Source organism: Aethalodelphis obliquidens, unplaced genomic scaffold, assembly GCF_003676395.1.
Source record: "Aethalodelphis obliquidens isolate GAN/ISIS:26980383/991018 unplaced genomic scaffold, ASM367639v1 scaffold8, whole genome shotgun sequence".
NCBI lineage: Eukaryota > Metazoa > Chordata > Mammalia > Artiodactyla > Delphinidae > Aethalodelphis > Aethalodelphis obliquidens.
In genome coordinates, this window is record NW_020837952.1 from 21747119 (window position 1) to 21891297 (window position 144179).

The following is a 144179-nucleotide window of genomic DNA, read 5'->3' on the forward strand; positions in this document are numbered from 1 at the left end:
TACCTTTTATTGATGGACATAAAATACTATAGATTGTGTTATTTAATAAAATTTTCTGCAAAGATGGTAAGGCTCTGTGTCTAGAGCTGTGCATAACTGTGAGAATGCAGAGAAAGTTATGGCTACCTCAGAGGTAATGGTATATCATGTAAGTAGAGAGGTGGGATCAGCCTTTTTGTCACTCTACCCCTCGCCCTCTCCCAAAAAAAGTGGCTCTCGGCTTCTAGAGCCCACCTTCCCATTCCCTCACAACACGAAAGCTTACAGCCAACAAGAGAACATCTCTGTTGCTTCACTCTCTTTTAAGGACTGACATGATTAGGTCAGGCCCACGCGGGGTGATCTCCCTTTTTATGAACACAAAGTCCACAAGTAGCTTAATTGCAGGAGTGATATCCCATCGTTTTCACAGCCCTGTCTCACCCCTTCAAGGCGTTGGTTATAAAAAGTGTGTAAACCAGGGGGCGGCTGCCATGTTTAGAAGCCACCCGTTTACAGACTGTGCTTTCACTTTGCCCCTTAGTACCCTGGTTGCTAAGCTGTTATGAGGATAAGGATGGAGTTTCCAAGGACAGCATCTCCTGTTTACTCTCTTTTCTGGTCTTCAGGGAGCAGGGTTGTACAAGTTCAGTGTGACTAGGTGTCATATAAATAATACACAAAAAGCCCCTATCTACCAAATCGTGGAGTTCTCCAGAGTGTTTATGTTTATGGAAAAACAGTGTTATCCCAGGACCTGCAGCCTTGTTTTGATCGAAGCAAGATATTTAAGACTCTTGGTTGGGGACTTTTATTTCCATTCATAGGGAAAATTTATCAGTAATATGTGAGATGGGAATAACAACAGATTGTGACAGCACCACTCTTTGTGGCACTTACTTGGGCACTTTTGAATCATCACTCCCCTGCCCACAATACCACACCACCCTACCACCTCAGTCTCAAAAGTTCTACCCACATCACTCTCATCTTCCCCATTACTAATGGAGATGAGCATATTAAGCACAACTCCTTACAAACTCTAGAATTTTCCTTTGGAATTTAAATTTCATGAGAACTGATGATCGTTGTCTTATATACTGCTCAGCACAATATCTGGCACATAATAGATATTCAATAAATATTGATAGAAGAAGTGATAGAATAAAAAGTAAATATTGAATTGAATAATATTCTGTTATGTTAATTCCAAGAGTAAAACGATGGATTCATTTTGCTCTTGTCAAGGAGGAACAAAATTCTTTTACCATTATTTTAATTATAAAATCTTCCTAGATATTTGTATATTCCAGGCTTTTATTCTGCAGAATTTAAAAATTAGGTTTTTTGTTTTTAATCTACTTTTTTTTTTACAAATGTAAGATTTCACACATTTAAACAAATTCAATATCTCTTAAAAATCACGACATTTTAAAGTTATTTTTAAGAAATAGCAATGTACTACTTGTCCTTTTTTGCCTAATACATTGTGAATTTAAACAGTGAAACGTGAAGGTTTCTGTTTGGTTGCAAAAAGCAAATGAGATAATTTACTATTCATCTCATAACTTTCATTTTCTAGAAAGTATCTTGGCAATTAAAGTTTGATTATTTTCTCTTTTTTGGGGACAGCATTAATGAGATCATCACAACTTTTGTAAAAAGCTGAAGTGCTAGGTTGCAAAGGTAGACTATTATATGATGATTTAGTCACAAATTGTACATTTTAATTTTACATAGAAAAACAAACATGATTTGGTAGCTGAATACAACAAAAGAAAAGCTTATAACAAAACATATAACACCACAACAAAAGCAGCTAACAAATCTTAGAGAGCTACAATGAAACCATTGGAACAGGAAAAAAAAAACTGGCTTTAAAACATTTCTCCATTGATCTGCATTGCTTATATATCCTACTGTTTATTTTTACAGTTGTGCTTGCTAAAATTAAATTACTCCTAAGATTTTAACAATTCCAGTGTATCTGTTCTTGCCATTATGGAAACTGAGTGAAATTTTAAATCTTGATTCACTTCTTTCAGTGACCAAATAATAGTGGCCAAATCTCAGGTCTATTTAGAGCAGCAGATAATTTCACGTGCCTGATAAATGTCATTTTTGAATAGAATTTTTTCAACAATTACTTTTCAAAAGTGTTCACACATTGGCAACATTATTTCTGAGACTTGAGAACAAAGACAATTCATTTATTATGAAGATAATAACTAGATTATAAATCACTTAAGCTATGATTTTAAATGCTCTCCGTTTTCCCCCAACGATTTTGTTCTTTCTTTTTAATTCTGTGGTTTTGCCACAGGTCAACCAATTACTGAACAGTTCAGCTTGAGAATCAGTGAAATGGTTTCTGAGTGTCATTTAATGAAAAGAGCCTCTGATCTAAAAAAAAAAAAAATTCAAGTGCAATCACACAGAGGGATCAAATCAATTTATTAGATTATTTCAAAGTAAAGGTTTGGGATTGAGTGAAAACTCCAGAGTAGTCATAAGGAGCATGTGGTAGTCACAGCGCTGCCACAAAGGAGTCTTGTGATCTTTGGCATATCGTCTCTCAGACTCAGGTTTTCTCACTTCTAAAAGAGGGATAAGGATTTCAACCGTTACACCCTCACAGTGATGTCAGAATTAATTACGGACTCAGATATGACAGGACTTCAACCTGCTTTATTCTTGTTATTTGCCTCAGGCCAGCCAATGCACATGAATATTGCAACTGCATATCTGATGTTCACTCATACCTTCAGCAGGAGAAATCTGCTGGAACATTCACGAATTACCCTTTATTGTGATGTTATCTTTCATTGAATTTTAATTGTGCTCAAAGGCTACATAACAATTATATTCTCTAGAGGAAAAAAAAGTTAATTCTCTGCATGTATTATTTCTTTATTTGGTAACAGACATGTATCCATGTACTGCAGTGATTTCATAGTGAGATTGTCTAACAGAAGAATCTTTCAGAGAGAACTTGACAATTTATTTTGCTCTTAAAATATTTTTTTAAGTGTGTAAGATGTGTAAGTATAATTATAAAACAAATTTTAGTGTGTGACATGGGAAGGAGCACAGCTTGTGGCAAAGAGAGCTTACTCACTCTCCTTTCCCTTTACATTTTCTCCATTAAGTACTCGGCTTATTCTAAAGGCCTATTCTACTGTTGTCACAAGATTGCCAATATCTGTGCTATTCTAAGTGTCTAGCTCAAAATAATACCAATTTCAGTAAAATGTAACAAGTTGACTTACCCCTTTCATCATAATTTTTGTCCGTGTATTTTTTTTAAACATGGAAAAAAGTACAATTACATAATTTGCATAGTTTCCCTCTTCTGTGTTTCCTCTCTTTTTCTCTATGGACTTGGGCTGTGTAATGATTCCTTTTATCAATAATCCATTCCATTATCACTTAGCAATATGAAAAGTAGGTGGTCTCTTGTAACCAAAATATGTAAATGTACAAACCATAGTTTGGAAATCTAAAAAAATAATGTTTTCCTACATGCACAGTTCACTTAATCCATTTAAATATTGCATAATATTTACTGTAATTTTTTATAAGTGTAAATATTGCAATTATGACATACCTTCGAGGAAAGATCTCTCAAAAACAAGTTTCGGGCTTCCCTGGTGGCGCAGTGGTTGAGAGTCTGCCTGCCGATGCAGGGGACACGGGTTCGTGCCCCGGTCCGGGAGGATCCCACATGCCGCGGAGCGGCTGGGCCCGTGAGCCATGGCCGCTGAGCCTGCGCGTCCGGAGCCTGTGCTCCGCAACGGGAGAGGCCACAACAGTGAGAGGCCCGTGTACCGCTAAGAAAGAAAAAAAAAAAAAAAAAAAAAAAAAACAAGTTTCATTTCCCTAGTCTTATACTTTTTGGGGGGAGGTCATTGAACTCAGTTTAATCATTCATGCTAAAGTTTAAATGGAGGAAAACCTTAGGATATAAATATCATGGGGTTAGAGTATCTCATTTAAGATTGTACACTGAGATAAATATGATATTTTTCTGTTATATCATGATTTTTCGCTACATAATCATTCATTAATTTGCAAGTAATTTCCTGTTCCATCACTTGTCACTTATAACAGAAGTCATTCTTTCTGCTTTCAGTCTTAACAGACTTTCTTCCAATTATCAGGATTGCTTTTGTGTAGGTGCAAGATACTCGGTTATAAATATAATCTAAAGTGAAAGGATTACATAGCATATCCTTTTATTTAAAACTTCTGGCCTACTCAGTTAGAATTGGCAATTCTTATTAACTCTACCTCTCATGCTACAAATATCTCTGTCCAAATAAGAGGAGATTTTAACTTCTCAGTTTGAGTCACCAAAATAGTATTCCTAAGAGTATGTCACGGTGACTATTGGTCTGGGGGTTCTAGATAAAATAACGATTAGTTATTTATGGCATCTCAGTAAGTGTTGCATGTGTCTTTGTACAGGCAGTCTCACAACCTCTATTTATATTTCTATTACACTACAGGATAACTATCTCATCCCTTGAGATAGTTCTCTCATAGATCTCAAAGCAAATTTTTGTATGCCGAACCATTACAAATGTATTTTCCAATTTTGGGAAAAACTGTCTGGCTCTTTTTGCCAGATGTGATTTACAGACAAATGGACAAAAACTTCATTTGTAACAGAGATCCTATTTAAGTTGAATGGTTCTAAATTAGTGTGGCTTTAAGATGCAGGAGAACCCTGCTATTACTATCGGTAGTAAGCACAGGTGGTCTTACTTGCTGTTCCCTTGCTGAGATTTTAAGTCTTATAACCTCTTTTGACTCTCAGCCTACCTGAACTGAATTTCTCAGTTGAATCACCTCCATAAGTTTAACAAAAGCACTAGGTTATTGCCTGCAAATATGAAAGATGAAAAGAATATTTCAGAGAGTCTCATTTAATAATTTTCTCATGAGTTTGGTCAAAACTGAGTTTAGGCTTTAGAGACATGGTCCTATGCAATGGCAAGCGTAAGGATTTTGAAATAATAGAAATCTGGTTTTTAAGTCCAGCCCTATGCCTATCATCTTGCCATCTTTCACATCATATAATTTTCTAAGCCTTGATAGTTTTATGTGTACAGTGGGATTTATAAAACCAACTTTTTATGTTGGTTGTAAAGATAAAAAATTACACACATACATTCATGCAAACAAACACACTTAGTGTATAATGGCTTTATTAAAACTTAACATATGTCGGTCCTCTAGAGTAGCAAAACTGTCTACTCATTGATTTCTTCCCTTTAGCCTCTGAAAACCATCAAAGTCATCTGCTTGTAGCAGAGGCCCTTATTTGAGTTTGAGGCACGCTGGGTACGTCTAGATATTTAGTACAGCAAGGCCATCAAGATTCTTCTAGGAGATATGTCATGAGGAAATACTATTGTTATAGGCTGAATTTTTGTCCCCTCAAAATTTATATGTTGAAGCCCTAACTCCAGTACCTCAGAATGTGATTATATTTGGAAACTGGGCCTTTAAAGAGGTAATTAAGATAAAATGAGGTCAGATGGGTGGGATAGATGGGCCCTAATCCAATATGACTGGTGTCATAAGAAGAGGAGATTACGACGCAGACTCACAGACAGATGGACGTCCACATGAGGACATAACACAAAGATGGCCATCTGCAAGCCAAGGAGAGAGGACTTAGAAGAAATAAAACCTGCTGATATTGGAATTCTAGGCCACAGAAGTGGAGAAAATACATTTCTGTTGATTAAGCCATCCAGTCTGTGGTATTTTTGTTATGGGAGTCCCTGCACACTAAAGCCAAGAGTTTTGGTTTAAGGTTGAAAATTCAACATCTGAAGAGAGGGAGGATTCTCAGTACAGCCTGGTGCTTATAACTCAGATTGGTACTGCCAAGTTCTCATAGCATTATGACCAACGTTCATTGATTGCACTGAAAAATGAGTGAATAAAAATTGATTTTTTTTTACCATATTTTGTGCAAACGTTTGACAGCTTTAACACCGGTAGCAGACCCAGAAGCAGAACTCAGGACACCAGATGGATCACACGCAATACATTGAAGAAATACAAGCACATGACTAGAGTAGGGAGAAAATCAGAAGCATCAAAAAGAAGACAAAGTGGATGTCGAGTATTTTATTTGTAGATTTTCAATGAATCTGTTAGTTCTAATATCTTAGAGAGCACAGTTACATATAATTACGGTTCATATTGAAGATGGATTACTATCTAACATAAAACTTGAGTTAGTCAAAGAGCATGTCTGTAGAGTTGGTAGTAAGGAACACTGAAGTTATTAAAATGTATCTGTAGCCAATTTGGCAATGATTTGATTTTGACTTAGCTATCAATCTGGAAGATATTTAGAAATAAATGATCCTAATAAATTTACACAGATGAGCAGCCTGATAAAATGAAGTTGTCAAATTCTGGCATTATTCCCCATTCATGAAAAGCTAGAAATGGCCTTTTTAATGAGCAGTATGTTTGTTTGGAAAAATACAAAGTCTCTGAAGCCAAGTAAACGGCATGAGGCTATTGGGTACAATAAAATATAAACAAAGAAGTGGGGCTAATCAAGAACAGATTGGTGAATTAAAGAAGTTTTCTCATGTTAAATGCTCAAGCTATTTTTCCTCTCCTATTGCCATTTTGGTAACATTTGACTTCCATTCACCAACGCCTGGTGCCTAAATATTGTTCAGTTTTCGTTCATGTACTTTTTCATTCATTTATTCATTCAACAAGTGGTTATTGAACCCTTCCTACGTGTCAGTCACTCTCACAGTTCTAAGATTTAGGGACTTTGAGATAGCATAGAATCTCTGTTATAATAGAGCTAAACTGGACTTCTTGCTAAGACTAGAACAGTCTTATTTCTATTTCAGGGCATTTATACTTTTTACTGTCTCTGCCTGGACCACTCTGTCCCCATATCTTCGCATTTCTTTCAAGCCTATCCCTATATTATTTTAGAATACTCCAACAAGAATGCTGGAGGCCTGAGGACCATACAGCCAGGTCTCACAGAAGAAAAGGATGAGTTTCATAGCCAGAATTATAATTTAAGGATTTAGAAAACTCTGTGAAATAGAACAGATCTCAGTGAAAGTAGCTGCTACCTACTGTCCATTTCTGGTACTATTATGACTCAGTCACTTTCCCAGATATTCTCTCACTACTACAGGTGTTACTGAAGGCAATACGGTCACAGTGCTCAAGAGTATGGGTTCTGGGGCCAAAGTGTTGGGTTCAAACAGCTATATAATCTTAGATGTGTTTGTTTGCCTGTTTTTAATATCCCTGAACTTCCGTTTTCCACATCAATAGGATTTGGACAGATTCTATAATACTTGTAGGAGTGCAGTGATAACTGAATGAGATGGTATATGAAATGATCTTCCTACAGTGTCTGGCTACATATCTATGCCATTATTATAAATTAGCAATTCACTTCTCGCTCTTTTGCTCCACTTGAATTTTCTGTTTATTTTCAACCACTTCTGCTTCACAGATTTTACTTACTACTTTCTCTGTTCATTTTTAGCCTTCTGCCTACCCTCGTCCTGCCTTACTCCTTATATGCCTTTATTCATCCCTCAAAAAGACAATCTTGATTTAATCATTACCACCCACGCTTGGCCAAGCTTTTATGGGAAGTGGGGCCAGTCCCTAGTTTCCTGTCTACTCCTGGCCTCATGGCAGCTGTGACTTAGGAGCCAAAGACACGTAGCCTCCCATCCTAAAATCTACTTCAGGCACTGAGACCCTAATAGGCTCCTCCCCAAGATGTCACCACTCATGAACGACACACATTGCCAGAAGTCTAAATAAAGTTTACACGTGCTGACTCCTATTACTCAGGAAGATTGTGTGGGTGTTGGAGATACTCCTAAAAGAAAGAGGTGTCAGAAAACTAAGGGAAGAAAAGAATAATAGAAAATGAGATGGAAATAAAGCAAAATGGGAAGTTTTCTTCCCCCCACCCCCAGAAAAAGTAAGTTATGTTTCCACAGCTGGAGGCTAAAAACAGCTGTATTATCTATAGCCTATTGAATGGAGATCAGTCATTAATATTTTACTCATGTATACACTTCATTTTGATGCAATTTTCCTGTATAACCAGCCAGAATCATTTGCAGGATATTTAACAAAAATGATGGAAATACTCAGCTGCATCTGTTCATCATTTGGCTAACCATATTTTTGCATAAATTTAACATGGGCTTACGCCACTGCCATTATTTTCCTCATCCTTTTCCTTCACTGTTCAAATCTGCATGCCCAAATTTATTATTATTCCACGCTGCCATCCCGGCTATCAAGTCAAAAGCAGCAAAGAGAAATGGAGAAGCTGTTTTCTAAAACTGTGGGCATGTACAGTACTTCCCTGAGACAACAACCAGTGGTTACTGCAATGACAAACAGCTTTAATAATGAAAATAGACTCTTGGTTTTACCTACACAGATGCAGTTTAATTTTCTTCTTCCTTGTTAGAATCCTCACTAGCTCTCCTCCCCCACCCAGCCCCCAGTTATGAAAATGAGTTGGCAAACACAACAGTTCTATTCATCCTCAGTTTAATATACAACTTCTCATATACACAAGGGGGTGAAACGGTTTCTAAAAACATTGGTTTGTAAAGATGACAGTAGAATCTAATTCCCTCAGGTGCTCGCTTAATACTTATCTCTCCACTGGAGAGTGTAATAAGGTCATCAGGATTATTGAAGTTGACAGAGCACCAAGCTCAGATTAATTACATCACAGACTTCAGAAGGAATCAGAAAAAGCAACAATACTGCCCCTGGCAAGTGCATATATTTTTTATAGCTCTCTAAGCACTCTGAGTATAATATAATACAAATGAGTGAAGGGTGGCTGGTATATTGATTGTAGATTTTGTGATACAGATTCTGAAAGATTAATTATTCTGAGAGCAAGGAATCACCATCACAGATTCAGAGAAGATACTCAGAATGGAATATCTTACATAAGGGACGAGTAATTGAAGGGTGAGTAAAGGGTACTAATATATATAAATCTTCTTCTGAATTTCAGAAGAAGATTTATATTCATTGCAACATATAATTCTTACGAACAGGCAAAATAGATATTGTTCTTTAAATAATGGAAACTGAGGCTGAAATAAGTTTAAAAAATCTTTCTCCAAATCTCATATCTAGTAAGTGATCAAGCAGCATTTGAAGTTCTAACACAAATTCCAGTATCTTTCCTCTTAAAAATAGGGTATACCAAAGCATTGTCCTTGAAAAGGTACCATGTTAAAGGAAGAAAATTTTACATAGGAAAAACTCATATGATTAATAAATAAATACATGTTGAATGTCTTTTCCAAACAATGCTGAAAACTTAATATATATTTTATTTGATTACAATATAAGAAATTTTAAGAATTCAGTGAGTCACTTATAATTAGCTTGGGGTTTGAGACATAAATCTAAAATGTTAAAAAAAAAATGATACAGGGAAGCCTACACCATTACACTTACCAAAAACTAGAAACATATCAGTACTGCAGGTTTGAAAATCTAAAATACACCAGGATATAAAATAAAACAAAATGAAAAAGGCTTCTGGGAAACTAAGATATTACAAAGTAATTGCTCCTTAGTTCACACAACATACTTGTAACTGGGTATCAAATGGGACTATTCCTATTGTCTAGGGGGATTGACTGAGGCTGCAAAGTTCAGGACAAAGAGTAAAAAGTCCAGGTCTGCATTTTAAAGAGAGGTGATCACACATTCCAGAGTAGTCATTAAGTGGTGGCCAAGCTGGTCCTTGTCAGTAGCCATCTAGTCTCCAGGTGGTTTTTAAAAAGGCTGGAGACTCATTAGAGATAGAAACTATTATGGCATTTTCATTCCTCCCTCTCCCAGGGAGGCAGGAAGGAGAGTCCTTCCTCTACACATCAAAAAAGTAAAGGATCCCCCACCCCAAAAACAAACAAAAAAACAAAAAACTACTCATAGAGCTCAGAGTTGTCGCCACAGAAGAGACACAGCCAAGCTTCAGAAACTTGCATGTGTTCTTGGGAAAATAATGGTCATCTGTTCCTACAAGTTTAGAAGGGAAGAAAGAACAGGGACCTGACCTTCTCTGGAAGAACCTGCAAATCACAAGCTGGCTGAACAAACCTGTAGTGGAAGGTAAGGAGCGAGGGTGGAAGGACAGGAGTGTTAGCAGACCTGAACTTCCCCTGTTTTGTGGGACAAGGATTTGTGAGTTTTCCAATGGCCCAAACGGAAACCATGGAAGTTGCCCAAGAGGTTTGCCTCCCAGGACAAGGGAACCCTTATCTGTAAAGCCAGGGCAGGAGCTCATGAGGGTGATGTGTGATCTCATAGAAAATAAATCCCCCAGAATCCCCTGTTGGTATTCTCCAAAGAAACCACTAATATCCTCCAGGAAGTAAATCAAATATAGACACCTGCCAAAATCAAGTGAGAACTACAGACAGGAAATTGTTGGGGTGGAGATGAGAGAAGAGGCATTTGGAATAAAGAGAGTGAAATAACAGACCAGGTTCCATCTCCCCACCCTCACCCCTTCCTCTCTGCTGGGCCTACAGCACATTGGTTAGGCTGCAACTGGTGACAGTAAAAACTTTAAACTGAATGCAAGGTTCAAGTTTTGATTTAATTTAGATCGGATCACACCTTTTAGTATCTGAATGACTCCTAAATTATAGTATATCCTGAAAAGGCATCCCAGGGCAGAAAGGAGACTTCAAAATAGTGTGGTTAAGGCAATGGGGAGACAAAATAAAGCTGTTCTCATTGTACAGACAAAATAAAGCTCTTCCCTCCCATTACATAAGCTGGTTACATATGCACAAGAGAGCCCCTTGGGCCTACACTTAGAGAATATGTACTCGGCTCTTGCAAATAAATTTATCATTTTTGCAATATTTATCATTTTTTTAGAATACAGCTACATTAGACAGCAGGGGAAGCGTTGTTACTAGCTGGTGCGCTGGCAGCAGTGAGCAATGACAGACACCTGCCGGCCTCAGAGCAAGGAGAAAACAGCAACACGGTAAAAGGCAGCTGTAAGGACTGTAAAATCAGATCAGCAGTCACCATTTTGCATCAGGGCAAACTTTCACCCATGCAGCCTGCCTCCCCCCGCCACAGGCACAGTCAGGTGGTTTCTGGGAGGGTCTGATTCAAAAAGTCCACGGTAAAAGTCAGGAAGCTTAGTTACTCTCAAGGTGATTTTGCCCAGATTTGCCAATTTTGTAAGAAAAAAGAAACTGAAAAAAAAATTGTTAAATCCCTCCAATAATGGTGTTAGTAATATTTTTATGTCCCCCATGTGCTTCCATTTAGTATCTTAGAATCAGGCATATACACATTTTAAAAGATGTCTATTCAAAATTAATTTTAAGGCTTTGCTGCTCATAAATGCATGTCTTCAGCTTTTCAGAAAACTCAGTTGATCAGAATGATGTGTTTCCTACATGTATCCAGTAGTCAAGATTTTCCTAGATGGATATAGTAAGTGTCATACAAGAGCTCATGAAATTAAAACCAGAGATATTCAACGTAAGACCAGGTATGCTAGGCTGGTGGGACTTTTTCAGGAGCTTGGACTTGATTTCTGGATTTAAAGACTAAGTAAATTAAGAGATTATGTAAATATCAACCAGCACTGAACACAGTGAGAAACAGATCTAAAACGGGGAAGTAATTGCCCATCTAGTCCTCAGGGTGAGTAAAATTATTGTGAAAAGGGATTTTGTACATTTTTATCTCAGCTTGCTCCTGCAAAGGGAGGACAAGCTGGGGAAATGGCTGGGTGTATTTATGAGATTGTTGAAAGGATACATTACACAGAAGATAAACTAGAGAAATTGTATGGTTGTGTTTGCCCATATACAATCAAAAGCTCTGCACAATTGATGTGTCCAATAAAATCATGAGGTGCTACACAGACTACATAGACAAAAAAGCAGAATAAGGGCATTGTGCTTGGAAGATGTCCAGGAGAGAGTATATGAAATAATTTATTGCGTTGCCTAAACCCTGAAATCAGAGATGTCTGAGGGAGAAAAGAAAAAAACACGAGGAAGAAAAATATAAAGGAAACCACTGATAGAAGATCATGGAAGCCAAAGTTCTTGCCCATAAGAGATGGCTGCAACTTTTTGTTCATTGAGCATTCCTATTTCAGAGTGCACAGTGAATACTGGAAAAGTCTACTGATGCCAAATATTGTTAAAATAATTCCCTTAGTAAGTTAAACTCCATTCACTAAAATGAGTGGCTAAAGTGCCACTTAATAAATACATGTGGGTTGATGAGTACTTGGTTCTTTTTAGGATTCCTTGCCATAGCATAGAAAATGCAGGCTGTTTAAATTTCGTGAAGCACCACTGCTTTTGTAAAGCAATATTATTCACATATAGATAACATTGAAGAGAAGATGAAATTTATTATTATGCCTAATACAAACTTTCACTGGAGCGTCTTACTTTTTCTAACCAATGCAGTCTTTTTTATTTTCTACTTCATCTGTCAAATGAATGATCTTAAATGACTTACTCTATTGATCCTATTTGTCCCTTTTGGGTAAATTTTCCAGAGGACTGAAATATCCTAAAAGTCTTCTTCACTCTGATTGTTCTATATTCCTTTTGATGTGGTCTCTTCTACCTTTTGCCTCCTTTTATATTTTAGTTTCTTTATACAAATATTTTTTGAGTATTTCCTGTGTTCAGGCACTGTTCTAGATCATGGGCACACAACAGAGAGAATGCCATTGGAACTCATAACCTATCAGTTAAAACAGACACCCAGCTATACTTGCCTAGGGGTGAAGGTGAGAAGGGCCGAAAACAAAACAAACAAATAAAAACAGGAAATTCCTCCACTCTATCTCAGAGGGCCTCCATTTCCTACACCTCTGACCAGAAAGAAAGGGCTTATTTAGAAACTACTTCTTTCTGTAACCAGCATGCACTTTCAGGCTTCAGACTGTCTTTGATTTCAGGCTTGGAGATAACAGGAAAAAGAACACAAGACCAACACAGAAGGCTCACCACCTGTATGTCGGGACTATGAGCTTCCCGTCCAGCTGCTAGCATTTGCTGCTAGCACAGCCCACAGCAAATAGCTTCACGCATATTGTCCCAGAGTTTCAGTTGTATTCAGTGGGGAAGTCAGGATCACATGCCCTTATCACATCTTAGTGGGAACTCAAGTCCCCAGTGAGTACAACTTTTGTAGTTCTCCAACAATACATCTCTGGACAAGTCCCTTGAGCAGCATCCAGACATTCCTCCTCCTGCCAAGAGATGTTTACAGTGACATCCCTATACTTCATTCTTGGCAACAGACCTCAGTTTTAGAAGTGGATGAGCTGATCAGTTCTCCTTGGAGTTTCTTTTCTAGAATAATTCAAACTCTAGAACATCCAGAACCTCCGGGCTGGCTCAGACTCAGCTTCGTTCTTAGTGCACCCAGTTCTCCCTGACATGCCCCGTGAGGATGGTGATACTCACCACATGAAGCCCAACCAAGAGGACACCCCAACTCATATTAAGTTGAAAACTACCTTATATCCTATCTCATGGATATATCATAATGCATCCATATACCCAGGCCTGAAGAGATGAACATGCAGTTATCTCCAGTGCTTGCAGACACCTGGTGTTAAAACGGCTTTGCCGCATTTGACAGTTCTGTATACTGCACTGCATAAATGTTCTCATACATGTGTTGAATAAAATCCTAAAAGTGTAATATAATTTTGCACGTTAAAAAAATTAAAGTGTGATGTGTTATTCACTTCCATTTTTTTCAGTTACCCTAAAAATAACATTTTTGAGACTCTATTTTCCAGCACTTTTTTTCTCATTATATCCCTCACCTGCAGCTCTGTTATCATTTATAGAATTGTATTGAAATAGCTTGACTTTATCCATTCTTCTAGACCAGTGCTGTCCAGTAGTACTCTTTGAAGATGGAAATATATGCTGTATGAGAGCCGCTAGCCACATGGCTACCAAACACTTGGGATGTGGCTAGTGTGATAGAGGACCTGAACTTTGAATTTTATTTAATATTAGCTAACTTAACTTTTAAGTGTATTTGGTGCCACCATACTGGACAGCACAGTTCTACCTCATGAGTCCTTGAGGGAAGCAATTTGATGGTTCTTTTCTTTAAAATCTCTAGCACCTAGGATAGTCAGGACAGGCTAGGGTCTGCCATGGTCACAAATCAACCTCAATGAATGAGTGTTTTAATATTACAAAGTATTATTTTTTGTTTATCGTACATGTCCAGTGTGAATTAGTAGGAGCTTTACTTCCCACCATTATTCAAGATCAGGCATGTGAGATCTTCCTGGACCAGGGCTCAAACCCATGTTCCCTGCATTGCAGGTGAATTGGGAAGATTGATAATTATACATTTGGGGCAGATAGATGAAAATGGTGGATGCTAGGTTAAGAAATTTAAAATATACTTGGAAAACAACCACCAGTGGATGATTTGTTCTGGGTTATCAAATCACCAGATCTTTTAAAAATGTTTTTACATTAAGTTTAATATAAGATTGGAAAGGAGGAGTCTTCTTCTTTTTCCAAGACAGCAAAATAGAATGAATATGGATGAAAATTTAGAAGAAGAAATTTTGAGAGCACCAAAAATGTGGATGTACAGATACGAAAATATCAATAACACAACAATTAACATATTGGCCCTTACAGTATCCCAGGGATCTCTCTGATGAAATATTTAAAATCATTTAAAAATCAAAACGAAGTAACTACGTCTCAGGCATCCAAAATGGAGCCAGTTGGCCATTGTGGATTTAGTTTCAGACACATTCCTTGAAGCACCGAGAACTTGAATTTTCTCTAAACTGTATCAAACTCAAGGACACAGCCAAACAATGTTTGCTAGCAACTACTAGCAGCAAACTTGTAGTTTCGAAGTTCCTTTCCACTTTGCAACTATGTAATCATTTCAGACCACAATCAATCCTTGCATAACAAATACCCTTCTTGTCAGCTCCAATCCTAATTCTTGGCAATCAATTTACGTAACCTTGTAGGTTTTTTGCCTTTATAAGCCTTCCACATTATGTAGTCCCTCCGAACACAATTCAAATGCTTGTATCTATTTCCTGGCTGCAGTCCCAACAAACCCCAAACAAATGCCTCTTTATTCCAATCAGGTCTCTGTTTCTGAAATGTTGGTTAATAGCTCTAAACACTTTATTGTTTCATTAAACCCACAAGAAACTAAACCCACAAGATGAGGAGAGTAAAGGATTAATAGAGAAGTTAAGAAATTACCAAAAATCATATAGCACATAAGTGGTGATGCCTTTGGTCCGCAAAACAAGAGTTATAGAATGCACTGAGAGAATAAGACAAAACACACAGGGTTTGGAATGAGGCTTTGAGGAACTGTAGAGAATGCTTGAATCGTCACCCTAAGGAATACAATAAGGTGGCAAGCCCTCTTAGATTTACTGAGAGCTATGTCCTGTCACTTCAATTTTCCACCACAAAATCAGTAATTGAGTAAAGAATACTCAACAAAGACAAAAGGAAATACTAAACAAAGACTTAGCTGAGGTAACTATTGTTTTGCTCTATTAGGGCTGATTCTTCTTTGTAGAAATTTCAATGCCCATCTCTCTCTGATTTCCTTTTACCCACCTCTTACGTAATCACCACTCCACAAGAAATCTCCTCAGAGATAACAATGTATCCAGTAAGTAAGTACTTACTTCTGTTGACTATTTGCTCCAACTGGTTGTTATTTTCAGTAGTGTTGAAAAAAAAAAGAAAATTGGTGGGGAAGGAAATTGGTTTAGATGTAAAGCCATTTGTATCTTACTTGTCAATATTTGGGTTCATCAACTATCTGCTCACCATTGTCATGGATAATTGGAAGTTGATGCTATGCTCTCTATATAAAAGTATATAAATTCTGCTACTTTTAAGATCAAGTATATTTTCACTTTTAATTATCGCTAATATTTATTCATAGCATTATTTATAAAAGGATTTCCAGAGCAAAAAGAAAGCTAGTCAAGGAAAAGATATAGGCCCTTGGTTATACCATTTTGTTGATCTACAAAATCGGTGAGAACTCTGAAGAAAATGTCTCTGGTACTGGAAACTCACAGAGTTGCACATCAATTATTTGCTGGGTGGCAGTACATTTTTTGGAGAACAACTGACATCTGTAGAAAATCAAATAAGGCAAGGCAACAACTTTGAAAGTGCCACTCGAGTTTTCATCCATTTCCTAATGTCATGTTTTTCAAATTGCATCATGTTCTCAATCCTTCTGCATGTTGTTACTTTGGAAATAGAAAGCAAAAATTAAACTACGTTTTGAAATGTTACCTCAATTGAGAAAAGAAGTTGTCATTACCCTTATGGTAAGCATCACTATTAATCAATACATTTGATTTCCTGATGAGCCAGATACTAAAGATATTTTCAGGGACATTAAATGGTCTTTGCTGCTCCCAAGAGAAAGTGTCCTCACCCATCTTCTGTAGTCTTAACATTGTCCATAAACTTCATAAATGCGTATGCAAATGAAATTGTATATGTGCATTTTTTCCTGGGACAGGGTCTATCATGGTAAGATATTCAGTTTGTAAAATCAGCTAATATTACCTGCTGTCTTTAAACAAAAATTACTTGCTCACTCTTCTATCCCCTTTTCTCCTTCCATAAGAAGCTTAAACCCAAGAGAAATGCTTAGTGGCTGTGAGCAGACTCTTAGGAGAGCCAATAGAAACCCTAGGTTAACTAGGCAAGAATTTAAGCTAGATTCCATCATATCTACTTGATATTGGAGAACCTGAGAAATGATCTAACAAGGAGACAGCTATCACAAGAAGACACTGATTTTCATTTCATTGAAAGTTTCATTTGGGACTTGCTTTTAAACAATTCAGGTGCAGAAAAAATAGAAAACACATTCACAGTTCACATATTTTTGTTGAGTGTTATACGAAAGCAAATCTGGGAAGTGGGAAGGAAAGAAAACTCTGTGTATGTGTGTGTGTGTGTGTGTGCGCGCATGTGTGCACCCATGCATGCGTGTGCACCTGTGTGAAAGAGATACAGTTACAGTGGCTTACTAGGAAACAATGTAGGAGAAATTTTTAAAGAATAATTAATATATATTTATATCTATTTATTGAGATAATTTACGTATAAAATAGTCATTTTTTAAAGGGTACAGTTGTTGAGACTTGACAAATGTGTGTAGTAGTGTAATCAACAGCACAATCAAGATATGGACATTTATTTCCAACACCCCCAAAATTTCTCTTGTATCTCTTATCTGCCCATACCTAGATCCTGGCAAAAATGATTAACTCTCTCTCTGGTTTCACAATATTGACTTTTCAAAGTGTCATATGAAGGGAACCATACCATTTCCAGTCCTTTTGTCCATCTTCTGTCACTGTTAACAATTCATCCATGCTGGGCTTGACAACATGTGCCTTTACAATTCATCCATGTTGTAGCACATACCATCAAGCCCAAGTTCGTGTGCCCGACACACAGTGAGGCCAAACAGAAACACTGGAGTTTGGAGCAGAGAAAGGTTTATTGCAGGGCCAAGCAAGGAGAATAGGTGGCTCATGCTCAAAAAGCCAGAACTCCCCAGTGGTTCAAAGAAGAGCTTTTATAGGCAAGATTTGGAGGGAGGGCAGCAAGGGTGTATGACTTTCTTCTGATTGGTTGGTGGTTAGGGTGGTGTTCCAGGAGTCTCCCTCATCAGTGTTCTGGTTCTAACCAGTCTAGGGTCCATGTGCTTGTGCTCAACCTGGAGTTACCATCCTCCCCCTGGGTGGGAGCTCCAGCTCCTGCAGAAGAACTCAGAGATATGTATCCGATTGCTATGCACATCCCCTGAGGAGGATCCAGAACCCTGCCCCATTGCAATACTATTGCTTCTTGACTGCTCCTCCTTTGTTTCTGTATTCCCTCACTTCCCTAATTTGTAACTATTTGAATCTGCCTTCTAGGACTCAGGAAAGGTCTAGGAGGCTGAAGACTTATTTCCTACAGAAAAGAAACTGGGGACACAGGAAGGCTTTTGTACCTAGGAGTGCCCCATGGGGTCCTGCTTGGTTTCATTAGCAGTCCATTCCTTTTTATAGCTATTATTCTATTGTATGAATATACCACAATGTGTTTATCCATTTCCCAGTCCATAGACATTTGAGTTGTCTCCAGTTTGGGGCCATTTTGAATACAACTGCTTAAACCACTGAGTACAGGTCTCTTTGTGGATATTTGTTTTCATTTTCTTAGTAAATAAATATCTATGAATAGAATTTCTGGGTCTCCAGTATATGTTTAGCTTTTTAAGAAACTCTCAAACCCTTTCCCAAAATAGTTTTACCATTTAGTATTCCCAATTGCAATGTTTAGTATCCCAATCACTCCACATCCTTCTTAACACTTGGTGTTGTGAGTTTTTTTTTTTTTAAGCCATTTTAGTGGGTATGCAGTGGTAAGTGAGTAACTTATTACCATTTTAATTTTTGTTTCCATGTTAAGGAATGATGTTGAACATCTTTACATTATTTATTGACCTATATTATTTGGGGGGAAGAACCTGTTCAAACTTCCTACTCATTTGTTATTTTCTTTTTAATGTTGTGTTATAAGAGGTTTTTTGGGTTTTTTTAAATATATATTCCATTTTTTTCCCTTAATCAAATATCTATTTTACAAATATTTTTTTCCTAGGCTTTTCAGAAACAAGTTGGAAAAAGGAGAAAGCCAATCAAGGACTCAATGTATTGAATTCCAGGCTTGCTATAGAGCTTTAACAGTCAAGAGAGCATGACACTGGTGTAAGGGTAAACAAATAGAAAACTGGAACTAAATAGGAAGCATTATAAATTTTACAATTATAATACAACTTCACATATATCACCTAATTATCTAATTTAACCCTCCACTTTTCTTTTTAAAGCAGAAGTATAATACACATCTTTACATTTCTTCAGCCACCAAACCAATGCAATTTCCATAGATTGTGTTTCAGTGTCTCATAAGATAAATGTTTTTGAGCTTTATTATTTTCCCTTTATTGTTAAACATCCATTTTGCCATAATGTCATTCCCCTTCTGACTTGTTCTACAGACTAACCATAATGTGTTGTTAAGCTTCTGTGGATTTCTTATTCTAAAAGCATCTTTATCTTCAAGACCCTGTCCTGTTTTAACCTAAATTTGAAGCTGTAATTATTTTACAGCCCAAATAATATTATCTTAGGGTTCTAGGTGAAGTCCATTCAAGGCTATCCAACCTTATTCTATACTTGGGAGCAAAAAGTGGGCAGAGCATTCACTGTACCCAGGTAAGCCTAAGAAAACAGCTGTAACAACCTTCCTCTCAAATTTTCCTTGTGGCTAAAGTAATCAAAGAGAGGAATTCAATCTAGAGGGGGGTAAAAAATCAGCCATTAATTTCTTCTTTGAGATTCTTTTTAATTATGCACAAAATCTCGTGTTACAATCCTGGAAATGCCTAAGATCTAACATGAAGCCAACTCTGCTTCCGGCCTTAAGGAAAGCACCCTGGTTTGTAGGTCCCCCTGCCTCTAGTAAAGACAAAAAGCAATCCTACTTAGTCAATCCTCACTAACTAGGGCTCTGCACTAGAATTTGAGACCAAATCCTTATTATACTCTATACTTAGCTGTGGGGACCCTGTGGGTTAAAGTGAAAGATCAAAGGTGCTATTATGGCATCCCTGTATCCCTAGGTCAAGTATTATTTTAATCTTGCCTGATTTACTCCCAGCATTAATTAATAATCTGATTTATGTGATTTCATGTCTTCCTTTACTCACATACTTCACATGGACAGGTGGTGGCTTAATTTTCCCAAAAATTTAACCAGAAATATATTCCTATGTTAACTAACTCCACGTAATCCCCTAACACTGTCTTAATACATGTAATATATTATAGCCTTGGGAAACTGAAATAGTGTTTGAGAAGGAACCCTGAGACTTTTGAGTGTGTGGAGGTACTGGCAAATTGTGGGGTCCTCAGTCATGAGTGAGGGATAAAGCAGCACCTGAAAGGGCAAGGAGAGGAGCTGTTTATGGCTTGTCTTTACTGCCTGACTCTAGCCAGAGGCTGAAATAACTACTGCAGAGCAGAATAAAGAAAAAAGAATGAAAAGAATTGAGGACAGTCTCAGAGACCTCTGGGACAACATTAAATGCACCAACATTCCAATTATAGGGGTCCCAGAAGAAGAAGAGAGAAAGAAAGGGACTGAGAAAATATTTGAAGAAATTATAGTTGAAAACTTCCCTAATATGGGAAAGGAAATAGTTAATCAAGTCCAGGAAGCACAGAGAGTCCCATACAGGATAATTCCAATGAGAAACATGCCAAGACACATATTAATCAAACTATCAAGTATTAAATACAAAGAAAAAATATTAAAAGCAGCAAGGGAAAAACAACAAATAACACACAAGGGAATCCCCATAAGGTTAACAGCTGATCTTTCAGCAGAAACTCTTTGTAAGCCAGAAGGGAGTGGCAGGACATATTTAAACTGATGAAGGAGAAAAACCTACAACCAAGACTACTCTACCCAGCAAGTATCTCATTCAGATTTGATGGAGAAATTAAAAGCTTTACAGACAAGCAAAAGCTAAGAGAATTCAGCACCACCAAACCAGCTTTACAATAAATGCTAAAGGAATTTCTCTAGGTAGGAAACACAAGGAAAAGACCTACAATAACAAACCTAAAACAATTAAGAAAATGGTAATAGGAGCATATCAATAATTACCTTAAATGTAAATGGATTAAATGCTCCAACCAAAAGACATAGACTGGCTGAATGGATACAAAAACAAGATCCATATATATGCTGTCTAAAAGAGACCCAACTCAGACCTAGGGACACACAGACTGAAAGTCAGGGGATGGAAAAATATATTGCATGCAAAAGGAACTCAAAAGAAATCTGGAGTAGCAATTCTCATATCAGACAAAATAGACTTTAAAACAAAGACTATTACAAGAGACAAAGGAGGACACTACATAAAGATAAAGGGATCAATCCAAGAAGAAGATATAACAATTGTAAATATTTATGCACCCAACATAGGAGCACCTCAATACATAAGGCAAATACTAACAGCCATAAAAGGGGAAATCGACAGTAACACAGTCATAGTAGGGGAATTTAACATCCCATTTTCACCAATGGACAGATCATCCAAAATGAAAATAAAGGAAACACAAGCATTAAATGGTACATTAAACAAGAATTACTTAATTGATATTTATAGGACATTCCATCCAAAAACAACAGAAGACAATAAAATCCTACCTTAAGAAACAAGAAATATCTCAAATAAACAGCCTAAACTTACACCTAAAGCAATTAGCAAAAGGAGAACAACAACAAAAAAAAAACCCAAAGTTAGCAGAAGGAAAGAAATCATAAGGATCAGATCAGATGTAAATGAAAAAGAAATGAAGAGAACAACAGAAAAGATCAATAAAACTAAAAGCTGATTCTTTGAGAAGATAAACAAAATTGATAAGCCATTAGCTAGACTCATCAAGAAAAAAAGGGAGAAGACTCAAATCAATAAAATTAGAAATGAAAAAGGAGAAGTAACAACTGACAATGCAGAAAAACAATGGATCATGAGAGATTTAGAAATTTAGAAAACCCTCCCATTTACCATTGCAACAAAAAGAATAAAATATCTAGGAATAAACCTACCAAAGGAGACAATAGACCTGTATGCATAAAATTATAAGACAATGATGAAAGAAATTAGAGATGACACAAATAGATGGAGAGATATTCCATGTTCTTGGATTGGAAGAATCGACATTGTGAAAATGACTCTACTACCCAAAGCAATCTACAGATTCAATGCAATCCCTATCAAACTACCACTGGCATTTTTCACAGAATTAGAACAAAAAATTTCACAATTTGTGTGGAAACACAAAAGACCCTGAATAGCCAAAGCAATCTTGAGAATTAAAATGGAGCTGGAGGAATCAGGCTCCCTGACTTCAGACTATAGTACAAAGCTACAGTAATGAAGACAGTATGGTACTGCCCCCAAAACCAAAATATAGATCAATGGAACAGGATAGAAAGCCCAGAGATAAACCCATGCACATATGGTCACCTTATCTTTGATAAAGGTGGCAAGAATATACAATGGAGAAAAGACAGCCTCTTCAACAAGTGGTGCTGGGAAAAAGGACAGCTACATGTAAAAGAATGAAATTAGAACACTCCCTAACACCAAACACAAAAATAAACTCAAAATGGATTAAAGACCTAAACGTAAGGCCAGACACTATCAAACTCTTAGAGGAAAACATAGGCAGAACACTCTATGACATAAATCACAGCAAGATCCTTTTTAACCCACCTCCTAGAGAAATGGAAATAAAAACAAAAATAAACAAATGGGACCTAATGAAACTTAAAAGCTTTTGCACAGCAAAGGAAACCATAAACAAGACCAAAAGACAACCCTCAGAGTGGGAGAAAATATTTGCAAATGAAGCAACTGACAAAGGATTAATCTCCGAAATTTATAAGCAGCTCATGCAGCTCAATATCAAAAAAAGTAACAACCCTATCTAAAAATGGGCAGAAGACCTAACTAGACATTTCACCAAAGAAGATATACAGATTGCCAACAAACACATGAAAGAATGATCAACATCACTAATCATTAGAGAAATGCAAATCAAAACTACAGTGAGGTATCACCTCACACCAGTCTGAATGGCCATCATCCAAAAATCTACAAACAATAAATGCGGGAGAGGGTGTGGAGAAAAGGGAACCCTCTTGCACTGTTGGTGGGAATGTAAATTGATACAGCCACTAGGGAGAACAGTATGGAGGTTCCTTAAAAAACTAAAAATAGAACTACCATGGAGCCCAGCAATCCCACTACTGGCATATACTCTGAGAATACCATAATTCAAAAAGAGTCATGTACCAAAATGTTCATTGCAGCTCTATTTACAATAGCCAGGACATGAAAGCAACCTTACTGTCCACTGACAGATGAATGGATAAAGAAGATGTGGCACATATATACAAAGGAATATTACTCAACCATAGAAAGAAATGAAATTGAGTTATTTGTAGTGAGGTGGATGGACCTAGAGTCTGTCATACAGAGTGAAGTAAGTCAGAAAGAGAAAAACAAATACTGTATGCTAACACATATATATGGAATCTAAAAGAAAAAAAAAAGGTGATGAAGAACCTAGGGGCACGATGGGAATAAAGACGCAGACCTACTAGAGAATGGACTTGAGGATACGGGGAGGGGGAAGGGTAAGCTGGTACAAAGTGAGAGAGTGGCATGGACATATATATACTACAAAACATAAAATAGATAGCTAGTGGGAAGTAGCTGCATAACACAGGGAGATGAGTTAGGTGCTTTGTGACCACCTAGAGGTGTGGGATAGGGAGGGTGGGAGGGAGGAAGATGCAAGAGGGAAGAGGTATGGGGACATATGTATATATATAACTGATTCACTTTGTTATAAAGCAGAAACTAACACACCACTGTAAAGGAATTATACTCCAATAAAGATGTTTAAAAAAAATTAAAATAAAAAACTTAATGGATGATTAAGTGGAAGATAAAATACTTCTAAATAAGTTCACCTGGGCATATTTTACTTTTAGGGACATAAGGGGCCTTTATTTAAATTAATTTCTCAGTTAATCAATACTATTATATTTTCAACCCAATTTGACTAAGAATCAGAGTTTAAAAGTGTCCCTTACATACCCTTTTCTGATATTTACTTGATCTATGAATTTTGAGCTCATTTCAATAGATTGAGTAAAGTGTTTCCCTAAAGCAAGCTCTGTATCAATGGTTTGTATGTTCCCCCCAACTCTACCTATACCTCCCACCCCATCCATCACCCGTACCAAAATATTATTTTATCAGGCAGGAGTGAGCATCTGTGGAGTTTGTGCCAATGAACTGCAATGATAATCCCTTGGATCCCTCAAAAACCTGTGGATATTAGCCTTTTCCCAGTTGATCAGATAATGCTCTTAATGTGAGGCAATATTATAGAGGTTAACAAGAAAACAAATCATAAGCATACACACAAAAAGAATATTTATGAAACACTATTAATTCCAATGCAAATTAATAACATAGAACCTTGGAGTAAGATACTAAATCCTTCTCAAATCACGTATAAACAATGCCTTTGCTTTCTTCATCGTACTCATTTCTTTTTTTTGTTTTGTTTTGGCGGTATGCGGGCCTCTCACTGTTGTGGCCTCTCCCGTTGCGGAGCACAGGCTCTGGACGCACAGGCTCAGCGGCCGTGGCTCACGGGCCCAGCCGCTCCACGGCCTGTGGGATCTTCCCGGACCGGGGCACGAACCCGCGTCCCCTGCATCAGCAGGCGGACTCTCAACCACTGCGCCACCAGGGAAGCCCCATCGTACTCATTTCTTAAATGCTGTATGACTTAACTCACTTCCGAGGTTTTTTTTTTTAATGGTGCATTTGCCTGATTAGAGATTTTTTATAAGCCTCCTTTCATACTTCATGTACCTACACAGCAATGAGGATTACAATATCCATGGCAAAAACTAAATTTCTTATGTTGAATTACAAATAAATATATTTGGGATAAGCTTTAAAATTGAATTAATCAGAAATTTGTGACCTATGTCCACAGAACAGAAACAATAATATAATGATAGGTTACTGTAGCTCACTACAACTTGAATAATCAATATTTTTTATTTATCATAGTGGATTTCTGCTTAATATTAAATGAAAAATACCACTAGCCTTCATAATAAGATGGTATTTCAAGTAAGAATACATCATACACTATGGTCTGAAACAGCTATTGAAACATCTTGAGTCCAGTTGAGAATGATGCACAGATGGCTAAAATGAGCAGGCAAATTTGTAAAGCATTAATGTAGGTCACGAAATGATGAATTTTTCTCACTCTTAATGTAGAAAAGCTTATAATTTTAGTTAGTATAGAATTCAAAATATCATCGCTATAGACCTTGACTTGTTCATATCCACTTATCTTTTACTTCAAATATTTTTCATTTAGGTCAATGAGGAGTTTTCTTTTTTCCCTACAGAAGGTATTGCCTGTATTATAAGCCAGGTCAATTGAACAAAAAAAAGGTAAAAGACACGTAATTGTCATGTCAAATAAAAAAAATTTAAAAGAGAAATATTTTGGGATGGATTATTGTACATTTTTTATTCAGTGACCTTCCATATCTCATATTATATATGACATTGTCATAAGTAAAAGTACTGACCATCTACTCAGAGCTTCCTTTCTGGTTACTTGCAAGTTCAGTTAAATTCCAAAGGATGACAGAATATTCTTCATTAAATAATACTCTTCAAGATAGATATCATGTCTAAGCAAATGTGCATTTGAAAATGCTGTAGTGCTAATGATTTTTTTGAGAATGAGTAATTATGTGTCACCATTTTGGCCAGAAAGATAATTTTGCTTTCTACTTCTGGGCTGAATGCTAAGGTACTGATTCATATCAGCTTATTAAATTCCACAGAAGAAAATGTACCTTGCATTTTCAGAGAGAGGAAGTTTCCTATCTTCAAATGAGACTTCATGCTTCCCTTTCAAATTAGCTTTTAACTTACAGTTGTGCTAAAGTTTTCTTAATAAAATTCATTTAATTTTTCATTTTTTTTCTACTTTATAAATTATTTTTCATGGAGATTTCCTGAAAGGCATCAAAAGATTGAATATAAGGCAGTATATATTAACAAAATCAGCTTGTTTCTCTGGTAGTGATGTGTATGTATGTGTGTGTGTGTTATGTGTGTGTAGCTCTGCATCATTTTTAACTGGTATTTGCCAAAAGTTATAAAAATATTTACCTGTCAGTCACAAATCCAACTAAGATGTAAATTATCCTTATTCCAATTGGTAGGTGGTTTTGAAAAATAAAGAAAAATAGCAAACTTTTCTTCAAATAAATTAATAAAATAAAACAACATCATGTGAGGCATTTTAGGTGAATAACACACAAATCAAAATACCAATAACTTATTTTATAAAATGATATATTTAAAGTTAGGATACATTCTTGGAAAGAACCACTAATACTACAAAAATGAAATAATTAAACAAGGTAACAAAGAAACCAAAAAATAGCAATCTAATGTTGCCTGAATGCCCAAGAGTGGGTGATTATCAGCTTACACACTCTGGATATTTGCTATGGTCTAGTGGATTGCTAGGAGGCTATTCTCTTTGTCATTTCCAACAAAGAATAAATTCTACAGACAGTGTCATCAACATCACTACTAAAAACTTCCCCTATCAGCCATCTGATCTTGTTGCTATTCCTACTGCAATTTAACTTTTATGCTTCATTACATTATTTATAAAATGAACACACATTGTTTAACCTTTGGAGAAAGGGACTATGTCATTTTCAAGTTAGTGACAGCTCCAAGGGGGAATGTAATAAATATACTTCGAACTTGAGAAAGATAAACTATAAAAGTTGAGACTACAGATGGGTGTAGACTAAGACCCTAAAGAAGAACATCAAACTGTTGGAATGAAAGTAGTTAAAGAATGAACTGAGGGTATATGCCCAGTAGTGGGATTGCTGGGTCATATGGTAGTTCTATTTTGAGGGTTTTTTTTTTTTTTTTTTTTTTTTTGCGGTACGCTGGCCTCTCACTGTTGTGGCCTCTCCCATTGCGGAGCACAGGCTCTGGAGGCACAGGCTCAGCGGCCATGGCTCATGGGCCCAGGCGCCCCTCGGCATGTGGGATCTTCCCGGACCGGGGCACGAACCCGTGTCCCCTGCATCGGCAGGCGGACTCTCAACCACTGCGCCACCAGGGAAGCCCCTATTTTGAGTTTTTTAAAGAACTTCCATACTGTTCTCCATAGTGGCTGTATCAATTTACATTCTCACCAACAGTGCAGGAGGGTTCCCTTTTCACCACACCCTTTCCAGCATTTATTGTTTCTAGATTTTTTGATAATGGCCATTCCGACCAGTGTGAGGTGATACCTCATTGTAGTTTTGATCTGTGTTTCTCTAATAATTAGTGATGTTGAGCATCTTTTCATGTGTCTCTTGGCCATCTGTATGTCTTCTTTAGTGAAATGTCTATTCAGGTCTTCCATGAATTATACTCTAATAAAGATTTATTTTAAAAAGAATATCTTTTTACAATATAGAATTAATATATAATTAAAGTCTATTAATCATTTAAAAAAAAAGAATGAACTGAAAGCTCCTTTTGAAACCATGCAACTCAGATTGGGACTTGAACCCATGGTCTTTTAACTGAGATCCCACACCTAGTCTCAGGACTTAATGAAGCTCAGGTTCTTGATGTCTCATCACAGGAAGAATTCAGCGAGTGACAAAGTGATAGGTAAGAAGTGGATTTATTTAGACAGAAACACACTCCACAGACTGAGTGTGGGCCATCTCGGAAGGTGAGAAAGGCACCAGGGTATGGAGTTGTCTGTTTTCATAAGGGTAGGTAATTTCATAGGCTAATGAGTGGGAAGGGTATTCCAGCTAATTTGGGTAAGGGGTGGGGATTCCCAGTAATTGGGCCACCGCCCACCTTTCGATCTTTGATAGTGGGCCTCAGAACTGTCATGGTGCTGGTGAGTGTGTCATTTAGCTTGCTGATGTGTTACAGTGAGCATCTACTGAGGCTCACGGTCTAGTGAAAGTCAACTCGTTGGCCATCTTGGACCTATTTGGTTCTAATCAGTTTGTCATGTGCTTGGGCTATGTCATTCTTCTAAAGGTTGTGCCCTGTCCCCTTCCTTCCTGTTTCACTTTGAGCTCAGATTTTAAAGATATATTTTTTAAAATGAGATAAGGACAAATAAGCAAAGCTGGAAGGTAAATACTATTCTTAAAAAAAAGGAAGGCTGAATTGAAGAATAATCTACAGTATTAAATATTGCTTAAAACCAGGAGGCAGATTAGCCTACTGGTGAAATGCATGAATTCTGGAGTTGACTGCTTGGGTTGGCATCTTTACCTTTTGCTACTTAGTCTTAAACAAATAAGCAAACTCTGAGTCTAGTTTGCTGATCTTCAAATCAGGGGCAATACTAGGACTTTCCTTTGGTTTTATTGCGAAGAAGATAGAAGTAAATACAGTCTGGCAAACAATGCACAATATATGTTACTACTATTGAAGAAAAATACTTTAAATTTTTTTTTTGTTAGTTGTAGCTGGGTTAATTATACCAAAGAAAAATTGTGCCAGACAACTTAAATAGGTAAGGAAGATATTATTCAAGGCTGTTGCAATAGGAGAAAAAGATTCACTTTAACTCCCATGAAACAAAAGGCAGAGAGTGTTTTATGCTGGGCTGAACAAGAGGAAAAATGCTAGCCTATATTAGCAGGGAGTTTGGTCAAAGTGATTAAGTCGATGTGTTTGCTAATTGGTGCTTACTGAAGTTATGTTCCTGCTTTGGAGATTGGAAGACAGGGGTACTATCTTTCTTGATGATTACATTTCAAAGGAATGGCTCCCAGGTCCTTAAAAAAGACATTCCTGGGTTGTAAATGATTTTACAAGCCTCCAAGGAGTCTTGGAAAAGATTTACATCTCAAAGGGGCAGAGAAAGATTTACAGTTGCAAGTTTTCTAAAGTAAAAGCTCTAAGAAAAGGGAGGTCAGGGGTCCTTTGTCAGGAAGAAACCTCTCTTAAATTTAGTGAAGGCTAGAATAGTAAAGCCATCTTGGCCAATGGGAACTAATGACCTAATAATAACTAAAGTACCACTTTTTAACTCCTAATCTGTACCTTTTTCTTTCTCAGGAATAAGGACATACTGCCATTCAGTCTGAGGAAACATTCAGATAGAGTTGAATCCCAAGATGTATGCAGGATTCTAGGTTTGCTCCTAGATGTTCTAAATGAAGTTTAAATTTTCTTGTTTGGAGAAATTAAATCCCAAAGCACTGGAAAAAATTTGCATGAGAAGTTACTACCACTAACCACAATATTTTCATAATCTTGTGGAATATGAAGATTAGAGATGAAAAAACAGAGCCACACTTTTCAGGAAGGTAGAGACGTTAGATGCAAGGTTTGTAATATTTAGCCAGGTATATATGTAACTGATATTTAACCAGGGAAATATTCAAGGATTAATTTTCTAACAGTGTTGTGTGTGTACTTAGAATGGAGATAACTGGCAAACCCTAGGAGCCAGCTCATAAACTGACTATTGCAAATACTTACGTGGGTAAAAGCTGGTAGATGAGGGGAATTATTCAGGGGTCTCAAACTCTTATACTTTAAGGGGTCAGATCAGAAACATAATTTTGTGAAGCAATAAGTGTAAATCAATAAGGAGTACAGAGGCCTATGGAAGGTGGAGAGTACAGTCTCTCCTAAAGTCATTGAATTTCTATTTTCTTTAAACACTTTGAAGTCCAAACATTATACATCTACTATGAATTCCACCTCTGTCTGTGGGTTTGTTGTCCCTGGTTATAATCTGGATTTTGTCATGAATTTTACCAATGTCTACTGAAGTATCATGTGGACATTAATGGAGAAATTTAATTTTGGAATAAAGTTAGAAGAATACAAACTGGTGGAATACTGCCTCCAAAAGATTATGAAATAATGTATTTATATTAAGTAGTAAAAGATATCTGATAGTATATCAAAAAGTGCTTGTTCTTAATCATTTAGAAGATACAGTTTATGAAGGAACAGCAAACAATTTGGATTGGACAAAAATGATCATATCAAGTTTGAATATGGAATAAACGTAAAAAGAAATGTAATATGGATAAATATGGAGTTCTGAAACTAGGTCTAAAAATAAACTGACAAGCAAAAAGTTGAAAGTACAATTTGACTGTATGGAAAACAAATAAAGAACCAGGATTTGTCATTGCTTGTGAGCTTAATAAGAGTCAATTGTATAGAACCATTGTCTCAAATTTGTCATTCCTATACTTCATTACAAAATAATATTTTAAGAAAATATGAAGTGATAGACCTGCTCCACCTCTGTGCTGGGCAAAGTTTGGATTCATGTTCAGGCAAGTAACAGAGAAACACAGTAAGAAGAGTTACGAAAGTGGTGAAGGAACCTAAATTCCTGTAATATGAGAGCCCACTGAATAAACATAGGATGCTTAACCATGACAATAATAGGATTATGAAATACTGATCTTGAAATATGTAAAGATTTCATGTGCAACAAATATAGGCTTATTCTGTGTTACTCTGTAAAACAAACATTCAAAGATGGGGGAGATCTACACAGCAATAGCAAGGAATCAGTTTTATCAACAGAAGCCTTTACGAATCCAATGGTCTTCAGGGAGTAGACAACTTCCTAAACCTGGATACATTTATCAGTTAGACAGGCAATTCTATGGTGTTTTGAGGAAGGTATTATAGCATCAGACTAAGGTCAGATTACATTTGTCTATGCTGCTTGTGAGGGTCTGGAATGCTATGAATGACCTTTCATGCAATCTAATCAGAATGAAGAGAAATTCAATGAACAAATTTAAATTTCTATGAGAAAAATTCCAGCAGACATTTCCATAGAAAACCAGTTTTGATTTTGATTTGGAGAACTGTGTGTTATTTTCAATTGTATAAGCATACTAAGTACCAAAACAGCACAAAACAAAAATCAATTTACTAATTACTTGTAAAGGCAGAACATTGACTTTGGGAGAATACTTGTGTATGAATATCAGTTCTGCTACTTACATTAGTTTGCATAAACTCTTTAGCTTTTCTACGACTCAATCCAACGTAAAATGGGAATAAACATATCACGTGATTTTTTGTGATTATTAAATTATATAAAAAACAGCATATATTACTCTGTCTTTGATATATCATTAATTTTCAGTAAATTAAAAAATTTTACAGAGAAGTCATATATCATAATCCTCACCTTAGATAACTGAGGCTCAAAGAGGCACCCCAAAATTTAGATCTAGGGCTTCCCTGGTGGCGCAGTGGTTGAGAGTCCGCCTGCCGATGCAGGGGACACAGGTTCGTGCCCCGGTCCGGGAAGATCCCACATGCCGCGGAGCGGCTAGGCCCGTGAGCCATGGCCACTGAGCCTGCGCGTCCAGAGCCTGTGCTCCGCAACGGGAGAGGCCACAACAGTGAGAGGCCCGCGTATCGCAAAAAAAAAAAAAAAAAAAAAAAAAAATTTAGATCTAATAATTCAAATAACAAGAACTAGAACTTGGATTTCTCATTCCTGGCTTCTTTTCCTTCTACATCACCATGCACTTTCACTTATAAAGAAAAATGGAATAAATAAAAGGGAATGAAGCTGGTTGAAGAGGCAAAAAGCAAATATGGACTGTTACCTGCATGAATCATGCAGATAATCTTTCTGTATTATGGAGAATTAGTCAATATTAGCAGAAACCATTGTTTAAAGGATGACTCATCTGAAAAAAATAAATCACGAAGATCCTGATTTCTTCTCTGCCAGGTATCTCCTTTTCTTCATGTGTATTTCACCCTTTATAAGTACAAAATGTCAATGACTTGAAAATTGACCTAGTAAATTCCTTTTAATCCTTGATTCCTCTGTTGCTTTACTGATTTACAACAGTCTTGGGCATCAATTTGCCTTCCAATATAATCCTGTCATAACTAAAGGATTACATTTTTTTCTCCTGAACACATTTCAGTGCCACTGTGCTAGGAACAAGAAAATATATAATATGGTCTTTGCTCTCATTATAAATTCAATAATGGTTAAGAAGACAGGAAACTACACAAATACTTGGCAGATAGGTAGATGGATAGAGAGGGAGAAGGAGGGGGGGCAGAGGGAGCAGAAGAGGGTGAGAGATAATAGAAAAATAGATGATGAAACAGAAGGAAAGGAAGAAAGAAAGAAAGGAAGAAACGAAGAAAGGTAGAAAGAAAGACCATAAGAAAATAGGAGAGAAATAAAGTTAGTGGGCTAACTGTAACACTAGCACCATAACATGTACAGCACTGTTAGCTCATTCCTGTGGACCAGAGAATAGGTAATGTCTTAGCATATTTGATGCCAAGAAACAGCCTTGTGTCATAAAGTGTATAGTATTAATATCATGTAAGGTGAAATCAGGTATTCTACAAGATAGTACAGTGGAATGAATATGAACTTTAGAGGAAAACAATCCCAGTTATGTCACTCACAGGTTATGAGAACTGAAAATAGATATATAATCTAGCCTTATTGCCTTTATCTGTAAAACAGATACAATATCTTTTATATAGGTTATTAGGAAGGTTAAATGAGATAATATTTGTAATGTACGGGGCCTGGCATAAGTATATATATGCTTTATTTTCCTAATCCATATTTTTTATTGTCTCAATGGCTGTCATTCTTGGGGAATGTGTTGAGTTCAAATTTTACAACAGTACAAGCTTTAAAATTAATATCAGAATTTATCTTTTTAATTAATAATATCTTATACTAAAGCCCAGAGAAGAATTTTTTTGTGAATTCTATTTATATAATTTGTTAGTATACAGAATCTTTTGGCGGATTTTATCTTATAATAAATTATCTCTTTATCAATGTTTGTATCATTGTATCCATAAAGGCCTATATTAAATTTCAGCTACTTTACCCTTGAAAGAATCTCAAATTTGAACCAATTTGTGGGACTATTGTGTTGTTAGATATAGTTATACTTTGATTCTAAGATTTGTATAGAAATGACACAGAATTATTTCATTAATTGCTATAACTTTTCAATTTTCCATTTCTTTTAATGTCATAAAAAAACTTTACAAAATCAAAAAATAATTTTTAAGTAAAAAATAAAAAGTAGATGGGCTCGTACCCACCACATCCAAGTTAAGTATTGCCTCTAGAAGTCATGTCTCAGTGGCGTTTGAAGGACAGAAGCTTTCAAGATTCATGATATCCCTTTTACAAAATGAATTAAAGACAAGATAAAATGAAGATATTTTATAAGCCTGGAGGTCTTCTGAATGGCAGAGCCTGCAATCAACTAAATGACTAGTCAAAGGGAAGACAAAAGAGAAAGGAAAGCCTGGTTTACAGCTTGTACTGTGTGTTTCCTCTAAGTCTGGCAATAAAGTGAGAATATTGCTTCTGTGCTCATTAATTATTTATCACCAGTTTCCGAACCTCTGAACAATTTCTGTTGCAGGAGCTACAATACACATGGAGTTATTCATCAAACACAGATGTTCACACATTCCCTTTAAGGTTATAAACACGAATACCAGCTGTCCAAAGAAAATCAGCAGAGTTCTGATTTATTAAAAGTAGTGAATTCCTCCATATATTGAAAAGAACAAAAATATCAAGTTCTGATAAATTAATATGGATAAAATACATATATCACCACTTGTAAAAAAAGGGTTAAAGATATTACAGGTAGGGTGGACAATGTGAAAAATGTGTCTTTCTATTGGAGAAATAAAGACAGATAAAATATATCCTGGTGTTTATATCAGTATAACTCAAACTACTACTCCTTTGGTTTTTTACTTTAGACTCATTCTACCAATTGCACAAAATCAGAGTTAAAACAAAAATCCTTTTTACCCAAATGAAAAAAAAATACGATTCTTTAATAATTTTAGTTTCTTAATTAATTAATGAAAGATTTTTGAATGCAGTTTACAATTACCAGCTTAATGGCAATTGCCAATCTCTGCTCTTTCCTTCAAAATTTTTCCATGTTACTTTTTACTTTCTTCCTCAATATTTACATCTCTTATTCACTCCTTCCACTACGACAGATTGATTTTTGACTCTATATCTGTACTGAAACTACCCTGTAAAGTAGTGATTTTCTAACTTAGTGTGCACGGAAAGCTTGTTAAAAATACAGATTCTTGGGGCCCATCCTGACAAAGTCTGATTAAGCAGGTGGGAATTGGAGTACAGAGGTGGTGAGGCAGAATTAGGATTCAGAATTTTAAATCTAGGTGACCAGTATTCCAGATAAAATTAACTGCAACTTTCCCCCAAATCTACTTTTATTTTACATTTTTAAAATGAAGTGAGACACCTTTTATTCTTAAAAATTCAAGCAGTATAGAGGTTATAATAAATAAACTGAAAACTTTCCTCTTACATTTTCTCACTCATAACCTAAAGGTAACTTGCGTTAACATTTGGATGTGTGTCCTTATATATATTTTATTTTAGTGTATGAATATGTATAATATTATTGTATTGACATAAAACAAGAGGAAACCATATAGGCAGCCACATTTCTAGCATTGCTGATTAATTTTAATAGATATTCAATTGATCATCTTGACTTTTCCACATAGAAAATTATCTGCAATTCATGAGAATTTTTGTACCCTCCTTACCATATTTCATCTACTTTTTCCATGAGTGGTAAAAGCAAAAAGTCTTGATTTTTCAACTACTGAATAACCTATGTATCGTAAGTTTTGTAAGGTAACTTCATCTATGTGGAGAAGACTCCCCAAATCATAATGCCATTCGTAACATATTCCCTAAGGCTGAGAATGTTCAGCTTTCTGTTTGATATTTTCATATAGATGTTATATCAATACAGTAATCTTCAATGTCTTTGAAGTTTTGGAGAAGGATGAAAATGGTGAGAATCATGCCTTTATTTGTTCTCATGAAGTATAATCCTGCCTCGCCTATTTCTTTATACATTCTATCCATTTCTTATATTCAACTAAACCTTAATCTTTCTATCCTCCATTATTCTACCTTAGAAATCTACAACTCTGAGAGGCCCTATGGTCAGTAAGTGAGTCCCTAGTGGCTACAAGCTGCTCCCATGACAAACTGAAACACTAGAAACTTTGTTGAGTTTGAAGCCCCTGTATTGGAGGTCTTGTCACTCTAGGTTCCCCTAACAGCTATACAGTTTAAAGTCTTATGAACAACCTCATCCTCCATCTTTGTCTTTCAAATCTGGCTTCCATAAACTATCCAGTATATTACAGAAAGTATAGTGGTTATGGCCAAGGGACTGGAATTCGTGCTTGAGTCCAAAGCCCAGCTCAGCCACTCAATAGCTTGTGCCTTTGTACAGGTTGCTTAACCTCAATTTTCTCATCTTTAAAAGGAGTTGATATTGGTGCTGACCTGTCTTATAAGGGTGAAAGGAACAAAAGGAATAATGTATGTGATGCACTTAGAATTGTGCTGAGCACAGAGCTGGACACCTGTGTGTGTTTAGTGTTTATTGTTCTAGATACTGAGCATAATCATTTAAACCCTCTACAAAGAAAGGGAAAGCCTGTGACCTCAAATAACCCTTGATCTCCACCTTGCTGTAACGAAGGCAAGAAAGGTCAAGGTAGAACTTCCAGCTTGAGGTAGAGTAAGAGAATATTTATGAAAATTACAAATTCATATATTTTTAAAACCTATCCTGATATACTAGATTATGAAATAAAGGTAAACATTAAGACTGCCATGTCCAAATTAGATCATTTGTTGACCTCATGGCAAAGAGAAAGTTAAAGACTCAGATTAAAAATTACACAAGAAGAACATTCTAAACATTTACAAGCAAGACAATAAAAGTACCCAACTGGCAATATAATAGTATTTGACACATTTTGTTCTAAGCACAATATAGATGGAAATACTTGCAGCTGTAGCTATAATGATATTTTGTGATCTCTTTTATTCCTTCTCAAAACAGTGAACTCATTTCAATTAGTTCTCATTCTTGGCATATATTAATTCAAGACATAAACTGAAAAGACAGACATCTAAAATAATCCTTTCTGCCATCATGAGTAATTACCCGGGCTTGCTGGAAAGTGTAAATTCTCTAAGGAATGGTTACAATGTAAATACTATACCATTCATTAGATTTTTTTCATAGTTAATTTTACAAGGTCATCATGAACATTCAACTGCATAAGAATTTGGGAATTAGTCAGAGTTTAAACTTGGCTTTATAAAAAGCTGTAGCCAGTGAAATATAAAATCTTACATCAGATTTAAGATTATGCATTAGTGCTTTAAAACCTTGATAAAAATCAAACACTTCCCTCTAATATTTAGGGATTTACCATTTTGCAGCCTCACTGGACCTAAATAATTAGCACTGATTTATGAAGAAAAAAACAACAGAGGTTTAAGATCAGTTGTTTTCTATTAGTTCTATTTGATTAGCTAATGGTCCACCAAGAGCTCCAGAATTTAGGGAATTTAGTGGGGAAAATATTTTTGAAAACTTTAATGAAATAATGAATGATGCATAACGAACTGAATTTGTTAAACATGAAAGAAAACCACAAGCAACAGCAGAAAAAAAACCTAAGCTTTCAAAAAAAAGGGGAGGAGGTCAATACAAAATGGCTTGTCAGTTTATAAAATCAAGTTGGAGTATTATAGATCATATCTTTGTCACATGGTTTAACTCCCAAGCTATTAAACTGAAACTACAATGATGATGGCATTATATTGATGCACCTTACATCTGAAAGACAGTCCCTGGTTCTTCTCAGTGGTGCTACTACCAATAAGAGGAATAGGTGACATGGATTTAGAAAAGCTCTATTCTCTAAAAAGCAGAGCCTTCTGACTGCACTCCTTTCTTATGTTCTCTTCAAGAAGTCACCAGCTTCTTCAAGCCAATAGACAGTAGTCTAAGTAGAATATTTTGGCTCTAGAGGAAAACTGAGTACAAATTACACAAAGGTAAAGAAACGGGGAAAAATTCCTTTTACTGGGTTTCCCTGGTGGCTCAGTGGTTAAGAATCCTCCTGCCAATGCAGGAGACACGGGTTCGAGCCCTGGTCCTGGAAGATCCCACATGCCATGGAACAACTAAGCCTGCGCGCCACAACTACTAAGCCTGCACTCTAGAGCCCGCGAGCCACAGCTACTGAGCCTGCGTGCTGCAACTACTGAAGCTCACGTGCCTAGAGCCGGTGCTCCACAACAAGAGAAGCCACCACAATGAGAAGCCCGCGCACCACAACGATGATGAGTAGCCCCCGCTCACGGCAACTAGAGAAAGCTCTCGCACAACAATGAAGACCCAACGCAGTCAAAAATAAATGAATTAATTAATTAAAAAAAAGAAAAATTCATTTTACTAATTCCTATGTATAGTAGTTTATGGAGTCTGATTTTTAAGGTCCTAGGACTCTATTTCCTGGGCAATGATCATAACTCATCATTAGATGGCTTAATCGTCCCACTGCAGGTTCCATGTCATTCTTGAACACCAGGGTGATATTTCCTCTGGATTCAACTCTTCTCTAACTTGGCAGTTCCTATCTTCCCCAGAATTTTGCTTAACCCTTCTTCTCAAATCTTTTTCCCTATTTCATTCTGATATTTTTGCATGCAAATCAACAAACAAACCCTCAGCTGCTTTTCACTGCTTTCAAACAATGAAGTGATTCTCCCCCAGCTAATTGTATAATTTGACGTACATCAAAACATGCTCTGTCACTGAGAATTCCTTTCCAGGCTTTTTATTTTTAACATCCCTGCCTTTAAGTGCTTCCAGACTTAGTATATTTATTTTTCTTTTTCCTAATTTTTATATTTTTGTATTTACGTTTTACAGTACGATTTCACATCTCATATTTTCTTTGATTTGTTATCTTAATACAACATCATTATACTTAAAGTCTATATCTGCATTTAAAATTGTTGCTTAGAATATTAGTGGAAAATAGATTCACAATTACTTAGGAAGCGGATTTTCACCACAGGCCAAAAGTTTAGTTAGACGTGATATGACATGAAACACAAGGGCAATCTCATAAATTTCGTTCCTGTTCTGTTTCTAGAGCTATGCACACCAGAAGATATGTGTTGGATCAACTGGTCACATATGGCTTAGCCTGAGTTATATATTAGATTTGTTAAAACAGTATCTTTCATTTGCAAGGTATTTCACAGCTTACATAACATGTAAAAACATGGTATAATTTATATTACTTAATTTTTATAAAAACATTGTTGTAAAGATTGTATACCAAGCTCACTGACAAAGCATCAGTGCCCCTGGTTATTAGTCTCAAATTTGAGATCAGTTCCAAGTCTTCAAATGCATACTCTGCTACTCCTTCCGCCAAAGTGCACAACTTAGCTGAGTGAGACTTCTTGTATAAGTTGACTCATACCCAAATAAAACTGAGTTAAGAAGGTTAGAATATTTTTGTAATTTCCATTTAAAAATCTATAGATAATTAAATTATATTTTTAGGAGGCTTAAAGAGAATTTTTAAAAACATAGAGTAAAAAAATGTATTTTCCTATGTGAGTTTTCCTGATTTCCAAAAGCAGAGACCTGGGGATAGATATATTAATTATGTTTCTCTAATTCCTTTATTTCTGCTGCCACATGTTTCATAATAAAGGAAATGAATAATAATAAATGAAAACTCCTCACTTATCTATATATCTTTCCCAGTTCTCAAATTTCCATATAATATTACATAACAAAAGTAAATCTTTATTAATCAAAGGAAAAACGTCCTCAGCATGCTTCCTGAATCCAGATTCTATATGATTGCCAACCCCAGAAGATTCTAATGGCACCCAGGAAATTATCTATGCTGTTTTTCCTGAAAGAAAGTAGATCACCAAATGCTAGATTTCTAGCATAACTGATAGGGGAAAAAAGAAAAGAATTGAAAGACAATTTTACCATATTTTATAAGTAAATACATGTGGAGCCTGGAGGACCAAGTGGTTTAATCAACATTAAACAAGAAATGAGCCTGGGGCTTCACTAGTGGCACAGTGGTTGAGAGTCCGCCTGCCGATGCAGGGGACAAGGGTTCGTGCCCCGGTCCGGGAAGATCCCACATGTCGCGGAGTGGCTGGGCCCGTAAGCCATGGCCGCTGAGCCTGCGCGTCCGGAGCCTGTGCTCCGCAACGGGAGAGGCCACAACAGTGAGAGGCCCGCATACCGCAAAAAAAAAAAAAAAAAAAAAATGAGCCTGGACTCAAGCCCATCTCTCCTGATTTTCAGTCCAATTATATTTCCTTTTCAATAAATTGTTATATGTCAAGAACAAAAAAGAAAGGTTTTTTTGAATATCTGACTTAAATCTGTGGTATTACAGCTGAAAATACAAAGCTGCCTGACTAATTTAACATAGGCTATTCCTTAAACCTTAAACCATGAAGAACAAATGAAGGAGCAGTTTTATTATTTTGGTGTAGAAAATTTTCGTGAAGATTAAAATACATTATGCAACACATTATACTAAGAGCTACTCTGAAAATAAAGTGGAAATCTAAGCGGAATTCTCATCTATTTCCAGAAGGGTTATAAAAAATAATTGCTTTTCACAATTTAACATTATTAACAAAGCAACTGTAATATGTACTCTCCATTTGTTGACAATTTATTTGCTCATGTCATAGTCAGAGGGTAGACAGAAATGAATGAATCAAGTGCCCTTTCATTTCACTAGCCTTCAGATTTAATTGAAGACTGCTTTGCTAATCTCCATCACTGGGACTCTGTAAAATTGCTTAATAGGTTATCTTTCCATTTTAAACAGTTTCCAGAGTGAAAAGGCTAAAGCATCTAGCACAAGGATTGAAGAAATACAATATTACTAATATAGAGAGTTTCCCAATGATATGTTTGTAAAACAGAAATACCATTCATATTGAATTACAAGACTATGCTTCTGATTTAGTCATATGTAGCTCAAATGATAAAAGAATAAAGCCACAATAAAATTGGTTGACACCTTTGCTAAATAATCATTAAGGGGAAAATCACAGGCTAATTCCTTGATACAGCAAAATACATTTTCAGGTAGCATTATGCTTGTCCGAATTCTGTATAAATTGCTGTTAATAAAGGTTTTTGTCAGCTTTCCAGATCCTCAGTATATGTATCTCTTCCTTCAACTCAGGTCACTGGACACAGAGTACTAGAAATCTACATTTTTTGTGTGTGTGAAAGATTTTCTATAACACATTAGTGCATGAATATATCATTCTTCTATCACATGGCAACAAAAAAGGGCAACATATTACCAACTGGAGAAAAAAATGTGTGTGTATAAATATACATATGTATGTGTATATATATATATATATATATAATATATGTTTCCATTTTTAGAATTGTTTTCCCTTCATAATTTGACACTGCAAATGTAATAATTTATAGTAGTGATCATCTCATTTTTATCAAAAGAACTAGATAGAAATTATATTTTCCTCTACTTTGAATAAAGTAAACTGTTGACAGCCACCCATAAAATGGTAGTAATTAGGTCGAAACATTATAAGAATTCTGTGATTTGGAGTCCACTTCATAGTTTCTTTCCTTTGGTTTGTATTCAGATTAGAGCCAATGACTTTCTAGGGGAAAAATTCCATAGAATGATAATAAAATAGCTATCATTTTTGATCACTTCTTTCCACAAATTTGGCTGAAATGATAGGAGTTATGCAACATGTTCTCTCTCATTTACTATACACAGCATTCTGTAGTAAGCAGCATTATCCCCTTTTTACAAATGATGGGACTGAAGAATAGAGACATTAAATGTGTAACTTTCTCCAGAATACATAGTTGGCAAATGACAGAGCTAAGTGTGGGGATCACATTTGTCAAATACTAAAGCCTGTGCTGACCAACCTTGACCAACAGCTGCCTGTCCTGACAAGGTTAAATTCAGTGAGAAGTTGATTTCAGATAATCTGATCAAAATTTGAGAAAGAGTCTCACAACTTATCTCCCCTCTCAGAAATAACTTCACAACATTCTCTAGTGAGGCATCTTGGGTAGGAAGATATACATTTCATGTGTTTGTATGGTTTACGTTATGATTTGGAAAAGAGCAATATTGAAACCAAACCATTAAAAAATTGGTCTACTTGTGTGTTTGATATGAAGAAGCTAAGAGATCGTTTAAAGCTTAAATATCATGGTTAATTAATATTTTTTCTAATTAAAAAGTAATATTAGTTTTCACAGGTAACTTGAAAAACAGACAAAAAAATAAATAGGGAAAAAATTACCAGCCAAAGTTTCATGATCCAGGAGCAATTTACACAAATTTTCTGCTAAATTTCCATATATATATATATATGTTTCATATGTGTATATGAAATACATATAAGCATATAAAATATCAGATTATACAATTATAATATATACTGTATATACTCTAGAATATAATATACCGTAATATTGTTTAGTTATAATTATATGTTTATATTTATTTAAAGGTAGATAGAGAACAAAAATGTAAATCTTACATACTTGCCTATAAATCTTTGTCATATATCTGATAATTTTATTATAAAAAAAAATTCCAGAAGCAAATTGGAAAAAATTTTGATATAAATTACCAAAATTTCCTTACAGGAAATTCATACCAATTTATACTGCCAACAGCAGCATAAGAGAGAAATTAACATCTTACAATAGGGTGGATGCTAAGGTATGCAGCCCAGATCCCCTTTCAGAGGAAGGTTCTCACCCCACAGGGAATACTGGTTGCTGATAGTTTACACCGGGTTCCTTCCCTAAAAGTTGCCCAAGATTAAGCTGCATCTCCAGAGCACCTATTTACAATGCCTGGCTAATGTGGAGGGACAAAGGTCCAGACCCCTTGCCTCAATTCAAGACAACTCTAAAGGACCACCCCAGCTCCAGACATCCCCATGGGATTGGCTTGGACTAATCCTCTACCTAATCCTGCTTCCCATTTCCTCACAATGGTGTTTTGGAGTTGTTACCAAAAGCAATGAAGTGCCTTCAAACAAATCTTGCTCCGAGAATGTTTCCAGCACAACCTGACTTAAGACATATCAGTGGTTATCTGTACTCATAAACATGCTATCCCTCTCCTGTTATTTAAGACTATTTTTTTCTAATAGCCCTTGGCAAGGTTTTGTGCTTTTCTTCCTAACAGTCTTAGTTTATAAAGCTATTGCATATTTTGGTTATAATGAATAAAATAAATTCATACATTTTCCTACCTAAAAATAACTATTTCTTGTCATTACAAACCATCGAACAAGACTAAAGATAAACTAGGAAATATTTACAAAGAATACAGTGTTAATATGTTAAAAATGTGTAGGGCTGTTAAAAATTAGTAATCAATTACTAACACTAAAATATAGTGATTGCCAAGCGTCTTCTATACATTTAGCTTTAGATGAAGCCCGAATTGTAAAGTAGGTGGGGGCAGACTTGCTCAGGTCAAATTCCAGAGTCTGAACACCCACTGGGCTCCTTTTCTTTGCCCACTTGCTTGGCTTCCCAGGGCCCATAAACATAGGTCCCTAGATCTCCATGAAGCATAGTTTAGAAACCTTTGCTCTAAAAGAGACATTAACTCCAAAGATGAACAATGCATAGAAAAATTAAAATTTAAACTAATGAATTTTCTATAATTCTTATTAATAACATAAATTCTTGTTAGACAAGAAGGTATAATTTTCCTATAATTCTATAGATTAATTTAGATACAGAAAAATAATATCAATAGAGTATAGTGGGACACATAATCATAAACTTTCAATATTGAGAGCCTTAAATAGATCACTTTCAATAAATCCTTTTTAATAATTTATCTAAAGGAATTTGAAATTCAGATAAGTATTTACATTCATAATTTTGACCAAAGCATTATTTATCATATCAGACAATTTTGAACAATCAAAATGCTCATGGAAACAATAATTGATTATTTTCAAGAGCTTACTATGATTCAGATATTATGCTCAGTGCTATCACATGGTATATCCATGTGATAGAGATTAATCCATGGGCAGGGATGTAAAAAGCATGTGTTCAGAAGAAAACAAAAGTGGATAAAGGTCCACATAAATTTAAAAACAAATACAAGAGTTTATATAGAATGACTATGATCTTGATAAAACCAAAAATAAATAATTGTGTTTATACTTGCACAATTCATTTGCATTGTTGTTCTTGATTTGTCTTTCATATAGCTTCCAAATTTTAAACATGTATGTATCTTCTTACAATCAGACAAAATTTTTACTTAAAAATATAAAACATAATACTCAAGCGTACCCACTTAATCTCTGAAGTAGAAATTTGCTTCTCGCTGTTGATTTAGTTAGTTGTCAAAGCATTATCCTAACTTGAATATGCTGACTTCGTTAGGGGATTACTATAAGCAGTAATGTCTCGCTTAGTTCATGTCTTACTTTGTCAGTAGAAAGTCATTTATGAAATTCCCTTAGAATTCCATTCCCAAATTCTCTGCATGGGCTCTGCTTTGGTTTCTCACACTTGGGATTTGTCAAGACTTCTCATAGAATGTGTGTTCTCTAGCATCATCTGTGCCATTTGGGTCACTAGCCTTTTTTTTTTTTGCATCGCAGTGAAAAAGTACAAAATGCAATTTGTCTGTTAGTAGAAAATTGTTGGTCCAGGTTGCCAAGTCCAAATGGAGAACTGACCAGCAGGTCAGCTGTGATGTAATTAATTACAGTCTTGTAACTTAGAGTTCAGACTGATACTCATTCAGTTATGCAACCGAGGGCGGGGGATGGGGGGAGTTGGTGGGGAGAGAGAACAAGTTGATTCTGTCCCAAATAGCCAAAAAAGGTCATTGTGTCTTACTCTATTCTGTTTACAAGTGTAATTCATGAGAAATTATCTTAATGGAAAAAACAAATTTATGTATTTTTCAGTAAATTTTATGTGAATTTGTTTCCACAAGTTATCAGAGGCGAATGCATCAGTGTTCTTGGCTATCAAGAGCTGTGAGATTTTCTCTTTCCATTCATGAAATAACATAAAGAACAATACTCAATTAAGACACATTTCCTAACATTTTTCTACTCTTTTTAAAAATATATAGCATTAGTAAAAATAGCTAGAAGAAAAACCAATCATTTAATATTTTCATAAACTCATATAAGTTTACTTCAGTGAATGCATTTGAAAGGAATGGGCACTTATATTAAATAATTTATTCTCATGGTGCACTAATATGTGTTCAGTTCTGAGTCACAGTTTAATTTGTAGGATATAAAAATCTAGTTTCTACACTGATATAAATTAATGATGTATGTTGAATATACACAAGAAACAATGTCATTTAAGATTTTAAAAATTTTAATAGAACTACCATATGACCCAGCAATCCCACTACTGGGCATATACCCTAAGAAAACCATAATTCAAAAAGAGTCATGTACCAAAATGTTCACTGCAGCTCTATTTACAATAGTCAGGACATGGAGGCAACCTTAGGGTCCATCGACAGATTAATGGATAAAGAAGATGTGGCACATATATACAATGGAGTATTACTCAGCCATAAAAGAGGAATGAAACTGAGTTATTTGTAGTGAGGTGGATGGACCTAGAGACTATCATACAGAGTGAAGTAAGTCAGAAAGAGAAAAACAAATACTGTATGCTAACACATATATGTGGAATCTAAAAAAGAAAAAAGAAATAAAATGGTCAGAAGAACCTAGAGGCAAGACAGGAATAAAGATGCAGACCTACTAGAGAATGGACTTGAGGATACAGGGAGGGGGAAGGGTAAGCTGGGATGAAGTGAGAGAGTGGCATGGACATATATACATGACCAAATGTAAAATAGATAGCTAGTGGGAAGCAGCTGCATAGCACAGGGAGATCAGCTCGGTGCTGATCCCACCCTGGAGGGGTGGGATAGGGAGGGTGGGAGGGAGGGAGATGCAAGAGGGAAGAGATATGGGGACATATGTATATGTATAACTGATTCACTTTGTTATAAAGCAGAAACTGACACACCACTGTAAAGCAATTATACTCTAATAAAGATGTTTAAAAAAAGATTAAAAAAAATTTTAATAGTTAAAAATGCAAAAATTGTTTAAAAGCATGATTTTTCCTATGCTTTCTTCCATTTTTCATTTCTATAGCTCTCATTTTGAGTCTCTTACTGTTTCAAGTTTCCCCTAAAACTTTCAACAGTCTTAGAATCAACCTGAAATTTATTCCTACCTAGGAAAACTTAAGAAAGTAAATGAGTGCTTCCTTATAAGGTTTTATTTTATTATGCTTATCATTCAAAAATATTCCATAATATTTCCAAATAGTTTTTCTTTGATTTTGTCCTGAATGAGGTGAAACACCACTCTGAATACATAGATCCTATTTTTAAAATGTTGAATCCATGTTGCCTAGATTTTATATTTTACTTGTTTTCATTTCTCCTTAGAATATTTTCTCCCCCGTCTCTCTTTTCCTATGTTCAATGCCATCTCTCGCTTTATTTATCTCTTTGTCCTCTTCCTTTGCAACCTTGGAGAACTTTTCAAACTTGACCTTTAGGTCAGTGATTTGATTTTTCTCAATGTAAATTTTATCTTTTATTGATTTCAGTGAGGATTTAATTTTGCCACTGTGTTTGTTGATACTCTTGCAATCTTTCACAACCACGTCAGATTCCTTTTTCAGCTCATTCTGAAAGCATCCTTTTTATCCTGCTGATTTTTCAACTAATCTTAAAGAATTTCCATTTCAGTGTTTTCTATCCTAATAATTGTTTGCTCCTATTTTATAGAGGCCAAGTCATTCTAAATTCTTTTGAGGATACAAATAAAAACGTTCCTGACATTTTCTTCTAGATTTTTCAGTAGATTATTGTTAGAGCTATGTTCTTCTTTTCTTTTTCTTGGTTGTTGGTTTCTTCCCCACTCATCCCCTCACTCCATACAGTTTTCTCAAAAGCATTTCTTTCTTTTTTCTTTCATTCTTTTATTTTTTTAAATTTGTCCATTCTCAGTGTTGCCAATAAAAACCATTTACTCTTGTTTTGGGGTTTTGTTCTATTGCAATTTTCTGGTAATCGGGAACTCTGACCCAATCTAGTATATAAGGACATGCTAAGAATTACATGTCCTAGAAATATTACAACCAAAGATTTTTCATCTCCCTGCCTATAGTATTTTACTTTTTTATAATTCTCTTTCCAGAATATTCTCAACCACATATCAACCAGGTTATGCCTATTTATTCTCTGAGAACTGTTGTCCATTCCTATATATAAAATAGAGGTTTGGAATGAAGGAAACTGATACTATTGTATTTTTTTACTTATCTCATAATAGAAAGATAATTGCACAAATTATATGTTTTTACTAATACTGACTCTGAGTCAAATAATTGACGGTAAAATATTTGTGAAATAAGTTCCTATGTGTAGTTAGGTGGTATTGATTTTATAATAAATATGCTGAATGTTCTATGGTGAAATGCTTAGCCAAGTATTTATCATGGTTAAGATTTTCTTTCCAATAATGAATGAAAGTTTTTCCAGACAGTTGCTTTCAATTAGCTAATAGTATTTGGTATCATGAGCTCTATTCCTTTAAAGCTACCTAGATATTTAAAATCTGCCTAAATCTTAACGAATTTGGGTTGTTGAGAGTAGCTGTAAAGGGAGCTGTTAGCCAAATTTCATTTTAAATCAGTAGTGTGGTCTTGACTTCTGCAATAGAGTACATTAAACACAGCATGACCTTTTCAAATGTCTTTATCTAGAGAACTTCTGAAACTGTCTTACAAATGTTACCCAATTTAAGCCTACAGGTGAATCTAACTCTCAATCATGCTGATATGCTTGGCCACAGAACACATGAAAAGTATTTGAGAAACTTTTTTCATTGATTTTAAGTTTTATAGGATCAGAACTGTGTTTCTCAGGGAAGAGAATGCCAGGAATACAACCTCTGTGTATGTGTGTGTGTGTGTGTGTGTGTGTGTGTGTGTGACATATACATATATACATTTTTCCATATATATATACATATACATTGTGATACAAATGTAGTGGTGCATATATATAATATATACTATATATACACTATGTGTTATAGATGTTATTATATAGTATATTGTATATATATCACAATATATATGTGTATATATATATAGACATGTTGCTTTAAACATGCTATGGTTTATATATGTAAACTTATAAAGATACAAGTCTATTTGTTTAAATAATGACATTGAATTTATGGTAGTACTTTTATGAAAAAATACTTTCATAGAGATAGTAAATATCTGTTCTCAATAAAATGTTAATAAGGGAAATAAAAATATTAATAATTAAAATACACTTTGAAGTACCTGTTTTAAAATAATTCAGTAAAATAAGTAATGCAAATGTTAAAAAGGTTGTCCCTTAGGGTACCAGATATCTAAAAGATTAAAAGCATATCTTTTGGAAAAAAGATAATCTATTATCTCTAAAGTACCCTCATACTTTGGAAATGACCATATCCATTACAAAAATGCTCTGCAAATACACACCATTCTATATTTACAAGAACTGTGCTTCCCTGCCCGCCCCCCAAGTCTATTTGCAATGATTCCAGGGAATGAAAGTCGCTTCCGAGGCTTTTTTTTTGTGACAAACACAGAGCTGTTGACAATTATTGCCGTGAGCATTTTTAATGGTAGAGAAATGAGAAGTCTAATGAATATGTTTTTTTAAAGCTCTAGTGGTTAGGGAAATGTTACATTGATATAAGATTTAAAGTTGCCATACTGGAACATGATACAGTTGCCATATTGGAACATGACCCAGAAAGAAAATACTACTGATGAAATTTGTTGAAATAATACACTCTTCTATTAAACTCAGTTCTTCTAAACGACAACTGCATGAGCAAAATGACAACTTCTTAAAGATATTTTGGCACTGTGTACAGCCATTCCCTAAAGATTTGTTTTCTTTATTAGTGATACTTACATATCAATAATTCTTTAAAGCAAACAGTACAGAAGGAAATCTGGTACTTGTCTTTCTTTCTGTACAGTTAACCAGATGGCAACTTTGCTGACTCTAAATATTTCATTTCTAATTTCCTCCTAAAGTTTTATTAAAAACATCATTGAATATGATAAGAGCAATGTAATAAGTGTTTTGATGGATAAAATAAATTATGAACCCTTTCTTCCAGGCTTTCACTCTAACTAGGAACATAATGAGTGCTCTTTTACAAACTTTGATTGAACAGAACATATGATGTGTTAGTTACAATGTCGTTCTTAGCTCAGTGCTTTGTACATAATAAATACTTAGTAAATAGTTATTCAATTATTGAATAAAAAATTTTGTACATATGTTGCTGAAGTATTTCTATTATAGTTCTAGAACTAAATATTTTCTCATGTTCACTTAATCACCATAAAAACTGAAGTTCAGAGAAATTTAGCATCTTATCCAGGGTCGCACAATAAACAGTGGGAATAAGCTGTTCCACCTTAATTCGCCAAATACCACAAAAAGTGCTATTTTCACTGTGCTACAGCTGGCAGAAAAATAATCATAATGCATGGCAGAATGCAAAAAGTGATACATGACACATATATGTAAAATACCGTGGGGAAGTGAAGAGGTGGCTACTCTCCAAATAAAAGTTGGGGTCTGGCTATAAAAAAATGTGCGAATTATTTTGGGATAGACCAAAATAGATGTCTTCTAAATCAACGTTAGACATACATGTTTTGACCAAGGGACAAATTAGCATATCTGATGATAATTACAGGTTAAAGTCTAAAATTCCAGCATCACGAAATTAGCATTTACTTCATAGAAAATGGAAAATGATTGAACATATTTTACCTATAAAGTGATATCATAAGTAATTGTCTAGGTAGATTAATTTGGCAGGAGTTTAAACAATGGATACAAAGGAATAGAGATTTAAAATAGGAAAAAAAGACATCTTTGTGAAAAAATACAGATAACTTTCAGAGAAATATATTTGGGGCTAGGCAAATGGAAGAAGTGTTATTTTTTAAAAAATCATCATTAACAATCAGTAACCAATTACAAATGGTGGCCAGAGAGAGGAGGTAGTTTTTTATATAAAAATGTTCAAACGTCAATGCCTCTTGGTTTTGCTGAGCTACATAGATTTTTAGTTTGGTTTATACACCTAAATTGAGCTCAATATGGTGAGCTATTTGTTTTTGTCTTCATTTTTTAATATACATGTGAACAGAAAAGGCTACACCTCTTTTTCAAGAATTATAAGGAGATAGATGAGAATGGCTTTGATTCCTTGTTAAAGCAAAGAACTTGAGGGTTTGAGTTGAAATTATTTATCATCAACATTTCAGATTCATATTGAGTGCCAGCATTGCATTGAGAGTTGACACTAAACCTTTAGTTAAGGACTGAAGGATAACATCAGAATTGCATTCTTAATAGTTTCTTGTAGAGACTTTTATAATAAGCTGCATATATGTATTGAGTTCTCTCCTCCTATAATTGTTTGTCATCTTCAAAAAGTCCTTAGTAATAATCCAACTATTTTAGATATTAGAGAGAGAGATGGAAAGACAGATAAATGTAATAAGAGAGAGCGAGAGCAAAAAGAGACAGAGAAACAGGACCAGGTGGATCATAAATGGCTATTAGAGACATTAGTTTCCAAACAGCTACTTCAACATCAACAATATAATTCTTTCATATGATAAAGTTTATTTCTATATGAGTTCAGTAAGTGTTAGTAGAGCTAATTTTCTGTCCTTCATTTATCACCTTTCACCTAAACTATAGAAGTAGAGCCTGTAACCACTGAAAAGTTTTAATTTCTAATTGTATAGGAAAGTTCCTTGGGGGTGGGGTGGGGGAGAAATAGATGTAGCTAGATCTGGTAGTTCTTTCCTATAACGTTCTTCTAAAGTAAGCACGTAGAAAGATTTTACATAGGCTTTATGAACCTACGAACAATCTATGGGAAAAACAATGAAATGGTGATAGAATCAGGTAAATTAAACACTCTTGAGTGAAAGTAAATTTAAAACTGAACTGTGCTCCTTACTTGAACAGTTACTGTCTAAGACAATGGGAAGGTTCCTAACAATGTATTCATATGACCAAGTATTATTGTAAAACTTGCAAAAGTAGGATATTTTAACTGCAATTGGTTAAGACCATTACATCTTCCCACCCTGACCTCCTCTCTCAGGAAGTTGGCATTGAAGTGACCAGAGACATTTTTAGGCTCATGTTAAGAGTTGGTAATACTCAATTTCAACTGCCATTTGTAAAGACTATTTTGAAAGTTTCAATACAATAATGAGAAATTGCAGACTCCTTGTTTGGACATTTGTAAAGGATTTTTTTTTGTTATTTTCAAATTTATTATTAGGAACTGAAAAGGACCAATAAAAATAATGAAGTACAAAACAAAAATGATGAATTTGAACACTTCAATTAATAAAAAGTATTCTGATGTAAAGGCATGAATTGCTATAAACAGTTTTTCACTGTTGTGGCCTCTCCCGTTGCGGAGCACAGGCTCCGGACGCGCAGGCTCAGCGGCCATGGCTCACGGGCCCAGCCGCTCTGCGGCATGTGGGATCTTCCCGGACCGCGGCACGAACCCGTGTCCCCTGCATCAGCAGGCGGACTCTCAACCACTGCGCCACCAGGAAAGTCCTGAATATTGTCAATTACAGTTTGTTTTATTACCCGAGTACTGGCTCTAGAAGTGGTTTATGCCCCAGGGTTTCTGTTTAGGTATTCACTCGTCTGTCTACAATTTTAGAGCAGCTGTTTGCCCTATGACCTCCGTTCTCTGGATCTAAGAAAAATTGTAGACTTTCACTTCAATGAGCTTTTTTCTTGTCTTGAGGATGGGAGTGATGATTTCCAAGGTCCTTCCATGCCAGTCCAGAAACCAGGACTGTGATTTTTATATTACTTTCCATCAAATCCTTCATCAGATATTCTATTACCTTGTCTTCTGGGAAACCACATATTCCTGGTTTTCTTCTCTCAGTGGTCACGCCTTCACAGCCTCTGCTCAGCCTCTAAGCCTTGCCCGTCCCAAGCTTCAATCATTGACTGTCTTCTTGTCATGTGCTTTATCTAAATGCTCTCACTAGAGGTCTCATTCAATTGAGTGACTTTCAATATGATTTCTGTGTCGTTGATTCCCAAATGTATATATTTATCCCTAATAAATTATTCTGCCTTTAAATTCCTGAAAGAACTTGGGTCTTAGTATTTTGATGTTTGTAAGCTGAATTCATTTAAAAAAATGTATTGTGTATTGGCTCTGTTCAGTGTCCATGCTTTAAGCCCCACTGCCTATTCCTTTGCATCATGTTTTCCATTTAATAAATAGTTTTCGAGAAAAAGATCAAAAGATCAATTCCTAAGCAAGCATATCAAATACAATGCTCAATTTCTAATTGTATAGTATTTCAGTACATCAAACTAAATTTAGTATTTTCACATTTTGCACAATCATTAAGTATATGATTGATTCTCAAATAATTCGTATTTGCAGTTTAATCCTTGCAACTAAGCAAATATTTAAAGGTTTTTTTAAAAAAATTCTTCTAGAGAAGAACATATTTAATGCTTAAATATTTAGAGGTGAAGAAGTATCTGAAAGCTGAAAAAGAGTTACATAAAGCTTAAAGACCAATTTGTTGTACGGTTTTCCAGTACACATTTTACTCTGTTATTCTTTAAAACAAAACAAAACAAAACAAAACAAGCGAACAAACAAAAAACAAAGCCAAACCCATTAAAATCAACGTAGCTCTTTTATTTCTAAAGTTGTTAAATTGTGCATGCATTGTGTTAGGCACCCTCCACTGAAAAGGACCTGCTTTGTGGAGTTGTTTATTATGAATAGAGTTAGTAATAATACAGACATTACTGAAACACCCATGTTTCCTAGAGTAAAATTTGATCCAGAGCCACAAAGGTCAGTTACCAGATGAAAATAAAAAACAAAGAGACAACTTTCTATGTAACCGCGCTTTCTTCTATTCCTAAGGGCAATGGCTCCTCCCAATGGACAGAGAAGAAATTAAAAAGCAATCAGCTTCATTTTTATACCTGTTATAAAACAAACCAGCTATTGCTAATATCAGCATAATACAGGAGGTTGGGGGATATTCTACTAGAGTCCTTAGAATTTACTATATATTAATTACCTAAGGGAAGCAATGAATACTCTTGGTGAACAATCTAAATAGGTGAATTAATGAAACAGGATACAAGAGAGCATTTTATTTTGTTTTATTTATTTTTGCCAAATTTGAATGTGGCATAATAAATTATATTATTATTATTTTGCGGTACGCGGGCCTCTCACTGTTGTGGCCTCTCCCGTTGCGGAGCACAGGCTCCGGACGCGCAGGCTCAGCGGCCATGGCTCACGGGCCTAGCCGCTCCTCGGCATGTGGGATCTTCCCGGACCGGGGCACGAACCCGTGTCCCCTGTATCGGCAGGCGGACTCTCAACCACTGCGCCACCAGGGAAGCCCCTATATTTACTTTTTAAAGTTCTTAAAAAAAATTGCTCAGAGCACTTTAAATCCATGTTTCCAGGTAAGGCCAGAGATTACATAATCAAATTAATTTGTATAGCAGTATCCCATGTATGATACTATTTGTGTCAAAGTAACATTTATTTTCACATTCAGCAAGTGTCATTAAATGTATTACAATGGATCATCAGAATTGGGGGGAGGATGTAATTCTGAAGACAAGATGGTGTAAGAGGGCTTCCCTGGTGCCGCAGTGGTTGAGAGTCCGCCTGCCGATGCAGGGGACACGAGTTCGTGCCCCGGTCCGGGAAGATCCCACATGCCACGGAGCAGCTAGGCCCGTGAGCCATGGCCACTGAGCCTGCGCGTCCGGAGCCTCTGCTCCGCAACGGGAGAGGCCACAGCAGTGAGAGGCCCACGTACCAAAAAATAAATAAAAAAGATGGTGTAAAGAAATATGCAGTTGATCCTCATTATTTATGAATTCCATGATTCCATTATTATGAATTCACCGATTTAAATTTATTTGCAACCCTAAAATCAATACTCTAGGGTTTTCACAGTCATTCCATTCATGGACATGCACATGCTCAGTGTAGCAAAAAATTGAGTTGCCCCATGCACATGGTCTCAGCAGAGGTCAAATAAGGTTTCTCCCTGAAATCTTATTTCAGCTTTCATAGTGTAAAATGTGTACTTTTCATGCTCTATTTAGCGCCACATTTTTCACACTTTTGTGCTTTTTCTTGGCGATTTTGCTGTTTAAAATGACCCCCAAGCCTAATGCTGAAGTGTTATCCAGTGTTCTTAAGTCCAAGAAGGCTGTGATGTGCCTTATGAAAAATAGGTGTTAGATGCTTTATTCACTCATGAGGTATAGTGTTGTTTTCCAGGAGCTCAATGTTAATGAATCAACAATGTATATTAAATAAGATGTCTTGAAATAGAAGCACACATAAAACAAGATTACCTATTGATCAGTTAAGAAAACTGTAATGACAAGAGGCTTCCAGACCTCTCTTTATTCACCTTTATTTCACCAAGAAGCAATGATTCATATTTGCAGTGACTTTACAGAACGTAACTACCATGAAATGAGAACTGACTCTAAATACCTTTCTTATAGTGAAGCACAAACTGTAAGACTATTGTAGAATTTAGAATAGAAGAATTTTATTTCTGGGATAGGTTCATGAAGGTATGGTCTTGGTGAAAGTAAGTTTTAGCCTGGTCTTCCTGGAACTTTTGTATAGGTAGAGTGAAGACTACTGGGAAATAAGAAAATAGGAAAGGAAAAAGCAAAGAAGTGGGATTATTGATCAAGATGTGTTGGATGTTTCTGGGTGGCCTAGATCAGGATTTCCAGGAATATGGCAAAATTAGTGGAGGTACCAGGGTCTAGTGATAAAAGACACTGAGTACTAAGCTGGGAACTTTGCATTTACTTTAAAGAGACACATGTTATTATGAAGTCTTGGGTAAGGGAAGGCTTGTTTAGGATTTAAATATATCTATTAAAATGCCCTCGGTGGAATAATATGTCTATGGCATCCATAACAAATGAATCAGTTTGATATTTATTCCAGTTACAGTTATTAGATCCAGGTACAAACAAATTTAATACCTACAACCTATACTCTGCAGTGACGTTTTTCCTAGTTGGCTAATATTTACTGATGAAGATTCTTAAAAAATAGTATGTATTGCTTCCCCACAGTACTAGTCCAATAACTCAATATAACTAACTGAATAAACATTAATCCTCCCCATCTTTTTCTTTTCTGCTTTATTAATAATCATTCTAAATTAAACACCTTTCAAGCCTATATAGAATTGATATTTTGGAGGGTTTGGGGCTGGCTTTTATTGAGAGGATTAAATATTTTTATTACTTTGCAGGAGAGACTAACCAAATAGTTGCAATTAGAAGTTAACATTTATTATATTTTCTTTTGTTTTACTCTATTTGCATATCTTAAATTAAGTAATTTGTTAAAGATTTATATCATTAATTTAAAAAATAAGATGTAGAGAAGCCATATCTTAGGATAAACTATGTTCCTCTGTGATTCATTACTAAAAGGACCATCTGGAGACATGAAAAGAAAAATCTATTCCCTAAACTCCAGTGAAAGCATGATTATCTCCTCCATGTGAAGAGAGAATTGGGAGGCTTTCTCTAAATGTGCACTTCAAAGATTGAAGAATCGTATATCCCACTGAAGAGCAGAAACAACACCGAGGGCATGGCAAAGTTAAATGAATTCCAATTACTAAAAGCAAACATATAAACATCTGTAATTCTAATGGCCATAATAAATCTTTGCAGTTGAAAAAAGAAAAAAAGTTCTAGCTGGCTTGATAATTGGATCAATTTTTCACTTACGGGCTGTCAATTACTTGACATTTTAATGCATGCCAAATACAGCTAAAAGTATTTTAATTAGAATAACGTTGCAAAAACTAACCCTACAGCTTTAATTGTGGTTCTGAAGCACAAAGTGTGCATCTTAATACCTATTTACTGAGCAGAAGTTAATTAAAAGCATGGTTTTTATATTGAACGTGTAAGGGGCAAAAAGAGAGGGAAATAATTGGCAATTAGGAATGTGTAAGAGTCCACCCTATAAAGCTAAGCAAGATTGCCACGAACTTTAAACAAGCTGAGAATTTCATTATTATTTTGGGTAGTAACAGAAGTTGTAACAATATTTTTTACATAGAAGTACAACACTTATGGCTGTTAGTTTCAAAAGCTCCCATTTTACTATGATAACAAGTTACATTTATATGATGATTTATTATTTTCAAGCTACCAGAGCATAAATTATTTTATTTGGTTTTATGAAATGCTGAGGTTGGTTTGAGAGTCTCAGCAAATAACACCTCCCTTTTCCCATCTAAGTTTGGAACCAATTGAGCACTAAGTCAAAGGCAGAAGGTAAATCAAAACATCTCCTATATGTTTGATAAAAACTAGTATGGAAGACATAGTGTGAAGCCCAAATGGGACTACTCACTTCCTAGCTGGTTGTAGAACAATCAAATCACACACTCCACTCTTCTAGAGAGTTTATAAAACTGGAAGAACTAATTTTCTCAGAAATTAGAAGGCAGAATCTTAAGTTTATATATAGTGTGCTGGTGATCTCTTTAAACAAAGTCTCAGTAAAGAAGATAGAAAAATACTGAATCCCAAGAGAACATGTTGCCCAAACAGCAAATGCTTCAGCCATTGTTCAGCTGTTTCACGTTGGTCCAGAGTAGAAAAGAAAGGATAGAACAACAAATACCTCCCATTTAGAACCATTTCTAGGTTATCCCCATTCAATCAAGAATCATAAATTAATGACTCTCACCTACCATCAAGGAAACTCATTCCATTGCCACAAGAAGTAAGGACAGGATAAGAGGCTAGGAGTGTTCAGGGAAAAAGACCCATTTTATGGAAGCTAGAGCAATGGGAAAAGGTCTCTTCTAAAGTGAATCATCTACGAAAGTTAGTCTTTGAGAGGTAAAGAAGTTATGCTCTATGAAATGGCACATTTAAGACAAGAACTATACTGCCCAGTTACAAATCTAATACTCTTTCCATTATACCTAGTTGCATCTTTGTCTCATGTCTGTATTCTTTACTTTGTTATCTGAATTATTCCAAGTTTGCCCATCAGGAGCTCTTTCAGTTAGCTCCTGTGACCCTTTGATATATCCTGTCACTATCATTGTGGGTTTTTTTCCCCCTTATGTCATTTCCTTATTTTCTGCTATGATAAGATGCTCCAGGCTCTATCTGCAAATTTGACCAAGAATTTTTTTAAAGAAAGAATACAGTTAGCCTCATTACCTTCAGCAATGGATAGGTATCTAAATTGCTTTTAAACTAATTTGTGTATGACCAAGGATTTCCTTGTATTTAGGTTATATATCAATGTTTCTAACATCCTGATAATTAACTACTTAACACCAGTGTTATTCCCTTGATCTATGGTTGCCTAAACTAATCCCTAAAAAAGGTAAGTTGCACAAAAGCACATTAACACAAACCTATACATTCAATTGATTATTTAAATCCTTAGGACAGGCAAAGGACTTGAATAGACATTTTTCCAAAGAAGATTTACAACTGGCCAAGAAATACATGAAAGATACTTAACATCATTAATCATCAGGGAAGTGCAAATCAAAATCACATTGGGATACCACCTCATACCTGTCAGAATGGCTATTATCAAAAAAACAAGAGATAACATGTGTTGGCAAGGATGTGGAGAAAAAGGAACCCTTGTGTACTGTTAGAATTTAAATTGGTTCAGCCACTATGGAAAACAGTATGGCAGTTCCTAAAAAAAATTAAAAATAGAACTAGCATGTGATCCAGCAATTCCACTTGCAGGTATTTACTCAAAGAAAACAAAAAAAAAACCACTAACTAGAAAAGATATATACACCCCCAAGTTCATTGCAGCATTATTCACAATAGCCAAGACATGGAAACAACCTGTCTAGTGACAAAAGAATGGATAAAGAAAATGCATATGAATATTATTTTTTAAACTAATACAACATTTTTATAGTGAAGAAACCTAAAGAGACTTCTTTCTACCAAAGATCACAGACAAAAAGTTCCATCTAAAATAACATGTATAGTCTAGTTTTCTAGTAAAGTTGCTGCCACATAAACTCCCTTACCAGATACTAATGTACACTTTAGCTCCCTTTGCTTCTCTTTTTCTTAAATAAATATTTATTATTGAAAGTCACAATCTGTTTCTTAAGAGCAAAATTTGTGAATTCTACAGCTACTTAGTTTTTGGGTTTTTTGAATATTTCACTTATTTATTTATTTGGTTGCACTGGGTCTTAGTTGTGTCAGGCAGTCTCCTTAGTTACAGCTCGCGGGTTCCTTAGTGCTGGCTCTTTAGTTATGGCACGCATGTGGGATCTAGTTCTCTGACTAAGGATCGAACTAGGGCTTCCTGCATTGGGAACTTGGAATCTTAACCACTGCATCACCACGGAAGTCCCTCCCTTTGCTTCTTTGTGTGCACATCATATATGTATATATGAATGGTGCCTTATTATTTAACAGAAGATGATCTTACTAGCTATAAATAAATATGTGCAAAAATATTTATATATATTAAATATATCTAATGGAATATTATTCAGTCATGAAAAAGAAGGAAATCCTGCCATTTGTGACAGCATGGATGAATCTTCTTCAGGGCATTAGGTTAAGTGAAATAAGTCAGACAGAACAAGACCAATATTGTATGATCTCACATATGTGGAACCTAAAAAAGCCGAAATCACAGAAACAGAGAGTAGGTTAGTGGTTGCCAGGGGCCAGGGGTGAGAGAAATGGGGCGATGTTGGTCAAAAAGTACAAACTTTCAGGTGTAAGATGAATAAGTTCTGAAGCTTTAATGTACATCATGGTAACTATCATTAACAATACTGTATTGTATACTTGACATTTGCTAAGAGAGTAAATCAAATATTCTCACCACACACACAAAAATTGTAACTATATCAAGTGATGGATGTGTCAACTAACCTTATCATTTCACAATATATCAAGTAATCATATTATACATCTTAAACTTATACAATGTTACTATTATTTTTTTTTTTTGCCAATTTTATTTCAATAAAGCTGGAAAAAATCCCCGGGACAAAAAATATAAGACATAATATTTGGGGAAATGAAGGCAAGCTGTGTTCTAAAAGAAGGGACCTAGAGAAGAATCCTGAGGACACATGGTGCCTTGATTGGAAGCTTTCAGGTCCCACTTCTCCAAAGTTTATTTTTTCAAGTCTGAGGCCAGTTTCCAGGAGCCATTTTTATCAGAACTAATTCTGACCTTAGGCAGAAGAAACTTAAATTAAAAGCAAATGTTCTTGCTTGTTATGAAATCTGCTCTCACTACTCTAGCCGTGACTCCTGTATTGGTGTCCAGCCAAGTCTTAGTCATTGCCTCATAGAATTCTGGTACTAAGAACCCTGCCCTTACTGTCTATCTTAACAACATGCCACATGGTTCAATTCCTCTTACACTGGTGTAACAACTTCCTCTTATTAGTGTCTAAGTCTCCTAGCCTTGAACAAATACCTAGCAGCTTAACTGGGGCTCTGATAACCGCTAAGGGAAGTGTCACTTTTTATTGCATCTTTTGTCCAATACTCTCTATCTACTCTTGGTACAATTCTCTCTATGATTCTTCATACCGGCTATCTGCCAATCAGCAGCCATTTACTCTGGAAAGCTTGTGTTGCCAAAATATAGGCCACTCTCCCCTCCTTTCCCCAGATCACACTAAAGGTATTGGTTAATTAAGTTAAAAGTAGACATTTCAACTTTAATAGGTGATTCTGGAATTCTAAAGTCTTCAAATAACAAGCCTAGTAGATGCAGAAAGGGCAGGATTCACTTCAGAATTTCCTTTAACAATAACAGATTTTCTCCTCACATTTGCCTCACCTATTTGTCACTCTTGATCCACATGATTTGTTAAAATAGAACCTCACATTAAGGTTGGTCTTGCTTTAGCTAAGGGAATCAGTATATCTTATTTCCCTGGCTAGTTGTTATATTTCAGGGATGCAGCTATTGTAAAAATGGAGAAATAGGATATGATAAGGTCTTTGCTGGACAATTTCAGAAAAATGAAATACCAGCATTTGATTAGATGGTAGGTAAATATAAGACTTGTTTCTGCAGCTAAAAATGGAGCTAACACACGAAAAAGCAAAGCTGCAAGAGTATGAGGGTAAAACTGGATAATGAAGTTATCTTTTGAGCCCCAATATCCAACTACACTAGAAGCCAGCCCTACTTCTTGAACTTTTAAATACATGAGTTAATAAAATTCTTTTTTGCTAGTCTCTAGCATGTGGTAAAGCAGGTAACATAGTGTGAAGGTTATAGGAAATTGGAATCAGACAAACCTCGATCCTATTTTGCTATTATTTAGTTATATTAACTTAGTCAAGTTTCTTAACTGCTCTGCACGTGTAAAATCAATACCCACCTTACTCAAGATTCTATCTCATACAATCATTAGCATTTTTGCCTTATATTGTTTAGGACAGTTTGGCTATTAGAGTGACAGTCTTTTAAAAGACAATTTAAAAATGTATAATTGAGTAATTGATTTAGATTAGTGTCTTTAAGCTGAAGCCTTACTAATTTTTAAATAGTGATATAAGTTTAATCTATTAGACTTATAAGAATGTTTTAAATACTTAGAAATATTTTTATCATAGACAACAAGTATTTGAAAAAGAAATCTAATATAATAATAGAAGACTGCTTAAAGTTCGAGGATGCATGATTAAATTTAGAAACAGGAGTACACATTATTTAAATCCTCCTTAGAAATAATTATCAAAATCTGATAAACTTATGAATAGAATTAAAAATTTGTAAAATAAGCTTAAAGCAGGAGGGAAATATATTTTAATTTTAATATTTAGTCTTAAAAATAATTTTTCTAAATTGCTTTTTCTGTATATAAAAGTAACACTCGAGTGTATCAAAAAAACTCATTTCAATGTCACTCAATTCATTTACCCATAAACAACCCTTTAGTGACAGTATAATGACAAAAGTATGCCTGGTGCATCATCTTTCCTTTTGTCTACTTTATATTATTTGCATTGTAAAAGTGAAAAAAAACTATTTAAGAAATACAATGAAAAATACATCTTTCATTCAACTATTTCTCCCAAAACATAACTCCTTTTCCCAAAGATAGTGTTACCAGTTGTTTGTTCATCCTTCCGTTCTCCCTAGACATTCTATGCATATACATCTTCTGTTTACATGAGTAGAAACACATTAAACCTTCTCCACATCTTACACTTTTTACCCAACAGTATATCTTAGAGATCTTTCCATATTATGGATCACTTCATTTTAAAAATTGCCTGATAGTATTTCAGAGTATGAATTTATTATTCTTTACTTAACCAATTCCTTATTGCTAACTAGTTAGGTTTATTTTTCCTTCTTTTGCTATCACAAACAATATTTCAATGAATATCTATGTACATAGGCATTTTCATACATATTTGTGTTTACGTGGAGAACAAATACCCACAAGTGGAAATGCTGGGTTAGCAGGTATGATCATTTTTAATTCTGAAAACATATTGTCTAATTTTCCTCCATAGAAACTATTCCACTTTACAGCCCCACCAACTCCCACCAGCTACAGATAAGATAGTATGTCTAAAAAAGTTTTAGCTAGACTCTCAATATTAACCAGTTATCAAAAGTTCCCCTAATATATTTGGGGTTTTTTAATTACAAATTTTAAAATAGTAATACTAATTACTGAGGGGTTAATACATGTGAGGCAATTTATAAAGTTTATATTTCTTTACTCTCACAATAATCCTTTACAATAAATAATAGTCTCACTTATTTTCTATAGATCAAAATTGAGGCAATGGAGAAGTTTCCAAGACCACATAGCTAGAAATTGGTGAAGACTGTAGCCAATTTTTAACAAGGTATATTGACTTGCCAACATTTATTAGTCAGAAACGCCAAGTTATGATATAGTAAGATCAACTTCCAGATCTTAGTAACATAAAAGAACACGTTTATTTTTCATGCACACAGTACACCACAGGTCCAGGAGATACTCTGTAGCAGCTCTCCCTCTGCGATGGCTCAGCGGCCTTCACAAAAACATGTGCTTCCTTAATCACCAAGGCAGGGGAAGGAAGTACTGAATCGTTCTTTTCAAATGCTATGGAGTCATCACACAAGACAAGAAAATATATACCCACTGATGATGATGATGATGATAATAAAAATAGTAATAGCTTACCTTTTGTATAGCACATATGTATACAAGTCACTGTTCTATAGGCTTTGCATGTATCTGATACAACACTTTAAGTAGGCGATGTTGCTGACCCCGTTTTACTGTTGAGAGGACTGAAATACCAAGGGATGAGGTCACCTGCCCAGGGTGATACTACTACTAATAAATAACAGATAAAGGATTTTATCATAACTTGTCAGGCTCCAGAGTTCACACTCTTAATGTAACATTGTATTCTTGTAAATAAAGCATATGGCATATTGAAATATCAAAGATTAGGATGATGTTTTTCTGTATTCTGACATTACGTTGTACACCAAAATGACTGAATAATACTCATAATAATAAAATTATGGCAGAATTTATGTATATATATCTCAAATTTTCTTTATCCATTCATCCATTGATGGACCTTTAAGAACACCTGCAGTTGACCTTGACCCCCACTACTTCGTGTTTGCCTGCTACAGGCCTCTGCCACTACAAAGGCATCTGGAGCTGGCTCTGCAGCCAAATATGTGCATAGCACTGGTTCTGGCCACTACCCCTGCCTGCTCTGGTCTGTAGCTGCTAGATTATGAGGTGCTGCTGAGAGTCCAACAGCCATAGTAGCCACTGTGGGGCGACTCACAGTGCTCACAAAGGACCATGCATGTCAATGCTGTGGATCCTAGTGCTGTGAGCTGACATCTTGACACCTGGACTGAGAGCTGCCACACGCACCTGTACCACCATATCCAGGGTCAAAATATGCTCCCGGACACATAAACCAATGGAACAGGACTGAGAGTCCCAAAATAAATCCTCACATATATGTTCACCTAATATTTGACAAGGAGCCAAGAATACTCAGTAGGGAGAGGACAGCCGCTTCAATAATGGTGTTAGAAAAATTGGATATTCACATCAAAAGAATGAAACTGGACAGTTATCTTACAGCATTCATAAAAATTAACTCCAAATGGATTAAAGACTTAAATGTAAGACTTGAACCTGTAAAACTCCTGGAAGCAAACATTGAAAAAAGCTCCTCGACATTTGTCTTGGCAATGATGTTTTGACTATATCAACAAAAGCAAAAGCAACAAAAGCAAAATTCAACAAGTGAGACTACATCAAAATAACAAGTTTTTGCGCACACACACACACACACACACACACACACACACACACAAAGAAATCAACAAAATGAAAAGGCAACCAGTGGAATGGGAGAAAATTTTTGCAAACCATGTGTCTGATAAAGAGTTAATATCCAAAATATAAACGAAACTCTTACAACTCAACAGCAAAAATGCAAACAATTTGATTTAAAAATTGTCAGAAGACCTGAATATACATTTCTTCAAAGAAAACATATAAATGGCCAAGAAGTACTTGAAAAGATGTTCAACATCACTAATCATCAGGGAAACACAAATCAAAACCACGATGAAGTATCACCTCACACCTGTTAAATGGCAATTATCAAAAAGACAACAAATGACCAGTGTTGGTGAGGATGTGGAGAAAAGGGAACCCTCGTGCACTGTTGGTGGGAATGTGAACTGGGGCAGCCACTATGGAAAACAGTATGGAGGTTCCTCAAAAAACTAAGACTAGAACTACCATATGATCCAGTAATCCTACTTCTAAGTATGTAGTCAAAGGAAATGAAATCACTATCTCAAAGAGATATCTGCACTCCAATGTTCATTGCAGCATTATTCACAATAGCCAAGACATGGAAACAACTTAAGTGTCTGTCAAAGGATGAAAGAAAATGTGACATCTATCTATCCATCTACCTAAATTCATCCTTCTTCTTCTTATTATTATCATTATTCAGCCATAACAAAGAAGTAAATCTGCTATTTGTGACAACACAGATGGTCTTGAGGGCATTATGTTCAGTGAATTAAGTCAAATAGAGAAAGCCAAATCCTGTGTGATCTCACATATATGTGGAATCTAAAAACATTGAACTCATGGACATGAAGTTAGAATGGTGGTTGCCAGGGACTGAAGGTGGGGGAGAATGGGGAGATGTTGGTCAAAGTTTACAAACTTTCCATTATAAGATGAGTAAGTTTCAGGATCTAAGGTTCAGCATGGTGGCTTTAGTTAACAACCCTGTATACTTGAAAGTTGCTATGAGAATAAAACTTTAATGTTCTCACCATGAGGACAACAACACAAAATGGTAATTACGTGAGGTTAAGGATGTGTTAACTAACCTCACTGTGGTAAACATTCACAATATATACATGTATCATCATCACATTGTGCACCTTGAACTTATACAATGTTATTTGTCAATTATATCTTAATAAATCTGAAAAAAATAGAAAAGCAGTGTTTGTTACCTGAAGTCAGAAATACTTGGAGAAATCAATACCTGTGAAAGGAATAAATGAAAGGGTAAGGAATTGAAAATATTTTCATAATCAAGATAACTTTGTGATATAATGTTTCTGACCTTGAAAAATGAAAATAAAAAATAACAGACGAGTTTTAAAAAATTAAGGAATCACCAGCACATCCATATCAGACCTATACCTTAGCAGGGAAAATACGGAGAGGTGGATAAAAACCAGGGAAACTATTATTTTACAATAGATATGGCAGGAAATAAGTAGGGTTTTTATAGATTTTAGTCAGAGTAATAGAACTGTTTTTAATAAGATAATTTTGTAAATTTTGTGCAGATCCTATTGGAGAGGAGAGAAATTGGAGGTTTTAAAAGAAGCAGAAAGGAGGCTGCAAAACCCAGGCTTTAGGTGACTAAAGCTGCGATGATGACAATGGAGAAGGAAAAAATGTAAGTTGAACTTAGAAGTTGAAACTTCGAGAATATAATGTGACTAAATTTTTATTTCTCCATTAAAAATCCTAAAGTTAAGCAGTCTGTCATTTTTACTACAATATCGGTAACTATTTTAATAAGAATGATAGTAAAATGGGAAAAATGGTTAATACTTCAAAAGTAAAATCTACCTCATAAGCAAATTGAGAAAAATAGCTTCCCAACACATTTCAGTCTCCATTAGCCTGAATATTTGGTGGCTGAAAATGGATAAAGAAATAGAATGATAACATATTAACAAGAATAAATAAGCATCGTTCAGAGACAATCCTGAAGCGTTAATGGCCGCTATATAGAAAACCAAATGAAAAATTATAGGACTGAAGAAATTTTAAAATGGAAGCTATAAAAACAATCTTGGTTACATTCTTATTATGTTTTCAGGTGACTACTCTTTGCAAAGCTTATACTTAACCTGAAAATGATTTTGCACAGTGATGCTCAGAGAGATGGAGTGGCCTAAATGTACTAGAAGTTCACTTTAAGCTTCATGAAATCAAATGCTTCTGTTTTGCACTTGCAGAAACTAACTTAAAAGTTAGTTGAGGTAGTTTTTAAGCAATATTTTATGGTTCTTTTATGGAGTAGTAGAATAAAGCATAATTTAACAGAGGTATCACTGGGAAGAAAGTTGGACGTGTTTGCTGTTCAATATGTATATGCTAAAGCAAGCAAGTTTACATTTTGTTGACTTGTAATAATTTCAAGAGCATTTCAGATCCACTAAAATGAAATTGGCAACCTGTTTAATTTGATACTATTTTTATGCAAATATTCTGAGTAATGAAAAAGTAGTGCAGAAAATGCAATTTGGAAAACAAACCTGTTTCTATGTGCAACATTTGTCAAACCTTTTTAGGATTGAGCAATTCAAGAATGATTAATTGTGCATGAATCACTAAGAAAAAAAACAAATTCAAATTAAAAATTGGTTCTAGCAATGACTAAGTTGGTAGATACCAATTTTATTATTTATTTTGTCATTGCTAAGTGAGGAGGGTGATTACATGTTGATTTATATGAATAAACATTAAGTACAAATCATCCAATTTGGTCCTAGTAAATTATAAATCTTTTAAAAAATGAAACTTGAAATCAATATTTCTCTACTAAATTTTAATATTTTATGGAAGTCAAAACAAAAATTTCTGTAGAAATTAAATGCAGGGGTCTGTAGGTCTACATTTTTAATTCATATCTTTAAATAAGCAGCAAATACCACAGAATTATAGAATTGGAATATTGAACATAAACTTAAGCCAGACCTCAAGAATATTAAGACATAGCAAAAAGGTTTAGGATGTGGGACTTTGGTCCTTCATAATTGGAGTAGCCGGTAACTGGTTACGTCTTAGTATGATTATATGGAAGTGAAGTGCTGCTCCTACGGATTTCAGGTAGAAGAAATGAACAGAAAGATGTCAATCTCATCAGATCTGTGTAGGAGAAGCTTAGTTGTACTTGTTTTCCTCTTTAGTTTACTTTGTCATCCCTGTTATCCAATTGCTCATGCTGCCTTATGGTCTACTCAGGCCTACCTTTCTCATAAAGCTTCCATTCTGCTCTGTTTTGCATGAAAATATCCCTGTCCATTTAATAATCTTGTCTGTAGTAACAAGATAATGAGTGGTGATGGGTTTTTGAGTTGCTATCACTGAATAATACATAGGCAGTCTAGCATATGTTCTCTGGTTGGCAAATATCGTAATCCAAATATGTGACTCCAGAAGTAGAAAATTTACATTTGATGACAAGATTTGGGGGCAGTCACTTTTGAACAGATGAGCCTTTTGGTATGTTTAATTTCATCCAGTTGATAACTAACTATTTCATCTAAATATGTGAGGAGGCTTTGGTAAGAGCTTATCAGAGGAGTCTTAGATGACAACAGCAACTAAAGCAATGATGGTGTGGCAAACACTGTAATATGTCTCCCTCAACACAATTTCTGATCTCCACTTCCTTGCCTGTCTCTTATAAAAATAGAATAATGAAATACCAGCCTCTATGCTTTAGGGAGGGCATGTCACACAGTTCTAGCCACTGAAATGTCAACAGTAGTCCCTGGGTATGACATCGTTTCTCAAATGAAAGAATGTTAGAAGAAAGCTTTGATCCACCCTTCCCTCCTACCTGGTGTGCAGACTAAATAGGGATGCATCTTACAACAATGCAGTAGAAAATTACATGCTGAAGATAGTTTCTGGTTGACATCCTTGAGCACCATGTGCAAAATAAGCCCCACGTTTAAACCACTGTTTGTTGCATGTTCTCTTACAAACACATTATTAATTGACAGAGATAAAAAGTACATTTCAACTTTGTATAGGTCATAGTTCTTAGTGTCAGACAATTGAAATTAATCTAGCTGGTTTATTCACTAAGGCAGTGGTTAGTGGAAATCACATAACAGAATTGTTAGGATGGCCTTTCAGTCTGGGCACTTCATTTCTGGGAGAGATACATGAAGGACAACATATCCAGGAAAAATGCCCAATCATACCATGAGGCTATTCCAATGGAAAAACATGCCATTGCCCCTACAGTAGGAACTGGAAACTCTACCACAGCTGCCACGGGAGACCCACATGCAACAGCTACTTCATGCTGTTTATTTCCTCATCCACATTTCATGCAGGCCCATCTGCTTAGCAGAACCTAATTCCCATGCCTGAACCCCAGTTAAAAGGATGTTTGGAAAATGCAGCTTGTGGGCTCCCAGCCTCTGTTGTTCACGAAAGCAAGCCCCAAAGGCATTGAAGTGAGTAGTGAGAGAGTTAATATAAGTGTCTGCACCAAACTGTGCCAGCCCTGATTAGTACTGACGTCCTGGAGTGTTGTTCTGAATATTTGCCAAACGTATGCAGGCTTAGCAAGAAAGAGTGACACTATTCATTAGTGATAGATGCTGATATACCAAGAGGGGAAGTCTGGATATGCCTGTCACCCATTTTGTCCCCAAGCAGAAAGAAGAACAAAGAAGCAGCTGGGGAGTGGCAACTGGGGATTGGAGACATAAATAATTATAGGAAAGTAAGATCCAGAGGATACTAAGCTGCTATAATTGTTGAGCTTCTCAGTCTCAGGAAAATCTGGAGGGACCCAGATAATAAAGGGAGGTGACAACAGTCTAATTAACTCTCTTCCCCTAAGCTGAGGTTATTTTGGCACATGTGTAGTCAATCCTCAGTTTACAGGCAGAAAAACAACAAAGAAACATGAATTAAATTTGGGCTGTGCATCTATTTTAGGCATACCTGCTCCTGAAGTTATTAAAGGGTCCTTAACTTCAAGAGCTACTGAACAGAACAAGCTAAGACATATAATATAGACATAGATTTCTAGAACCATAAACCTTATCTGACTGTTTTTATATGTGAAGAATCTGTGACCCAGGCATATACTGTGGCTTAGGCAAGGTAAGATTTTAGCAGAGTAGTGTTCATTTTGAGTATTTCTCAAGTCTATGCTTTTTCTATGTAACCTCAATTTCATTCAAGCATCTGAAAGATGGCATTTTGCTAAATACTATGAATGATACAAAGAATATATAACATAAGAGCCCCATGATCAAGCAGTTTATGATTAAATAGAGAAATAAAGACACATATAGGTCATATTCTCTACAAATTCCAAAGGAAGGGAAGTCACAGTGAAATGCAATTATGCAATGGAACAGATCAGGGTTTTTATTCAATTAACAGAAACTGGCTCTATCTAAAAAGGAAGAAAATAACTTTATTAAAAGAATCATTGGGGGCTTCCCTGGTGGCGCAGTGGTTGAGAGTCCGCCTGCCGATACAGGGGACACGGGTTCGTGCGCCGGTCCGGGAAGATCCCACATGCCGAGGAGCGGCTAGGCCCGTGAGCCATGGCCGCTGAGCCTGCGCGTCCGGAGCCTGTGCTCCGCAACGGGAGAGGCCACAACAGTGAGAGGCCCGCGTACCGCAAAAAAAAAAAAAAAGGAATCATTGGAAAGACCAAAGAACCAATTTTTGAATTAATCACCAGGGACAATGCATAAAACCACTCTGCAGAACTGGTATGTTGAAGAACATTTCTTCAAGCATTGGACACTTCTGTTTCCATAAATGTCACCTTTCATAATTTACTACTATCCTCACTAGCTAAGAAAGGGAATTGCTTGTTTACAAGCTACTGAGTCAATGTCAGTGGTGGGGAGAGGTTAGATCAGGAGTAGCTAGCATTTTTAGTTTCTATAGAAGGAGGGTATTTATTTCCCCTCTACCAATATCTTTAAAGTAAGGAATTCTCCAGATAGGGTCAGAGGATCAAAGGCTAAGTGGTTATAAATTTAAAAAGATGCCCACCACAAAAAGCTACATAGTATAATAATTCTCACAATAAAAATGATCATACTAATAATTCACACCAAACTTCTTCTTCCATGTTAAATCTCTCAGAATAATAATGATTGTTAGTTATTCCAAAAGCCCTTACTGTATCAAGTGAGTTATCCAGGCGTTTTATATTAATTTATGTAAAAATAAATATATCTGAATGACAAAGGATGTGTAAGTATATACATGAAGAAAAGAAAGGTGAATATAATTTGGTCCCCTCTCTTAAGAAGAATGTATCCTTCTAAAATCAATCTCCAAATAATATCTATCATCTTGCCCCAAACCAACCAAGTCCCTGATCTGAGCTGACTGATGTCCAGTACACCTTCTGGGAAGTGAACGGGCAGGCATTTCCTCTCGTCTAAACCTAAAACCAAACTCTGTCAAATGGATCTGTTTTGCATTTTAAGCAGATTTTCATGATGCTATAGATAACATAAAAGGCATCTAGATATTCAAGCCATTTTCTCTTTTCAGCTAATAATGTCTGCTTATATTGACTGTATTCAGCTGGCACATTAGTTCTAATCATTAGACATTTTATTATAACCTGTGCAAGTGTTACCTAATGACCCCTCATCAGAAAAGCAATTCACCTTATTGAAGGAAAATAGGGAGGATAAATCATGCATGGAAACATATGATGAAAAATGTTACCAATACCCACAAAACTTGTTATTATCTCCAGATTGGTAGTTTAACCTTTAGAGAAAGTAAATAATTGGTTCCTTTCTCCTGTGTGTCTATATCATTTTAGCAGCTTTAGAAAAAGCAGCTCTGTTTCCACTTTTCCAGTAGCTTTGCAAGCACAGACATATGTCACCAAATAACTTCCCAGAAGCTGTGACCAAATTGGATGAAAACATATTTGAGAAATTGTATTTATAAATAAAGACTTGCCTGAGATTCAATAATACTTTGCCTTTATCCTTCTTGTGGAAGTTTTATTCTGAAATCAATTGACTTTAAATACAACATTTTTCTTCTGATTATATTAAGGTACTGAAGGCTGACTTCATTTATAGTGAAACTTATATAACTCAAGAGTGAAATATTGTTTCTTGCTTTTTCTTTTGCAAAAGTCAACATTTTCTTTTTTTCCTTTAAATGACTTATATATATATTTTTTTCTTTTATCTTTTTATTAGCCACTTTACTGAGGTATAAATTGATACACAAAAAGCTGTCTGTATTTAATGTATTCAACGTCATGATTTAGGGATAACTTATACATTCATGAAATCATCACCACTATCTTTGCAATAAACATATCCATCCCTTCCAAGTTTCTGCCTGCCCACTTTATTTTTACTATTATTACTATTATTGTATTTATTTATATGTTATATTTTGTGATAAGACTATTAACATAGATCTACTCTTTTAGCAAATATTTAGATTTATAATATAGTACTGTTAATTGTAGGCACTGTGCTGTACGGTAGATCTCTAGGATTTATTTATTGTAAACAACTGGAACGTTTTACATCTGTTGAACTACAACTCCCCATTTCCCCTCCTGCCAGCCCTTGGCAATCACTATTCTGAGTCTGACTGTTTTAGATACCTCATATAAGTGGAATCATGCAGGAAGAATCATGGCTTCTTTTACTTAGTGTAATGTCCTTTAAGTTTCTTCCTGTTGTCATACAGCTTCTTTTTTAAGACTGAGTGATACTCCATTGCATGTATATAACACATTTTCTTTATCCACTTATCTATTGATGGGCATTTAGTTTGCTTCCATGTGGCTGTTGGGACTAACCTGCAATGAACATGGGAGTGTAGATATCTCTTTGAGATCCTGATTTCAATTCCATTGTACATACCCAAAAGTGGGATTCCTGGATCATATGGTAGTTCTATTTTCAATTTTTTGAGGAACTTCTGTACTGCTTTCCATAGTGGCTGTACCATTTTACATTCCCACCAACAGTGCATAAGTGTTCTCTTTTCTCCACATCCTCACCAACATTTGTTATTGTGTGTGTGTGTGTGTGTGTTCATGATAGCCATCCTAACCTGTGTGAGGTGATATTTCATTGTGGTTTTGATTTGCAGTTCTCTGATGATTGGTGATGTTGAGCATTATTTCATGTAACTGTTGACCATTTGTATGTCTTCTTTGGAGAAATGTCTATTCAGTTCCTTGCCCATTTTTAAATCAGAGTATTTATTTTTTGTTACTAAGTTCTAAGAGTTTCTTATATATTTTGGATATTAGCCCTTTATCAGGTGTACAGTTTACAACTATTTTCTTCCATTCTGTAGGTCACCTTTTTGCTTTGTTTTCTTTGCTGTGCAGAAGCTTTTTTTGTTTGATGTAATCCCTTTTGTCTGTATTTGCTTTTGTTACCTCAGCTTTTGGTGTCATATCTAAGAAATCATTGCCAAGACCAACGTCAAGAAGCTTTTTCCCAGTTTTCTTCTTGAATTTCATTGTTTCATGATTTACATTTAAATATTTAATATATTTTGAGGCAATTTTGTGTATGTTGTAAGATAAGGGTCCAATTTTATTCTTTTGCATGTGTATATCCAGTTTTCCCAGCACCTTTCATTGAAGGAACTATCTTTTCCCTGTTGTGTATTCTTAGCACCCTTGTCAAAGATTAGTTGGCCATATATACATGGGTTTATCTCTGGTCTTTCTATCCTATTCCATTGGCTTATATGTCTACTTTTATGCTAGTACCATACTGTTTTGATTACTGTGGCTTTGTAACATATTTTGAAACGTGGAAGTTTTATTCAGCTTTATTCTTCTTGTTCAAAACTGATTTGGCTATTCAGGGTCTTCTGTAGTTTCTTATGAATTTTAAGATTGTTTTCTTCTATTTCTGTAAAAAAATGGCATTTTGATAGAGATTACATTGAACCTGTAAACCATTTTGTATCTTTTCTTAATACTAACTTTATCCACTCATTCCAGGAATCTTAAAATGAAGTCAGTTATATTTCAAACTGTATATTTCAAACTGTATATGGATATATTTCAAACTGTAATCTTTACAAATGATATTGCAGAGATATCTTACTTTTGTACAAAATCCAGCATGTATTTTGCACTCATATCACATCGGACAAGCCACATTCTAATGCTCAGCAGACATGTTTGGTTGTGGCTACTGTACTGGACCTCAGAGGTCTATTCAGTAGAGTGGTGGCCAATCCCTCTTCTCCAAATGTTTCTTTTTATTTATGTTTTCTTGCAATCCCTGTATGTAGAATTAGCTGGAAGTGTTTAATTTAAAAAAATTGCTGTACCATGTCATGATACAGAACATTCCCATAGTCCAGAAAATTCCCTCATGCCCCCTCCTAGTCAATCCCTGACCCACACCTCCAAAAGCAACCACTATTTTGATTTTTTCTACCACAGATCAGTTTTTTCTAGAGTTTCAGAATTCCATAAAAATGGAATCATCCAGTAGGAAATCGTTTGGGTAAGGCTTCTTTCACTCTGCATGAGGATTTTGCTCTTCATCCACATTCTTGCACGTATCAGCGAGTCATTCTTTTTGTTGCTGGGAAATGTTCCACTGTGTGAATGTGTCACAATTTGTTTATCCACTGATGGTTACCTGGGCTCATTCCAGGATTTAGAAATTGTGGATGGATCTGCTATGAATATTCTTGTTCAAGTCCTTTTCTGAAGTTGGACATCTTTTTGCTACTTCAATGGATATGTCATGTTACCTTTAAATTGTCATAATTTTCATTTCTTTAATTGCCAGTAATGGTGTGCATTTTTACCCTCTGATGATAATAATAATCCCATTTCTTGAATGCTCACAATAGTGACAGGCCCTCTAATTTATCCTTGTAAGAATCCTGCAAAGCAGGTATAATTATATGCATTTTACATGTGAAGGAACAGATGTGGGCTCATTAGGTAACTGGGATGTGTGGACTCTGACTCATTATGGGTCCAAGGCTCTCTCCAGGCCAGACCACGGCTCCTGGCGGCCCTGAGTACCAGCTGGCCACGTCTTTGCTCGCTTCTGGGAGGAGCATCTAGACCTGTTTATTACACAGTTCTACCAATTTTAATAATTTTGTTAATAAGCTCTTCACAGGGACTTCCCTGGTGGCACAGTGGTTAAGAATCCTCCTGCCAATGCAGGGGACACGGGTTCGAGCCCTGGTCCGGGAAGATCCCACATGCCATGAAGCAGCTAAGCCCGTGCACCACCACTACTGAGCCTGCGTTCTGGAGTCTGTGAGCCACAACTATTGAGCCTGTGTGCCACAACTACTGAAGCCTGTGCGCCTAGAGCCCATGCTCCGCAACAAGAGAAGCCACCGCAATGAGAAGCCCATGCACCACAATGGAGTAGCCCCCGCTCGCGGCAACTAGAGAACGCCTGCATGCAGCAACGAAGACCCAACACAGCCAAAAATAAATAAATAAATAAAAATAAGCTCTTCACAGTAATATTGGTGACATAATTCTCCCATTCTGTTGTTTTCCTTTTAATATATATTTTGTAGAATTTTATTGTACAAAGATTTATTTATTCAAACACATCTTTCTTGTCTGATGACAGACTCAATTTTTCAATTTATCTTTGCTCCACTGCTGGAATAAATGAGATAGTAAGGTTTTAACCTCGATTAGTTTATATCTTGAGGTAAACTTTTAAACCCAACAATGAAGCTATTCTAATACCCCCATATTACCAGAGAGTCATGATTTGCCAAAAATGTCCCCAATAAATTGGGAAGAGAGATGCAGCAGAGTGTGTGTGTGCACAATGATAAGAGAAAAAAAAAAGTTGTCTTCTGTTTATGTGCTCCACGTTTAGCATATTCAATCATTTATAGGTGTGTTTCTCTGTCATTTAATTATAAATTTTTTAAGAGCTGGGAGAATTTAGTATGTAACACTACCTAACACATGGTTTAGCATCTCATATGTTATCTAAGTGATTTCAACTCTCTGAACAAGTAAATGAATGCATTTTAGAATGTAGAATCTTTTTTTCTCTGTCCTTAGTACTCTTTACTCTCAAGCCTTTAAGTCTATAGACCTTTATCTTCATCTAAGAGACACACATAAATGAGAATCAATATCTAATATTCCTAGAGTTTTTCCAGATATGATTGTTTGGAATTAAAACCCTGTATATTTATTTTGTGTAATATGCCAAACTGTGTAAAATGCTTTGAGACCTCCGCTACTTGGTTACCATTGAATGTTTTCTTAAAGTTTCCCCAGCAATTATTGAGCTCCTTAAAACACTGAGCACAATTGACCTTAAGAACAAATCTTTGTTCTCCACTTTCCATGCTGCTTCCTCCTCTGCCCGTGACATTCTTGAGATCACCTCTCTTTATCCAACTGTCTTTATCTCTTATTCTCACTTCCAGCTTAGGTGGAAAGATATGTCTCCCTAAAATATAATCTCTCTAAACTGGGACTACATGTAAGTTATAAAGAATATGTACTTTAAGTAATAAGACAAAAAAAACAACAACCCTAGAATCCATAAAATGAAATGTGTGGAAACTCTACTGAAGGACTTAAGTTTCTATGTAAACTAATGCAGTTTCTGCTTTTAAGAAGAAAAATTTTTAGAATAATAAAATTTTTCACTAATATTTTTATTTCACGATTATTTTATATTTTTACCCTCATCTCAACTTGTATGGAATTAACTATATAAATCTACATTGGCCTATTTATTAGCTTTATTAGCCTACCTTTTGCACATATACAAATCTTTAATTCCCTTGATTTTTTTATTTATTTATTTTGGTACTCAAGGAATGTCAGCAACCAAATGACCACTAGATGGCAGCATAACTCAGTTCTTATACATTTCAACTGGAGTTTTGGGGGTTTTTTTTCTAATATTTGTTTCAAAACCTTTCATGACAAGACAATATCTTGAAGTAATATATTAGTTCATCTGAAATAGTTGTTGCACATTATTTTTAGATTAGGGCCAATGTATTTTTTATGCTTCAAGTAAGAAAGCAACAATCTTTCATTACTGAAAATAGGTTATGTAATGCTAAGATCTAACAAGGATATAGATTAAAGTGCATGCGTTTTGGAATCGGACATGTCTGAATTAAAACGTGGCCTTCCTTTACCAGACACTAAACTTAAAAAATATGTTGTCATTGTTATTCTCTGTATCTCAGTTCTTAAATAATCTCTTTGCAATTGGCAACTTTGAAGCGGTCTTTTTGTGTGTTACACGGTAATTTTTATGCAGAAGATGACTTCTTTATTAATTTTTCCTGCAATGATTAAACTTCCATAGTATTAACCTTCTTATAACATAAATACTAGAATTTAAATAATATTGCTTTATTAATTTATAAATGCATTGTGCAGGTTATTCTTCCATTGTCTTTATACATATACTGTCTTTACTCTGTATCTCTCTTAATTCTCAGTGTTATATAACAACCACAACAGATGCTTGATATAAGTGCCTGTTAACGATCTGAAAGAGATCATTCAATATGAAGGTGATTGATTTACCTTAAGAACACTAGATATTTACTGCTGAAAAGGAATATCAAGATAAACGGGATGAAGAATTGGAGACTCCAGGTTTTAATAGACTTTCATAAGGTCATACAATTTGTTGAGGCAGATCCAAGATTAGAAACAAATTATCTTTCCAATATACCACATACGGACTCCTGTTTTGTTCATGATCATCTACCATGACCCAACATAGAAAGTTTAGACATAATTATTCCCCCCTTCTTCCTCATCCACCAAACATAATCACAGATTCATGCCAAATCTATCTCCGAAAGCCTCTTGAAACTATCTTATTATATTCAGCTACATTTCCAATCTTTAGTTAAAGCCTTTATTAACTCACTGGTATAATTATAATGGTATCCGAAATGATCTCCTGTTCCTAGCCAGGAACCACTACAATTCTACTTCTCTCTTTGAAATATTCCAGCTTTCTTTGATTTAAATATAAGTATAAATCAGACCTCTCAAGAGCATTTTCAGTTCTCTTAATTTGTAAGAAGTGTCCCACGTACTTAGAACAGCAGGGAATAAATTGATGTGTGTTAATCCCCATGTTTGAATGTCCTAGAGACTAAGCATATGCAGCAACTCCTCTCTTTAGAGATGCTTTATGAAATTAAAAATTTAAAAAGGAATAAAAAGAAGAAAAGAAAATTGAGATTTTTTTTTTAATCTCTTTACTGTACAGCTGAAGCTTTAGGGGGAAGTTAGAGAATTCTTCTCCCACTAACTTAATACTTCTTTCTGCATCTACTCAGAGATTATATGATAAGGGAGACAAAAGTGGAGAGCTGCATTTCATCCTGAGGATAAACAGGCCAAAAGTAAAAGAAACAAACATAGGAAAGTAAAACAAGAAATAAAAGCCTGGGAGCCATGTCTACTGGGGTTGTTTTTTTTTCAAATACTTCTTGTGTATAGCTCTGTTTTAGTTAGGTACATAGCTCTGTATAGTTAGTGACCATCTCTTCTGAAGTCAGCATAACCTTCCTACATGAAAGCTTAGGACAACTGAGTCATAACACATGTCGAAGCAAAAATCATACCAAAGATATGCAGGCAAGCGAAGCTTTATTCCAGATTATTGCTATAAGGGAGAGAGTCCTGAGCTCAACTCCAATGCACCAAAGGGCTGGTGAATATTAAGAACTGAGGGGAGTGGGGGCAGTGGAATCACAGGCCACCTGTGTTTGCTAAACTGGCCTTGTTCTAAGGAAAAGTAAACTTTGTCATGTTTTCATGACAGGAGGTACTTTTCCAACTGTGAGCAAGGTGCCTCTCAGGAAGTAGGGAGCTATCTTTCTTGATTATTACATTTCAAAGAGATGGCTCCCAGGTCCTTAAGAAAGACATTCTTGGGTTGTAAAATGGGCAAGAGGCCTTTAAAAACAATTGTTTCTCCAAGGGGCAGAGAAGAGATTTAAAATTACAAGCTTTCTAAAGTAAATGCTGTAAGAAAAGGGACGTCAGGAACCAAGAGTCAGGAAGAAGCGTGTTTAAAGGTTAGCCAACCTGAGAAGGACATTAAGGCATACTTGGTCACACGTGATTATCAACATGCTGTCCAGCTGCAAGTCTTACACAGAAATGAAACAAGCCTACTGTGAAAAAAAAAAAGAAAGAACTACTGGAACAGAAATCCATCTGAACAACCTGAATAACAGAACATGCCGAGCTTAGCTGAATCTCTGCCTTGCTGAGAATATGAAGGACAAATATAGAGCCAAAAATAAACAACAGGCCTAGGAAGAATTACTACAAGGCAAAGGAAGGAAACAGCACCTTGGAGACATAGAGGAAATGAAAGCCCTGAAAATTATTTACTATTAAGAAACTAAAGAAAATTTACAAAAAAAAAAAAAAGTACATCATCATGATGTAAGAAGACACAGCCTGTACAAAAGAGGAATCAAAATTCTTAGTAATAGACAAATATGAATTTGAAATCTGAAAATCAATGAATGACAAGAAGGATAGTAAAGGTATTAAACGATACAAAATAATCTAAAATAAATCTAAATTTGTTAGTATATAAAGGTATTAAAATTTCCTAATATAATCATATAATAAATTTCATCAGTAGAATGAATAAGATTTAAAATAATGAATGATAAAACTTATTAAATTCTCTTTAAATGCCAAAGTCTTTTTTTTTAATCCCCAAATACAAGGTAGAAATATTGGAACATATATATATTGCAGTGTGTGTGTGTGTGTATATATATATATATATATTCCAATATTTCTACCTTTTATTTTTACCTTTTACTTTATGAAAAAAATATATGAAAAAATAAGCTTAGATCAACATTCCCCCTGCCCAACCTCAGTACTTTTGTATTCTTCAATTCCTTTGAGTGTCTTTCTTTTTCTAAAAATCTCATTTATTAATATTAGAGAATTTCTTCATGGTCTGAAAGTACTTGGCTGTTCCCTCATACTTAAGAGTAAGCCACTATAGCAAACTCTTGTAGGGTCATCTAGTGATCTTTTTATTTCCTGAAAGGGTTTGTTAGTAAGGTGTGTTCTTATACTGTTCAGTTTTTCTTTAAATGAATCTTCAGGTCTGCCAGTCAGGAGTTGGGATGAAGGACAAGGGGAATGAGGGGACAATGAACTCCTAGTTACCTCTGTTCTCAGAGTCAGACTCTCTTGGTGCAGTATACACATTTTTGTTAAATCATCCTGCTTTCAGCAAGATTCTCTGCCTGTGTCCATAATCTCTCCTGAAGTTCAATTTTTCCAGAGAATAAACATTCATTCTTCAACGAGGATGGGTGGGTGGAGGGGGAGACTTTGCTTACTACAAAGATTTTGTGAACTTGCTGAGAGCTCAGAACTGATGTGTTGGGGTATGGACTTTAGTTTAAAAACAAGTATATAAGAAATATCCCATTTTCATAGTTTATGAATATTAGGTCATGATTTTTAAAATTTATGACCTATGACTTTAACTTCATTTTGAGCATACACATATATAATTATACACTTTATAAAACATATCATAATAGACTACTGTATCTACCACCCAGGTTAAGATATATCTCTTCTTGGATTCCTCCTCCTGCCCTGAAGGGACCAGCATCCTGAATATTTTTCCTTTTTTTTCCTCTTGCCATTCCTCTATTTTCTTTATATACTTTATATTATTATTATTATTGTTCTTTTGGCGACTAATTTAAAATTTATACAAATGGTATATTGCATGAATTCTCTAAATTTTTGCTCAATATTATACTTGTGAGAGTCACAAATATTGATAAATGCAGCTGTGGTTCATTTACTTTTATTATTATAAAATATTCCATTGTATGAATATTATGAATGCACTGGACATGTTTTGTCTCTCCCTCTGTTTTTATGCATCTAGTTTGTATCTAGATGTTTCCCACATGTAGTATCCTTTTTTTTTTTTTTTTTTTGCGGTACGCAGGCCTCTCACTGTCGTGGCCTCTCCCGCTGCAGAGCACAGGCTAAAGACGCACAGGCCCAGCGGCCATGGCTCATGGGCCCAGCCACCCTGCGGCATGTGGGATCTTCCTGGACCGGGGCACGAACCCGTGTCCCCTGCATCGGCAGGCAGACTCTCAACCACTGCGCCACCAGGAAGCCCCACTTGTAGTATTCTTATGCAAGCATCCTGATGCTTGTGTGCAACAGTATTTTCTAGGTAACTATCCTGGTAAGGAAGTCTGTAAAGGACAGGAAAAGAAATGCTGAGTCACAGGGTAAGAACTCTCAGCTTTACTACCTGTTGAAAACTGTCCAATTTATAGTACAAATTATAGTCCTCCAGCAGTGTAGAAGTGTTTTCACTGGATTCTATCCTTACCAACACTTAATACAGACATACTTCAAAGATATCTCCGGTTAGGTTCCAGACCACAGCAATAAAGTGAATATTGCACTAAAGCGAGACACATGAATTTTTTGCTTTCTATCTTAATTAAGAAATACCTTACTGCTAAAAACGCTAACCATCATCTGAGCCTTGAACAAGTCATAGTAGCAACATCAAAGATCACTGATCACGGATCACCATAACAAATATAATATTAATGAAATATTGTAATAATTAACAAAATGTGACACAGACACAAAGTGAGCAAATGCTGTTGGAAAAATGGTGCCAATAGACTTGCTTGATGCAGGGTTGTCATAAACCTTCAGTTTGTAAAAAAAAAGCAGTATCTGAATCACGATAAAGCCAAGTGCAATAAAACAAGGTATGCTTATATATTTAAAGCTTTTAATTCTTCTCAATCTAGGGGTTATTGTCAAAGATGAAGGAAGTTGAACACTAGTTAGAGTGATAAGGATAGATTTTAATCAGCATGACACTACTGCAGTAGGGAACAGTCTGTCCAGTGTGAACTGACGTCAACTTCGACCTTTATAGAGAAGACTGGTTATTATAAAGGGAGGATGAAGAAATGGGGAAGGGGATGAGTGGAGTCTCAGAAAAGTCAGGCAAGTGAAAAATTACAAAATGTAGGAAGGGCATGTTGGTCCCTGTGAAACCCATGTGCTAACTGGCATTTATCTAAATTAGATTCCTACCCTCCATAGAGACTGGGAGATGGGGCCTTATCTTCTGGTGTGGGCTGAAACAAACAGTAAATTCCTTTGACAGCCTTGAGTTTCCTTAGGCAAGCACTTAAGGAGGGCTAGGTCATCCTAGGAATGTTGCCTTGAGCTGTTAGAAATTTTTTTAGAATAATGAATTAGAAACCATGCTTCTTTTGGAGTGAGAAATTGCAATTCCAGATTTGGCTTATCTGCTGTGTGACCTTGGGCAATTCTTATGAACTCTCTGAACTTCAGGTTTTTAGCTACAAAATGGGAATATCATATGCCCTTCACAACTCAAAGAGTTGCTACAAAAATCAAATGAGATAAAGTGAACAAAAGTAAATTATCCACACAGAAATATTTTCCAGCTTTAATAGATTATTTTCTGTACGACTACAAATAGACAATTATGAAAATAAAGAGTTGTAGAAATGGAACAAGAAAATAAAGTGCTAATATTTAAAAAAAAAACCTTGTTTACTTGGTGATATAATTGTGGTGGAATTAATTTTGTAATAATTTTTCTACGCTCTCACTTTCAGTCCACAGTTTACATATTTCAATTATATATAATTCATATTTCTGTCAGATTCCCAGCTGGGTGAGATTCTAGGCCCAGTGTAAATATGAATGACATTCTTTGGCATTTGCAACTGGAGGCTTCAATATAGTTTCATTATCATATGGCTTAATGTTTTCCTCCCAGCAGTATGTGGGCCTCAAATTTGCAGAATGTAAGATCTCATTTACATTTAAGTTTTCCCACAACAGTTGAGACACCAGCCAACTTTAACTCTCAGTCCACCTGGTAGACCTTAAAGTCAACATTATGTGTACACCCATCTCTCATTGGGAAAGCAAACTTCAGAAGCAGGCTACCACTATGCAGAGCTTTTGTATCACAAGAAGACTTTTATTTTACCTGTTGGTTATTTTGTTTTGTTTTGTTTCATTTTTGTTTTAAATATTGGCCAATGAAGCTAGGAATCCGAGTATGTCTACCTCTGTCACTTACCAATTGGCAGCAAGAGAGAGAATATTATGCAATCTCTTGTTCCACCCATAATAATTAAATCTATCATTTACTAAGTGCAATCTTTGTGCCAAGCACTGGACCAAAAGCTTACATATTTGCTTCATTTATTTTATTTCTAAAATTAGTCCTCTGAATTAGATACTATTATGAGGTTTGATAAAGTTCACATAGGCAGTAAGTGGGAGAGACAAGTTTTACATGCAGATCTGTATGAATCCCAAATGCATTTTTCTTCCATATTCCTCTTTAGCACCTCTTTAATTTGGCAGTCATAGAAATTTTTTTTTGGAAAAACTAATTGCAGTGACTGCTTGGCACTCTCTTCTTCAAGTCCTCCAAATTTCCCAGCTGGGACCACTTAATTCCCACCTGCAAACTCTGTCCCTTCTCAGCAGCTGGGAACCTCTATTTAAAAAGCTCTAGGCCAACAGTTGATTGTTCAGCATTTCATATTATCAATTCTGTTGGGTTTCTGTACCTCAATAAACTTAATTACTGAATTGATTAGGTTCCTTTCCATCTATCCCATCAATTGGTACCTAGGTCCTAATACTGTTCTCTCTTCTTACCAATATTTCTGAAGCCTGGAGTCCCTTTCTTCTTTTCTTTCTTTCTTTTTTTTTTTTAACTTTCACCACCATTGGATGTCTGGTAATTTCTTCCAAATTTGTATGATACTTACGACTTAGTCTGGATCCCTTAGAAATTGCCTGTTCCCTGACTCCCTATACCTACGTTTTGCCACCTGTCTGGAAACCTTTTCTGTATCCCATCCTAGACTTTCCAACACCACCAATCTGCATATCTGGATCACTGTCATCATAGTCTCTGAAACCCATGCTTAACTGAAAACTGGATAGTCACCATTGTCTTCGCCAACTTAGCCTGCAAATCTTTGCTTCCATCCCAGGGTCTGCCAATTTATCTTTGGCCCACCTTATCAGAGACCACATATCCATTCTGACAACTGACATCTCTATTCAATCCTTCTGTTTCTCTTTTTAGTGACAACTTCCACCTTAAGGTCAACATCCAGCTGCCCAATCATTTAATTGTCTGTTAAATGATTGAACTTTTTCTCTACCTTCTAGTTACTTATTAAATGCAGTCCTTGGGTAATATTTAGAAAGCTCAGATAGTGAATTCACATTAAATTATAAATGAAGATTAAACACATAGACACACATATGTATGTATATATATAATCCTTTGCAGAGGTTTTTAACTTGGTATTTTGACATAATTTGAAACTTACAGAAAAATTGCAAGAATCATACAAAGAATGCCCATATGCCTTCTACTCAAATCTGTCAATTCTTAATATTTGACATATTTGTTTTCTTCTTCTCTCTACTTATGCATATACAAAAAAAAAAAAAAGCATTTGAGAGTAGGTTGTGGTCATCTTGCCCCATGGCCCCATTATACTTCAACGTGCATTTGCTAATAACAAAGATAATCTCTTGCACACAGTAATCAATTCAGAAATTTTAACACTGATATATTTCTATCTAATTTTCAACCCATATTCCAGTTTCAATAATCATTCTAGTAATGTTCTTCATAGCAATTTTTTCCAATATAGGAACTGTGTCGGGGGTTTTCAAGGCCACTTTCAAACTTGATGATTCTAGAAGTATTCACAGGATGCAGGAAAGCTATTATATTCATGGTTATAGTTTAATACAGTGAAAAGATACTTACTAAAATCTGCAAAAGGAAAAGGCACATAGGACAAAGTCTAGGAGAAGCCAGATATAAGCTTCTAGGTGTCTCTTCCCATTGGAATCGTACAGGAACACACTTAATATGTATCCCAACAATGAAATGTAACAACACATGTGAAGTATTGCCAACCAGGGACGTTCAAGCACTGCGCCACCAGGGAAGCCCAATAATGTCTTTTTAAAGACTATAGGCTAATTATTTTATAGAACTTTCCTCAAACTGGCCTTTTCTGAGGTTTCCTCATATTAGATTCTGATTATGAATTTTTGGCTGGAATACCATAAAAGTGATCTCTCTCTGTCTCTCTGTCTGTCTCTCTCCCTCTCTCTCTATCTCTCTTCCTGTCTTAAATAGGCAGCAGAAATAAATCTCTATGGTGGAGTTCAGGCATCAGTGCAGGGACAGATCATTATGATGGGGGCCATATTCCTGGATCTCATCAGATGACAACACTTGGCCTCTTGCTAAATCAGTCATTATCTTAGATCAACCATGTCCATTATCTTAATGTCCAATTCCTGAACCACATTTTACTGAAAGAGGCTTTGGGTAGGTAGTATCCATCATTGAGGGTGACCATATAATTTATTATCCAAACTGGGAAAACTTTGAAATATGCAGAAGGGGACATATTAATTATGCCAGGAAAAACAGGTATAAATTGAGATGTATGATCCCTTTATCCCTATCAGGGTCATGGCTAAACATAAGTAGTAGTAGTAGTGCGGATTAAATCTTAGGTTAAAGATAAGCTTATTAGCAGCAAAACCAAGTTATATTCATCTTTATTTCTTCATGTTGAAAAAAACATGCTTCACATTTATTTTAGGACTCAGTAGGTTACAATCAGTTTATTTTTCCACTGGGTACATAGCTAAGATTGTCAAGACAAAATATGATGCATTCTGATAAACAGGAAAAATATTGTGACAAATAGAAAGGGGTGTTTTAGAGGTCATAGACAGAAAGTTCATCACAATAATGCTGGTGTGTACTTTACAATTTACACAAGGAAATTCAATTTCCTGCAACAAATGTAATTTATCAATCATAATTTTCTACACATTCTTAAGGTGAGTGTAACACAATTCCCTGCAACAAACATGTAAAACAAGCTTAGAAGCTATCCTAACCTCAAGGGTAAGACTTAATTCCACCCAAATAACTATTGACTTTTTGTAGTTAAAGGAGAATATACAGAACTTTTCACATTTTTCAGCAATTAAAAAATAGTAAAACAATCCTTTACATACTGCTTACACTGGGCAGGCTCTGTTCTAAATACTTTATCATCATCAATCCTCTGAGGCAGGTGTTTTTATTCCATTTTACTTCCATTTTATAGATGAGGGAACTAGGGCATAAATAAATCAACTAACTTGCTTCAAAGTCATGAAACTGGTTGGTGGTAGAGCTGGGTTTTTGCCCAATTCATCTGGCTCCAGTGGTCATGTGCTCTCACCCACTGTGCAATCCCACCTTTCTATTTATAGCATGCCAAAGCTCAATTTTACCATCACAGGGGATACAGTATGCATAATTCTTTTTTAAACAGTGTCCTCAGCACGTCAACACCCTGGCTAAACTACTTATTTGTTGTGTCTTTATGGTACCTGATTTGTAAATATTTTTCAGGTTCTTTTTTGATACAGAAGAGGATTAATGACTGGCTCCCCTCTTATACATTCTCAAAAGCACCGTGTTAACATTATCCTCTGCTTCTTACTTCTCATTATAGTTTTGATTATAATGTTAATTAAAGAGGATTCAAAGTATTTGGCACTACAACTTTCTATTTCCATACCCACAATGTTATGTCCAATAATGTTACCTTTGGCTAAATTTCTGTATGCACCTGATTTCCACTGAAGAATTCATTGTACTTATCTTTTGTTTTAGAAAGAAAAAATAAATTAATAAATCGTGACTATCAAATTATGTCAAGACTTTTGTGTTCATTCCTAATGTAAGACATACAGTGCAATAAAGGAAGAAAATATACTGTTTGTAAAACCCCTGTGAGTACTCTTTGTCCAGAAATTATGCTTATTTATTTTTAATGCTTCAAATAGAGAACAGAAACTGATCTGCCAAAGCCAAAATAAGTTACAATTCATCCTGTGAAATTGTCTCTCAGTCTAGTCCTCAAAGCTGTTCTGTAAATTGTGGTCAGAGCCTTCTGTGTCCAAATGTGTGATAAGAGTTAAAAGATCTAAGAATTCTTAGACATTCACAACAATGCTGCAGCACAGACTGAAAAGAGTGTAGGCAAAATATGAATATTGACAGTAAATAGAGAGTAAAAATCCTGTGGGTTTTTTTTTTCTATATTTAGTTGTTCTGAGACTATTGTCCCACTTCATTTAAAAGAATCAAGAAGGCCTCGCTCAGAAAAATGCAATTCTGGCAAGCCTAATGCACTATCTTTGCAAAGGCTATATTTTATCAGGTACATACCTATACAGAGCATACCTGTTATTGTTACAGTTGGAACGCATTCTGTTTGGGTGGTGCTTAGTGTTTTGAGGTTATAATTTATTTTTATTATTGTTTATTTGTCACTACTGAGAGGATAACTAAAAACTATAGTTTTGTTTTGTCATTTGAATTTGGATCAAGTGTGCTTCTGAAAATTTCATTTCAATTTAATTAAAACTTAGCCAGTGAAAAAGTTGAAAACCAGACAAAGGTCAAATAAAACAAACTTCATGTATCAAGGGTCATTTTTAAAAAAATAATTGAAAGAAGAAATATTTTTAGGGGCAAACAATATTTTCCGAGAGTATGCTATATTTAGATTATTTTTTTTAATAATTGTATTGAATTAGAATACCTACAGTAATTTGAACTTATGGAGATTCTAATTAGATGGTTCACATCCAGGATTTTCAATGAAGTAAAGGGCATTCTAAAATTATTTAGGAGGATCTATTTCTCGCTATACATTTTGACTCTTCTCCACTAAGTGATAGTAGTACCTTGTCAAACTTGGCTGTATTTGAATCCCCTGGGGAGTTTTAAAAACTACTTCTATTTGGGTCTTGCTCCCAAGTAAATATCACCACTTTACTTGGTTATGTTGCTTTCCCCATTCAGGATTTAGCTTTGCTTCATAAAAAGTATTCCCTGACTATCATCAGTATGGTATATTTGTCCTTACAAACTATACTATACCATACTATGGTATACTATACCATACTATACTATGATATCCTCATACTTCAACAATAACACTTAAAACACTACATAGCAGTCCAACTCTCAATCCCTGGGCTTCGTTTGAATCATTTAGAATTTTTGAGTGCCATGCTATCATTATATTTCTATAGTCTCTCCTGCTTAGAAAATCCGTACTTGGCCCTTAAATTGAAGTGTTCAATAACAATATCGTCCATTTAGATGAAAGGAAACTATAAACCATTATAATTATGCTTAAATCCCTTTCATTTTCAGTTATTCACTTCTTTGTATTTTTCATCTGTACTCTAAGATATTTATTCTTTTACCCAGTCAAGTTTCTAGCAAGAGCCATTCCCTTTTTCAATTTTAAATCATAAGGTTTAAAAATCATTTCCAAATGCTGGAATGTTTTCTCCTTTAATTTTATGATAGTTTAATTTATGATAGTTCTCTAAGCTTCTCTTCATTTATCCAGACTGGTCATTACTTGTTTTGACTTGTCACATTGGGCTCCACCTTCAAACTGATAAATCAATTTAAATAGATAATTTTTTTAAACTACTGTGTGGGTTCATTGACAAATGGGCAGGTCTGACTTCTGGGGTCTCTTTTGCAGTTTTAATCCTTCAGCCAGTGGGAAAAAATAGCCATCTTTGTTTTAGTAACAAATATGTAATGATTTAAAAAATGGGGATCCAATCCCTGAGATGTGAAATGTAGGACTTGATAATCTAAAACCTTTCCCAGTACAAGTGAGAGGCCAGTTGCAAATGAGAGCGAGCCTTCCCAACTGCAGGATCAGATGTAATTCAAACTGGTAATGTGTTGTATAAGGGAGTAGGATTTGCCACCCCAAAATGGGTCTCTTTGGCATGAGGATTATTTTGAGCTGAAAACAATCAAGGCCCAAAAGACTCAGGAGAAACTTTAACCTTAATTCCCCCTAACTGCCTAAAAGAAATTAGGTACAGGGCCTGTTCCCAGAATAGAGCTATCAACAAAGAGACCTGCAAGGAATATGGGCTGGGTATGGTAGGGGGCACTCTGAGCAGAGTTCAGATTACAGGAAATTGTGATTTTCTTTGGAACTCCATCTTCTTAGAACTCCCCTAGGCACAGTGTAAGCCATAGGTGCACAATAAATGAACCATATTTGCACAACCGGGATAACCTGAGATATTTTAATAAGTATGTAAGTTTATATGGGGAAAAACTTTTTTCTTAATTTATCATTTTCAAAACATAATGATAATTCCTAGGTCTTTTTAATTAGGGATTATGCCAATATATTAACAAGTAATGCAACTTTCTCTCCTTCTGTAATACTGAGAAAATTCACTTTAATATCTGTTAATGATAGTGAGACAATTCTCTGCTGCACTTAATGTATACTTCAGTTAAAGACAAAATAAGCTGGATCCACAGTGTTATATGAGAAGATACAATTCTCTGGGGTTTTTCTGAGAAGTAAATTCTTTGCAAGTAACAGTAGTGAAAAAAAAAAGTGGTTTCAATGATACCACACAACAAAATTTTCAGCTTCTATGAAAGAGACAAGGGAAAAATAATGTATCTCCTGTGCTTATTTTCTTTTGATACAACTGGTAGTATAACAATTTAAAGAATAGGCGTTAAAATAATTTGGGGTTAAGAACTATATTTAATTTAGAAAATAACTTTAGCAACAATCCAGCATTTATTTGCTATGAAAAATTAAGCACCTCAGCATGGCTTTTAAGAACACAGCCTTGGAAGCACGCTGCTTCAGTGTTTGAATCTTGGCTCTACCACGCACTAGCTGCGTGACCGCAGAGAGGCTCTTAAACACTCTGTGCTTCTGCTTCAGTTTCCTCAACTCTAAAATACAGAAGATGAGTGCCCATTTTTTCAGTTGTTATGAGGAATAAATGGCTTAATATTTGGAAAACACTTAGACAGTACCTAACACATAGCAAACGCTGTGTAAAGGGTTAATTCTTTCTCCACTGTTTCATCCGGCATGGTGTAAAGTAAAATTCATATTCTATGGCAAGACAAGAAAAATTTAAAAATGAAAAAATTTTCTCTGCCCTTTGGCTTCTTCTCTCCCCTCCACTGTGCACTGAGTATCAACCAAACCTCGCCCATCGGCAGAAATACCTGCTCAACCATAAAAAGCAACATTCTCCCAGCATCAACAAGAAAACTTAAAAGATAACTTTTCACCTTGATTTTGTCATGATGACTCACGACTTTATGGGTTTTTTTTTTTTTGGCTGTACCACGCAGCATGCAGGGATCTTAGTTCCCAGACCAGGGATCAAAGCCATGCCCACTGCAGTGGAAGTGTGGAGTCTTAACCACTGGACTGCCAGGGCCCTGATGACTCACCACTTTGTACTTGCAGATCTAGATTGTGCAGACTGTCAGTAATACATCATTTAATGTAGAGTCCTCTCAAAAATTTTATATAACTGTGCTTTGACTTCTAATGAGCAGAACAATTCTTGGAGCTTTCTGAGATGCTGTTCCTGAGTTATAATCCTCAATTTGGCTGATATAAAATTTCCATTTCTTTCTGAGATTGACTGATTAACTTTTCTTGACAATGGTGTCCAAGATCTGTGATTGATTATATGTTTCCCAAGTGTCTAGAACAGTGAACACAGTAGTAACTCAATAAATAGTGTTAACTAAATGAATGAATGTGCTATGTAAGTCTTCCTACTCTTAATACAATATAAAAAGACAATAATGATGTCATTTTTTTTCTGCATGAAATTTATTATTATGGAAACCAATTATTCATAACTATGCAGGGATTTAGCCCCATCATAAGAGAGTCACTTTCTAATACATCAATATCTATTGCCAAAGTAATGTATTATGAGCAATTTTAAGTAAAATTCCCTGGTAATGAAATATTAGTCCATCACTATTGTGACTAAATTATTAGGTTCATGTTTCAGTATGTATATCCACTTTCCAATCTTCTATTATAGATTGCAAAGATTTTTATTAAAATATTATTGAAAAGACCACATTGAGAAAAACTTACCTACATCTATTTACAAACCCATGTTGTATTAAAAGTAAGAACTATATTGTTTTTTATTACATAAAAAATAATTTTCTTCATGTTTTATAACATTTCAACTGTTCATTAAAATATTATTGTAGGTTTTATACATTTTAAAATGTATTCATTTTAAATATTTATAATTTTCTAAGACTTTACACATATTTATTTCATTGCAAATACATTATAAAATACAAAATGCATAAAGAAGAAAATATAGGCTCACTTCAATCAGTGTAGAATATTTATAATCATATTTTTATAGACCTGAGACCATCCTCTATCTCCAGCTTTAAAGATAACAAAAAATAAACTTTTAAAACAATTAAAAATTGTAAAAGTACAAAGAATCACCAAAAAGGAAAACAAACTGTATTCAGAATCCAATGCAGGTATTCTTGTAGGTTTTGTTTCTGCTTATTTTAAACACTAATCAAAATGTTGATTATTATTTTGATCTGTATGTGTGTAATAAGTACAATAGGTTATTTAAAGTTAGATTAAAATTTGAAATTTATTAAGTCAGAAAATTTCTTCCTATACTTTCTTATAATTAATATTAATGATTATTTTATCATTTGAAAAAAAGAATGAACCATAATTAATAGACATAATAGTTTTGCAGATTGTCTAAACACCAAAACAAAAATATATAATGTATTCTTTTATGGAATGTGATAACAATTTATATAGCTCATGTGAAAGTATTATTGTAATCAATAAGAATAAAAATTACTTTTTAATATAAAAAACAGAAGATTGTCAATCGCAGATTCCCAAAAGAACACACACACACCAAAAAAAAAAGAAGAAAAAAAGAAAGGAAGGAAGGAAGAAAGAAAGAAAGTCCCATAACAACTGTTCATCAAGCAAAGCCTAGTTCATTACTGTCGTAAGGGAGAATATCTTCTTAACTGAATCTTAGGAATGCCTCAAAAAATGTTTAGGGTCTGGGTTGGGATGGTCTAAGGCAGATCTTTCAAAGAAGGAATCTCCTTCCTATTGAGTAAAATCCTTGATATAATACTCTAGTATTGGTGGACACACCAAGTAGGGGAATTTTGAGCCACTTTTGGTAAGTAAACCATTATTTGATAAGAAAGCAAGTTTGCCCAGTTGTCCTGGAAAGAAAACCATTTACTCAAATGAGCAAGGTACTGTGCTGACAGGGGGCTAGTTGAGCAATCTATTGCTTGAATAAATGGATCTGGGGGATGTTCCTAAAGATAGAGGTGAAATTATTTACTGGTTTACCATCTTATTTTAGTAAGCAAGGATATCATGCAACACATTGTGAATTCATCGGTGTAGAAACTTTTGTTCTTCTGCTGACAATTAACCCATGGAGAACAGAAGTTTTCATTCTGATGATGAGAATTCCAGTTCTGGTACTCTCTTTAGCAGAAGAGGAAAAATGTCTTTTTCTGCTGATATGTGATTATTATTATAATGACTTCAGTGGTAGTTAAATATGAGTTCTAAGGTATAATTTTTATTCTTATTTTGAATTCAGCTATTCAGTTATGTGTATTGTTTTGGGGTTATCAAATAAGCATCACTTATTGACTATTACCAATAATAACTTAAACAAGAAGTTTTTGTGAAAAGTCTGTGAAAATATTGAGGATCTGTATTGGTTGGGAAGGGGGTGGATAGAATGTGCAGTAGGTTTTAAACTAGAAGAGATTTTATTGTAGTTAGCTAGGGGAGATGTAGAAACACTATATCCTTTTCAATTTCACATATTATTGGCCACATACATTAACAGTTTGAAAATACATTGTGTTTTAAGATATAAACTAGTAAAAAATTAAAATTGAAACTTTTAATACAATTAATTTTACTAGTAACCTAATATGATTTTGATGAATTTAAATATGATGAACAATCAAAGAAATTTCATTGGAAACAGTACTAAGTAAACTGTAACTAATACAACTGTTACTGTCCCATATATCAATATATACTGATTTCCGCATTTTAGGAGAAAAACATTCAAAGAGCAAATTATCACTGAAAGTGCAGCCATATTGGTAGTCACATTTTCAAGGATATAAAAATTAGCTTTAAAGGCAAAACAAAAATCACCATATTTTTTTCTTTGATTACCATACCGAAATGTATGATCAGAGTCAAAACTAAATTGAGAATTTTGCTTCTATTCCTGCTACCACACGGATTTTTTTTTTTCAATTTGCAAGGAGTTTGATTATTTAATTGCCATAAAATTTTACTCAGTTTAAACAAATGTGGTACATTAAAATTAACATTTCCTTCCTAAAATAGACTGTCAGAAATCAGAAGCTAGAAAGGGGCCTTGGAGGTCATCTAGCCCAGTGTTTCTTAAAATTTGCTCATCATCAGAATTGCATGGGAGGTGGCTGCTTTTTCCCAGACTTCTGCACAGAAGACTCTAACTCAATAGATCTGGAATATGGCACAAAAATCAAGTTTGTCCTAAGGGTTTCAGGTGATCTGATGATAAGCCATATTTGGAAAATACAGATTTGCTTCAGTGGCACAGGGGGAAAGTACTATATTGGGGATAAAAAAAGCCCTGTATGTATTGTGGGTTTCCAAATGATTAAGACTTGGTTCTCATATTAAATGTCATTTTTTTAAAGTTCATGAGATAATGAACACTTCTTAAATTTTAAGGACATAATTTTGTTTTTGTAACAGAACATTGCAATCACTTGTCTAACATCTCCAAGTGTCTTGGTCCAACTGGGATCATGAAAAATAATTGCTTTAGATGCAAACTAGTGTATATAAGATGGATAAACAACAAGGTCCTAGTGTATAGCACAGGGAGCTATATTTAATATCCTATGGTAAACCAAAATGGAAAAGAATATGAAAAAATAATATATATACATATATCTGAATCACTTTGCTATACAGCAGAAATTAACACAACATTGTAAATCAACTATATTTCAAAAAAATATAAAAAAAGAAAATAATTGCTTTAAAAATACTTATAATTTTATGAAGGATTCACAAAAAAAATTATTTTAAATATTAATTTCTCCTTGTTCATTCAGAGATTATTTTTGAAACAAATTTAGATACAGATTTTCTGTAAATTTATTTTTATGAAAAGAAGTATCAGTTCATCCATTTGACAAATATTAGTTTTTGTTTTCTGATCAAAAACTTTGTGCCAATCACTGTACATTAAGTGTTTATTGTACATTTATTATTGATGGCATTAGGAAAATATTGTTCCCATATTTTAATGGCAAATCTGGGATTCAAATGCAAGGTTGTAAGATTAGAAAGCTAAAGCTGTATTGAGTGACAAAGCAATGCAATTCAATAATAAATTTGGTTTTTACAGGTCGAGATTGGGGTGTCTACCCAAACTGGAGTTTTGATCTCATTCTATAGAAGAAAGAGCTCCAGAAGAGAGAAGAAAGAGAAAAGAGAGAAATGGCTAGAGTCTTAAGGAGTACAAAGGAGAATATTAGGCAAGGTTGGTAGGATATGTGAAATTTTGAAGTCTCAATGAATTTTATGATGTTTTATCACAGACTGTATTATAAACACAAGCCACCAACCACTTCCCCATCCTTCTATTTCTACCTTTATATGAGACTTCAGTCATCACTTAACGTTATTTTCCAATTTGTGGGCGAGTCAAATATGTGTTTCTCTGTAATGTGATACTTTGTAGAGTTGTGCCCTACAAGAGTGACCTTCAAAGAACAGATTTATCTTTCTTTATACATGTGTCAATTATTATTATAATTTGATTTATTCATTTATTTATTTATTTTGGGGTGTGTTGGGTCTTCGTTTCTGTGCGAGGGCTTTCTCTAGTTGAGGCGAGCAGGGGCCACTCATCATCGCGGTGTGCGGGCCTCTCACTGCCACGGCCTCTCTTTTTTGCAGAGCACAGGCTCCAGAGGCGCAGGCTCAGTAGTTGTGGCTCACGGGCCTAATTGCTCTGCGGCATGTGGGATCCTCCCAGACCAGGGCTCGAACCCTTGTCCCCTGCATTGGCAGGCAGACTCTCAACCACTGTGTCACCAGGGAAGCCCCCAATTATTTCTAAATGCTATAAACCCACCAGCCTTGTCTATACCTACTGAATGCCAAACAATTGGGTAAAAATTGATGGGAGTTTGATCAAATATTCAGATATTTCCTTTCCACCGTTCCAAATATATGTAGAATTTTTGAAAGATTTTGCAACTTTTTTTCCCTCCTATGTCATCCAAATGTTCAGCATTATTCTAACATCCTCCGTAGCGCCAATAAAGTAGTCATTCCAATAGGTAGTTTAATGGTTAAATGGTTATCTGTTAAATAGGTTTTTTTCAAAAATGGCTCCAACATAAATACAACTGGAAAAGTGACCGTGGCCATTCCTAATAGGGCTTAGTTCATGCTTTCTGGTTTTACTCATAAAGACAGATCTTCAGGTCCTAAACCATGTGTGTTCCTGTTCCTATTCTAAAGGCTCTGTGAAGCAGAGCACAGGATGCAGGGGTTTATTATTAGGTGGCAATTAAATTGGAGAGGTTGTTTTATCAGTCTGCTCTATGAATTTTTGCTTGTCCCCATGTGAATCAATTTCCATAAATCTATTTAAACCAATAACTTTATAATCATAGAGAAGAGAAAACTGCCATCAATTCCAAAACATGTTGTTAGATTGCTCATGCTTTTACGTTTCATCATCTCTATTAAAATGTATATGTAGCAATTTAGTGAGTGATATAAAATTTTATTGCAGATAAGTTTTAAACATAGAGATTGACTATACACATTCGACTCCTGACTTTTCTAAATTTGCATAGAAATAATCAAAAAGGAAAACATATATTGAAAGTGCCTATAAAAATAAACAAGGTATAATGAACAAGTCCAATAAGTTTAGAAAGTTCTACAAGTATAGGGAAGATGAGGCCAGCGCATTCTAAATTAAACTGGGAAATAAGTGGGCAGAATCACAAATTACAGAACTCCTCCTAAACCCATGACTGGAGAAACAAGGACTGAAGATGAGGATGAGAGTTATATGAATCAACTAGAGAAAAATCTAAGTTTTGTGAGACCAGGAGATACAATGGAAACCAACACTATGAGATGATCAACCCTACTCTTAACTAGCTACAGAGTATACAAAATGTGACAGTAATCTTACTGTGGGAATGTTCAAAGTCTCATGGTCTCAAATTGCCAGTCCAGTTTTATCCTCCACTGCCCTATGGTGTTGTATCTATTCCCAGAATCTATTCTTCTATTATGCATATATGAAGAAAGAGCAGAGAGCTTGACTGAAGAGAAAGTAGGAGCACAAAATGTAATTATTTGAGTCAATATAGATAATAAAGAGCTGAGAAAAAATGGGAGAACAAACCAGTGTGCAAAGTTACAGAATATTTTATGGTTTTGACAAAAAAGGCTCAAGACTAGGGGATGTGAAAAAATAGGAGAAAATAGAAAAGGGTATTTAAGAAATGTTAAGATTATGACTTACACTTCCCTTTAATGTATTTCTAAGTATGGGAACAAAATTACAATATTTTTTAAAAATTAAAATTTAGCTATTAAAGTATCAATCTTGAATTAGATGCTGTTCATAAATCGAGCCATGCATCATATCAATAGGTAATAACCTATTTTTTGAGTGCTAATCCAGGATTGTGTATTTAATATGCTTTCCAGATACAAATAATTGATTTAGATGTTACTCAAAGCCAAACTGAGCATCTGGATTGCTGACATTGTAAGGAAATAGGAATCCTTTAAATAAGAGGCATAGTGTGCTCAAATAGCATCAAAAATACAAAAAGATCCCTGAAGACTTGCTGACTGAAAATAATAGCACGATTGCCTTGAATATGGACACTTTATCCTGAGAATCAAATCTACACAGCTCTAATGTAAATCTGTTTCATGAAGAGGTATTGAGTATTCTGGGCGGGGGGGGGGGGGGGGGGGGGACCATGCACATCAGTTTTCAAGCTCAAACAGCAACTACTGCATCCCAATCAACAGTCAGCAAAATAAGACTTTTAGGCTCAAGAAACATAAACTGAATTCCAAAGGATGAGGAGTTAATATGCAATGCTGGACATTGCTTCCATTCTCAGAAGCCATGTTATCTTAAATAAACTGAGCCTGATGGGAAAGTATAGATGGAGCAAATGGCAAATATGGAGCAGGCTGACCTTGGCAATTCAGACCTAAGGCCCTAGGGCTGATTTAAAATGTTAAAAAAAAAATGGAGGTTATCACTTCACTCAACAATAGGCAAAGATCCAATCAGCAGGAAAAAATCAAAAAGTACACAAAATATACAAAGAAAGTAAAATGGCAAAATAGTAGAAAATCCACAAAAAAGCAAAAATAAAATGGTTTCAAATATAAATATCTCAGTGGTGAGAATAAATCTAAAAGGGAAATAAATCTATGGGAAAAAAGGGCTAAAAGATATCCCTAAAACATAATAAACATGAGAATTTTAATTACCTACAAACACTTAACTTACATTAACATGACTTTACACATTGCTTTACATTCTGCATTAAAATGATCTTATTAAAAACCAGAACATTTTTGCCCAGTTAAGATAAAGTTGCAAATAACTTTAGTTTCATTTCAGGAAGTTCGTGAACATTCATTTATCCAAACAATAAAGCATTCAATCTGCCCTCATCAGGATAGCATCTTCTCCATTTTTAACAGTCAGTCCCTGAACTGGACTTAGTAGATGGCTGTTTGCTTGTAAATGCTCATGTCAAAACCCTCACTTTGCTGTGTACACCAACCCCAACTATTGTATTACAAATTTTGTCCAATCTCAATGGTGTTTCCATATTGAAAAAGCATCTTGAACCAGGTCCCCAAAATGGTACATCATATCCCTGACTTTCACTTTCTGTGGCACTACTACGACTCTGTCAAGATAGTGGTCTCCCTTACTGCAGTGAAAGTAAAGATATAAAAAACAATATATAAACAAACTTCTAGATCCAGTAATTCCACTCCTGGACATATGTCTGAAAAAACAAAAACACTAATTCGAGAAGATACATGCAACCCGAAATTCATAGCAGCAACATTTACCCCTACACATACACATTGTAAGAAAATTACTTGAAAGATAAACTATTAATGTGGTTCATCTTTTGAATATACCTATAAACAATTATTTGGAGAAGAGGTTTAAACTTGCTTGCCGATGGGCAGAAGATAACTGCTAGTAACACTGCTTCAGCTGGCATTTGCCAATAATAAAACAAAATGCCTGCAATTAATTGGATTTAGCCACCTTAGAAGGCAGTGTAGCAACCATCTGTAACTGATTGCCTCTTCCCTTGCCCCAAGAGTCTTCCTGTCCAGAATATAAAACGTCCTCCTTGAGAGAAGTCCTAATAAATGATTTCTCACCCTTCTCTTTACATATTCATGAGTGTTTTACTTCCCTTAGAATTAGTGTTTCCAGGAAACTGCCCACCTGTTCTATCCTTTAATCCAGCAAGATATATAGCTTCTAAACATTACAAAATGAATCACCTTGTTGTGTGAAACAGTACGTTATCTACATATTTAGGCAGTAGATAAAGCCTTCCTCCACTTCAGAAGCTTTTTGTTTTTGAGAAAGCAATTTGGCATTTATATTAGAAGAAAAATATATGTGGACATTAGGCTTGCTACAGTGTAAACTCCAGATGAGCAAGGCCATATTTGCAGGAGGGATTGTTGTAGATGAAGTTGAAGAACATGTCCCAGGAGTTGCTATGGTGTCTAACATTATGTAGAAGAGAAGTAAATTGCAACTGGCGAACCAGAAGCTGCTTCCATTTCCTATATTTTATTTTAATGAAGTTATATAATTGAACTTATTTTATCAGCTGGCTATGTTTAAGATTGTGTCCTGATAGACAAGATTGGATGATACACTTTTTATTACATTATTATGACCCAATCAATATTCATATCAAATATTTCAGTTCTCAGCTCTAATGCTCTTTTGGTTGACTTAGATAGTGAAGTTGTTTAAATTCCCTTTTAGCACCAAGAATATTTGCCGATAGAATCATTTAATCAGAAGCACACTTAACTGTAAATTACCTAAATTATAAGAATAATTAAGCACACTGGAGAATGTAGCCTATATTAAGCTGAAATGAAAACCCACTTTGTGCATATTCATAAATTTATGTTTTCAGTATTGAAAAACAAGTAGTGGCTTTTAATCAAGACATTATGTCAACTCAGAATGATACTATTTTTTGCTTGGATAAATAATTTAAATTAAGTTTAAAATCAGAAAATGGACATATTAAATACAATAAAATTAAATGTTATTATACTTTAAGAACAAGCAAATAGGAGAATTCCAACTATTGGGAAAAAAGAATGAGGACAAATAATAGATAAAGAGAAAACAATTAACCAAGATATCCAACTAGGAATTTCCCTAAAGGAAAATAAAACACAGTGGCACATAAACCATACATCAAGAACAACACCTCTCCATTTATTTTTTGTTATTGTTGTTGATAAAATATTAAGAATCTGCTATATGTAAGCTATATTAACTACAACTGCTTCACTGCCTCAAGGAAATCAATCAAAAACATTGGAAGGAAAATGATAGATTGGAATAAGTTTAAACGTTAAAGCTAATAAAAGAAATGAGAAAAAAAAAGAAATCTGGTTTTGAAAGCTTCTGGCTAAGAGCTGGGCTATAATGGTACTACTGAGTATTTTTAAAAATCTAAAAAATATCAACAATAATTGGAAAATACTCCATGACTGTGGTGGAAGGAGAGAAAACTGACTACTTTGAATCATGTCTGAACATAAAACAAAGACAAGGATACTACACCAGAAGAAGAATCAAGCACCCCCTCTCCAGGCTAACATGAGTGAGGACTACTTCTTTACCAATGACAACTTTAATCCCCCATTTTCCTCCCACCTCCTGCAAAAAAACAAATAAGATACCTTGTCATTAAATTTTTGAGGCATTCTGATAGCACCTAAACTAGAACCAAACAGAGTCCAGGCAGCTGAAAAGGCTTCATGTTTCTGTAACAAGTGTCAAATAAACAGCAAGTGATCATCAGCTAGCATTGCAAGTTTGATATTCACCCCTGAACTTAGTGGCTGAGCTGACACCCTGAAGTCCTGACATTCCCAGGGAACTGGGCTGTCAAGGAGGTAAGAAGGTACTGGACAGACTACTTGGTAAGCCCACATGAGTGACTACAGCAAGTTCCATGGCCAATCTCTTAACTCTGGAACTATAAAAAGCAATTCAGTTGTTTAGCCCATTCTTCAGGACAACTGTATTAACTAAGTGTTAATATATTCCCTTGTAATGGATTGAAATCTGGGTCTTTGGTTAAGTTACTTTCCCAAAGCCAGGAAGCCAATTCGTGGTGTAACCTCAGTAAACAGAGATCAACATAATTATCATCTCTATAGAGTTCCTGTCAAAACTGTGGGCCACACCTTCTGAAGGCACAGCTCTGTGATCAGGTCTCTGAGCCCCTTCTGCTCCAAGGATACTCCAGGGAGAAGGAACACCCTTTGAGGTCAGCCCTAAAAGTCTGAGGGAGAATCATGGGAAGAGCCTCTCAAGCAGGGCAGGCTGAAAGGTCCCTCAGACATCCAGGCAGCTCTGCAGTAGCTCATCTGCAATGATAAATCTCCAACTTGTGTTTTGTGGAAGACAGCATTCAATGATGCTGAAGTGAAGCCTGGTCCGGCCAGCACTAGGAAGCTTGAAAGTATTCCTTACACCCCACTCTCGACATGGCTCCTCTCCCATAATGCATTGTGAGAGGCCTCTCCCCCAGAGGTCCCTCCAGTCACTGTTTCATTGCCCTTAAAGGTTCAGGTGCACCAAATAGATGCTAAGCATTAGACGCTGGGATAGGACAGTGAGCAAGATAGACATAGACCTTTGCTTCGGGTAAAATAATTAAGTCAAAGTTACAATGCAGCGAGATACGTGGTGTGATGGGAGGTCATTGCAGCTATGCTAGTTTGAGAGAGCTAGGGAGATCACCAAGGAGCACCTTTTTTACTACCAGAAGAAGGTAGAGAGGAGACATTTAACATGGTGGAGCAGTAAGACGTGGAGATCACCTTCCTCCCCACAAATACATCAGAAATACATCTACATGTGGAACAACTCCTACAGAACACCTACTGAACGCTGGTAGAAGACCTCAGACCTCCCAAAAGGCAAGAAACCTCCCCCCCCCCCCACGTACCTGGGTAGGGCAAAAGAAAAAAGAATAAACAAAAACAAAAGAATAGGGACAGGACCTGCACCAGAGGGAGGGAGCTGTGAAGGAGGAAAGGTTTCCACACACTAGGAAGCCCCTTCGCGGGCGGAGACTGTGGGTGGCGGAGGGGGGAAGCTTCGGGGCCGCGGAGGAGGGCACAGCAACAGGGCTGCAGAGGGCAAAGCAGAGAGATTCTTGCACGGAGGATCGGTGCCAACCAGCACTCACCAGCCTGAGAGGCTTGTCTGCTCACCTGCCGGGGTGGGTGGGGGCTGGGAGCTGAGGCTCGGGCTTCGGAGGTCGGATCCCTGGGAGAGGACTGAGGTTGGCTGCATGAACACAGCCTGAAGGGGGCTAATGCACCACAGCTAGCCGGGAGAGAGTCCAGGAAAAAGTCTGGACCTGCCTAAGAGGCAAGAGACCATTGTTTCTAGGTGCGCGAGGAGAGGGGATTCAAAGCACCACCTAAATGAGCTCCAGAGACGGGCAGGAACTGCGGCTATCAGTGCGGACCCCAGAGACGGGCATGAGAAGCTAAGGCTGCTACTGCAGCCAGCAAGAAACCTGCGTGCGAGCACAGGTCACTATCCACACCTCCCCTCCCGGAAGCCTGTGCAGCCCGGCACTTACAGGGTCCTGTGATCCAGGGACAACTTCCCCAGGAGAACACACGGTGCGCCTCAGCCTGGTGCAACGTCACACTGGCCTCTGCCGCCGCAGGCTTGCCCCGCATTCTCTACCCTTGCCTCACCCCGACCCTGAGTGAGCCAGAGCTCCCTAATCAGCTGTTCCTTTAACCCCGTCCTTCTGGGGTTAAGAGACACCCTCAGGCAACCAACAGGCAGAGGTGGGGCCAAATCCAAAGCTGAACGCCAAGAGCTGTGCGAACAAAGAAGAGAAAGGGAAATTTCTCCCAGCGGCCTCAGGAGCAGCAGATTAAACCTCCACAAGCAACATGATGTACCTTGCACCTGTGGAATACCTGAATAGACAACGAATCATCCCAAAATTGAGATGGTGGTCTTTGGGAGCAACTGTAGACTTGGGGTTTGCTTTCTGCATCTAATTTGTTTCTGGTTTTATGTTTATCATAGCTTAGTATTTAGAGTTTATTATCATTGGTAGATTTGTTTACTGATTTGGTGGCTCTCTTCCTTTTTTTTTAATATATATATATTTTTTTTCTTCCTTTTTCTCTTTTTGAGAGTATGTATGTGTATGCTTCCTTGTGTGATTTTGTATAGCTTTGCTTTTACCATTTGTCCAAGGGTCCTGTCTGTCTGTTTCTGTTTTTTTTTTTTAAGTATAGTTTTTAGTGCTTGTTATCATTGGTGGATTTCTTTTTTGGTTTGGTTGCTCTCGTCTTTCTTTCTTTTTTTTTCCTTTTTTAAAATTATTTTTAATTTTCTTAATTTTTAACAACTGTTTTGATTTTTTATTTTAATACCTTTCCTTCCTTTCTTTCTCTCTCTCTCCCTCTTTCTTTCTTTCTTTCTCCCTTTTCTTCTGAGCCGTGTGGCTGACAGGGTCTTGGTGCTCCAGCTGGGTGTCAGGCCTGTGCCTCCGAGGTAGGAGAGCCAAGTTCAGGACATTGGTCCACCAGAGACTTCCCAGCTCAACGTACTATCAAACGGAGGAAACCTCCCAGAGATCTCCAGCACAACGCCAAGACCCAGCTCCACTCAACGACCAGCAAGCTACAGTGCTAGACATACTATGCCAAACAACTAGCAAGACAGGAACACAACCCCACCCATTAGCAGAGGGCTGCCTTAAATCATAATAAGGTCACAGACAGCCCATAACACACCTCCGGACGTGATGCTGCCCACCAGAAAGACAACATCCAGCCTCATCCAACAGAACACAGGCACCAGTCCCCTCCACCAGGAAGCCTACACAACCTACTGAATCAAACTTAGCCACTGGGAGCAGACACCAAAAACAACAGAAACTATGAACCTGCAGCCTGTAAAAAGGAGACCCCAAACACAGTAAGTTAAGCAAAATGAAAAGACAGAGAAACACACAGCAGATGCAGCAGCAAGGCAAAAAGCCACCAGACCTAACAAATGAAGAGGAAATAGGCAGTCTACCTGAAAAAGAATTCAGAATAATGATACTAAAGATGATCCAAAATCTTGGAAATAGAATGGAGAAAATACAAGAAATGTTTAACAAGGACCTAGAATAATTAAGAGCAAACAAACAGAGATGAACAACACAATAAATGAAATTAAAAATTCTCTAGAAAGGATCAATAGCAGAATAACTGAGGCAGAAGAACAGATAAGTGACCTGGAAGGTAAAATAGTGGAAATAACTACTGCAGAGCAGAATAAAGAAAAAAGAATGAAAAGAATTGAGGACAGTCTCAGAGACCTCTGGGACAACATTAAACGCACCAACATTCGAATTATAGGGGTCCCAGAAGAAGAAGAGTAAAAGAAAGGGACTGAGAAAATATTTGAAGAGACAATAATTGAAAACTTCCCTAATATAGGAAAGGAAATAGTCAATCAAGTCCAGGAAGTGCAGAGAGTCCCATACAGGATAAATCAAAGGAGAAACATGCCAAGACACATATTAATTAAACTATCAAAAATTAAATACAAAGAAAAAATATTAAAAGCAGGAAGGAAGAAACAACAAATAATATACAAGGGAATCCCCATATGGTTAACAGCTGACCTTTCAGCAGAAACTCTGCAAGCCAGAAGGGAGTGGCAGGACATATTTAAAGTGATAAAAGGGAAAAACCTACAACCAAGATTCCTATACATAGGAAGGATCTCATTCAGATTTGACGGAGAAATTAAAACCTTTACAGACAAACGAAAGCTAACAGAATTCAGCACCACCAAACCAGCTTTACAACAAATGCTAAAGGAAATTCTCTAGGCAGGAAACACAAGAGAAGGAAAAGACCTACAATTACAAACACAAAACAATACAGAAAATGGTAATAGGAACATACATATCGATAATTACCTTAAATGTAAATGGATTAAATGCTCCAACCAAAAGACATAGACTGGCTGAACGGATACAAAAACAAGACCCATATATATGCTGTCTACCAGAGGCCCACTTCAGACCTAGGGACACCTACAGACTGAAAGTGAGGGGATAGAAAAAGATATTCCATGCAAATGGAAATCAAAAGAAAGCTGGAGTAGCAATTCTCATATCAGATAAAATAGACTTTAAAATAAAGACTATTACAAGAGGCAAAGAAGGACACTACATAATGATGAAGGGATCAATCCAAAAAGAAAATATAACAATTGTAAATATTTATGCACCCAACATAGGAGCACCTCAATATATAAGGGAAATGCTACCAGCCATAAAGGGGAAATAGACGGTAACACAATCATAGTAGGAGAGTTTAACCCGCACTTTCACCAATGGACAGATCATCCAAAATGAAAATAAATAAAGAAACACAAGCTTTAAATGATACATTAAACAAGATGGACTTAATTGATACTCATAGGACATTCCATCCAAAAACAACAGAATACACTTTCTTCTCAAGTGCTCATGGAACATTCTCCAGAACAGATCATATCTAGGGTCACAAATCAGGATTTGGTAAATTTAAGAAAATTGAAATCATGTCAAGTATCTTTTCTGACCACAATGTTATGAGACTAGATATCAATTACATGAAAAAATCTGTAAAAAATATGAACACATGGAGGCCTAACAACACACTACTAAATAACCAAGAGATCACTGAAAAAATCAAAGAGGAGGGCTTCCCTGGTGGTGCAGTGGTTAAGAGTCCGCCTGCCAATGCAGGGGACACAAGTTCGTGCCCCGGTCTGGGAAGATCCCACATGCCGCGGAGCAGCTAGGTCCGTGAGCCATGGCCGCTGAGCCTGCGCGTCCGGAGCCTGTGCTCCACAACGGGAGAGGCCACAGCAGTGAGAGGCCCGCGTACCACAAAAAAAAAAAAAAATCGAAGAGGAAATCAAAAAATACCTAGAAACAAATGAGAATGAAAAAACAACAACGCAAAATCTATGGGATGCAGCAAAAGCAGTTCTAGGAGGGAAGTTTATAGCAATACAATCCCACCTCAAGAAACAAGAAACATCTCAAATAAACAACCTAACCTTACACCTAAAGCAATTAGAGAAAGAACAACAACAACAAAAAAAAAACCTAAGTTAGCAGAAGGAAATAAATCATAAGGATCATATCAGAAATAAATGAAAAAGAAATGAAGAGAACAATAGAAAAGATCAATAAAACTAAAAGCTGGAAGATAAACAAAATTGATAAACCATTAGCCAGACTCATCGAGACAAAAAGGGAGAAGACTCAAATCAATAGAATTAGAAATGAAAAGGGAGAAGTAACAACTGACACTGCAGAAATACAAAGGATCAAGAGAGATTACTACAAGCAACTATATACCAATAAAATGGACAACCTGGAAGAAATGGACAAATTCTTAGAAGAGCACAAACTTCCAAGACTGAACCAGGAAGAAATACAACATATAAACAGACCAATCACAAACACTGAAATTGAAACTGTGATTAAAATTCTTCCAACAAACAAAAGCCCAGGTCCGGATGTCTTCACAGGCGAATTCTATCAAACATTTAGAGAAGAGCTAACACCTATCCTTCTCAAATTCTTCTAAAATATAGCAGAGGGAGGAACACTCCCAAAATCATTGTATGAGGCCACCATCACTCTGATACCAAAACCAGACAAAGATGTCTCAAGGAAAGAATACTCCAGGCCAATATCACTGATGAACATAGATACTAAAATCCTCAACAAAATACTAGCAAACAGAATCCAGCAGCGCATTAAAAGGATCACACATCAAGATCAAGTGGAGGTTATCCCAGGAATGCAAGGATTCTTCAATATATGCAAATCAATCAGTGTGATAAACCACATTAAGAAACTGAAGGATAAAAACCATATGATCATATCAATAGATTCAGAAAAAGCTTTTGACAAAATTCAGCACCTATTTATGATAAAAACCCTCCAGAAGGTGGGCATAGAGGGAACTTGCCTCAACATAATAAAGGCCATATATGGCAAACCCACAGCCAACATCGTTCTCAATGGTGAAAAACTGAAACCATTTCCTCTAAGATCAGGACAAGATTGTACACTCTCACCACTTCTATCCAACATAGATCTGGAAATTTTAGCCACAGCAGTCAGAGAAGAAAAAGAAATGCAAGGGATGCAAATCAGAAAAGAAGAAGTAAAACTGTTACTGTTTGCAGATGACACGATACTATACATAGAGAATCCTAAAGATACTACTAGAGCTAATCAATGAATTTGGTAAAGTAGCAGGATACAAAATTAATGCACAGAAATCCCTTGCATTCCTATACACCAACGATGAAAAATCTGAAGTAGAAATTAAGGAAACATTTCCATTTACCATTGCAACAAAAAGAATAAAATACCTAGTAATAAACTTACCTAAGGACACAAAATACTTGTATGCAGAAACTATAAGACACTGATGAAAGAAGTTAAAGATGATACAAACAGATGGAGAGATATACCATGTTCTTGGATTGGAAGAATTAACATTGTGGAAAGACTATACTACCCAAAGCAATCTACAGATTCAGCACAATTCCTATCAAACTGCCAATGGCATTTTTCACAGAACTAGACCAAAAAATTTGACAATTTGTATGGAAACACAAAAGACCCCAAAAGGCCAAAGCAATCTTGAGAGAGAAAAATGGAACAGGAGGAAATCAGGCTCCTGGTCTTCAGACTATACTAAAGCTACAGTAATCAAGACAGTGTGGTATTGGCCCCAAACCTGAAATAGAGCTCAGTGGAACAGGAGAGAAATCCTAGAGATAAATCCACACACCTATGGTCAACTAATCTATGACAAAGGAGGCAAGGATATACAATGGAGAAAAGACAGTCTCTTCAATAAGTCATGCTGGGAAAACTGGGCAGCTACATGTAAAAGAATGAAATTAGAACACTCCCTAATGCCATACACAAAAATAAACTCAAAATTGATTTGAGACCTAAATGTAAGACCAGACACTATAAAACTCTTAGAGGGAAACATAGGAAGAACACTCTATGACATAAATGACAGCAAGATCCTTTTAGACCCACCTCCTAGAGAAATGGAAATAAAAACAAAAACAAAATGGGACCTAATGAAACTTAAAAGCTTTCGCACAGCAAAGGAAACCATAAAAAAGATGAAAAGACAACCCTCAGAATGGGAGAAAATATTTGCAAATGAAGCAACTGACAAAGAATTAATCTCCAAAATTTACAAGCAGCCATGCAGGTCAATATCAAAAAAAAACAAACAACCCAATCCAAAAATGTGCAGAAGTTCTCCAAAGAAGATATACAGATTGCAAACAAACACATGAAAGGATGCTCAACATCACTAATCATTAGAGAAATGCAAATCAAAACTACAATGAGGTACCACCCCATACCTCAGAATGGCCATCATCAAAAAATCTACAAACAATAAATGCTGGAGAGGGTGTGGAGAAAAGGGAACCCTCTTGCACTGTTGGTGGGAAGGTAAATTGATAAACCACTGTGGAGAACAGTATGGAGGTTCCTTAAAAAACTAAAAATAGAACTACCATATGACCCAGCAATCCCACTACTGGGCATATACCCTGAGAAAACCATAATTCAAAAAGAGTCATGTACCACAATGTTCATTGCAGCTCTATTTACAATAGCCAGGACATGGAAGCACCTAAGTGTCCATCAACAGATGAATGGATAAAGAAGATGTGGCACATATATTCAATGGAATACTACTCAGCCATAAAAAGGAACGAAATTGAGTTATTTGTAGTGAGGTGGATGGACCTAGAGTCTGTCATACAGAGTGAAGTAAGTCAGAAAGAGAAAAACAAATATCATATGCTAATACATATATATGGAATCTATAAAAAACAAAACAAAACAAAATAGTTCTGAAGAACCTAGGGGTAGGACAGGTATAAAGACGCAGACGTAGTGTATGTACGTGAGGACACGGGGAGTGGGAAGGGTAAGCTGGGACGTAGTGAGAGAGTGGCATGGACATATATACACTACCAAACGTAAAATAGATAGCTAGTGGGAAGCAGCTGCATAGCACAGGGAGATCAGCTCGGTGCTTTGTGACCACCTAGATGGGTGGGATAGGGAGGGTGGGAAGGCGGTAGATGCAAGAGGGAGGAGATATGGGGATATATGTATATGTATAGCTGATTCACTTAGTTATAAAGCAGAAACTAACACACCATTGTAAAGCAGTTATACTCCAATATAGATGTTAAAAAGTAAATAAATAAATATTGTTTTTTTTTTTTTTAAAAGAAGGTAGAACGGAGAGCAGATGGAAGTGTTTTTGAAGGTATGATGATGAAAATTTCTCATCTGATGGCTTCTGGTTCCTCTGTGAAATTGGTGTCCAGTATATCTTCTGAGGGGATATGGTGGAGGTGGATGGGTTTTGTGGAAAGTGGAGAAGGTTTGAAACACTTCTGAATCGGAAAAGCATGTTGGGTAAAGAAGCAATGATGTAAACTCTATGGGCCAAGGAGCTTTGCTTAACTGGTTCACTTCATGTACCCCACACACTAGAACTGTGTCTAACATTTAGTAGTTACCTAATAAATATTTACAGAATAATTAATAAATACTTTGCATGTGGTTTCTGAGCTGAGAAGGCATTTCCTTTTTCTTTTCACCCATGTGACATACAGAATTTTCAGAGCCCTAGAACTCCGTGCTGGAATATATTCTTTCTTTGGTCTACACTGATGCCCTTTTGAATATCATTCAGTCTTATGTCTTTAATACCAACCAGAACTGCTACTTTTAAATGCATATCGCTACATAGGCTTCTTCTCTAAATACCAGCCTAGGAGAGCTGTTGACTCATTCTATAAGATAGGACAGTATGTTCAGTCCTCATGTTTACCAACAAAGGGTACAAAATTCATTCTGAGCCCACTTATCATCTCTTTGGGTCTAAGTCAAATACCTGTTTTATATCTACAACTGGATATTACATTACTGTGTATTACTCTAAGCCAAATTCCTATTGTCTAATAGGCATTCATTTGTAGGTAATTTGGTTGGTTCTCTCACTCTGTCCCAATTAGTTACCAAAAATAAAATACAATTCTCAACATGAACCTTTACCAAAATATTCTTGTATTTGTCCCTTCTCAGAGCAGTTTTATTTGTGGGTTCCGTGACTTCCAGGATGCAATACTTCTGTTCCAGAACCATGCTATGATTGCCTTGTGAGTTTCTGAAAGACACATTCTCTATCTCATAAAAATCAGGCACTGATGGATAATCAGTGTTTGTGGATTGTACTCAGTTCATCATTAATCGATCCTTCGTCTCTGTAGTAAGCAACAGACAATGAAAGAGTATCACATATTTCACTTCTTTTAAGTTTCAGGTAACTTTATGTTTTAGGAAGCAAAACTAACGTAAGCCATTGGTCATCATTTTTATCAGCAAAAGTTCTCTCACTTATTTGCAAGAGTTTAACTTCTAATTTTCAGTGTTGTTTTGTGTTTTCATCTTTCTTATCCTTTTATCACATACATATTTTACACTTAGTATAAGTTGTAAAAGACTGCCTCATGGAATACCAGATGTATTATTCTAACCAGAGAACTCCTATTTTTTTCAAATATTTGGAGATATATAATATGAAGAGAGAAATATACTGATTTATTTTTAGGTGTAAAAGACCAATGGATAGTTGTCATAGGAAGGCAACTTTCAAAAGGTAAGACAATAAATTGATTTACAAAATAAAGCATCTCCATCACTGATAATAACTGAAGTTAAAATTAAAAAGCAAATATACAGCTAACCTAGCCCAAACTCAATTTTAAAAGGGAAACATCAAGAAATTCATGTTTCCTAGCATCTGACTGAGAAAAGCAGATAATGAGCACCCAGTCATAAGAATGTCAATTTTATGCACTTTTTATTTGATAAACCTAGAGGCAAATGATCATGCTGAGAGAGGCTTAAATATTAGAAAATTAAATTAGAGGACAGTTCACTACGTGACAACACCTTACACAAAAAAACCTCATGAAGGCATGGTCTCTGTTGGATCCCTGAAACCTAGCAAGTGCCAGGCATGTAGTAAATTATCAATAAATGGGTTCAATGAATGAAAAAACAAAATACATGTTTATGATAGCTTATTGTTAGAGTTATGTGGTAAATGACACCAATACATTATCTTCTGGTACTATTATTTCCCCTTTTTTATTACTGATATTCTAGCATCACATATTAATTAATTTTCTTAACAGAAGTAATCAGATTCATATATTGCATCTGAAACCTAAAACTAAAGAGTTCATTTTCATTTTTTTTTTAAATCCTGACAGAGGATTGTCACCTGTCCAAATGGTGACAAATGAATAAATTACAAAGAGTGACCTCCATTTAAAATGGGCAAGAGTGTATATGAAGGGGAGGCAGGGAGAGAGACACAGGAGAATTCACATCTAGCCCATTCAGATTATGCCAAGAAGTCCAATCCCACATTGTAGTTTCTAAAATGTTAAAAAAGACTTTATAGACTACCCAATTAAAATGACTGATATGAGAATATTACATTTTCAGGAAATATAATATTCCTGAAATACTTCTTTGGAAATACTCATAAGCAAAGTAACTTGTTTAAAAAAATTTATCAGGGAGATTATTGACTCTGAGAGTTATTCTGAATGAAAGTGTTATCTAATCTGAAAAACTACTACAAGACTGTAAAACTATGTACAACATGTTAACCAATGAAGAATTATCCCTTCTGGTGTTGTCTTTCATTCAGAATAAATGACAGAAACCTAGGGAAAATGTTCCATATTATAGAAGATATATGCAAGTAGATTTCTTTAGTATTTTATTCAGAAACCATCCTGATAGAAATAGGCATTACATTATGCTAGGATTATAGGCATTACATTATGCTAGGATTATTCTAAGTACAATGTCTTATTAAATTATGTTCATTATATTTTAAAAACAATAACAGCAAAGCCCGAATTGAGTAGAAGTGTCAGAACAGTGGTGAATCTGTAAATCATGTCAGATAAAAAATGCTTGAAGGAACAATTAGAATGTTTTTGGAAAAGAAAATACTCTCAAGAACATGCCATAAATCTGAATTTGTTTTAGTTGCAAGGAGAAATAGATTTCTTTTTGTGTGTAACTCTCAAAAACACAATTAACCCTATCAAGAAGTGTATTTCTGTTTCAACAATAAAAAAATTATATATAAAAGTAAACATTCTGGTTTAGAATGGCTTTACAGATAACTAATATTTTACCGTCTAGAAGTTTCAACCAAGGGTGATCCCTTGACTGAAAAAGGATTCTTGCATTGAGGGAGGGAATTTTGATTGAGGTTCTCTAAGATCACTGCCAAATCTAAGGGTCTACAAATCTGTGAGAAAGTTTATAAAACACAAGTGAGGAAGTAGCTATAATTGGTCACGTTTACTCATAAAGAATAGATATTTTCATTTGAAAATATTTAGTGATTTTGGAATTTTTAATTGTTTTGAAAGGATGTATCTACATTTTCAGCCCAGTTTCTTCAGTTAGGAAATAATTGTGGGAAGATTCTACTGAAAATCCAGAGACTATGGGATAATGCCGACTGTGTCCATACCCTTTATTATAGTTAGGCATCCTTAAATCAATAAATGGATAAAAGTATCTATCTTGTTATTCATTCAAAAAATGTCAATCCAAACAATTTCAATCTTACTCAATAAAAAATTTTTATTTGTGGATATTTTCTTTAATGTGATTCTTGTTCATTTCAGAATGAAAAGAACTTATTCTTGGAGTGACTATAGGACAAACCCAGAAACCCTGGAAGACTCCCAAATTTAACTCCATAAAAAGAGAACCAATTAAAAGAAAGGCAATGCATGCCTTATATAATTGGATGAGTGCCAAAAACTTCTTATCAAGAAATAGATTCTTTTCTTTGGGATAATAAGGGATGCAAGTATTCTTTAGTGAATCGTAAAAATACAGGTGATTGATTTCAGTGTCATGAGTTGATCATTTACATGGGTTTCAGTTTTACTTACTTTGAAAAGAAATATTACAAAAGAAATAATTACTTATGGAGAAACAAAGGTGATCTACACATTTAGATTTTTTTTTTTTTTTTTTTTTTTTGCAGTACATGGGCCTCTCACTGTTGTGGCCTCTCCCGTTGCGGAGCACAGGCTCTGGACGCGCAGGTTCAGCGGCCATTGCTCACGGGTCTAGCCGCTCCGCAGCATGTGGGATCTTCCCGGACTGGGGCACGAACCCATGTCCCCTGCATCGGCAGGCAGAGGCTCAACCACTGCGCCACCAGGGAAGCCCTACACATTTAGGTTTATCTTTTGCATTCAGGCACAGAATAAAGACCTCTAGAGGACAGAAGAACAAGTTTTAGCAGCAAAGAAAGAAAATTAAAGTTGTGTGCTGAACGGATGCACTAGTTTATGAAAACCAAAAATACCAATTTTGAAATTGAGAACCTGTTGGAGGAAATAATATATATCTATGTCAACTGTGGAAAATTTTTCTTAAAGTATTTATTAGGTTGACTGTCAAAATTATTTAAATAGTTTATCTCAGAAATTGTTCTGTTGCTTGGCCTGAAAAAAAGCTACATTTTTAAATCAGATAGTGTCTCAGTAGTGATTATTATACAAAACATGAAGCATGCTTTATATATTAGAATGAATATTCAGATATAAATAAAAAGACAATATTGATCTTAAAATATTTTGAACAGAAAAATGATATAAGAATTTCACCAAAGCTCTGAGAACTTCTATGCTAATCTAACTTGGGACCCAGTCTAGGGCTCATCAATGTGTTTTAGGATACATTTGACAGATACTACTTGAATTAGCACGAGCAAGGAAAGGAATGTTTTTTAAGAGGATAAGGTTATTTTATTTTATTTTTTTGGACTGTAAGGCAGGAAGTGCAGCTTGATTGTCTGGAGACACCTGGAACTGAACAACCATCAAGAACTAGAATAAAAACTCCCTTAATTGATGTCCAGTTTACAGACTTATTGCCTTAACCAGTATTTCCCACGGCCTGTCTAAAACATACTGATTAATTCTCATGGCATTTGAAATGCCTCTGATTAATAACCTCTTGCCTACCTTGCCCCCCAAATTCTGCCCATTTACGTTCATCAGTATGCTTAAAGTGGTTTATGTCCCTTCTGTAACCTTCTTATGCTTGTTGTCCTTAACTTTTGCAAGTACATAATGCAATTATTATGTAAATTAATGAAGTAAAATAGCATATAGTAAGAAAGGCTTTTTCTATGAAATTTACTTTCAATGCTTTGGAAATGCTTGACAAAGATACATTACAATCTTACCATTAAATAAGAGTGTGAAACTACAAAGATGGGAGAAAATTATTTTTAAAAAAGTAAAAAAAATCTTCACTCAGTATGCCTCACAAGTGTATTCAAGTTCTCACTCTATTAAAAAAAAATTAAAACTAGAAATTACAAAAAATGTATTACGTATTTTGTTTGTGCAAAAAATATTACCACAGACTCCAATCGGTAGACCTACACTTACAGAAAAGGCTTTAGCTCTCCATGAAAAGATATGGGAAATGAATATGCATTCACATTAAGAAAGATTAGAATCTTTAGAGGAAGTATATATTCCTTCTAAAGTATTCCTTACCTTAACCAAAGTTTCCATTACTGATCTTAATCTTGTGGAATAAAAGGACTTCCTTCTACCATCCTAGCTTCTATATCTCTCTGGGATCAAATGGTCCCTTGTCCTTGCTTCTTCCACGTGCATTATCTCACTATAACCTGTACTTTGAATGAGCTCAACTTATTTGGGTGCAAGTAAAAATCAACAACAAAACAACACAACACCTTTATTCTTTTTTTTTTAAATAGGTGTTTTATGTTTGTTTGTTTTTTATTTTTTATTTTTGGCTGTGTTGGGTCTTCGTTGCTGTGTGCGGGCTTTCTCTAGTTGCTGCGAGCGGGGGCTACTCTTTGCTGCGGTGCATGGGCATTGCCGTGGCTTCTCTTGCTGCGGAGCACGGGCTCCAGGCACGTGGGCTTCAGTAGTTGTGGGGCACGGGCTTAGTTGCTCCGTGGCATGTGGGATCTTCGTGGACTGGGGATTGAACCAGTGTCCCCTGCACTGGCAGGCAGATTCTTAACCACTGTGCCACCAGGGAAGCCCAACAACTTTATCCTTTGACCGACAGTATGGACAGTTTATTATCCTCTTCTTTTGATGAAATCTCAGGCAGGCCACAAAAAAAGTTATTTATTTATTTATTTTTCATTCTTAGATTATATAATGTCCTTTAGGTGCTTTTAGTACCAAGAAATGTCTCACTTCAATAACAGATGCCAGTCCAGTGTCGTAATTACAGAAATCTATACTCTCTTAATTCAAAACTTCCTTCCCATCCAGCTCAGGACTGCGGTCTCCCACTAATTTTCTCTCGCTATTGCTAGCTATTTAAGGAAAGAGCTGCAGATTATTCATACTGAACACACAGCAAGTGTCCATTAATATGTGTTTAACTCAAATGATTTCCCAGGAAAGGGCATTTCTCTCTGACATACAGAGATTTTTATCCGTAAGTGAGAATGGAAAGTGTCATGTTCATTCCACATCACAACTCACATTTGTTTTCTCTCCTTTCTTCTCCCTGCAAGTCACACCACTAACCACCACTAACTACCACTACCAACAACAACCATCACCACTAACCAGAGCAAGAAGCCCTATTTACCAAAACAAAAATAGTTCGGTCAAATAATTTCTATCAAACTTGATTATCTTACAGGTAATTAATGGGCTAGAAAAGTTTTCCTTTATAAGATGCCAGAAGTCAAAGATAGAGGCTAACTTATTTGACTAAGCTTGATAAAGTCATAGCTGCTCAGGGCCTATTTGTTGGATCTTTAGATTCAGAAAGTTAAATTCACAGGTTCACTTACTGTAATTCCATTAGTTAGCTGGGGGAAAGGGAAAGGGAGACAAGTAAGTAAACGAGATCATTTTAGGGTGATGCATGCCATGAAGGATTAGCTCTAATGAAGACTGACTGGGGAAGTTAACGGTTAATTGGGTATCAGGGGACAAGTAGCTGAGAGCTGAAGGATCTGGTTACTCAATCAACTCTGTGGACAAGGAATCAGAGTGAATAAGGGCTTGGCCTACATTCTTCTTTTTTTTTTTTTTGCGGTACGCGGGCCTCTCACTGCTGTGGCCTCTCCCGTTGAGGAGCACAGGCTCCGGACACGCAGGCTCAGCGGCCATGGCTCACGGGCCCAGCCGCTCTGCGGCATGTGGGATCTTCCCGGACCGGGGCACGAACCCGCGTCCCCTGCATTGGCAGGCGGACTCTCAACCACTGCGCCACCAGGGAAGCCCCCCTGGCCTACATTTTTTTGAGTAAACAAAAACGGAGCCAGGATTTTGGCTCACGGTTTCTTACTCTTCTGCTGACTGATTCTTATGATAGCCATGAGATCTGCAAGGAGAAGAGAACCCGTTTTAGGTCTTCAGCTCAAAAAATGTCTTGCACTTTGGAGTATGGAATGTTCCCAAGAGATAAATTCTTCAAGCTATTACATTCAGATGGTTTGTCTTTCCCTATCTAGAGATATTTCTTTTGAAAGAATGAGAGCACTCCCTTTCTTGGCCAGAGCTGATTAAACATTTACAGATTCTTACTCTCAACTTGATATTTTATGTCACGACAAGTGCCAGGCAAGTCACCACACAAATATGTCAGAGTTGTCCTTTGTATTAATTATAGTTAAGTCCTCTGTTACTAATATTATACATTAGTTTTCTTGATTGAAAATGGAATAGAGAGTTTTCTGTTCACTAACACTCTGAATATTTTATTACTGCAGATGACTAGACTCATTCATTCATTCACAAGCATCTATCAAGGGCTCACTATGTGCCAGACATAAGATAGGAGCTGAGTGTAGGAGCTCCAAACAATCAAACAGTTTTGCTGATTTCATGGAGCTTGCACTTTCGTTATCTGTGTTGATTTTGTTTGTGTTTCAGAAAAATAGCCTTTCTTCCTTTTTTTTGTTCACTTTGTCCCCAGCTCTATAAACAAGTTTCCATGGCTCATAACTGAGAAGGGACACTTCATGCTAGATATAAATATAGTTCTAAAGGTGTAACTCTGCAAATCACTTAAATTTCTCATTAGAAGTTTCTGCAACAAGATCCTGCTGTGAATGCTCTTTTAACAGAGACTAAGTATTTTTTTTTCAGAATGATGAAAATAGACAGCAATGATGATCAAAATAAACTTTATCACATTAGTCACAAAATGTGAGTGACTGTTTTTTCATTTCAAGAAAACAAAACACTGACTTTATATACATTATTGGGAAAAACATAATGGAAATCCCCACAGTGTATTTAAATTCACCACAATTAAACAGAGTGAATCAACCATGTTTCCTCCCCCAAAGGATCACTATGGATGAGAAAGGTACACAGGCTGCTGTGTCTCTCCTGCTTATAATAAGAGCTCAATGTTTACAGCAGCTTACAGTAAAGTTAATGAGAATGAGAGAATTTGAGGAAACTCAAAGAGTGCTTATATTTAGTCTGAAATTTTTACAGACATTTTGTGAGACTCCAGTGATAAAATAATCCTGTAATGCTTCCTACCCTTAAAGAGATCCTGGCGAAGTGTAACAAACGATTTGACTGATCGCTTTCTTTAGATGTAAACTTCGTATGAAACTATCCCTGGAATAAACTGCATCCACAAGTAGAGCTTCTAGACATCTGATTTGTGGCTGAGAGAAAAGGGAAATGAGACAAGGCAGAAAGGCTCTGGGTGTCCGAAAAAGTAAGAAAGGACAGAGCCTGGGCTCTAAAGATAAGCTTCATTCCCTCACAAGTTTTTCTTTCCCGTCCTCTATTTACTAGAGAAAAAAATCAGGTATAAACGCATGGCCAGTGAAGACAGTCACCCCCAATTTACCCTGCACTAGTGAGAGGAAAGAACAATGGCTGCTGTCTAGGAGAATTTGACCTAACAGCTTACCAACAGAAAGAGAGCTTTCAACACTTTTCTTAAATATTATGACCTCTGCATTTTTTTTTTCCTCAGCTTATTTCGATGAGGGAGTGTACTCCTTACCACTGGTAGATTGTCATATGGATTCTGTAAGCTTATAAGGAAGCTTGTTAACCAGCTTGTTTATTGTTTGGTATCTCACTATTAGAAAGATTGTACTTGACAGACATTTTAGCTAAAGGCAAGGAAAAAAGAAATGTTACAAAAGAAGCTGTTGAAATAAAAATGTATTTAATTTGTCATGAATGGAAGATTAATAGAAGTGTTTTCTATTCGGAAATTTCAGCTATAAATAGAACTCCTCAATGCATTTCTTTATCTTTTCTACCCTGCCTCAAAAGAACAAATTATGTAACAGGCTTTTTTTTTCTTCTGTCCACTTGATTTACCAATATGGTAATTAATTGGAACTCTTTCTGCTTTTACATTTTCTCTTGCTGAATCTTACGTAGAGAATGGCATGAATCCTAATGTCAAGAAATGAAATTCTAAAATAAGAACCTAAATATTTATTCAGCCATAATTTCCTCTATGCTCATAAAAGGTAGTTAAATATTATGATAGTCAAATGTCCTAATTATTTGTCATTTCTTAATTAAATGCAAATTTATTCAGATTTTCCAGCAGAATGAAGTACATAATTCTGTATTGTTATGTGTTAGTCACTCATTCACCTATTCAGTATTGTTAGATGTTAATCAGTTCCAATACTGAGCCTTTTCTTTTTCTATCTTTAATCAAAGAATAAACAACTATCTACTGACTAAACACTAAATGCTCAGCATTCTAGTTAATTATTATGTGAAAGAGTTATGTAGATAGTGGTTTCTTACTCCAGAAATTTAAAACAGAACTAAAAATCCATGATTACTAGACCACTTCCCCTGATGTGGGAAGACCTTTTGAACTGGCACAGAAGACTCAGAATTAAGGGGCTCAAAGTCCCCCACTTCATCGGGTTTTCCCACATATCCCCCATCCCAACTTACAAGACCCCATTCTTTCCCAATCAATACCCTCACTTTAAATCACAGTAGACACGCTGTGATGTCAAAAGTTCAACTTAATTCAGCCAATAGCAGTATGAGGTCCTATGTTTGATTTTCAGCAATTTCAGTCCTCTGGCTACAAGAGATAAGGCTTTCCTCCAGGGCAGGTACAAATGCTCTTAGGTCATTTATGTAGTCCTTGACCTAAGAATCTGAATCCCTGAGCTCATTGTTTTCTTTCACCACTTTGTTCAGTGATATTAGAAGCAACCAACCAACATTATGTTCCTTAGTTTTCCAAAAATATTCAAAAGTATCACATACAGAGTCACTTAGTTCCTTGTTTCTTGTAAGGTATTGATTAAGGGTCTTCAATGCAGATATTTTTGCATATCTCTCTACACATTTCAGCTAGGACTATCAGTGCATAGAATCATGACATCTTCAAATCTAATCAGGTTAGAGAGGCAATTCCAGAAACCCCAGCACCAATTCAGAAAACTCATCCATAAAATTCTGTTTACCTAGAGCTGCCCGAATACCAAAATTGATATTAGTCAGGGTTCTACAGAGAAATTGAACCAGTAGGATATATGTAGATATATGTATATAAGAGCAGATTTATTACAGGAATTTGCTCATGGCATTATGGAGGCTGAGAAATTCCATGATCAGCTGTCTCCAAGCTGGAGAACCAAGAAAGCTTGTGGTGTAATTCAGTATGGGTTCAAAGGCCTGACTGAGAATAATAAGAGCTGATTGTGTAAGTCCCATTCTGAATCCAAAGCCTGAGAACCAGGAGTGTTGATGTCCAAAGCAGGAGAAAATGGATGTCCAAGTTTAAGCAAAAGAAAGCAAATTTGCCCTTCACCGTTTTGTTCTATCCAGGCCCTTAGTGGATTGAATAATGCCCACTGCACTGGTAAGGGTGACCTTCTTCCCTCAGTCTACCAATTCAGATGTTAATCTCTTCCAGAGACACCCTCACAGACATCTATAGAAATAACATTTTACCAGCTTTGGGGGCATCTCTTAGTCCAGTCAAGTTGACATATAAAATTACCCATCACAGTGGGCAAATGTCTCTTCTTCTTTTGTAATGTGTTTCTACCACCTTCTACAGTGCCTGGCACATCATAAGTACTTCATAAATAGTTGCTGAATGAACAAATAAAGCTTTTAAAAACGTTGGCACACTCTTTCTTTTCCTTACTTTTTCTTGAGTCAAAATGACATTGTTGGGCTTCCCTGGTGGCGCAGTGGTTGAGAATCTGCCTGCCGATGCAGGGGACACGGGTTCGAGCCCTGGTCTGGGAAGATCCCACATGCCGTGGAGCAACTAGGCCCGTGAGCCACAACTACTGAGCCTGCGCGTCTGGAGCCTGTGCTCCGCAACAAGAGAGGCCGTGATGGTGAGAAGCCCGCGCACCACGATGAAGAGTGGCCCCTGCTCGCCGCAACTAGAGAAAGCCCTTGCACAGAAACGAAGACCCAACACAGCCAAAAATAAATAAATAAATAATTTAAAATGAATATCTGCTTATAAAAAAAAATACTAACAAGATTTAAGAAAATGACATTGTTTTTCATAATGTACTCCATATCTTCTTTAAGTGTCTAGAGTATAACGGTACTTTCTTACATTTTCAAGTTCAAAATTCCAAAAGGATACAATGAAAGTATTTTAAATCATTCAATAAAAGTACAAAATAAAATATGTGATATTTAATTGACAACTTTTCTCAATTTTATTAGCATTTCTGGCATATGTATTCATCTTCAGGGTCATAGCATAAGAATTTATGAATTACTGAAGATATCCACTTCTATATGAAGAGATACAGGAAAGAAGAAAATAGTATTACTAAAAATGTTAGTATTGTTAATTTCAGGTTGTCTTCTGAATGTCAAAAGTAGAGCAATTTAAATACAATAAATAAACTTTTCTGACATAATACAGTTCAAGGTGATCCTAATACTGTTACAGAATATATTTAGATGGTATTTCTATCTTGCTCATTTGTATATATTTTTCTAATTCTTGATTGCAAAAGCAGATGGAGATGTTAAAATATATTTTATGGGAATATATTTATGGGAAATTAGACATTACAAACATAGTTCTAAAATGTGTGTTACTTATTTAGAAATGTACTCACTTGAAATGTGACCAGAAGGCAAAATTCTTTTGCTGGTATTTCAATCTACTTATTATTCTACACATGTAAAGTGATGTAAGCGCCACTGCCAGATGTGACCAATTATCACAAAAGCACTTCCTTAATCTAGGATCTGGAAAAGACTAGCTAGACAGTTCTTATATTTAATATCTCAACCTCGACTTACATTGGAAGTTGTTACCAAGCAAAAAAATAATGTGACTATGAAAAATTGGGCTCTAAAACCTAAAGGTAAAAAGACTTGGATTATGGCAATAAAGTATCATAAGCCCCATGTTTCTAAAATTCAACATCAGTTGAAATTCAAATTGGAACTGGGATAAAACATTTTGGTAGCAGCAGATTAGAATTTTTGAAAATACAAGATATCCATTGACAGCAGTGCTTTGAACAGAGGTTGGGTTAAAGATTACAGTCTATTAAAAAGAATAAGGAAGAGGGTACACATGTTACCACAAAATTTAAGTTAAATAAATACTTATTCTAAATTCAATCATTATTGAGTCTTCATCTAAGACTATTTATTAAAAAAGTGAAAAATTAGTCTAATACTAGCAACAGTTCTTATGTGCCAGGACTTGTTCTTTGGGCTTCATCTGTTGTTTCAGATATTGTTTGTTAGTTCCTGGCTCTATTCTCATTCTTTTTTGTTGTCTTCTATACTACAAGCTTAGAGAACAACATTTCCCAGACTCTGCCAGCTCAGTTACTAATGAGAGGCTCTTGTCTGAGATTAGAAAGGGAAAGATGGGAGAATGATGATACTTCTGGCTCCAGCACTGGTAGGCAAGCCCACACTCCAGCAATATCCACTGTGGTTTCAGCCACTGCAGCAATAGGAGTAAAGATCTTGGGTTCCCAGGGCACCAGTGTTACTTCTCAGTGGCAACAGTGGTAGTTCTAGCAGTAACAGTTGCAGCAAAGGCACACGGGTGGCATCATGGACAATTGTGGATCTCCTTAGGGCAGTAGCAACTTCCTGAGGTTACTATCTCTGGGTGATGTTCCTGTTGTTCCTCCACCTCTTCCAATATATTTCCAATCCATTCCTTGTACTGCTTCTCTCTTTATTTTTAGTACCTAGAACAGTTTCTATTTTCTTCACTGAACCAGGATGATACACCCATATCAACTCATCTAATCTCCACACACAAACTTCTAGGACAGTTATTATTACTAATCTCATTTTACAGAGGAGGGAATAGAAGCACAGAAAGAGAAGCTTTCCAGAGGTCACACAGATAAGCTGTAAAGCCAGGACTTGAACTCAGGCCATCTGTCTCTAGCATCTAGGCTCTTAATGCTATGCTATGCTGCTTAAACCAGAGCCTTTCTCTAATATTAGATTTTTAAAAAATTAGGACTGTTTGCTTATAACACTGAGACTGTGCCTGTATACTATAAGAATCTACATTTGTTAAGTGCTAGTTTAGAGAAAATCAAGTTTGCATCCTACAGATGTAAAATATGTTTGTACTAGGTGGTTGAATTTTCTATAGTACCTTAAATAATTAATCCTCTTTGGCTTCACAATTCTATTATAATAAAAAGATAGTATATATAATGCATCTAAAATCACAATGAGACATCACTTTTAGCTCAGATGGGTGGCAAAAATAAAAAAGACAGGCAATAACAAGTGTTCGTAGTGGAGAAATAGGACCCCCTCATACATTGCTGGTGGGAATGTAATATAGTGCTATTACTGTGGAAAAATAGTTTGGTAGCTTCTTAAAAAGTTATTAAACATAAATGCACCATATAACCCAGTAATTCCACCCCTAGGTATACACCCAAGAGGAATGCAAATGTATATTCACACACAGACTTGTAATGAATACTTGTACGTGAATGCTCACAGCAGCATAATTCATAACAGACAAAATACTGGAAACAACTCAAATGTCCATTAACTGGTGAATTAGATAAGAAAAAATATGGGATATCTAAACAATGGAATATTATCTGCCAATAAAAAAGAATGGAGTATTGGTATATGCTGCAAAGTGGGTGAACCTCTGATTATGCTAAGTGACAGAAGGCAGATATAAAAGAACACACATTATATTGTATGAATCATTTAGATTAAATGTCTAGAAAAAGCAAATATATATAGATTCAGAAAGTAACTTTGTGACTGCTTGGGCTAACTGTGGGAACAGTGAGTGACTCTGAAAACGGACACAAGGGATCACTTGGGAGTAATGGAAATGCTTTTTTTTAATTGGACAAAATTTGTATTGGAAATAAAAAATCTTTATTGGAGTAAAATTGCTTTACAATGGTGTGTTGTTTCTGCTTTATAACAAAGTGAATCAGTTATACATATACATATATCCCCATATCTCTTCCCTCTTGCGTCTCCCTCCCACCCTCCCTATCCCACCCCTCTAGGTGGTCACAAAGCACTGAGCTGATCTCCCTGTGCTATGCGGCTGCTTCCCGCTAGCTATCTATTTTACATTTGGTAGTGTATATATGTCCATGCCACTCTCTCACTTTGTCCCAACTTACCTTTCCCCCTCCCCATATCCTCAAGTCCATTCTGTAGTAGGTCTGCGTCTTTATAATGGAAATGTTTTAAAGTAAGTTTGTGGTGATGGTTGTACAACTTTTGAAATCTACCAATATCATTGAACTGTACACTTAAAATGAATGAATTTTATGCTGTGTAAATTATGCCACAATAAGATTATTAAAAATATTATTTGAAACCATTTATTTGTGTAAATAAAAATTAACTAATTCAAATATATTAATTTTAAAGTACAATGCAAAATCATTTTATTCTGCACAGTAAAGTAACTGCTATAAATTAAATTTAAAATCTTTTAAACTCAGTATTATTTTTGACCTCCTGATAGAAAACAATGGTATTATATCCATTCAAACATAATAAAGGCGCTTTATGTTCAAATGACCTTCAATAACACAGTAGGATGACATTTAGTTTTATTTCCATAGGAACATATTTAAAGAATGTGTAATTGCCAATGATTGATTAAAGAAAACATCCACCCAATGAAAAACAAACAAAAAAGAAACCTAAAGCATTGACCAACAATTTGGTAAATATCACTGTTGTTAATATATAACATATATTTCCTATCACAGCAACCAAAACACACCACCCTTCAAAACTTTCAAAAGCTCAATAATGGGCTTCCCTGGTGGCGCAGTGGTTGAGAGTCCGCCTGCCGATGCAGGGGACACGGGTTCATGCCCTGGTCCGGGAAGATCCCACATGCCGCGGAGCGGCTGGGCCCGTGAGCCATGGCCGCTGAGCCTGCGCGTCCGGAGCCTGTGCTCCGCAACGCGAGAGGCCACAACAGTGACAGGCCCGCGTACGGCAAAAAAAAACACCTCAATAATGAATGGGCTTTAGAGAATGTAAAAAGCTATAAAATGGAAAAGCATTATCATTAATGTTGTAATTATCAGAACCGTTTAAAAGTAAAAAGAAACTTAAGTGTTGAAGAAAATGCAAGAACTAGCTGTACTTAAATATATCAAAAATCACTTAGCTATTTTGTCAGATAAAAATGGTAACTAATTATTGGAAAACACCGAGAAAGATCATGAAATAGAAAATTGAATATAGTGCACATTAACTCCAACATTTAATGTAGGCATTAACTATGTGAGTAAACCAACTATGTGAGAATATTGTAAAGAAATTTGAAAAATTTAATGGCAAGAATAAATAAATGAAATATGATTTTATCTGTCTGAGCAAGAGCTACTTTAATGCAAACAAGGAATTATGCTTTATTATTTATTCAACTAACACACCTCACTGTAACAGATAAAAAGCAGAAATCTGTAAGAAGCTATTTAAAATGTACTTATATGGCACACAAATATTACTTGTGGAAAGGCTATGATAAATACTGAAAAGTATATCTCTAGTTAGGAAGCATCTTTGAATTTTTTCCACCTCAGTAGCCATTGTTTCATTCATCCATCCACATACTTATTAAAAATCTACTATATTCCTACTAGTTATTTAAAATCTTCTAAATATTAGTGACCTCAGACTCATACCCTTCAAGGTTTGGTTTTCTCTGGCATATACTGAGAATGTATGGGAGGAGAAATTGTATGTTTCATCCGAGTTCTCTACTCGGCAAGGTGTCCACAGAATATCTATCTGTGCCTTTCTGCTGCCAAGTTCCATTGGGAACCATTGCTTCCTTGGTTGCCCTCCACAGTCTGGAACTCCTCGCCATAAACTCTTTGACAGAATGTTGCTCTCTCTCCAAGAGCAGAAGAGAACTTAAAAGAGGACCTACTGTGTTATTCTGTCCTCTTCTGTTCCTTTCTTGTTTGTAACACGTACCGTAATTGAAAGATATTGGAATGAAACAGAGTCATGACCTTCTCTTTGTCTTCTCAAATTTATCTGATATGGTGTTGCCATATTATTTTGATCCAAATCAAAGTAATCTGCTCAATTAACGTCAAAATTATCAGTATAAGTGATATAAATTTATTTTATGGTTTACTTTTTCTTATATTTCTCCTATTTCTTATCTTTTAAACTTTGTTTAAGGAGTATCTTATTAAACAGATTTTTTTAAGTTTATTAAAAACCATCAATCAATTTTTAATGTGCAAAATATTTAATATATTTTTGTTTTGATTAATGATTCCTTTCTCATAAGATTTTTTTCAAAAGCTTATATTTTATCTTAATATTTCATAGTTATTTTTGTTTGGGGCTTTTCATATATTTTTAGTATGAATATTCAGTTACAGTTATTGAAAAGAACTCTGTTTCTCCACTGATTTGAAAAATCTACCCTGTCACTGAAATCTCATAAATATGTAGATGTATCTATTCCCCAAATTATCCACTATGTTAATTGTCAATCTGTTATATAAAGATAAAGGTGCCTTGTGGTAACCGAGATTTGACCTTTGTGGTTTAATGCCCCTATATGACTTTCTTAAGCTCTGCTATTTCCATATATAAAATGTATTTTTCTTGTAGTTGAGGCAGGAGCAGATTCCCTAGTTATTTTTCAGCCAGGATTATTAAACTATGTCAGACCTTCTGAGGAGCCTTAAAAATCCCTGAAGACACCCATAGGGCAGCCATTTGATTATTCATCCTTTCATTCCTGGAGCTTAGCAAAGATCATAAATAACTGAAATTATTTTTCTCTTATTCGACCTAAAATTATCTAGAAAAACTATGTAGCCATTTTTACATTTTAAAATTTACATCTAAAAGCTTTAAGTTTAAATAGCTGAAAATGATATAAAACATAAGTATTTATATTTTTAAGGAAAATTGTTACACCATATGTCTAAATAATTCCACGAGGATCTAATCAAATAGCAGTTTGATACACAAAATCACTTATTTCAAATCCTATAAATAGGTCCTTCTCTAACAGCCATAGACCTTACATTTATCTTTTTCTATACCAAATTCCCCTCAGAATTGTATCATAATTTTCTGCAACAAAATATATTAATTTAAAAATTTTTAAAGAATTTTTTATAACCATGAGGTTCTAAATGTTAAAAAAAACTAGGTTGAGTTATCATTCCAGTTGTTACTAATAGAGACCCAAATAACAAAAATATGTTGCATGTTTTGAAAAATAATTATTAAACATAAAAAGTCAATTTCTTTGATAATGTATACTGCAAATTTGCTGAATCCATTCATTAGCCCTAGTATCTTTTTTCTGGACTCTGGCATTTTCTATATATAGGATCACATCCTCTTTGAATAGAGTTTTACTTCTTCCTTTCTAGTTTGGATACTTTCTATTTCTTATCTATGTACTCTGGCTAGAATGTCTGGTACAATTTGAATAGCAGTAGCGATTTGTCTTGTTCTTTTTTTTTCTTTTTTAATTTATTTATTTATTTTTGGCTGCATTGGGTCTTTGTTGCTGTGCACGGGCTTTCTCTAGTTGCGGCGAGAGGGGGCTACTCTTCGCTGAGGTGCGCAGCCTTCTCATTGTGGTGGCTTCTCTTGTTGTGGAGCACAGGCTCTAGGCACGCGGACTTCAGTAGTTGTGACACACGGGCTCAGCAGTTGTGGCTTCCGAGCTCTAGAGCTCAGGCTCACTTGCTGTGGTACAGGGGCTTAGTTGCTCCACGGCATGTGGGATCTTCCCGGACCAGGGCTCGAACCCGTGCCTCCTGCATTGCATTCTTAACCACTGTGCCACCAGGGAAGCCCCGGTTTGTCTTGCTCTTGATTCTTGTGGCTTTTGTAATTTTTGTTTCTAATTTTTTGTGTGATTTTGTGATTTTTTTTTTTATTCCTGATCTTTATGACTTTTGTGAGTTTTTTGTGGCTTTTTTTGTTCCGATCTTTGGGGAAATCTTTCAATCTTCATCACTGATTATGATTTTACCTGTGGGTTTTTCATAAATGCCAGTTATCATGTTGAGTAGGTTTCTTTCTATTCCTATTTTTCTGAGTATATTTTTTTATCATGAAAAGGTTTTAAATTTTTTCAAAGGCCTTTTTCCCCACATTATTGAGATATAACTGACATATAGCATTGTGTAAATTTGAAGTGTACAACATGTTGATGTTATATTTGTATATTACAAAATAATATTAGTTAACACTTCCACAACATCATTTTTTGTGGTGAGAACATTTAATATCTACTCTCTTAGCAACTTTCAACTATTAATATATTATACAATATTATTATGTCAAAGGCCTTTTATGCATAGATTGAAATGATTATTGATTTTTTTCTTCATTCTATTAATGTGGTGTATTACATTGATTTATTTTCTTTTTTGAACCATTCTTGGATTCCTGGGATAAATCCCTCTTGGTCATGGTGTATAATCCTTTTAATATGCTGTTAGATTCAGTTTGCTAGTATTTTGTTAAGGATTTTTGCATCTGTATTCCTAAGGGATATTTGTAATGTCCTTTTTTTGTGATGTTTTTATCTGACTTTTGTATCAGGGTAATGCTGGTTGCATAGAATGAATTAGGAAGTGTTTTTTCCTCTTCTATATTTTAAACTAGTTTGAGAAGGATAGGTATTCTTATTTAAATGTTTGGTAGAATTCACCAGTGAATCTGTCTGTTCTAAACTTTCTTTGTTATGAGGTTTTTGATTGCTGATTTAATCTCTTTTCTTTATTACAGATCTGTTGAGATTTTCTGTTTCTTCTTGAGTCAGTTTAGGCAATTTGTGTATTTCTAGGAATTTTTCCAATTCATCTAGATTATCTAATTTGTAACTGGGCCATTGCTTATAACATTTTTATAACCATTTTTATTTCTATAAAGTTAATAATGTCTTTACCTTTATTTCTGATTTTAGTTATTTATGTCCTCTTTCTTTTATTCATTGTCAATCTAGCTAAAAGTTTGTGATTTCTACTTTGCAATATATGTTATTTCTGAATATCTCAAGTAGACCAAAATTGCCTATTTCTTGGGCCATGGTTTGCACTTAACAGATATACGTGTAAGACAGGAAAAAACACAAAGTTCTTCTACCTCTCCCCATATTCTATAATCCCACCTGAAGTTTTTCTAATGCATTATGGTTTTTCACACCTCTGGAATTTTCTATGTACTTGACGCTGCCAAGAATGCCTTTACTTACCCATCTTGTCACACTATATACAGCTAGATATAACCAATCATATTTCAAGGCTTTTGAACTCAAATGTCACTTTTTTTAAGTCCAAGAGAGATAAAACTACTTCACATGATAATAGAGTTAGCAGCAGAATTTTTTTCATGTGAGCCCTTTTTAAAATTTATCTTTTAAATTTCTTATTGAATGAAAGGTTCTTTAAGTTCTATAATGCTTTACAGTAGAATTTTAATTAAGTAACTCAGGGAAATTTAATGGTTTGAAATGTTATTTCCTTTACCTGTTAAACAAGAATAAATCATTAACATCCAGTAGTACATTATTTTCCATTAATTATATAGAAAATGTCAGTTTTTACATTATGTGCTTGCTCTTTTAAACTGGATTTTTATGAGGAATTCATATCTCTATATAAAATTGTCTACTAATAAATGCTTTCGGATTCTGGCAAACTAACTTCAAAGTATCAAAAGTTCACAAAATAGACTTCGGTGTTGTTGAAATATTAGGAATTTCACTGTTAAGAGTGACTTCCATTTACTTTAATGTGTCAAATTTTAAGAAACTCTAATAAAGCGATGCCCTAAATATTTCTTTGAAAAGAGTACTTTTTTGTTTAAAAATGAGAATAATTACAGTGTACACAGCAGGAAAACACCTGAGAAAAATCAAGCAAAAAGGAAAATTAGCATAAACACAATGTTCCATTTCATTTGAGAGCTTGTATTGATTAAAGGAAAATGGAAAGAAAGAAAAACAGAAAGAAATGACATGGTTGCCTTAGTTACAACTATCATTTTATATGATTACCTGTCCCTCCTGTCTGCTACTACATTTAATAACTTGAGGGCATTGAGGAAAGAAGCAACAAAGAGTGTATAATATTATCCAATGCAAATGACTTACTTTTCAATTTTTTTACTATTATTATGTCTAATTGATTAACTCCATAAAAATATTAATTCACAGATTTATACGTTAATGGTATATTACTCTCTAACATATTTTTTCCTTTAAGTTAATTTTCTAATTTTAAATAAGGACTTGAGAATGTCATTAATCCATCTGCATTCACTAATTCAAAATGTTTTATTGCTTGTTTCCATTATACCATATATTCAGCTTGGTTCTAAAGATAATATAGAAAACATGAAGCTCTTTACTCTTGAAGAAACTGAACTCTTATAATAGAGACATACAAATATTAACAGTTACCATACATTGTGATGTTTTGTGAAAGATATTAATTATAGAATATTAATAGCTACAGTACACAGAGTGTATCTTTTGTGTTCCAAACTATACTAGGTGCTTTACATATATTATTTCACTGATTTTTTTGACAACCGTATGTATTACCTATGTTATTTCCAATGTCCAGAGGAAAAATTAAGGCTGAGAAAGGTTAAATATTTTGCCCAAAGTTTCACAAGCATGAGGTAGCAGAGCCAGGACAAAATGCCAGTCATATTTGATTTCAGAGCCTGTAGGTTTTGTATGTACAGAGGAGAGACACCTTACCTAACTAATGAGGTCATCAGCTAACTATTCAGAAAAGTCAAATAAATACTCATATAAGACAAAGTGAGGTATATGATGCAACTGGAGAACTACAACTATTTTATTAAGGTTCTAAAATGAGTAAAGTCGTAAAATGGTACCTAGAGAGACAGGTGGGGGCCTTTTAAGCCATTACTTTTGCAAACTGTAATTCCTGAGCTTTACCACATTTAACCATGTGATATAAACTTTCTCAAAATACTTTGTGCTTTGCCACCTACAAAGGAAATTTTAATATATATTTTTCTTGATGATTCTAATCAATTTTAAATCCATGGTCACTTTGCCAACTGGAAACTACTGACTAGCCATTCTAGATTTTAGTTGCTGGTTATGAATCTCACAAAATTATATCCATTAAATAATTAAATTTTAAACAAAACATATTCTGTTCTATTGAGAAGGCAATATGAACATAATTCTTCTTAAAGAAAATAGAGGCATTCTCTTTTGATCTGATCATTTCTCCATGGTCTTAATTGGTGAATATGTAAGTGATTTTACTTAAAAAATGAAAACTATGTAGTATTTTTAAATTTTAAAAGAGCAATCAATTAGTTCAAGTGCAGTGTTTTACTAACATTCTTAATGTATTATCTGCTTTAAACAGAGGAAAGTGTTGAACCATTTAATATTGTTTAAACTCCATGTTCATATTCCATTTGTATTGTTTTCTTTTTCTTTAAATATCTGGCAGTTATTTAGTTTAGGTATCACGAGTATTTGCCAATTTTCTTAATATCTGAGTCTCCAGTAACAGCAGAGGGAGCTCACAGTGTATTCTCTGGAGATTTCCTAAGTTATATACTTTTACTTCTGTTGCTCAGTGGAGCGGTTTTAAAACTAAAAGGTCTATTTTTGCAAGGGAATTAGTGTAAATATGTAATAGAAGATATAATTTGTAGACTATGTCTTATAGGAATGAAACATAAAGAAAAATAAATTTGATAACTTCACTGCATATAAATTCATTAAATTCAGTTTTGGATTTTAAACATGAACTACCTCCAAGTGTTATCATTATCCTAGATTTCTGTGCCTAGCCTAACTCTTTTTCCTGAACTCTAGACTCTGATATCTATTCAGTATTTCTCCTCAGATGCCCAATAGACATCCCACCCAATCCAAAAATAATCTCCGCTTTCTGCAAACCTGTCTCTCCAAAGTCTTTCCACATCCCTGTTGAGGGCAACATCATCCTCATAGTTTTACATGCTAGAAGTCTTGGAGTCACCTTGACTTACCTCTTTCTCTCAAATCTCAGGTGTAACCCATCACATAGTTCTTTTGGTTATTCTCTCAAAATATTTTCAGAATCAACCACTTCTCAACATCCTTATGCTATCCCCCATCTCACTGCTCATTTGGATAACTGCAAGAGCTGCCTAAATAATATCCTGGCCTTTTCCTTTGTTAACCACTTCCCTATTCTATCCTCAACCCAGCAGAAATAATAATCTTTTTAAAACAAAAGGCATATTATATCATTCCTTTCTTCAAAATCTTGTAATCATTCCTCATGTTACTGAGAATTAAGCCAACATCTTTCTAATAGCCTGTTATACCCTGTATGATTTCTCACCTTCTTCCCAGTTATCTCTCTGACCATATTGGGGGCTACTCTCCCTCCCTAGCTGCAAGGCCTTTGCTCTGGTATTTAGGGCCTTTGCTCTGTTATTTCCTTTGTCTGGAAAGCCTTTCTCCCAAATATCTAACTCCATTAATTCCTTTGTTCTTTACTAAAATATCATCTCTCAGTGAGGTAGCCCTTGAGCAACCTATATAAAATCGCAATCCACTTCCCTCTGTTTTTTTGACCTCTCCTACCATACTCTACTGGTTTTCATATAGTTCATATTACCTTTTAATATACTGTATAGTTTTCTTATTCATTATATTTTGTCTTCCTTCTAAAGTGTAAGTACCAAAGGGAAAAGACTTTTTTAAAATCCCTGATGCAGCTCAGGCACGTAGAACAATTCTTTGCATATAATAGGTGCTGAAAAAGTGTTTGGTCAAATAAATATATAAATGATAAACATTAACTTTGATTATTTTTATGGTATGTATATGTGCTGCAGTCTGTTTTCAGTACTGTGCTATAATAGTCTTTTAAAAAAATCTAACACACCAAAGTTAGAAGTTCAAAATTAATCTTGGTGAGAATTATCAATTTTATATTTATTTGTGTGTAGGTATATCTAATAAAGCATAGTAGGTATTCAATAAATGGAAACTGATTCATAGTATAGTGTACTTGGAGCAGAATAGTGCCAAAGTTTTGGAATAACTTTTAGTAGAGAAATAGTGTTACTTTCTCACTTGAATGATTTTATGACAAAAATAATTATTTTAGATCTCAATATAACCTGTCTCCCAATTTCCCTAAAATATTAATGCTAATGGATTATGTAAATCAGATGAGTCTGCTGATATTTCAGCTGGTATTTACACTAGCAGGTATCTGATTGCCTACTATAACTGAAAAATCATAAATCTGAACTGTTCAGTTGGCTTAAAGAACATATTCACACTAAGGTTAAAGTGTGTTTTTATCAGCTTTATAGGCTCTAATAAAAGATGATCAAATCTGCTCATTATCCAAAATAATTGACTAGTTCTCCTCCACTGTCCAAAGAACAAAATCAAAAGACTTTTGCATGACTTCTATCAAACTACAACTTGTTTCTTTCTAAAGATACATCAAGGATGCTCAAACTCAGGAACCTCTGAATATGCTATCTTTCCCTTTTTTTGGAAATATTTATCAGCTATCCATCAAAATCTCTTCTCCCTTTCTCCGGTTCTTTCAGTGTCCACTACAGTTAGGTGTGGCTCTCCAACCTCTGTGAGCTGAAGAGATGTGTATGGCTTCTAGACCTGGCCCACAAAACCTATAAGCACCTTTCCATGTCTTCTCCTTTAGCTGAGGGAAGGATTTTGCCCAGGGGGTCTTGGAAGGCATGAGTTAAAAATGCCAAGTAACCATCAGCCTGGCCAGAATAATTGTGTGCAGCTATTGTTCTGCTATCTGAAAACCTACCCTTGATGTTTGCATATTAAAAAAATAATAAACTTCTTGTTGTGTTATCACTGAAATGGAAGGGAGTGCTATTCGTTAAGGATTTTCAGCTTACCCTAACACGTGGCTAACAAACACCAAATACCTACATCTATTAAGTAGATGTCTTCTGTAATCTTTACCCACTTGCAAGGCAGAACTGGAATCCTTTGTCCCCACTGAAATATCTACATTTGTTTCCCAGAGGAATTATGACATTCAATGGTAAATATTGGTTTAGATATCTGTCTTCCTCTTATAATCCAACTTTTAAAGGACAAGGATGGAACTGTTTCCATCCTTGGAGTCTCTGTTATAGAGTATCTAGAACACTCTGAGTCCTGAATAAATATTTATTGCTTTATTAAGTTAATACATGAGTGAATGAATCAATGGCCTCAGAAATAGTGCATATTCCATTCATCTCAGCAACACTTCCTTTATTAAAATATTAGGTACTCATGTCTTTAAAAATTACAGAATGATTCTCTTATACTTCCTTTTTCTTTCCTCATCTTCCCTTCTCTAGTTACACGGACACAGGAACTTGTTTCAGCCACATGAAATCAGGTAAGAGGCAATGTCAACCTTTTAGAGGGAAGGTGTCACCATTACTATTAAAAAAAAAAAAAAAACCTGAGCAAAATCAAAGAAAGCAAAACTAAAACAGATCAATCAACCAACCAACCAACAGCCACCATAACCAACAAAACAGAAATCCTACACTGATATATCCAGGTGAAAACAATGTCTTTTAGAATCCAGATGGTCACATTACAGATTATGAAGCATTTTTAGAAGTTCATCTTGTCAAGCAAAGGTTACATTTTCAAATAACTCTTCATTTGACATTGGACACAGGAGAATGTAGTAGAGTACAAACTCTAATGAAAATTGTTTTATTCAAACTGACAATTTTCTCTTTTAAATACACGGGAGATGCTTTAAATTTCTGTTGGAAGCACGTATCAGTTAGTACGGTAAAGACACAGCCTTCAAAAGGTCCATTGATATTGTGTACATGGGAACAATAAAATTGCATTGCTCATTGACTGGTAGGAGTTAATTAGTTAAATCTTCAGCGCTGCTTAGTAATTTTCACACATGTCACGCAGTTCAAGTTCACACAGTACAAAGCAATTACACAGCCGTAGAAATTTGACAAAGAAAAGACAGATCAAATTCAATAATGCCTACTGTTTTATTCTAAAGAAAAAATAAATAAATTTGGCTCGAAGTGTAACTTGTGTCTATTAAATCAGGGGTCCCCAGTGCTCCGGGTGGCAGACCATTATCGGTCCGCGGCCTGTTAGGAACTGGACCACACAGCAGGTGATCACGGGCGAGTGAGCAAAGCTTCATCTGCCGCTCCCCATGGCTCCCCATTGCTCGTGTTATTGCCTGAGCCATCTCCCACCCCCCTACTCCGGCCCCCCACCCTACGACTGCGGAAAAACTGTCTTCCACAAAACCGGTCCCTGGTGCTAAAAAGGTCAGGGACCTCTGTATTAAATTACTCTATATTGGAGAACAAAGTGTCAGAAAAGCAAAGAGAAAAGATGTTATATCAAGAGAAGAGCTAGAAGTTAAACACATTGCACAACAGCCACTATAGAATTACATGGTTTCAGGATATCGTATGTAAATCACAGAAAAATGTTGCAGCAAAACAGAACTATAAGGCAATAGAAACGTGGAATAAGTAGTTAAGTTAGGAAACAATTTGATTATTTTTTCTGTCTTATGCTTTGAAATTTAAAAGGTTTAAAAATATCTGCAATAGTTCTTCTTTGGAATAATTGTGCAATATTTTAATTATCTGTTTTCAAAAGTCATCTCATATCTAGAATTCCAAAAATCTAGGTCATTTCATATCAAAGGAGAACACAATTCAAGAATTATACATATTTTTATTACCCCTTTTCCAAACGCCTACTTTTTCTGGCTGCTTGCTAACATTCCATCAGAATGCATTATTTCAACAGAAAAGCACTCTTTCAGCTTGTTTATTATGAATGGGAATATTTATAGGTGTACCTTTCTTAAATGGTAAGTCTTCTATGAAATTTACATTTGGAAAATTGTTTTATAGGTTTGAAGAACTACTGTATATGTATAATTTTCAATTGCATGAAAATAAAGTAATTGATTTAAGGAAAACTAGAGAAGGGAATACCTTCAACAGGAGACTGACCAATGTAAATTCTGTCTTATGTAATTGGAGACCTCAATAAAGTTTATTGTACCCGTTAGCACCACATTATATTTTCCCTCTAAGCTCTGAATTTTTTTAAATGACAATTCATAAGGAAAAAAGAGGACTGATAATATGTATATAAGTCTATTTGTTTGGTACTAGAGGGTTCGTGGAAACGTAAGACAAAATCCCATCATTCTGTGGGTTGAGATAAATTCAAACAAAATTTATAATATGAATATATGATGAGATACATGTAAGAAAAGTTTATTGGTTGAACAGAGTGAGAGCAGATTAGCCTCTCTCAAGCAAAATTGAGGCAGGGCATTGAAATATAAGTAATATGTCAAGGACGTCTGAGGAGAAGCACAGGGAATGGTTAATAGCAAAGCTTTAAGTCAGGTTCATTAATGTTAATTTCTCTATTGCAGCAAGTGCAGAGATTGAGGGTTTATATTGAAATATTATATTGGAAGGGATAGCTGGAATTTTCTGGCCCCACCAAGTCCTCCCCTACACTATGCAGCTGACAGCTCATAAATCATATCCCGAAGTTCATCCCCTCACACAAAAGTTTAAAGCTAGAACCATCTAAACTGGTTCATGTAATGCTATTCTCCTCAACTTGCTCCAGTTTCTCTCTGTCATCTAATTTATGTCATCTAAGATCAATTTATGATCTCATTTTGTCCCACGGAACACATACTCCATGGACCTCCCACCACATGGAACTCACACATTTGCCAAACAATATTTTACTAGCTTCACTCTCTTTGGCGAAATACTCATGAAAGAACTGTCCACTCTTCTTAATCTCACTGCTTCTTATTCCCTTTTTCTCTCTGTGCTTAAGTACTGGCTGTTTGTTTGCTTTTGGTCCTTCATGACAAAAGGGCTTTGTCCAAACCAGGGCTTACTATTGCTCATTACTGTATGCTCAGAGCATAGAATAATAAGCACATAATAGACATGCAATACATATTTGCTTACTGAATTATTATGGTACCAAATAAACTGATATTCCTCCCGCAGAAGTTTTAATTCCAATGATTTGGAAATCAAGTCTAATCAGGAACCATTTTGGGAAGGGCCTTCTTTATATTCTGTAAGCAGTGGAGGATAAAATTTTATTCAGGCAGGCAGGTTTTTTAAGCCTCCAAAGGGTACCCTACCCAATTCCTACTCATTTCACTTTATTAAATGCTAAAATGAAAGTTTGTCCCTGAATACAGAATATTACTAAAATGTGATCTTGATAAAGAATATAACCTAGAACTCTCTCAACTAATCCTTAGGAAAATCCTTGTTATAAGAAGTACTACTTACAGTTCTTAACTTACAACATATGCAGTCTTATAAATAATCTAAATTTTGTACTTGGATGAAGCCATGACATCAGAGGGTTATGAAGCTGAATCAAAATGGTTGGGCTCAGGTGAAATACTTTAACTCACTTGTATTTTGTTGTTATGCCATTCACTTTATAGTATTCTGAGTAACATTATAAGAGGCATTGTATAAAATGCGTTATTATATTTAATTTTGAGAACATTGTCAAATCCATTTTCTGTTATATTATGCAGAAAGTCTTGTTCATGAGGCTCTAACAATGAGAATTCCAAATGTAGAAATTGTGCCATCATTTGCCTTGCATTACCTTATCAATTTTAACTTCTGGTTTATTACTTTCATATCTTTATATTGCCTTTGATCCGAAACCATAAATTCTATCTATCTATCATCTTGTATAGTGATTCTTTATGGAATAAAGCTGTAGTATAAATAGATGGATAACTAAAGAGTATAGAATTCTCTAGGCAATATCAGCCCATTGGAGATTTTTCATCAAGAAAGTGACTCTATAATAATAAAAATAATTTTTATTATTACTTACAAATGGAGTTAAAGTCAAATTATTAATTGTTTTTGATACTCCGTAAGTTCCAATCTTCCAACCTCTGTTCCAAATTTTATTTTTGTATGAACAAAGATCAAGAACATTTTGGAATCATGAATTTTAAAGAAAAATGTGCACAGGTACATCCATTTTAAAGGCCCCACATTTGTTATTCTTGAGAGCAAATGGCATAATTATTGCCTGGTTGTATACACACCAGATACCCTGAGGTTGGCCTTAGCGTAGTGGGCTTTTACCAAGAAGTGTCATCCAATTTACCCTAAAATATTTTCCCAGCAAATGCAAGCACTCATTGTATTACAGAATTTATTACTTATTAAAGCACTTGGGTCTTTACTACTTTCTCCTTGGAAAATTTTAAATAAATGCATTTTCAAAGAGTATCCTGTGAGACTAAGAGTCCAGAGAAGATGGTACATATAGTCTTGTTTCTCCTTGTTCTTCCCAGCTAGATACAATTAGAAACCCCGGCAAAAGCATGAGAGGCAATTAATTAAAAGAGAACTCAGGAAGGTGGAAAGAGGAAGGCAGGTAGTTAGACTTCAGCAAGCATCATAAATATGCTTCAAGAAGCAATTACAAAAACAAATACTATACTTGTTTATGACCAATCATCTTGCTCCTTGTTTCTATTTGTATGCAACTTTGTTATATATTTTGCTATTTTTCTACAAAATATATTTTATATCCTAAAATTGTTTTGGGGGGCAAATTCAACTATAAAAAATAAAATTTTATTTAGGTTTACTTTTTGGTGAGCGTAAGACTCCCACTAGTTTGTGTGCCTGCTTGTCTGTTTCCTCAAGAAACAGCCCTTGAGTTTTATAACCTATGAACTATGGCTTATCTGAGATAAATCTCTCCGTTTCTCTGAGGAAAAAAAAAGAAAAACTATCCAAAATGTAGAACAATTAAGCAGCAAACTTTCACTTCAAATCACCAAATGAGTTTAAAACTTCAAATGCCTAGAAAGGATAAGATTAGGCAAATCCATGAAACAAGTTTTAGGTACTTTTTAAAAATTTTTTATCGTGGGTAAAAAGGAATATTTGCCTCTTAAAAACAAGACTCCACATAGAAGTATTTTCTCTTTTATTTTTCTTAAAGCATGTAGTCTTTCTGTTTATCTTTCATTTTTGCACTGTTGATAGAACCATAAGTGTATAGAAATATCTCTTTATTTAAAAGCAACAGGGCAAACCCTATGGCAAACAGCAACTGATAATTTCCCTCAGTGTTGGGAGAAAAGTTGGAAGAAGCAGGAATGTGATGCAGGCACTACTCAGCCCCAGCTCATTGTTACCTTGAGGAAATATGGGACCAGCAGTGCCAAATCTTACTATTATTGAGGAGAAAACAGAGCTACATTTTAAAATGAAATTCACATTTGAAGAGTGTTGTATAAGCCAAACAAAGCCTGTCTATGTCCTGGGTAGAGCCCCGGGCCCACTAATGACTTCTATATGAAGTATTGGTCTATTGTCCTCTGAATTTATTGTTGTGAAGGGAAGTCTAAGGACACCCTAATTTTCCTTTAAGTCATGTGCGGTTACCATTTTTTCCCTGCCAAGATATCTATAAAGTTTAAAAAATACTGCTGATGTTCTAAATTTTTGGATCTCTAGGTTTGAATCCCTTTATTCTTTTTCTATGGCATATTGTGAGCATTATTTTACTTATAAATTTAAGTCTTCAACTCTAGAACATTTTTCAACTGTACTATTGATTTTTAAATTTTATTTGTTCTTTCATCTGTTTCTAGTATGTAGGCAATTTCTCGGTATGCTATCCTCTATCTTCTATAGCTGTCATCTCTCTCCACATTTTTAAATGTCTTTGTCTGATTCCCCTGCACATTTGGAGAGTTTTCCAAGGTTCTCATTTCCAGCACATCCTTTTCATCTTTTCACTCTTGCTCTATAGAAATGAAATTATATATTTCTTAGTCTAGGAAGCTGAGGATTTCTTACTTCTTGTACCAGGTAGGATCAAGTTGTCTTATTTAAATGGTTTCCAACATTATCTATCTACTACACATCTACATGATATACATAAGGATATATATGGGAAAATACACGTAAGGATAGAGAAATATAGCATTTCTTCATTCTATGTGAGTTAAACAAATACAATAAGGCAAAAACAGGTTCTGAGAGCTACACCATTTCATTGTCCCTACCCTACAATACCCAAAACAAAATTTAAGATCTTTTTAGAATTTAGGCGGAAATGATTAACTTACCCATCATGATCATAAACACTACAGATAGTTGGTCTTTCTCTTTCAAACCCAGAATAGAGCTAACCTACTTTAGTGTAGCAGTGAATGTCAGGTGGGAGAAGAAATGAAGAAGAGAGGAAAAGATGGACAGGCTGAGATTTTTCAGGAACGATTCCTTTCTATTACAAGTCTGATGACATCAAATGAATAAAATGAAAGAGAAGATCAAAATCTTCAGTGACTCACCACTAGAGAGATGGTCCCACGAATGTTCTCAACTTTGCAGTAGCAATTCCTTTTTCACTGAAGAGAATAAAGAGAAAAGTAAGAACATAAAAAAGGTCAGAGACCTTAGATTCCTATTCAGAGTAGATACACTGGTTCTAATGCTTTTTTTATTGTTTCATTGTAGTCTTAATTCTCATAAGCTCTTCTCTTATCTCATTCATCTTTTTATATTTTGAATGTCTATCAAGGAATTCCTAATCCATCTAAATCTGGTTTTCTTATCATCTCATCTTGTATGTCATTTTATAAAATCTGCATTTATTAAATTTTGATGTCAATAATTTTTCAGAAATATTCTCTTATTTCCTAGGAAAAAATATTTTTTGGCAATGTCTTACCCTCTGCTTCTTTGGATGTGTTCCTTTCTTTATTGTGTATGAACACAATTCCCTCAAATTGGAGAGACCAACAAGGCAATACAGACAATCACAATTTACCAAAGTAGAAACTTATGAATAGCAACTTCTGCATTAATCAGTGCTGGGGTAGGAAAACCTGAACTGTCATTGACAAATTGCTAGAGGCTTAATGTGAACAACTCTGAGAATTAAAAACTCCAAGACTAGTTATCAGTAGGCTACACACTTTTGTGAATTTTACCTCCCAAAGTTCTACCAGGTTCTCACTTTGAGTATTGGTGAAATATCCCCTCATGCTTCTGGTAGGGAGAGGGGGAAAAGAACCATTTTGAAATAACACCAAAACATTCTGCTCTTCTTAACAAAGTGTGTCCTCAGGAGAAACTATTTAATCAGAGTCTTACCTGCTAGGATTTTATCACAGCCTAACTGAGAGAACGGAAATACCCGACTCCAGCCGATTCTAGCCATCCTGTTCCACCTAAGTATGTATAGGGGAATGAAGGGGGAACAGGAGGCATATGAGCGGTTCGCAATCCAGAGTCGGGCTCACTGAAAGACTGAGACCTAATCATAGGACTATAGAACACTTCCTCTCTCCCCACACCTCACCACAATATTACTAAAGGCCTATTTATAACAGTTCCTTTTGACCAGTACATCACTCCTAGCTATCAAAGAAAAAATTACAAAGTATACCAAATGGCAAAAAAAACAGTTTAAAGAGGCAGAGCAAGCATCAGAACCAGACTCAGACATGATAGGGGTTTTGGAATTATCTGACCAGGAATTTAAAACAACTATGACTGCAATGCTAAGGGCTCTCATGGGTAAAGTAGACAACATTCAAGAACAGATGGACAATAAGCAGAGAGAAGGAAATTCTTTAAAGAGCCAGAATGAGATTCTAGGAGTCAAAAACACTGTTAACAGAAATGAAGAATGACTTTGATGGGCTCACTAGTAGACTGGACACAGCTGAGGAAAAATATCCCTGAGCTCAAGGATATCTCAATAGAAAACTCCCAAACTGCAAAGCAAAAGGAAAAAAGAGTGACAAGAAAACAAACTCCAGAACAGAATATCCAAGAACAGCAAGTCAACTACAAAAGGTTTAATATGCACATAATGGGAATACTGGAAGGAGAAGACAGAGAAATATACAGAATAAATATTTAAAATAATAATGACTGAGAAGTTCCCCAAATTAATATGATACCAAACTACACATCCGGGAAACTCAGAGAATACCAAAGATAAATGCCTCCCCTTGCTCCCCTCCAAATATACATAGGCATATGATTTTCAAACTAAGAAAATCTAAGAAAAAAAATCCTGAGAAAAGTCAGGGGGAGGTGGGGAAAATATTTTACCTACAGAAGAGCAAAGATAAGAATTACATCCAACTTCTCCCGAGAAACCATGCAAATAAAGAGAGAGTGGAGTGAGAAATTTAAAGGGTTCAAAGAAAAAAAACACCAACCTGAACTTCTGTACCTTGTGAAATTATCCTTCAAATGTGAAGAAAAAATAAAGACTTTCTCAGACAAACAAATTGAGGAACTTTGTTGCCAGTAGACCTGTCTTTCTAGAGATGTTAAAAGAAGATCTTTAGAAAGAAGAAAAATAGTACTGCTAAGAAACTTGGATTTACATTTAAAAAAAGGAAAGAGCATTGAAGAAGGAATAAGATAAAATAAAAATGTATTTTTCTCACTTAATTTGTCTAATTAGGTAACAGTTTATTCAAAATAATAGCAACAATGTACTTGATTTTATAATTTTATACAATATGTACTTTTGTATGCTTATGTATGAGTGAAATGAATTTCAGCAATGATACAAGGGATGGGAAGGAAGAATTAGGATTATTTTGTTATTATATGGTATGTGCAACAGAAACAAAGCAGCAGAGTGCTATTTGAAAGTGGACTTGGATTAGTTGTAAATGAATATTACAAAATGTAGGGCAACCACTAAAAGAGGAAAAAAAGTATAACTGATATGCTAAAAAAGGAGGAAAAAATGGAATGATATAAAATGCTCAATTAAAATCACAAAAGACAGAGAAAGAATGGAAGACAAAATAGAAAGAAGAATAAGGGCAGTAAACAGAAAACAGTAAACAGTAAAAAACAGAAAACAGTAACAAATATGGTAGATATTAATCCAATTATATCCATATTCACTTTGAATGGTCTAACTGCACCAATTAAGGACAGATATTGTCAGGGTGGATCAAAAAACAAGACCCAAGTCTATGTTGTTTACAAAAAAAAATTAAATATAAAATCACATACACATTAAAATTAAATGGATGGAGAAAGTTTCATTCTTTGGCATGTGGATATCCAGTTTTCATAACACAATTTACCAAAGAGACTATCTTTTCCTTTATTGAGTATTCTTGACTGTCTTCTCAAATATTAGGTGACTGTACATGTATGGGTTTATTTATGAGATCTTAAATCTGTTCAGTTGGTCTATGTGTCTGTTTTAATGGCACTACCATACTGTTTTGGTTACTATAGCTTTGTAGTATAGTTTGAGATAAAAAAGTGTGATGCTTCCAGCTTTGTTCTTCTTTTTCAAGATTGCTTTGGTTATTCAGATTCTTCTGTGGATCCATATGAATCTTAGAATATTTTTTTCTATTTCTATAAAAAGTGCCTGTGGAATATTGATGGAGATTGCATTGAATCTATAGGTGGCTATGGGTAGTATGGACATTTTAACAATATTAATTCTCCCATCCATGAACACAGACTATCTTTTCACTTATTTATGTCTTCCTCAATATCATGCATCAATGCCTAATAGTTTCCAGTGAACAGATTTTTATTCTAAGTATTTTTATTTTTTTAGGATGTTATTGTAAATGTTTTATTTCCTTTTCAGATAGTTTATTATTAGTGTATACAAGTGCAAACATATCTTATCTATGGATAGTTGCTAGCTGGTCATCTTGTGAGGAGGACTGAAGTTGGGAATGACCAGTGTTAGAATTTTCTAATTCACTTTTTTAATGTACTCATTATTATATCACCAACAAAAATTATAATAAATGAAATATCATAATGCGGCATTGCTTTGCCTCTAGTGATGCCCCTGGTGGTTCAAAGATGCTTACCCCAAATTAGAAACATTATTCCTCCTCTTGACTCCTGAATTATTTAATGTATTTTATTGAAAGTGCATCTATCTTTCTATAATTTTTGGTAGCTATAGTACTCATTGTCTTGTCAGTTCTTCAATATGTCTTTAGAGTACAGTTTTCTTTTGGTTGGTAAATCCTGTGTGTTAGATGATTCAACAGTGAAGTTAAGTGCTATGTTAATGTCAAAATGCATCAGGGATATCAAAGAATATGGGAAACACACTTGATTCTATACATCCCAAGATAATTTGAATGTCAACATTGATAAGCAATTCATAAATCTCAGAATTTAAAGAACAAAATAATAATGCAGAAATAATTTTGAACAAACATCTCTCCAAGTAAATATAAATTAGGCCCTTTGCCAGAATCATAGAGTTATGGCCAAAGCTCAGACTTAGTTTTGTGCCATTGGCTCCTGGGTCCAGCAATGATTGTTTCTTCCTGCAAAATACTTATGCAATAATAACTTTGGAGAAAAAAGTTCCCTGAAAAATATTTTGGCCAGTCCACATATTCAGGTCTGCTGATTTTACATAAGGCTCATTTGCCGAATTAGCAAAAGGCTCCACTTCTGGGAAGATGCATTAGAAAAAGGCACAGTTTTCCTCAGGGCTAACACAGCCTTGCATCAAGTAGCATGTTGAGAGGGTTTTTAGCCTCAGCTGGCTATCTTGACTGAGGTGCACTGGCAGGACACAACTTACATGACCTGTATAAGGTTGGCCTGAATATACTTTTCTTAAATTCACTTTTTTCACAAAGCAATGAGAATAAAAGCTTAGTAAAATACAGAAGTTCTATTTTAGGTAAAAGTCCCGATCATTATATTTGCTACTTGCTAACCTCCTGTTTTCTTTAAAATTTGATTCAGGTATAATCCTTTTAACCTTATGCATTTGAACTAATAGTAAGTTCCATGAGAAGAAAACAAACTGTGAAAGCCAGTATTTACAATTATTTTTACAAGTGTGCTGCCACTGTGTTTTTTAAATAAACTCTCACTGAAAAATGTGCATAATCTCAAAGATTATGTGTCAGCAACATGAAATGGCTAGAATTTTCTTTATTTCAAAGGGAATTTGTTTCTCTATTTTCAATGCCAGGATACAAATATATTTCCTCTTAAGAGAGCAAAATGACAGAATCCATTCCATTGTTTCTGTGAATGATAATTTACTAATCAGAATTACCTCCAAGCAATTTGTGATTTTCACTATTGTAACGCTATCAAATAAATGTCGTTATGATTTGCATTTCTCTAATAATTAGAGATATTGAGCATCTTTTCATGTGCTTTTTGGCCATCTGTATGTCTTCTTTGGAGAAATGTCTATTTAGAGAGATATCACCTCACACTGGTCAGATGGCCATCATCAAAAAGTCTACAAAAAATAAATGCTGGAGAGGGTGTGGAGAAAAGGGAGCTCTCCTACACTGTTGGTGGGTATGTAAATTGGTACAGCCACTATGGAGAACAGTATGGAGGTTCCCTAATAAACTAAGAATAGAGCTAGCATATGATCCTGCAATCCCACTCCTGGACATTTATCTGGAGAAAACCATACTTTGAAAACATACATGCACCCCAATGTTCATTGCACCACTGTTTACAATAGCCAACACATGGAAACAACCTAAATGTCTATCTACAGATGAATGGATAAAGAAGATGTCCATCTACAGATGAATGGATAAAGATTGTGTGTGTATATATATATATATACACACAATGAAATATTACTCAGCCATAAAAAAACATGAAATAATGCCATTTGCAGCAACATGGATGGACCTAGAGATTATCATACTAAGTGAAGTAAGTCAGACAGAGAAAGACAAATATCATATGATATCACTCATATGTGGAATATAAAAAATGATACAAATGGACTTATTTACAAAACAGAAACACACTCACACTTAGAAAACTAACCTATGGTCACCAAAGGGGAAAGGTGAAGGGGAGGGATAAATCAGGAGGCTGGGATAAACATATACACACTACTATATATAAAAGAGATAATCAAGAAGGACATACTGTATAGCACAGGGAATTCTACTCAATACTCTGTAATAACCTATGTGGGAAAAGAATCTGAAAAAGAATAGATATATATATATGTATAACTAAATCGCTTTGCTATACACCTGAAACTAACACAACACTGTAAATCAACTATACTCCAATATAAAATAAAAATTTAAAAAAAGAAACTGTAATTCCAATGCATAAAGTGTAGCGTCATAAGTTATATAATCAGACAGCCTAGATTCAAATCCTTGCTTGACAGACGGTCAGCCACGTGACATCGGATAACACCATAGTTTGCCTTCAATAGAAGAGATCTGTGAATAACAGAAGTCCAAAAATGGATTCCAGCATTCAAAATCTCTTCTAAAAGTATTTTGTTTACCTTCTGCTTTTTCTGTATAGGAGACTTTTCTATCTTTCCAGGACCTCTCATTTTGCCTAAATGCAGCAGTAGACATATAACTGAAGTTCTTACGCTTTTAAGAAAATTAATATGTCAAGATTCATTTAAAATTCTATCATCAAGTTATTAAAGCATTTTATACCACAATTTTCATCTGTAAAATGGGGCAGATACCACACCCATCTTTAGAAGAGTTACAAATGCTATGCTTTTGAACTGTACATGGCACTAAATAGTAAACACTCAATAAATCATGGTTATCACTGTTAATATTCCTGTATTTCACAGAAATGCAAAAACTCATAATACTTGAGAAGATTTTTGTTGATTTCATAAGAATCAAGTCTACGACGCATTTTTAAATCTACGTGCAGTCATCTGGGTCTTATATGTTTTACAATTTTTTTCTTAGGAATTTGAATAAATGGCAAAAGCAGACGGAGAAATTTCACACATGTAGATTTAGTTCAGAATAAGTGATACAGACCAACTGAATTTTAAAGGGAAAAGTCAGTAAAGGAAGGAAAAATAAAAGTAAATGATGATATGTGGGCATCTGGAAGAAGAAAAATATTATGTTGCTATTATTAGACTCCTTTTAAAATTATCAGGTTTGTGTGCTGCCTTCTCAGAACCCACACACTTTGAGTGTTAAGAGGAGGAGTTTTTAGTTCTGAAGTAATTATAACAAGGGCGTAAGCTTCTGTAGGTGGGAGACAACTTATTATGTGGAGATATTTATTTTAGGCTTAGAATAATATTTTATTGAATTTAGGTATTTTGGTAAGGTTCATGTTCTCCCTTCAGTGTGAGGCACAGGACGGACAGAAGAAAAATGCACGTGATACTTTTACAATGGAAAGTTCTTTCTGTTTATAGGGAATGTTAATCAAGCATATCAAGAGACTGAACTTATCTTGTGGGACATATACAAATCCAACCTTGTGTGAACCGCCAAAGACAATTTTGTCACCTTCCTTTGATTCTTTACTTTCCTAGTATCTTTATTATCATAAAATATTAATAAGAATACCGTAGAGGCTTTAATTTTAAGTTTTGAATGCTGTCAGGGAACTATACTCAATATTTTGTAATAACATGTAAAGGAAAAGAATCTGAAAGAAAAAAAATATATATGTATGTATAACTGAATCACTGTGCTGTACACATGAAACTAACACAACACTGTAAATCAACTATACTTCAATTAAAAAATTTTTTTGAATGCTGTATAAATAACTTTTCTAAGAAATATCAAATAATATCT

General features: G+C 35.3%; 1 long non-coding RNA gene across 1 annotated transcript; it reads left to right on the forward strand.

The window, feature by feature from the left end:
* The first annotated feature begins 15066 nt into the window (after positions 1-15066).
* Positions 15067-92262, forward strand: LOC113620763 (uncharacterized). The gene is made up of 3 exons (XR_003432902.1): positions 15067-15748; positions 63896-64008; positions 91846-92262. It is a non-coding gene; the product is annotated as an uncharacterized LOC113620763 (long non-coding RNA).
* Positions 92263-144179: the final 51917 nt, after the last annotated feature.